The sequence below is a fragment of the Mustela putorius genome, unplaced genomic scaffold (assembly GCF_011764305.1).
Source record: "Mustela putorius furo isolate JIRA1106 unplaced genomic scaffold, ASM1176430v1.1 tig00000640_pilon_pilon_pilon, whole genome shotgun sequence".
NCBI classification, from domain to species: domain Eukaryota; kingdom Metazoa; phylum Chordata; class Mammalia; order Carnivora; family Mustelidae; genus Mustela; species Mustela putorius.
The window spans coordinates 2,755,967-2,900,145 of record NW_025421432.1 but is presented as its reverse complement, the minus strand read 5'-3'; the positions used below and the strand labels follow the sequence as shown (position 1 = coordinate 2,900,145).

At 41.7% G+C, this 144,179-nt stretch overlaps 1 protein-coding gene across 5 annotated transcripts; it reads right to left on the bottom strand.

Moving 5' to 3' along the window:
* Nucleotides 1–39,248: 39,248 nt before the first annotated feature.
* Nucleotides 39,249–123,150, bottom strand: LOC123392855. Of its 5 annotated transcripts, none has more exons than XM_045082960.1 (13): nucleotides 122,957–123,150; nucleotides 122,604–122,676; nucleotides 110,928–111,000; nucleotides 109,972–110,083; nucleotides 99,215–99,287; nucleotides 87,534–87,606; nucleotides 86,576–86,687; nucleotides 75,866–75,938; nucleotides 64,187–64,259; nucleotides 63,227–63,338; nucleotides 52,494–52,566; nucleotides 40,830–40,902; nucleotides 39,249–39,985 (listed from the first exon to the last, which is right to left on the bottom strand). In XM_045082960.1, the coding sequence occupies exons 2-13, from the start codon at nucleotides 122,661–122,663 to the stop codon at nucleotides 39,771–39,773; spliced, it is 1,122 nt and encodes a 373-aa protein (XP_044938895.1). In that variant the 5' UTR covers nucleotides 122,664–122,676; nucleotides 122,957–123,150; the 3' UTR covers nucleotides 39,249–39,770. The 5 variants fall into 5 exon arrangements, 3 of the variants coding, with proteins under 3 accessions (XP_044938895.1, XP_044938896.1, XP_044938897.1); XM_045082961.1 differs by lacking the exon at nucleotides 122,957–123,150 and adding an exon at nucleotides 121,649–121,760 and having other exon boundaries at nucleotides 122,604–122,678; XR_006607530.1 differs by lacking the exon at nucleotides 39,249–39,985 and adding an exon at nucleotides 51,537–51,648.
* Between the last annotated feature and the right edge of the window lie 21,029 nt (nucleotides 123,151–144,179).

Below are 144,179 nucleotides of genomic sequence, written 5' to 3'. Positions count from 1 at the left end.
ACACTAGGCATTGTGGCTGCAAGGACAAATATTCTAGAGACAAGGATTTAAAAAAAATACATGTGGGTCAATATTGTATTTGAGGGGGTGTAGTAAGTATGCCAATTTCCCCCCTTTTAAACTTAAAACCAATTCAGATCTAGAAAGAAGACAGAATTTCCATTTTGTTTCTAACTGTGAGAAAAGATAGCTTAAAGTCCTATCCAAAGGCCTTTTCTATAACATCCTCTGAATCTAAAGAAATAAACATCAGGATGTCTATCTCAGCTGAGGCATATTTTGGTTCTAAAAAGTATATACACTTGTCCAAGAAAACTGCCTTCCATTATTCTACAATGGATTGTCCAATCTTAGTATCATATATAGCCTGGGTCTTTAGGCAGAGTTATTTCACTGTGTTGTGTTTAAATTCCTCACAGAATCTAGCAAAAACAGAAATAGTGGTAGATATTTCACTACTGGCTTAAGCAGTGACCTAATTAACTTTGCTTTGTCCTGGTCTTTTTTTCCTCCAGGACAGTTAATTCTCAGATATCACTTGCCTCTTTCCCATTTACTTTCAGAGAGCCATCTTTAAGTACCTAAGTTTAAGTTCCATTTTTTAATCTTTATCCTTCAATGTGAACATTAATTAAAAAAAATTATCCTTCATGGTGTTCTCCAACATCTATTGAGATTTTCCTGACATGCATAAGAAAATTTGGACAATATCAAGTACATCCACTGTATATCTCTTTCAGGGGTACATGCAATTGCCCCAAAGTGTGATTTTGTACTGCCATACAAATTTTATTTTCTAAATCTAAAATCTTTTTCTCATTTATAAAAATCTAACATTTTTATAAAGTTCCTTTATAAAAGTCTCCAGCTACCATGGAGGGAATTATGTTTGACATTTGCTTTACATCCTCTATAATTATGTGGTAACTATATAATCTTTTTCCCAGAGAGGGACCCTTCTAAAAGCAAAACATGGCTATAATTATAGTCATATGGAAACAACATAAATAAAACAAGATAGTCCAGGCAAACTGGGATTTATGATTACCCTACCTAAAATTGACCATAAGTCTCCACTGTTCAATCTAGCTTTTATATAGACAGATTGAGTCAATATATAGTCGAGAAGCAAGGCATAGCAGTCTTTTTTCTTAATATCTACTTTAATTATTAATTCTTAAGATGTACTATACTGTTTTTGGTTTATTAGAGGACCTCCTAGAAGTTCCACTTATACAGGTGTTTACCAACTACCTAAATATGGGGCCCAGACTCAGCATTTTTTCAGATGGTATTCATCTAAAAATCTCTCCTAACTGCCCAGAGATTTAATAATTGTGGATCCACAAGAGAATGGATATGACATAATTCAATTTCTCTCAATTTGTCTATTGCTCAAAACTATGATAATTCTTAATTCAGACTCATAACACTCATTAGGCTAAGATGATCTCACAAAAGTACTTATTCCACAATCAAATTTAAAGTGATTGCTTTGAAGTGGATAGTCCCAGAATTCACAATCTCTCAGATTTTTCAATATTAAAAGGAAGGTTGCCTTAAACAGTGGAAAACAAAACCCCAGTATCAATAATGAAGTCCCACCTGTCCTATTTGTTCCCCATCCTCTTAGTATGAGGTACATACCCCTGACCAAGCAAAGTTCCAGAATCCTAGGACTATGCTCTCTCTCTCTCTCTTTTTTTTTTTAAGTTTTATTTTAGGGAGAGAGGGAGAGGGAAAGTGTGGGGGAGGGGCAGAAGAAGAAGGAGAGAGAAACTCAAGCAGACTCCCCACTGAGTATGAAACCCAATGTGGGTCCCAGTCTCAGGAGTTCATGAACTCAGCCAAAATCAACAGTCAGGCATTCAATCTACCAAGCCATCTAGTTGCCCCATACTCTGCTCTCTCTTGAATCAGGTTTATCTGTTATATAATTAGTCTTAATTTCTGATTTCTCCTGAGAGAAATTTGCATTTATAACAGATAATTCCATTGGCAATGTTCATAGCTTTGTACTATGAATAATCCCAGTGATTTCCTCCAACTAAATGGTGTTCTAACCCATCTAGTCATTCATGACTATCTTGTATCTCAAAGCCTCTGTTTTCCATCAAATTTATTCTACTTTTTTTCTGTCCCTTGGAAAGAGTGTTTACCTTTTGGGTTTCTATTATTTATATTCTTGCTCCCTATCTAGAAACTTAAACATGCTAGTATTAGCATTTCAGGGTACATCTCCAAATGTAACTATATAGAACTGGCAAAAGTAAAGGATTTAAAACATGAGAGTTATGCATTAGCTGAGAGTATTCATTTTGAGCAAAGTTAAAAGATGGGATTGGGAGGGAGACAAACCATAAGTGACTCTTAATCGCACAAAACAGAGGGTTGCTGGGGGGAGGGGATTTGGGAAAAGGGGGTGGGATTATGGACACTGGGGAGGGTATGTGCTTTGATGAGTGCTGTGAAGTGTGTAAACCTGGTGATTCACAGACCTGTACCCCTGATGATAAAAATATATGTTTAAAAAAATAAAAAATTATAAAGAAGTAAAAAAAAAAAAGAACATATCAAAAATTGAAAAAAAAAAAGAAGACTGATAACTCAGATTTGGTTTAAGTTATCTTGGTTAACTACTGAACCGTTAGCAAGCAAAACACATAATATATAAATGTGAACACAGCTCCCCAGTGTTTCGCCCATCTTTAGAGATGTGTGCTTAAAATTCGGAGATAAGCACCATCTGCTCTGAGTAAACACATCAGAAATACAAAGAACAACAAAGGCCACTACCATTTATACCATTAAACTAGGTTATAGGCCACTTCAGTACTTAAGGGTTCTTTTATCATGTTAAAATTTCTTTGTTTTATTTCTTATGCATTTGTCACACAGCTGGTCTGGCCATGAACTACCACTTATTGTTCAAAAAGATCTTACTTTTCCTGAGTAGAGTTATTCCATCTAGAGGAAATTCCCTTGTTCCAATATCCAGCCTGTGATTTGTTTCTACTAATTGTGGCCTTCCCTATTTCCCTTTAGTTTTATATCATACCCCTTTAACTTCTCTTAGATTCCTAATTCCATATATTTCTTGAGAGAAGGGGAAGCAGGCTCTCTGCTGAGCAGAAAGCCCGATGCGGGGCTGGATCCCAGGACCCTGAGATCATGACCTGAGCTGAAGGCAGAGGCTTAACCTGGTGAGCCACCCAGGTGCCCCCCTAATTCCATATATTTCTTAAGTACTTTCCCCAGGACACAAACAACATCTGCATTTTAATAACAGAATCAACTTGAAATTTACTCAATAATTATTTCAGTATTTAAGCTATCCAGATTATATGCAGTTTTATTCTATAGTTGTCCCAATCTTTAAACAGTGGTTTCCCAGTTGGCTTTTTTGTTAATCTTCTATGTGCAGCTGGAAGGATAAATGACACTTTTTAAAATCTTGGTTCTCTAGGTTATTAATTCCAGGCTTCCCATGAGCTCTCCTTTTTCTGATTGTGTTGGATCTCTTCGATTTACGTGTTCTAGCCTAGTATTAATTAAAACATATGTCTTTCTAGTATTCTTTTTAAAAGAAATTATATCTGGGTATGTGTTTTTAAAACATGTAACTTTTGTTATTTTTTTAAATAGAATTCATTGACATTAATATGAAGTTTCCTATGAAGTTCATCTATTTTTCCTTTATTCTCAATTCTTCTAAAATGTATTCTTTATTATTTTCAAAACAAGATTTTTTTAAACTACCCTTGTAACCATCCTCTTTCATTAAAAGGAATGGTCTTAAACTAGGAAAGTGACTGCAAATATAGCAGGGTTTTTTTGATCATCACAGTGACTGAAGGAATATTTGCCGGTTTGTTGTAGAATATCAAATAGTGTCATAAATAGGATCATCCACTACCTTGAAACACTGTCCTGGCTAAAGCACCAGTACCAAGAACCCATCCGTGGACAAAAAACTAAAAATAATTAGCTTTATCTTTTTGAGATATAATTGACATATTAATTATATTAATTTTGGGTATTATACAACATAATGATTTGATATTATTTATATTGCAAATGATTACAATAAGTCCAGTTAACATCCATCGCTAATGTAGCTTTTTTTCTTGTGATGAGAACTTTTAGGATCTATTCTCCTAGCAACTTTCAAATAGGCAAAAGTTAATATTAACTACACAGCATACTATATGTTACATCCCCATGACATTTATTTTATAATTGGAAGTTTATACCCTTTGATTTCTACATCCTCCAATCCTACAATTCTGTTTTCTATACAACTTTTTGTTTTTGTTGTTAGATTCTGCATATGAGTGAAGATCTTTCTTTGAATTATTTCACTTAGTCTATTGTCCTCAAGGTCCATCCTTGTGGTCACATTGGCAAGATTTCCTTCTTTTTCATGGCTAAATATAGTCCATTTTGTGTATGGGTGTGTGTATATGTATGTATATGTACATATATGTGTGTATATGTATATAGCATGTTTTCTTTGTCCATTTATCCATCACTGGATATTTAGATGGCTTTGATATCTTGTTAGTTGTAAATAATACTGCAATAAACATAGATATGCATATATATGTTTGATTTTGCATTTATGTGAAGACAATGAAAACACTAAGAAGTAGAATTGCTGGATCATCTGGTTATTCTATTTTTTAATATTCTGTAGAACCTCATACTCTTTCCATTGTGGCTATAACAATTTACATCCCCACCAGCAGTGTATATTGTTTCTTTTTCTCCACATCCTTGCCAATACTTGTTATTTCTTGTTTTTTTTTTTTTTTTTTTTTTTTGATACTTGCCATTGAGACTGGTGATATCTCACTGTGGTTTTGGTTTACATTTCCCTAATGATTGGTGATATTGAAGTTATCTTCGTGTACTTGTTAGATACATTTGTCTTCTTTGGGAAAATGTTCAGACACTTTGTCTATTTTTTTAAAACCAGTCTGTTAGACTTTTGCTATTGAATTATGTGAATTCTGAGTTTGCTTTTCCTATTAATATTTTAGATATATCATTTGCAAACATTTTCTCCCATTCCATAGGTGGGGATGGATGTTTTCCTTTGCAGTGCAGAAACTTTTTAAATTGATGTAGCCTCATTTGTTTATTTTCCCTTTTGCTATCTTTGGTTCTAAAATGTCAAGTCCAAAAATTCATGACTATGACCCAAGTAAAAAGTCTTACTGCCTATATTTTCTTTTAGGAGTTTTGTGGATTCAAGTATTGCCTCAAGTCTTTATCTATTTGAATTGGTTTTGGTGTACAGTGTAAGATAGGTGTTTAATTTCATTCTTTTGCATGTGGCTGTTCGATTACAGGTACAACATCTAGGATCAGATGTCTTCACTGGTGAATTATTCCAAACATCCAGAGAAAAATACCAATCCTTCTCACACTCCTCAAATAGTGGAAGAGGAGGGAGCACTTCCAAGCTCATTTTGTGAGGCCAGCATTAGCCTGATACCAAAAGTTGGCAGAATTTGTAGCTTTAGTAATCTATCCCCTAGTCTTGACAATAATCCACTATCAAGAATATGTTTTATATAACAATTTTGGAAATTTGTCAAAAGCTTGCAAATTTTAAATGAAGACATGATAAATTTTTTATAGCTATAAATATATTTTAAAAATGTTTGCAAAAAGTCAAAAGAGATTACAGCAGAAACAAAAGAGAATAGAAAAATGGAAAAAAATCACTGAAACCAAAAGTGGCTTCTTAAAAATGATCAACAAAATTGACAACCCTATAGATAGATGTAATAAAGACTTACATTATTAAAATCATAATACAGAATGTCCATTATCACCACTGCTATTCCACATAGTACTAGAAGTCATAGCCTTAGCAATCAGACAACAAAAAAGAAATTAAAGGCATCCAAATTGGCAAAGAAGTCGTCAAACTCTCACTTTCTGTAGATGATATGATACTTTATGTGGAAAACCCAAAAGACTCCACTCTAAATTGTCTAGAACTTGTACGGGAATTCAGTAAAGTGTCAGGATATAAAATCAATGTGCAGAAATCCATTGCACCACTATACACCATCAAAAAGACAGGAGAAAGAGAAGGAGTCAATCTCATTTACATATGCACCCAAAACCATAAGATACCTAGGAATAAACCTTACCAAAGAGGCAAAGAACCTGTACTCAGAAAACTATAAAGGAGTCATGAAAGAAACTGAGGAAGACACAAAGAAATGGAAAAATGTTCCATGCTCATGGATTGGAAGAACAAATATTGTGAAAATGTCTATGCTACCTAAAGCAATCTGCATGTTTAATGCAATCCCTATCAATTTTTTCAAAGAAATGGAATAAATAATCCTAAAATGAATATGGAACCAGAAAAGACCTCGAGCAGCCAGAGGAATGTTGAAAAAGAAAGCCAAAGTCGGTGGCATCACAATTCTAGACTTCAAGTTCTATTACAAAGCTGTCATCATCAAGACTGTATGGTACTGTCACTAAAACAGACACATAGATCAATGGAACAGAATAGAGCCCAGAAACAGACCATTAACTCTATGGTCAACTAATCTTTGACAAAGCAGGAAAGAATGCCCAGTTGGAAAAAGTCTCTTCAACAAATGGTGTTGGGAAAATTGGACAGTCACATGCAGAAAAATGAAACTGGACCATTTCCTTACACCACACACAAAAATAGATGCAAAATGGATGAAAGACTTCAATGTGAGAAAGGAATCCATTAAAATCATAATACATAAATAAAAGGGAATATGAGATTATTATGAATATTATATGCCAGCAAAACACAGATCCTTTGTAGATGAAATCATAAATAGAATATCTGAATAGATATATAATTAGTAAGGATATTGAACCAGTAATAAAAAATCTCCCAACAAAGAAAAACTCTGGACCTGATGGCTTCATTTGTGAATTATACCAAATATTTAAAAAACTAATTTCAATCTTTCCCAAACTTTTCCAACAAGCTAAAGAGAACACTTTCTAACCCATTCTATGAGACCAAAAATAACCTGATGTGAAAGCCAGGCAAAGATACCAAAAAAAAAAAAAAAAAAAAAAAAACCACACACACTACAAACCATTATTTTTTTATAATCATAGATGCAAAAATATTCAACAAAAATACTACAAGCAGAGTTCTGCAGCATATTAAAAGGATTAAACACCATGATAGAATGGGATTTATTTCTAGAATATATGTCAACATGTGAAAATTGACCATATAAAATGCCATATCAACAGAATAAAGGGAAAAAATTATCCTGGTTGCAGAAGAAAATGTGAAAATCCAACACCTTTCATGACAAAAACACCTAATAAACAAGGAATAGAAGGAAACTGTCTCAATATAATAAAAATCATATAAAAAACTCATGCTGAACACATACTTAGAGGAAACACTTTACTTTTAAGCTCAGGAATGAAGTGAAAATGCCCACTTTCACCACTTAAATTCAATATAGTACTGGAAGTTCTAGATAGGGCAATTAGACAAGGAAAAAAAAAAGACATTCAAATTGGAAAGGAAGAGGTAAATTTATCTCCACAGTTTATATGATCTTATATATGTAGAAAGTCCTAAAAAGCTAAACAAAAAAAAGTTAGAATAAATGAATTTTGAAAACTAGCAGAATACAAAGTCAAAATGCAAAAATCAGTTACATTTCTAGACAAGAATGATGAACAATCTGAAAAGGAAATTCTGAAAACTGTCATCAAAAAGAAGAAAATATTTAGGAATAAACTTAAGTCAAAGACTTAGACAATGATAATAATAAGACATTGCTGAAAGAAAAAAATAGAAATCAATCAAAATATATCCCATGTTATTGGATTATCAGCAATATTTTTAATCAAAATCCCAATGACCTTTTTTGCAGATGTAGAAAAACCCATCTTCAAATCTGTAAGAAATCTTGAGATTCCAAATTGCCAAAATACTTTTGATGAAGAACAAAACATGAATACTCAGACTTCCTGATTTCAAACCCTACTACAATGCTACAGTAATCAAAACACTTTGGTATGACATAAAGACAAGTGTATAGGGCTCTGGAAAAGAAGAGAGGCCAGAAATGAACCCTCATATATACGATCAAATAATTTTTTACAAGGGTATCCAAACCACTCAGTATTTCCAACAAATGGTGCTGGGAAAAACTGGATATTGAGGTAAAGCGTAAAGTTGGACCCTTACCTAATACAGAAAAAATAACTCAAAATCGGTTGAGAACATACATTTAATACTAAAAACTTGTCTGGTTTTGGGATCAAGGTGATGCTGGCCTCATAAAATGAGTTTGGAAGTTTTCCTTCCATTTCTATTTTTTGGAACAGTTTCAGGAGAATAGGAATTAGTTCTTCTTTAAATGTTTGGTAGAATTCCCCCAGGAAGCCGTTTGGCCCTAAGCTTTTGTTTGTTTGGAGATTTTTAATGACTGTTTCAATCTCCTTACTGGTTATGGGTCTGTTCAGGCTTTCTATTTCTTCCTGGTTCAGTTGTGGTAGTTTATATGTTTCTAGGAATGCATCCATTTCTTCCAGATTGTCAAATTTATTGGCATAGAGTTGCTCCTAGTATGTTCTTATAATAGTTTCTATTTCTTTGGTGTTAGTTGTGATCTCTCCTCTTTCATTCATGATTTTATATATTTGGGTCCTTTCTCTTTTCTTTTTGATAAGTTGGGCCAGGGGGTTATCAATTTTATTAATTCTTTCAAAGAACCAGCTCCTAGATTCGTTGATTTGTTCTATTGTTTTTTTTTGGTTTCTATTTCATTGATTTCTGCTCTGATCTTTATGATTTCTCTTCTCCTACTGGGCTTAGGGTTTCTTTCTTGTTCTTTCTCCAGCTCCTTTAGGTGTAGGGTTAGGTTGTGTACCTGAGACCTTTCTTGTTTCTTGAGAAAGGCTTGAACCGCTATATATTTTCCTCTCAGGACTGCCTTTGTTGTGTCCCACAGATTTTGAACCACCAAAAAAGAGAGCTATATACCAATATCCTTGATGAACACAGATGCGAAAATACTCAACAAAATACTAGCCAATAGGATTCAACAGTACATTAAAAGGATTATTCACCATGACCAAGTGGGATTTATTCCAGGGCTGCAAGGTTGGTTCAACATCCACAAACCAGTCAATGTGATACAACACATCAATAAAAGAAAGAACAAGAACCATATGATACTCTCAATAGATGCTGAAAAAGCATTTGACAAAGTAGAGCATCCCTTCCTGATCAAAACTCTTCAAAGTGTAGGGATAGAGGGCACATACCTCAATATCATCAAAGCCATCTATGAAAAACCCACCACAAATATCATTCTAAATGGAGAAAAACTGAAAGCTTTTCCGCTAAGGTCAGGAACACGGCAGGGATGTCCATAATCACCACTGCTATTCAACATAGTACTAGAGGTCCTAGCCTCAGCAATCAGACAACAAAAGGAAATTAAAGGCATCCAAATCGGCAAAGAAGAAGTCAAATTATCACTCTTCGCAGATGATATGATACTATATGTGGAAAACCCAAAAGACTCCACTCCAAAACTGCTAGAACTTATACAGGAATTCAGTAAAGTGTCAGGATATAAAATCAATGCACAGAAATCAGTTGCATTTCTCTACACCAATAGCAAGACAGAAGAAAGAGAAATTAAGGAGTCAATCCCATTTACAATTGCACCCAAAACCATAAGATACCTAGGAATAAACCTAACAAAGGAGACACAGAATCTATACTCAGAAAACTATAAAGTACTCATGAAAGAAATTGAGGAAGACACAAAGAAATGGAAAAATGTTCCATGCTCCTGGATTGGAAGAATAAATATTGTGAAAATGTCTATGTTACCTAAAGCAATCTACACATTTAATGCAATTCCTATCAAAGTACCATCCATCTTTTTCAAAGAAATAGAACAAATAATGCTAAAATTTATATGGAACCAGAAAAGACCTCGAATAGCCAAAGGGATATTGAAAAAGAAAGCCAACATTGGTGGCATCACAATTCCAGACTTCAAGCTCTATTACAAAGCTGTCATCATCAAGACAGCATGGTACTGGCACAAAAACAGACACATAGATCAATGGAACAGAATAGAGAGCCCAGAAATAGACCCTCAAATCTATGGTCAACTAATCTTTGACAAAGCAGGAAAGAATGTCCAATGGAAAAAAGATAGCCTCTTCAATAAATGGTGCTGGGAAAATTGGACAGCCACATGCAGAAAAATGAAATTGGACCATTTCCTTACACCAGACACAAAAATAGACTCAAAATGGATGAAGGACCTCAATGTGCGAAAGGAATCCATCAGAATCCTTGAGGAGAACACAGGCAGCAACCTCTTCGACCTCTGCCGCAGCAACATCTTCCTAGGAACAACACAAAAGGCAAGGGAAGCAAGGGCAAATATGAACTATTGGGATTTCATCAAGATCAAAAGCTTCTGCACAGCAAAGGAAACAGTTAACAAAATCAAAAGACAACTGACAGAATGGGAGAAGATATTTGCAAATGACATATCAGATAAAGGACTAGTGTCCAGAATCTATAAAGAACTTAGCAAACTCAACACCCAGAGAACAAATAATCCAATCAAGAAATGGGCAGAGGACATGAGCAGACATTTCTGCAAAGAAGACATCCAGATGGCCAACAGACACATGAAAAAGTGCTCCATATCACTCGCCATCAGGGAAATACAAATCAAAACCACAATGCGATATCACCTCACACCAGTCAGAATGGCTAAAATCAACAAGTCAGGAAATGACAGATGCTGGCGAGGATGCGGAGAAAGGGGAACCCTCCTACACTGTTGGTGGGAATGCAAGCTGGTGCAGCCACTCTGGAAAACAGCATGGAGGTTCCTCAAAGTGTTGAAAATAGAACTGCCCTATGACCCAGCAATTGTACTATTGGGTATTTACCCTAATGATACAAATACTAAAAACTATTCAACTTTTTTGAAGAAAACAAGGACAACAGCTTTACAACATTCAATTTGGCAATTAATTCTTGAATATAACACAAATTGGACTTCATGAAAAACATTTAAATGTGCTTATGTAGGATGTGTGTAGAGATCTACTCAACAACAAAAAAATCACTTGAAAAATAGGCAAAGGACTTAGACATATCTCTAAAGCAGATATACAAATTGACAAATGAGCCTATAAGATGCTTAACATCACTAATCATTAGAGAAATGCAAATGTAGAGCACATTTTTAAAAATTTTTATCTGTATGAGATGATAGATGTTAACTAAGCCCATTGTAATTGTTTTACAACATTATAAATCAAACTATTATGCTGTATGACTTCAACTTACACATTAATGTGTATCAATTATTTCTCAATACAATGAAGAAATCGTTTTAAAACAACGTGCAATGAATTACCACCTTACATCTACAATCAAGTCACAAAAAACAGTAAGTTTTGAAAAGTTGGAACCACTGTTGATGGAAATGAAAAATAGTACAGCTACTATGGAAAACACTATGGTAGTTACTCAAAAATTTAGTAATAGAATTATCATATACTCTATTAATCCCAATTCTGGGTCAAAAGAATTGAAAGTAGGGTCTTAAAGAGTTATATGGAAGCAACCCAAGTTTCCATTGACAGATGAATGAATAAGCAAAATTTGGTATACACTTACAATAGAATATTATGTAGCCTTAAAAGGAAATTTTGCAATATGCTACAATATGAATGAAACTTGAGGATGCTATGCTAAGTGAAATAAGTCAATCACAAAAAGATAAACACTCCATTATTCCACTTATAAGAGGTTTTAAAGACAAAGCACGATGGTACTTGTCAGAGTCTGGAGGGAGAGGATAATGGAGAGTTATTGCTTAATGGGTATAGTGTTTCTGTTTTACAAGATGGATGGTGGTAATGTTTGCACAATTAAAATATATTTAACACCCCCAAACTATGCATTTTAAAATGGTTAAGATGGTAGGGGCACTTGGGTGGCTCAGTGGGTTAAGCCTCTGCCTTCGGCTCAGGTCATGATCCCAGGGTCCTGGGATCGAGCCCCGCATCGGGCTCTCTGCTCAGCAGGGAGCCTGTTTCCCTTCCTCTCTCTCTCTGCCTGCCTCTCTGCCTACTTGTGATCTCTGTCTGTCAAATAAATAAATAAAATCTTTTAAAAAAAATCTTTAAGGTGGAATAAAAACAATTGACATAACCAGACACTAATTCAGAGAATGTGCTGAACACAATTTATAAATATTTTATAGCTTAAGGATATCTAAATGAATTAGATACAGGGGTTATTATCAACAGGATTTCAATTCACTCAGAAAAGAGAGAACAAATATTGAGGCTGATGACTACCGCATGTGAAGCAATAGCCTTTTCCTTTACCAAGTACATACTCTGTCTCTGTTATATCATAATAGAAAATACCAGAAGTTTATTCCCATTTAATGGACAAAGGAAGAGGTATAGAAGTTAACTAACTATCCAGGATGGGAAGTAATGGAATGAAGATTTGGAGCCAGATCTCTCTGATCTCAACCTATGTTCTCTGCTATGTCACATCCCTCTTTACTCAGAATGTGAATCTATACATTGACAAGAAGAGATGTCATTCAGTTGACTGTATCAGGAAGAAGTCATGAATTAAGAAAGTGTGAATCACCATATTTATACTTTTTGCTGTTCTATTAAAAATATTTAAACAAATTATATACTAAATGTTAAAAAAATCTGGGAGATTGCCTATTTGTGGTTTCTTAAACTTTTCCATCAAAACATTGAGATATCAAAAGAGAGTAAAAAGGTAAACCCAGGACCTAAAGTACTAAACTTTTTCAAATTGATGTTTGATCTTAAAAATGCATGTAGACTTCCATTTCATTTCATAATATGTCTATATTCTATTAGCATACAATTTTATTTTCAACAAGTAAACAGATACCTCTGGAAAGATGTATTATGTTTCACCTTAGTGTCTCAGGCCTTGCATGTTCCTTCCTAATGTAAGTTACATTCTCCATAGTTTGAGGAAAACCCAGTTCGGGTAGCAGTCAGGAGCCTTGCAAAGTTAAAGCTTTTGGAATTTGATTACAATTCAAACGTGCTTAGCAGATAGGATACAAGAGTCCGTTGTTGTCATCTGAGTATGACCTATATTGTAATTTTAATTGAGAAGCAAACTAAGTTTTCTCTGAAAATTACCCATGCCATTTAGATAACATTAATTTGAATGAAACATTTATCTGTAATATTTTTATCTCTTCCTGCATGATGCTAAAAGTTCCACATACTCATCTTATATCATCTTTTATACCCCTAACAACAACAACAAAAATTCTCAACAAAAAGTTTATTTGGCTTCTGAGTTTTAAGGAAGATGCCTAGTTGTGTTTATCGTTTCTAAAATTTTTTGCAAGTCAAAGAAAAACTTTCTTTTTTTCTTATTTTAAATTAATAAAAGAGAATGAGAGCAAATTTAGGGCAATTCTGTGAAGTTAGCTAGGCAATTCAAAGTCACGAGGCAGGGCATGAAAGAACTACTACCTAGGAAGGCCTTCCTCTACCAAATCAAGCCTAAATATAATTGTAATAAATCATATATGTAGCCCCACAGACTTGAAATATTTTACTTCATATTGAATGAGATTGGAGTTATTCTGCTTTTCATTACTTCAGCTTCATTTTTGTCTTTTCCTCCTCAGTTGCACAAGTTAGTCTTTTCCAAATCTCTTAGACAAAAGCATATCCTTTCCCGAATATGAGAGGGAAGATATGTGTCATACTTTTCTGCCACTGACTTGACCCATAAGATATAACAAAATCTGAATTCATTATCTTTAAGCATAAATATGCACATATAACTATGCAAACTACCATCCCACACATACATTTGTATTGATAAATTTGTACAAAATTCCATTCCAAAAGAGCAGACAATCTTAGTAGAAAACCAATACACTTTTTAGCTTCAAACAATCATATGTTCAAGAAAACAAGATCTGTAAATGTAATCCACTGACATATTAATTTATCAGTTGGACAACTAAAATCATAACAGATAAAGACCTCTAAAGCTAGAGGGGCATAACATAAGGTAGAGAAAAATTTCTAGAGAAAGTGATATGTGAACTTCAAAGCTATAGTTAAGAAGAGGAAAAAGAGTGTTCCAACCTACAGGAAGAATATATACAAATAGTGAATATGAAGGACCAGATGATAGTCAGTGAGACTGGATGAGATAAAGTAGAGGAATACTGGTACAAGCGGAAGTTAGAGCAGGAAGTAGAGGTTGGATGATGAAAGGTCCTGAGGGCCATGCTAAGTTTCAGCCTTTATCTTAAGAGCAATATGTATCATAAAAGGGTATTAAGCAAAGGAGGAACATGATCAGAAATATACTTTGGCAGATCACCTTCCAATGTTGTATGGAGAATGGACTGAAGGAAAGTTCAGAGAAGTTTGGGGAGACCAGTTTGTAGGCTATTGAGAATCCCATGATATTGTTAAGTACAACAGAGACTATTGTGTTTCATGAATATGAAAAAAATGATCCGAGAAATATTTAGGAAGTGCAATTGACAGGATGTGGTGCTGCTTTATATATGAAAGGGAAGGAAGAAAACTATGTCCAAGATGACTCCTAAATTCATATGAAACTAAATGGATTATGGTGCTATTAATAGAGAGCAGGAAAGCTGAGAAAAAAAAAAACACAATTGAAGGAGAATATCATGATTTTTTGTTTGTTTGCTTGACTTTTAAATTTGAGGTGCTTTTGAGATTGCTAAGGGGGTATATTAAAGAAGGGACCTGGCTAAGTGCATGTTATCTCTGAATAGGTACTAATAATAGAAGTCCTAAAAGTGAAAGAAAACAAGAGATTTGAATACAAGAGATACTATCACTAAGCTTAACAAATTTCAATATTTAATAGCCCACTGGGATGAGCTTGACAAAGATACAGTGAAGTAAAAAGGAATCAATGACATTGTTGTGATAGATTCAAATGGTGAGAATGTGTCAATGTAAGAAAATAGAAAATAGAGATGGATGTTACTGGAAAGCAGACTAAGAAGAACACTAAAAGCATTCTTTGGATTTAGAGACAGGAAGATGATTGCTGATCTTATACCAAATGAAGTGCCTGATGCGAAATTAGAGTTTGAGGAGTAAGAGATAGTAAATGAATGCAGTAATTAGAAATCCTTTTGAGAAAATTGTATTAGAATTTCATTTTTTCACATTTTGGTGAAATGATGCCAAAATTCACAGCAATACCAGAAGTGTTAATATAAATTCAGATTTCTAACTTACCATCCTACTACCACTTTGCTTTGAAATCCGCAGTTTTGTCCTTAAAGATTAACAACTAACATCATAGACTAGAAAGAATATAAGCCGTGGATTTAAATCTCAAATCTATCACTGACTAGCTTTAAACCTTGAGTGAGCTTTTTAACCTCTCTAAGCCCTTATTACCTCAATATAAAACATCAGTAATAAAATCTGTCTCCTAGAACTGCTTAGGAATTAGGTTACACATAAAATGCCTAGCACACAAAAATGCTTATTAAATGACAGCCATCTAAAATACTAAAAATAGACATCCTTTGTCTTCTTTTTCTCCCACTGTCAATACTTATATTTGGGTTTTCACCAACCTTTTCATGGTTTCCTTCAATTGACCTCTTCATCTACCTCACAGTGGCCAGGATGAACTTTGTAAAAGGCAATTATTATCATTGTTTTGCTTTCTGCCCATAAAATATTTCAGTACTTACCCTTAGCTTCTAGAATAAAGTTCAGATTTTTCTGATTATTATCCTACATCCCTCAAGTCTTGATGCTTGCCCTCAAATCCTAGCTCTATTCCCTTTCTTTTTTCTACATGAATGAACATATCCACAAAAACATACAAACTTTATTCCTTAAACTATCACACAGAATAGTCCCTACTGTTCAGGGAGTTCTTCCTATTTCTTCATCAAAACTAAACGTAAGCTCTACTGTAAAGATTTTCTCAAACGTGATTGGTGAGGATTTTCTCTGTGCTCCAACATTTCTTTGCATTTTTCTTATGTAGTGAGTTACAGCCCAGGCACTGGAGCTAAACGAACTAGTTTCAAATATTAACTCTGATATTGATTAGTTGTGTGCCTTTAAGCTAGTCATTTTGTTTCTGTGACTCATTCATCCCCCTCTGTAAAGTGAAGATCACATTTAAAATGTTCCTTATTTTGAATTGTTATAAGGAATATGTTAATCCATATAAAGTTTTTTATGATAACCCACTCTACTATATTCTAAACTCCTTGGAACGATATGCCTTCTCTTATTTGTTTTCATGGCATCAATATTAAAATTTCTTCAATGCTTATTGCTACTCAATTAACACTGAATAATGAAATAAATGGATGTACCAGAGAATAAATTTCACCACACTGCATCTGAGATCTGAAAGCACCACTGTGTTACCAGAAATAGTTTGGCCACTGAGGAAAACATCTTCCTTGTATTAAAAAATTAATGTAAAGCATCTTCCTGGGTTGCTATGTGCTTACATCCCATTATTTAACATTTGGTGAAGAAATAAACTTTGTTTTGAATACCAGCAAAGAGCAGTCCATGAAGAAATATAAATCATATTTTATGGGGATTTGAATATATCTTAATCAAAAATTTACTTTAAATAGGGAAAATCATAAAACACTGACTAGTCATATAAATTAGAATTATGTTTTCAATAAAGAGTCCTGTTTTCATTTTTGAAAGAGGTTCTATTAAATTTTCTAGCTGTGTTTGCATGAAATACTTGGGTACTAATTAAACATATTATGAATATCCCAAAATATATAATTAGTGACATACTGTGGTCACTAAAAATATCAGTGGGCTTACTGAATAAATAGAATTAAAAAATACATTGCTGTCCTTATTTTATGTAATCTCAATTAGGTTCAGCAACTCAGAGCATATTTTCTAATTGTCTCCAATAATCTAATTCTTGGCAATCTTATGATTGAAAAGCTTAGAAAATTTTGCTATTCCAAAACAAAAAACTGATGAGTGACCATGAGCTAAATTTTGACTCAGTTTCAAATAGCTGGGCACAGAATAATCAGGGCAACACACTGTAACTTACCTATGAGAAATGGACTATATACTCCCAATTCCTATATTATCAACTTTTGTAATTCTAGATAATTTTGCAAAGGAAAATGCAGAATTAAAGTTTTTAACTTGAGAAAACAGAAACACAATTCACAAAGCCAGAATAGTAACATGAACATTTTTAAATAGTCATCATTATTCGTATAGAATCTAGGGATATATATACTCTTTCCCAAATATTTCTTCTATCCAAAATCTGCCTATCACCTGGTTGACATGGACCCTTGCTTCAAAATAGAATGGCCTGATATTTTCCCTTTTCCTTTGAGCTCTTGAAATTTCTGATCAACTTAATTCCCTATCACTTGTTTTATGTATTATTGATTGTTCTATATTCACCTTTAAGATCTGACATTAAACATTATTGCACTAGTACTGACCTTATTTTTTTTTCAAATTTGACTCACTCTGCTCCATTGAACTATGCCTGCTGTGGCCCTTCACTCCAGACTGATGAATAAAGATTAGACAATTTTTTAAAAACAAATTGAGTAGAGAGTTTTGATTATGAGTACATTTATAGATATAAAGTATGTCTATTAAGTTACTCTTCTCCTAGTATTTGAACATACTGATTTAAGCCTTAATACTGACATGTTTTAAAAAATAACTTAGAAAACTTGAGAATTAGTCTAATGGATCTGATCTAAGGCTATGTAAATAAGACAGAAGTATTCCATATATTCATTTATGCAGAACTTGAGCAAAGAAAATATTAAAACTGAAAAAATAGATTAAAAAAGTTTCAAAAAGAACATTCAAATCAATGTTTTAGCTGGAAAGAGAAGAGCAAGCTAGACCTATATCCTCTTATGGGTACATTTCCAATTATTTTATATTGTTACTACCAAATGTTTCTTATCCTGAATAGAAAAAAAATCACATAAGTCATATCACAATTTCCTTAATTAAAATAAGAGTTTTGTACCAAGCAGAAACAGAAGCAGTTTAAAGTAAAATCATAAATCTCAACAATATAAATAATTCTGCTATACAATATAAAACTATCCATACTTTATCATAAGTAATATGTATAATGTGAGAAAACCTACCCTGATTCCATTTTTCAAAATATCAATCTCTTAAATTTTATTTTTCTCCCAAGAGAATCCTACAGTATTTTATAATATTTTAAACTTTACTCGAGCATTGACTGAATTTGGAAAATATGCTTAATATGTTATAGATACATGACTAGGCTTGTGGTCAAAAGATAAAGAGTTGATAGGAAACAGTATAGGGAATGTTATATTTCAGCTTGTAATTAGTACTTATAGATTTAGTATGAGCTAATTACATGACTCTATATATTCAGCATTTCATTATCAATAACTCAGAATCACTTATTTTTACAGTATCATCAAAACCTAATGGCTGGCCAAAGTAATCTTGAAAAAGAACAACAAAGCTAGAGGTATCAATCCCAGGGTTCAAGATAAACTACAAAGCTATAGTAATAAAAACAGTATGGTACTGGCAAAAAATAGATTACTGAAACATGATTGTAACAGAAGAGACAAAAATATACAATGGGAAAAAGTTAGTCCTTTCAAAAAATGGTAGTGGGAAAAGTGGACAGCTACATGCAAAAGAAAAAAACTGTACCACTTTCTCATACCAAACACAAAAATTAACTGAAAATGGCTTAAAAACATAAATGTGAGTCCTGAAACCATAAAAATCATAAAAGAAAAGAGATGCAGTAACATTTTTGTGGATGTATCTCCTGAGGCAAGGAAAATAAAAGCAAAAATAAAGTATTGGGACTACTCTAAAAAGCTTTTCATAGCAAAGGAAACCATCAACTCAAAAAGACAATCTACTGAATGGGAGAACATATTTACAAATGATATATTCAGTAAAATGTTAATATCCAAAATATAGAATTAACTTATTCAACTCAATACCAAAAAAGATATCCAATTAAAAATATCAGAGGAGCTGAATGTACATTTTTCCAAAGAAGGCATACAAATGTCCAACAGATGCATGAAAAGATGTTCAATGTCACTTATCATCAGAGAAGTGCAAATCTAAACCACAATGAGGTATCCCCTCACACCTATCAGAATGGTTAGACTCAAAAAGACAAGAAATAACAAGTGTAGGTGAGAATGTGGCATTAAGAACCCTTTTGCACTGTTGATGAGAATGGAAATTGGCATAGCCACTGTGGAAAAAAGTGTGGAAGTTCCCCAAATTACAATTTAGTAATTCCACTATTGGGTATTTATCCAAAGAAAATGAAAAGAGTAATTCAAAAAGATGTATGTGCCTCTATATTTATTGAGCATTATTTACAATAACCAAGATCTGAAAACAACCCATATAGCCATTGATATATGAATGACTAAGAAAAGGTGGTGTATCACACAGACACACACACAATGGAATATAATTCAGCCATAAAAAAGATAAGATCTTGCCATTTATGAAAAATAAATGGATGCAGAAGTGAAATAAATCAAAGACCAAAAACATTGATTTCACTTAAATGCAAAATGTAAAACACAAAATGAACAAAAACCAGAAACAGACCCATCAAAACTGTTGCCAGAAGGAAGGAGCATGGAGGGTGGACTAAATGGGTGAAAGAGAATGGGAGACACAGGTTCACAGTTATGGAATGAATAAGTCATGGGGATAAGAAGTACAGCACAGGGAATATAATCAATGCTATTGTAATGGCACTGAAAGATGACAGATGGTAGCTTTAATTGTAAGCACAGCCTAACGTATAGACTTGCTGAATCACCATGTACTATACCTGAAATTAACATAATATTATGTATCAACAATGCTTCAGTAAAAATTTTTTTAAAGAGTATAAAAGATTAATATTAAATTATTTAGCCTAAACCTGGCAGCAAAAGGTATTTCATAAATATGACTCTTTGTGCAGACATAGGGCAAATTATAATTTATTGAACTCCCATGTTTTAATTTCTTTCAATAGTTATCAATTATATAGTAAAAACAGTACACAAAATCAAATATAAACATATGAATAGATGTAAAATATAACTTTGTAACTGCAATTAGTGTTCTTGAGATCTCAATTTTGTAGATGTCAAAAATGCTCAACTCTACCAATACACAGTAAATAAATTACTTCTTTTTTAAAAATAAGTCCCTTAGAATTCCACCTCCCACACATACCATTACCAGGCACACACAAATATACACAGACATGGTTCTCCTTAATTTCTCTGAGTTATATAAATCCAGGATGGAGTTATATATCATCCACATATTAGAAGGAAGACCGCTGGTCCTCATGCCACTTTCTGACTACTCTTATTTACATCAAAGTGTAGATCATCTCCATCTGGCCCTCACTATTTCTATTCCCTTTACTGACCGAGTTCATGTCCCCAAAGCTAGTTTTAAATTTCAGAAGTAAACAGTCTGCATCTTCTTTGTCCCAACTATAATTTCTTTTATAGTACCTTGATGGGCCCAACAATTCAGAAACTTTGGTGGGGTTTGGGTACTCAGGAACCTTGGTTATCCTGCCACACTACTCTGGCAGTTCATGACTTGGTATGCTTGACCTCATACTCCTTTAACTAAGACTCTCCTGGATGCCATTTTGCTTCATTAGTTTCCCCATCGGGCTTGTTGCCACTTTTTAGATCACCTGTGGGAAGCCAAGCACTACTCTTTTCTCCTCATATCTAGGGCTTTACTTCCCCTTTTCCAATCCTTCTGCTTCGTCCAAAGAAAAGGGGATGGGTCCTTCCCAAAGAACCACTGTTTCTAAGGTCTAGGCACATTCCCTTGTGATCTTTCTTCCCATAGGCTCATCAGTCTCAACCTCAGTTTCTCAGTCTAAAATACCAACTTGAGTCTTAACTTCTAAAAGGCTCTGGCTATTCCTATTGGAACTTCCAGCAGTGAAAACAAATGAAATATACTTTTCTGTCTCAAGCATGAGTTTCATGAGAGTGAGTGGTTATAAGTCTGCAGATATTCAGGGTGGGGTGAAGTACTTGACTCCTTGTTTTGATGTTTCTTTTGTTTTCTTCTTACCTTGTCTGTCCTGAGGATACCGTTTGTAGAAACTCTTCTCTGTTGCTTCAGAGGTTGCGTACCTTCGGAAAGCCTGGAAAAATAGGGTTCCAAGGTCAGAACTTTGCCCAGGGCACTTGCCACCACTGAAGAATGTTAGCATAGACAAGAGCGTGGGTCTTTAATAGCCCACTCTCACAGGCTTTTTGCCTCTGGGGCTCTATCCACATGGTTACCTAGGCAAGCCCTTCTCCTTAAGTGTGTAGTCTTTTAAACTCTCAAATCCAAATGATCCTAAGCTCATGCCTCTGCCCTGAAGTGTTTCCAATCAAATATAGCCTCTCCTTCACTAGAAATTAGTAGGGCATCATACCTGTACCAGTGTCACCAACTGGAAAAAATCCTTTTGTATTGATTGGACTTGTTTTGCGGGGTGGGCACGGTATATGTCTTCCCCTCTCAGTAATATTGTAAGTCCCTTACATGTCTGTCCAGACTCTTTTTTTTTCATTTCACTAGTAAATAAAGTTCCCACGTTAGTCATACTTATAATCCTTTTCTAAGTATACGGACTATATACATAGAACTGAACAAGCTGCGGTATCATCTTACTTCCCAAATTGATCAAATCGTTGAGCTTTTTCCAGAGCCCATTAAAATATATATATTTATATTTCAGTGTTAGAATACAGAATTCTGTGTGCGTTTTCTAGGGCTGCTATGCCTAATTACCACCTACTGGATGGCTCAGAAGAAAAGAAGTTTATTCTCTCCCAGTTCTGGAAAGAAGGCCAAAGACAAGGTGTCAGCTGGGCCATTCTTTCTCTCATATATGGAATGGAGAACTCTTTCCTCTCCTAGCTTCTGGTGAAGGCCATCTATCCTTGGTCTTGCTGGGTTGGCAACGCCTTTACTCCAATCTCTGCATCTGTTGTCACATGGCTTTCTCCTGGTCTGTTTTGTCTTCACTTGGGCCGTTGGCTCCCTTCTGTGTGTGTGTGCATGTCCAAATTCCTCTCTTCCTTTAAGGACAACAGTCATATAGAATCAGACCCTACCCTGCTGACTTCATCTTAACTTGACCATATCTGCAAATACCCTATTTCCAAGTAAGGCTGCATTGTACAGGTAAGATGGGTTTGGACGTCAATATATATTTTGTGTGGGGGGGAGTGGTGATGTGGGACACAATTGAATTGTAAGAACAATAAATAATGCTTGGTGCACAGTAACTATTGAAAATATTTTTGAAAAATGGAAAAAATTGGTCTACACATGATGTATTTTTGTTAGTTAACAATACCTAGTTTATACAAACTTATCGACATGTAGCAGTGTTATCCTTGCATTTAATTAAATGATCCATTTGAACTTAAATAAGTCTCCCTCTATATTACTGCCTAGCTCGTTTTCTCCCTGAAACAGTCCTTCATTTTTATTTCAAAGCTTTTGATATGAAGCTAACTGGTATTGTGACTTTCCTGCTAAAGGTCCCAGTCAAATCCATTTAATCAGTAATAAAATTGGGCCCATTAATCTATTTCATTACAAATCACAGAGAAAAATCAAACCCAAAAGAAATAAAAAATGATGTTGTACAACACATTCACTTGCCTCTCTTAACCTAAGCTCTTGGGTCAGCTATTCAATTTCATTGCAAATGAATTTACGATAATTCCTATTTATCAACCATACAGTATGTTTAGATAGTTGTTGAAGCATCTCTATGAAATATGCCACTATATCGACATAAAAATATTAAAAATCTAGCTGTGAACACTGAAGCAGCACTGTACCACATAAATGGTATGTGTGGTTATTGATAATGACATAAAAATTCAAGGGTGAGTCATTAATATTGCAAACCCAATGATACATGATTTGTTATCTCAATCAGAATTGCTTTCAACAAGAGTGAATGATTAGAATATTACCACCTTCCCACTACAAAATACTAAACTCCCAAAATATTATATTTTATCCAATAGTATCACTTATATTTGGTATTACTTTTAAGATGCCATTCAAAATGCTTTATACTCACTGCAAGATATCCATAATGGCATTTACAACCTAGCAATGCATGAGAAAGCGCACAAAGATAATGTTTGATATAAATAATTTTAAAAGCATTTTCATCTGTAAGTATAATATAAACCTTGGAAAAAATCCACAAATATAGTACCTTGGATTTTCACATTAATGCTTTACCTCAGTGAAAAAATAGATTAGCATAGAGTGAAAAAAGAGGAATTACACATAAACACAGTTTTATAACAACTCTTTTTTTTTCATACTACAATACAAAAATAAGTGACTGTAAGATTTCTAAACATTTCATTTCACAAAGTATATATTGTTCATAAGCAGTATAAAATTTGAAACCCTAGTGATAAAAACTACTGAAATCTTTTGTTCTGTGAAGAAGGGACTTGCTTTCACCCCTTGTCTGTGCCCTATCTCTAGGTCCAGTACCTGCTGGCACACTTGCGTTTGTGCCTAGTGGGTATAAATTATCACTTTCATCAGCATGCTTCTTTTACCTCACGAAATATAACCATCACCTAAAAATCAACCAGTACACTTTTTTTATTTATTTCCTTTCCTAAGTAATACTATGTTTTAATGATGACTTGGGTGTTTATTACATGTGAACATCATACGGCTTATTCTGCTTGGGTCTAAGTTACCTCAGATGTAAAAGTAATCACTTGTGCAGTAGTATTGAAATATTATAAAGCACCCTACAAAAAGCTAGCATATCGTACATAATGCACAAACAAGAGCCCCCTTCTTAGCTACATCTAGTACAAACAGCATTTCATAGAAAATTGCCTATTTGCACTGAATGACTCTACTGAAAATGAATAACATTCATTCTCTTGTTAGCCCAAGTGGTTCCTGAATACAACCCTTATTCATCTCTAGTTTTCCTTTCTCCTTTTCCTTGCCCAAAATGTCCCATATTTGGTCCACCCCCATATGTCTTCAACCCATTCTCAAATGATATGCCCATGTTCCATTTTTCCAATAAAACTGGGCATGCACATTCTACCTCAAAATTCCATCTCTTTATTAACCATTTTCATTTGTTTTCTTCAGAGGAGTAGGTGACTATACTGGAATCCCTTTGCTCAGAATGCCCTTCCCTTAATATCTATAGAGCTAACTTCTCCTCTCTTTCACATTTTGGTGTGAATGAGTTCTACCTAGATGCTCCTATTTAAAACTGAAACCTGTAACATATTGTTCAAAACTCTTCATGATTTTCTCTTATCACACTCTATTTGTGTTTCATACCATATATTATCCACAAGCTAACTACATAGTTTACATAATCAATAGGCTTAACATTAGTCCTACTAAGAAAAAGTCATGTCTGCCACAAAAGAAGGATCCTTCTACATTTGTTCAGGGAAGAGTATTGTTCAGGAAGGAATAGTTTATATTCACTAAATAAACACCAGATAAAAGAAAGAACACCTTTCTCTTAGGCTACCAATCTTTTCTGTAACCTTTGAGGAAAAAAAACCCAACATTTTTATTATAAAGATCTTAAAATAGAGAAAATGTATATTTCTTTTAAAAAGTATTTCAGAACTAATACAAATATAGTTGTCTTAAAACTGCAAATGAACTCAATTGAACTCTTTAAAACTGGAGAGATAGGGGAGGGAAATGGGGAATGAAGGGATTGAGATATTGCTTTGGATACTAAGGAAGCAAAATCCAAATCTATAAAACAAAAACCTATCAAACCAGGTGGTTCAGAGATTAAAAAGAAAATAAGTGTAATATTTTATAATTTATTTAAAACAGAAATGTTCAGAGATTTATAAAATAGAGTCATATTTGAGCAGATGGAGGATCGAGGACATAGCAATACTTGCATTGCCCACAAATAAATAAACAACGACAGACTGAAGAAAATAGCTCTGGAACACTCTGGACTTTAAGAAAGCATCATCAGTAATTATTTTTGAATCTCAAACCTGTGAAGGGCCATACAGAAAAACACAAGAAGCATTTTAAATGTGTCATCCCATTCCCCGCTCCAAAGTAGCTCAATGCCAAGAAGGATATTCTTAGAGGGATTTTACTCCACGAAGAAAAGGAGACCAATAGAATTCCCAGGAGACTCAATGCCATGGACACTTGAAGCGTTTGCTATTGAGCAACCCCATAGCTTTTATCAACATTGAATGCAGCTGACAAAACTACAGAGTACTTGCTGGTATGTATCCTCCCAGGGTTGGAGCTGCAGCTGCAGGAGACCTGTCCCCAGGTGCCTTAGTTGTTGCTGTGACCAACTCCACTATCAAGTAGTCATCTGTCAGATGATAGGTGCTGCTGCACTGCACCCAGTCCCCGGCTCTGAAATTTTCACTTTCAATGGCCATTACTAGACTAAGCTTCGATTCCTCTACACCCCATTCTTGGTCCTAAGTCGAGGCTTCACTGCTGCTCTCTAGGCTCTGTCCCCTAGGGCCAGTTTTGAGACATTGACAAACGATTTCTAGGATGTGCTGCTCTTGCACTGACCACTGGGCCCAAGGCACTGCTGTACCCATAATTTCAGAGCTAATACTGCTGGTCATCTTGCCTGCAGGGCCTCAATTACTGCATAGAGCCTTATAGGCCGAGAACCAAGTTCTAAAAGAGATCTGCATTCTCTGTGTATACCTAATCAGATCCTGGTGCCACTGCTAGTTTAAGAGCAAGCATGCCATATCTGGTACCAAGAAGAATTCCCTTGCTTAGACTTCCTCCTTAAAGAAAAAAAGAACAAGAGGACTCCAAGATCCTTCACTTCCGAGGAGTTTAGTAGTAGCCAGAAATGCTACCCAAAGGACTTGTACATCTTTGACCACAGAAGAGTCTGTCTTTGCTGATGCTGACTTCAAATGACAGAGCTGCAAGATTTAGCCAATGTGTCCTCCCAGGAATCAAGATGCGGCACTTCACTAAACTGCCACCTCATAGCCACTTTTATCTAGGTAAACCTCTTCACCCACTGAAGACAGTCTGAAAAAAAAAAGAGGAGGTGACACCCTCAAAAGCAGAGGCATTAATGTAAAACCATTAGAAACATGAAGTAAAACCAGGGAAAAATAATAAGGCTAAGGAACACAATAATCTCTCAAAAGCTAATAACAAAAAAATGGCAACCTTTAGTTGTCTAAAGAATGCAAAATAATTAAGAAACTTCAATGAAATGCAAGAGAACACAGACAAATCAATACACAGGGAAAAAATGAGCAAAAGGAGAGTTCAATAAACAGAAGTCATAAAATGAAAAACTTTTGTATGTGAAGAGACAAGGAAGTAAAATTAAAAATGTAATAGGAAACTTCAATAGCAGGCAAAAGGGTGAGTCTCCAGAACTGAAGATATATCTCTTGATATTAACACGTTCAAGGAGAAATAAATGAGAAGGTAAAAGAGAGGATACCAGTTCAAGAGGGTAACATGGGACACTCCAGAACACATCCTCCAAGGAGACGCTGAATCTGCAGCTACACATGGAACAATTAGCTCTGAAAGAAATCCAAACTAGCTGGTCTCCTGGTATACATCCGATAAATAAGAAAAACTGATTTTGAAACAGTTAGGAGAGACTGAGACACATACACAGGAGGAAATGGAAACTGCCAACATCTTCATGAGCAGGGAAAGATTTGAATCCCACATCCAGTTCCCCACCTTTTAAGACACCCATTGGAGAGACCAACCTTAGTAAACCTCCAGCTATGAAAGCCAGTGTGGATGGTATCCACAACAACATGATGCTGTAGTGAACGGAAGAACACCTTCAAGGGAGATGGTGGAGTATGATACAGTAGATGTACACAAAGAAAACAAATGAAACCAAAACAACAGACACAAACAAACAAAATCCAGCCAGGAACACTCTATCCAACAAGGCTGTCACTCAGAGGAGAAGGAGAGAGAGCATTTCCCAAACAAAAGTTAAAGGAATTTAGGATCACTAAGCTGTCTGTACCATAGGCATTAAGGGAGACTCTTTGAGGGGAAAGTAAAAGAGCATATGGAGGAGGAAAAAAAGGAGGAAGCACAAAACCAGTAAAACAGAATACATCTCTAACAATTGGTCAAGGGATGCATACCATAAAAAGTAGTAAGGTATCACACACCACCTAAAACATGGATGAGACAAGTGTGAAGAATCAATTCACACTTAAGCACTCATCAACTCACCATAGACTGCTATATGCATAGGATGCTCTATATTAACAGAATGGTAACTACAAATCAGAAACTGGTAACACATCTGCAAAAAACACACAGGAAGGAAGCTCAGTGTAGCCTAAAGAAATCAAGCAAACCATGAGAGAAGAGCAAAAGAATAAATAATGAAGAACAGTGCAACCAACCTAAAAACAAAAAAGAAAGTAGCAAAAAATACACACAGACATAGATAGAGAGAGAGAAAGAGACAGAGAAACAGAGAGAGATCAACTATTACTTTAAATGTAAATGGACCAAATCCTAATATCAAGAGACATAGGATGACAGAATGGATAAAAAAAGACCCATCTATATACCACACACAAAAGACATATTTCAGACCTACAGGCAGATGTAAATTTAAAGGGAAAGTTTGGAAAAAACCTTGGCCATGTAAACAGAAGTGAAAAGAAAGCCAGGGTAGAAATACTTACAGCAGACACAAAATCGACTTTCAAACAGACTGAAACAAGAGACAAAGAAGGACACTATGTAATCCTAAAGCAGACAATCAACAAGAACATATAAAACGTGCCAATATTTCTACACCCAACATGGGAGTCCCCCAATACATAAAGCAGCTATTAAAAACAAGGAACTTTTTCAGAGTAATCAATAAGAGCAGGGGACTCGTATACCCCAGTTACATCCATGGATAGGTTATCTAGACAAAAAATACATGAGGAAATTGTGGCTTTGAAGGACATATTGGACTAGATGGCTCTCACAGATATATTCCAACATTTGGCCTAAAACAGGAAGATACACATTCTTTTCCAGTACCGATAGAACATTCTCCAAAACACATCACATTGGAGGCCACAAACTAGTCGCACTAAATTCAAGGCAACTGAAGTCATATCATGCATCTTTTCAAACAAAAACTTTATGAAACTAGCCATCAACCATAGGAAAAAATATGGAATGAACACCATTACAGGGAGCTTCAGTAACACTGAATGACTGAAGGGGTCCATCAATAACTCAAAGGGGCAACAAGAACATACATGGAGACAAATGAAAATGTGAAAACACAATAGACAAAATCCTTGGGATGCAGCCCAACTTGCACTAAAAGGAAGCTGGAGAGCAACACAGGACTACCTCATGAAGCAAGAAAAACCTCAGATGAACACCCAAATCTTCCACTGAATAGAGGGAGAACAACAACAAAACCCAAAACCTGAAGGAAGGAGGAAATAATAGACTAAAACAGAAATAAAGAAAATATAGACTAAAAGCACAACAATACAACAACGAATCTGTGAAAGTAGGAAGGGATTCCTTGAAAAGATCCCCAACCTGGATAAGCCTTTAGCCAGACTTTAGAAGAAAAGGCGGGGGAGGGGGGGACATACTCGGAAATGAAACAGAGGAAACAATAAGTGAGACTACAGAAAAATAAAGTACAATGAAAGACTATCAAATTATATGCTATGAAACTGGATAACCTAGAAGAAATGAACAAATTTATAGAAACATGGAACTGCCCAACACTGAAACAGCAAGAAAGACAGATTTTGAGAAAACTACCAGCAACGATGTGTAATCAGTATTGAGAACACTCCCAACAAAACTCCAGAATCAGAGGTCTTCAAAGGTGGTCTATCAAACTTTTAAGGAGTTGATATCTATTTTTCTCCAACTCTTCAGAAAATAAAAAAGAATGGAAAAAATTTCAAAGTCATTCTATCAGCTTAGAATGACTCTGGTACCAAATCCAGATAAACAAAATGTAAAAACAAAAACGTAAACAAAAACAAAAGCAAATGGAGAACAACATGCCCATAGATCTGATCAACATAGACAACAAAATATTAGCAAACCAAATCCACCCGTATATTAAGAAACAACTTCACCTCACGCAAGTAGGATTGACTTCAATTAGAGTGCCTTGATGTGCCCAACAATTCAGAAACTTTCTTGGGGTTTGGGTACTCAGGAACATTGGTTATCTTGCCACACTACTCTGGCAGTTCATGACTTGGTATGCTTGACCTCATACTCCTTTAACTAAGACTCTCCTGGATGCCATTTTGGTTCATCGGTTTCCCCATCGGGCTTGTTGCCACTTTTTAGATCACCTGCGGGAAGCCAAGCACTACTCTTTTCTCCTCATATCTAGGGCTCTACTTCCCCTTCTCCAGTCTTTGTGCTTCGTCCAAAGAAACAGGGGATGGGCACTTGCCAAAGAACCACTGTTTCTAAGGTCTAGGCACATTCCCTTGTGATCTTTCTTCCCATAGGCTCATCACTCTCAACCTCAGTTTCCCACTCTAAAATACCAACTTGAGTCTTAAATTCTAAGAGGCTCTGGCTATACCTATTGGAACTTCCAGCAGTGAAAGCAAAATAATTATACTTTTCTGTCTTAAGCATGAGTTTCTTGAGAGTGAGTGGTTATGAGTCTGCAGATATTCAGGGTGGGGTGAGGTATTTGACTCCTTGTTTTTTTTGTTTCTTTTGTTTTCAACTTACCTTGTTGTGTCCCTTCGAAAGGCCTGGAAAAATATGGTTCCAAGGTCAGAACTTTGCCCAGGGCCCTTGCCACCGCTAAGAATGTTAGCATGGACAAGAGCTTGGGTGTTCAATAGCCCACTCTCACGGGCATTTTGCCTCTGGGGCTCTATCCACATGATTACCTAGGCAAGCCCTTCTCCTTAAGTCTTTACTCTTTAAAACTCTCAAATCCAAACGATCCTAAGCTCATGCCTCTGCCCTGAAGTGTTTCCAATCAAATATAGCCTCTCCTTCACCAGAAATTATTAGGGCATCATGCCTGTACCAGAGTCACCAAATGGAAGAAATCCTTTTATATTGATTGGACTTGTTTTGTGGGGTAGGCATGGTATATGTCTTGGCCTCTCAGTAATATTGTAAGTTCCTTACACGTCTTTACTGGGACAGAGTCCTGTTTCACTAGTAAATAAAGTGTGCCATGTAAGTCATACTTATAATCCTGTTTTAAATATAGGAACTATATACCTAGAGCTGAAAGAGCTGCGGCATCATCTTACTTCCCAAATTGATCAAATCGTTGAGCTTTTTCCAGAGCCCATTAAAATACATACCTATACTTCAGTGTTAGAATACAGAATTCTGTATGCATTTTCTAGGGCTGCTATGCCTAAGTGCCACCAACTGGATGGCTCAGAAGAAAAGAGTTTATTCTCTCCCAGTTATGGAAAGAAGGCCAAAGACAAGGAGTCAACTGGGCCATTCTTTCTCTCATATATGGAATGGAGAACTCCTTCCTCTCCTAGCTTCTTGTGAAGGCCATCTATCCTTGGACTTGCTGGGTTGGAAACACCTTTACTCCAATCTCTGCATCTATTGTCACATGGCTTTCTCCTGGTCTGTTTTGTCTTCACTTGGGGCGTTGGCTCCTGTGTGTGTGTGTATGTGTGTGTGTCTGTGTCTGTGTGTGCACATGTCCAAATTCCTCTCTTCATTGAAGGACTACAGTCATTTGGAATCAGACCCTACCCTATTGACCTCATCTTAACTTGTCCATATCTGCAAATACTCTATTTCCAAGTAAGGCCACATTCCCCTTGTAAGATGGGATTTGCACTTCAATCGGGGGGGGGGGGCGGTGGGCTCTTGTTTGGGAAAAAATTCTACCTGAAAAAAGAATTAACAATATTTAGTGCACAGTAACTATTATAAATATATTTGAGAGATTGGAAAACAAAATGGCCTTCATAGGAATTACTGTTGCTACTGAACAGTACCAGTTTATACATAGAAACCTATCAACATAAGTACAGGAAACATGATACTGTCAAGCAAGCAACACAATAATTTTTCAGGAGCAAACCACTGATAAATGGCAACCTCTTAGTTGCCTGACAAAGAATTCAAAATAATGAAGGAACTTCAGTGAATTTCAAGAGACCAGAGACAACTCAATAAACACAGAAACAATGCATGAGCAAAAGGAGAAGTTCAGTAAACAGAAGTCATTGAAACAAACAAACAAAGAAAAACACGACAAATTCTGGATCTGAAGAATCCACTAAATGAATTAAAAAATATAATAGGGAAATTCAAGCAGGCAAAAGGGTGAGTCTCCAGAATGGTAGATATAGATCTCTTGGTATTAACACGTCCAGAGAGAAAAAATGAGAAGGTAAAAGAGTGGGTACCAGTTCAAGACGGCAACATGGGACGCTCCAGAAATCACCTCCTCCAAGGTCACGCTGAATGTGCAGCTCCATTTGGAAACATGAGCTAGGAAAGAAATCCAAACTAGCTGAGATGCTGGTATACATCTGATAAATAAGAAAAACCCATTTTGAAACAGTAGAAGCTGAGACACATACTCAGGAAGAAATGGGAACTGCCAAGGTCTTCTTGAGCAGGGAAAGATTTGAATCCCACATCCAGTTCCCAACCTTTTAAGACTCCCATTGGAGAGACCAACCTCTGTAAATCTCCAGTTCTGAAAGCGAATGTGGATGATGTCCACAACATTACGCTGCAGGGAATGGAAGAACAGCTTCGAGGGAGATGGTGGAGTAGGAGGATCCTAAGCTCACCCTGTCCCATGGATCCATCTACACAGCACCCACAACAGAGTCAATAACCCAGAAAATTACCTCAAAACTGGCCCAACAGACTCTTTACAGCGAAATGCCCCAAAGAGGCTAGATCAGGAGAGTAAAAAGGTCAGAGATACCATCAGGATCTAAAGGGACCTGTCCAACTTGCTTGGGAGAGAGAGATGCCATGGATGAAGAGGGTAGAGAAAAGCCGACAGTCACACGAGGCAATCCAGGCATGGGGATCCCAGACAAGGAAGACAGATCCCCATCACATTTGGCTTTGCAAACCAGAGGGGCCATATTCTGTGAGCTCTTCCATTCTCTAGGCGGGGAATACCTGGCACTTTAGGCATCAGTAGGCTCAGCTGTGGGAGGGCAAGGAGGATAAGAGGAAACTGAGACCTGTGCACCTGCCCTTCAAGGGACTATCAAATAAGCAGCCCTCAGGAGGAAAGCAGAGAAGCACTGGTTTGTAAACGACGGAGGTACACAAAAGGGAGATTTGTGGACTAATCCCAGAGCATGTGCTGGATGGCATTGTTGAGTGGGTTCTCCTGGAACAAAGGAGGTGACTAGTGCCACTTCCCATCCCTGCCCATCAGCTGAGATACCCAGAGGCCTGTGGATATCAGCTCAGTACTCTTAAACCAGCTGGCTCCCTTCTGCCAACTGGCCCACCTTCAAACCCAGTGTGGGCCTAAGAGGAGTTCTCTGTGGCTGCAGGTTACATGCCACAATGGGCCATGCTGCTACCACTTATCCTGCACTGCTACTTGCCTGCAAGGTCATCCTCTCCAGCCCTGTCAAACAGGTCGCATCCCCAACAGATCTGCACAACCTTGTTAGCACTAGGAGTCCTTCCTTGCTTCTGAGGAACGGCCCCCACCAATACTTCTTGGCCAGAGCCCTTCTGAAACAGTGCCTGACAGTGTTCAAACAACCATCACAGGGGCCAGTCCAACACTCTTGACTCTTGACCTAAGGAAATGAGAAGATACCTACACATATGAAGTATTTGCAACCATAGCCCTGGGCTGGAAGCTGATATCTGCTCTGATAGCAGGCCCCTCCCACTAAAGAAAGCTTTTCAGGGAACAACACAAGAGAACCGCCCTACAGTGTGGTGCTTCTGTATCTTTGGCCAACGCCTGGTCTGGCTCACATCGAGCCCAAGGGAGACCCAGACTGGCCACTAACCAACGTGGGACTGAACTCTGCCCCCAACCAAAGAACCACTGCACAGGACTTGCCTGAGGGCAAAGGCTGCTCAGCCACAAGAGTATTGCTCTCAAAACACAAGTTAGAGACAGCCTTCAAGTGACATGAACACAGCCTCCTGAGCAGGGCACATGCCACTGTAGAGCAACACAGGAACTCCTTTCTACATGGTCAAAACGTTTAAGAACAGGAAATCTAGTTGACTTGCTTAAAGCATGGAAACAGAGAGAGTTAGAGAAAACCAACAGATAGAGGAATGTATCCAAAACAAAGAACAGGACAACATCCCTTCAAGAGAGCTAAATCAAGCAGAGATAAGCAATATGCCTGCTACACTAATTAAAGCAATGGTCAAAAACGCTCTATCTGAGAGAAAAGAGTGGAGGACACAAGGCCCTCACCCAAGAGGTAGAAAACAAGAACCAAAGATGAAGATGTAGTAACTCAATTCAAAATGCATTACATGTTGCAGTCTCTTACGGTTTCTCTCCTTCTGGAACCACTTGCAATTCTGTTTTCACTCCATTCCCGATACTCCCAGCATTGTTTTACTTAGGAGTGAAACAGTATGATACTTGTCTTTCTCTGATTCCTTATTTCACTTAGCAAAATACCCTCCAGTTCCATCCATCTTGATATAAATGGTAAGTATTCATCCTTTCTGAGGGCTAAGCAGTATTCCAGTGTGTGTGTGTGTGTGTGTGTGTGTGTGTGTCTAAGCTGGCCTGCACGGGCAGGCTCCACATCACCTTTACCCGTGGAGCCATCAGTGGTTATCTTGGCTGTTTCCACAGTTTGGGTACTGGGGACATGGCTGCTATGAACCTTGGAGGGCAGGAGTCACATTGCATCGCTCCATTTGAATCTTTAGGGTAAATACCTAGGGTCATAGGGTACCTTTATTTTTTTGCTGGAGAGGCAGGGGGTAGGGGAATGGGTCCTTGGGTGATAGCCATTAAGGAGGGCTTGGGATGTGATGAGAACTGGGTATTCTACCCAACGGATCAATCATTGAGCACTCCAACTGACACCGGTGATAGGCTATAAGTTCGCTATTTGGATTGAAATTAAAACAGTACATACTGGAGGGAGGTGTGACTCCCTTACATATGACTGGTCAATGTTGGGAAAACAGAAGCAAAACAATACTGCTGTTAATAATTCCAAGTCTTTATTGATACATGACATATATTTGTAAACTATAATACAATATTACAGAGAGAATAAATAAAAAAGGAAATAGTTCCCCTATCAAAGACTACCATCAGTAGCCTTGGCAATTTAAGAACTTGAGAAATCTAAGGCAACAGAGTAAAAGATAATTTGCTTCTAAGGAAAGTATGTCTTTCGGTACTACTGAAAGCAAGTCCACACTTCTGGGAAGACAAAGAAAGTCCCAGAGTGCTGAGTGTGGTTCCAGGACCGGCAATAGTGTTTCGCCGTGGGGGAGTCAACCATGATGGAGCTGTGTGCTGTGTCTAGCCAGTGAAGATGGAAGAACTCACTCCGGGGAGGACAAACCTTGCACCCACCGGCCACCGTGACCCGTAGATAGACATTGAAGGGGAGGAACAAAGCCTGGCAGGTGGGAGGCCGGAGTGGAGGGGAGGCAACAGCACCGCTTTAAGCCCCAGGCCCACTCCCAGGCCAAGGAGCAGCAGGGCTTGGCTCTTGGTCTCCAAGCAGGTTTGGAAAAGCTCCCTGTGATTTCATGAAAGTCATCATGTCTTCTAGGACCTTTAGGTCTTTGAGCATCTCCATCATCTGCTCTTCTTGCTGGGATCTTTTGGCTCTCTCTTCCTCCAGGCCTCGACACAGAGAATGGAGTTCCTTCATCAGCATCACGTTGGTCGTCTTCGCCTTTCTGTAAGAGTCTGCAAGGCTGGGGATATCGAATGACTCTTTCTCCAGTTTGGCCTTTTCTGCAGATGATTCGATAGCTGCATGCTCCTTCTCAGCTACAAACACATTGTCAATGATGTGCGTTTCTCCTCGATCTCTGCAGCCAGTGCTTCTGCCAGCTGCTTCTCATGGATCTCATAGGAGTGACTTCTAACAGACTGACAAGTCAGCATAGAAAGAGGGGGCACACCAAGAAACCAACGACAGGCGGAAACAGCAGTGTCTCCCACTGGAGGCTGTGGAACATCAGCCGAGGACTTGAGTCACTTGACAGCAGCTTCGCCATCATCTCATCCAACTTCCCAGAGGTCAGTTCAAAGCCATGCTCAAGAGAGCCTGGCAGCTGCTCCATGGTACTACTCGACCACAGGACAGGTTATGGTCACTGTGGATCCGGTTGTCACAACACACCCTCATCATACCACCTGGAACCCACCAGCAACCTGCATTCCCATGCAGTCAGGTATATGGCAGGGTGTGGGGGAGGGGGAGCGGGGGGAGGTTCATCTGTTCATCTCCAGACTGTATAAATTTCCTTGCCCCCTTATTCTTTCCTCTATCTGTTAAACCTAAAATACAGGGAAATGGGCCAAAAACACATTACATAGAACACACAGGAGATGAGAGCAAGCAGAAGGATCAGTGATCCGAAAGGCAGAATGACGGAAAACAATCACGCTGAAGTGTAGAGTAGAAAACTATGATAAAAATGAAATACGATTGGAGAATTCAGTAACAAAATCAAGTGTAGTAACGTGGGTATTACAGGGATGCCTTAAGGAAGAGAGAGTGGGAAGGGGACAGAAAACTTATTTGCATGAGTCATAGCTAACACAATCCTGTATCTGGGGAAGGAAACCAAAGTCCACATCCAGGATGCACAAGGAGCCCCCAACAAAATCTTCCCAAGCTAGTCCACCACAAAATGCCTCGTAATCCAAATGGCAAAAAGGGGGTGAAAAGAAATCATTTTAAAAGCAGCAAAAGATCATGCAAATCAACCTTTTGTCTGTCCTGTCCTTTCCAAATACCTTCTCCCAGTCTGTGGTTTGCCTCTTTGTTTCTTTGACTCTTTCCTTTGCTGGGCAGAAGCTTTTCATCTTGATTTAGACCCAAAAGTTCACCTTCGCTTTTGTTTCCTTTTCCTTTGGAGACATATCTTGAAAGAAGTTGCTGTGGCTGATATCGCAGAGGTTTTGCCTATATTCTCCACTAGGATTCTGATGGATGCCTGTCTCACGTTGAGATATTTTACCCATTTGGAGTTTATATTTATGGACGGGGTAAGGAATGGCTGAGTTTCATTCTTCTGCATATAGCTGTCCAGTTTCCTTGCACCATTTATTGAAGAGACTGTCTTTTTTCCCATGTATATTTTTTCTGTCGAAGATTAATTTATCATAGAGTTAGGGTCCATATCTGGGCTCTCTACTCTGTTCCACTGGTCTATGTGTCTGTTTTGATAAGAGGTCTGACAAAAGGTCGATATCCAGGATCTATAAAGAACTGCTGAAACTCAATATGCACAAAAAAGACAATCATATCAAAAAATGGGCAGAAGATATGAACAGACACTTCTTCCAAGAAGACATAAAAATGGTTATCAGACACATGAAAACATGTACATCATCACTAGCCATCAGGGAGATTCAAATCAAAACCACCGTGAGATACCACCTTCCACCACTAAGACTGGCCAAGATGTGCAAGACAGGAAACAACATGTGTTGGAGTGGATGTGGAAAAAGGGGAACCCTCTTACAATCTTGGTGGGAATGCTACTTGGTTCAGCCACTTTGGCTAACAGTGTGGAGATTCCTCAAGACATTAAAAATAGATCTTCTCACTACCCTTCCTTGAACTACTGGGTATTTACCCCAAGGATACAGATGTAGTGACAAGAAGGACCATCTCTACCCCAATGATTATACTCCAAATGGCCACGGTTTCCAAGCTATGGAAAGAACCAAGATACCCTTCATCAGACGAATGGATAAGGAAGATGTGGGCCATATACACTATGGAGTATGATGCCTCCATCATATAGGATAAATACCCAACTCTTGTAGCAACATGGAGAGGAATGTAAGAGATTATGCGGCGTGAAATAAGTCAAGCATCAAAAGTCAATTATCATAAGGTTTCAATTATTTGTGGAGCATATAAATAGACTTTTCATGTGGCATGAAATAATTCAAGCAGTTAATGTCAATTATCATAACGTATCACTTATTTGTGAAGCATAACAAATAACATGGAGGACAAGGGGAGATGGAGAGGAGAAGGGAAGAGAGGGATATTGGAAGGGGTGGTGAACCATGAGTGACTATGGACTCTGAAAATCAATCTATGGATTTTGAAGGGGCAAGGGGTGGGAGGTTGCAGGATCCAGGTGATGGGTATTGGAGGGCACGGATTGCATGGAGCACTGGGTGTGTTGCAAAAATAATGAATACTGTTACACTGAAAATATTTAAAAACTTAATAAAAAAGTGGTCAAAAAATCAAAAGGAGAAAGGAAAAAGGGTTTTCGCAGACTTTGTAGTGGAAACATTGCAGTCTGTAATGAGTGAGATGATACAGTCGATGTACACAAAGAAGAAAAATGAAACCAAAACAACAGACACAAAGAAACAAAATCCAGCCAAGAACACTCTGTCCAACAAGGCTGTCACTCAGAAGAGAAAGGGAGAGAGAATTTCTAAAACAAAAGTTGAAGGAATTAGGATCACTAAACCGTCTGTACCATTAGCATTAAGGGAGACTCTTTGAGGGGAAAAGAAGAGAATATGTAGGAGGAAGAAAAGAGAGAAGCATAAAAGTAATAAAACAAAATACATCTCTAACAATTGGTCAAGGGAAGCATACCTTGAAACGATGTAAAGTATCACACACCATACTTAACCCATGGATGAGACAAGTGTGAATATTCAATTCACACTTAAGCAGTCATCAACTCACCATAGACTGCTATATGCGTAGGATGCTCTATATAAACAGAATGGTAACTACAAATCAAAAACTGGTAACACATCTGCAAAAACACACAAGAAGGAAGCTCAGTATAGCCTAAAGAAATCAAGCAAACCATGACAGAAAGAGCGAGAGAAGAAATAATGAAGAACAGTGCAGAAACCTAAAAACAAAACAAAAAAAAGTGGCAAAAAATACACAGAAACATTGTTAGATTGATAGAGAGGGAGACAGACATAGACACAGAAAGAGAGATCAAATATTACTTTAAATGTAAATGGGCCAAACCCTAATATCAAGAGACATAAAGTGACAGAGTGGAAAAAAGTAGACCCGTCTATATGACACACACAAAAGACATATTTCAAACCTACAGGCAGATGTACATTTAAAGGGAAGGTTTGGAAAGAACTTTGGCCATGTACAGAGAAGTAAAAAGAAAGCCAGGGTAGAAATACTTGAAGCAGAACCAAAATCGACTTTCAAACAGACTGAAACAAGAGACAAAGAAGGACACTATATAATCCCAAAGCAGATAATCAACAAGAACATATTAAAGTTGCCAATATTTCTACACCCAATGTGGGAGACCCCCAATACATAAAGCAGCTATTAAAAACAAGGAGCTTTTGAGGCACCTGTGTGGCTCATTGGGTTACGTCTCTGTCTTTGGATCAGGTCATGATCCCAGGGTCCTGGGATCGAGCCACGCATCGGGCTCTCTGCTCAGTGGGAAGCCTGATTCCCCCTCTCTCTCTGCCTGTCTCCCTGCCTACCTGTGATCTCTGTCAATTAAATAAATAAAATCTTTGAAAAATAAATAAAAAGAACTTTTTCAGAGTATTCAAGAGCAGGGGACTTGTACACCCCAGTTCCATCCATGGATAGGTCATCAAGACAGAAAATCCTTGAGGAAAATGTTGCTTTGAAGGACATATTGGACTAGATGGCTCTCACAGATATATTCCAACATTTGGCCTAAAACAGGAAGATACACATTCTTTTCCAGTACTGATAGAACATTCTCCAAAACACATCACATGGGAGGCCACAAACTAGTCGCACAAAAATCAAGGCAACTGAAGTCGTATCAAGCATCTTTTCTAACAGAAACTGTATGAAACTAGCCATCAACCACAGGAAAAAATATGGAACGGACACCATTACAGGGAGCTTCAGTAACACTGAATGACCGAATGGGGCCATCAATAACTCAAAGGGGCAACGAGAACATACATGGAGACAAATGAAAATGTGGAAACACAATGGTCCAAAATCCTTGGGATGCAGCCCTCATTGCACGAAACGGAAGCTAGAGAGCAACACAGGCCTACCTCACGAAGCAAGAAAAACCTCGCATGAACACCCAAATCTTCCTCCGAATGCAGCGAGTACAAGAAAAAACCCAACACCTGTAGGGCGAAGGAAATAGTAGACTACAACAGAAATAAAGAAAACAGAGACTAAAAGCACAACAATACAACGAATCTGTGAAAGTAGGAAGGGATTCCTTGAAAAGATCCCCAACCTGGATAAGCCTTTAGCGAGACTTTCAAAACAAGGGGCGGGGGAATCAAAATGAGAAAAGAAACAGAGGAAACAATAACTGAGACCACAGAAAAAGTAAGTACAATGAAAGACTATCATAGAAATTATAGGCTATGAAACGGGGTAACCTAGAAGAAATGGATAAATTTGTAGAAACATGGAACTGCCCAACACTGAAACAGCAAAAAAGAAAGATTTTGAGAAAACTACCAACCAGGATGTGGAATCGGTAATCAGAACACTCCCAACAAAACTCCAGAACCAGAGGTCTTCAAAGGTGGCGTCTATCAAACTTTGAAGGAGTTGATATCTATTCTTCTCCATCTCTTCCAGAAAATTGAAAAAAAAAAAAAAAAAAAAAAAAAAAAAATTTCAAAGTCATTCTACCAGCTTAGAATGACTCTGGTACCAAATCTAGATAAACAAAATGTGAAAACAAAAACGAAACCAAAAACAAAACTAATGGAGAACGACAGGCCCATAGCTCTGATCAACACAGACAACAAACTCTTAGCCAATCAAATCCACCCATACATTCAGAAACATCGTTCCCCTCAAGCCAGTAGGATTGATTTCTGTGAGAGTGCCTTGGTGCGCCCAACAATTCAGAAACTTTGGTGGCGTTTGAGTGCTCAGGAACCTTGGTTATCTTGCCACACTACTCTGGCAGTTCATGACTTGGTATGCTTGACCTCATACTCCTTTAACTAAGACTCTCCTGGATGCCATTTTGGTTCATCAGTTTCCCCATCGGGCTTGTTGCCACTTTTTAGATCACCTGCGGGAAGCCAAGCACTACTCTTTTCTCCTCATATCTAGGGCTCTACTTCCCCCTCTCCAGTCTTTGTGCTTCGTCCAAAGAAACAGGGGATGGGCCCTTGCCACAGAACCACTGTTTCTAAGGTCTAGGCACATTGCCTTGTGATCTTTCTTCCCATAGGCTCATCACTCTCTACCTCAGTTTCTCACTCTAAAACACCAACTAGGGTCTAATCTTCTAAAAGGCTCTGGCTATTCCTATTGGACTTGCAGCAGTGAAAACAAACGAAATATAACTTTCTGTCTCAAGCATGAGTGTCTTGAGAGTGAGTGACGATAAGTGGGCAGATATTCAGGGTGGGGTGAAGTACTTGATGCCTTGTTGTGTTGTTTCTTTTGTTTTCCTCTTACCTTGTCTGTCCTGAAAATACCATGTGTAGAAAGCCTTCTCTGTAGCTTCGGAGGCTGCATCCTTTCTAAAAGCCTGGAAAAATAGGGTTCCAAGGTCAGAACTTTGCCCAGGGCATTTGCCACCGCTGCAAAATGTTAGCATAGACAAGAGCATGGGTCTTTAATAGCCCACTCTCACGGGCTTTTTGCCTCTGGGGCTCTATCCACATGGTTACCTTGCCAAGCCCTTCCCCTTAAGTCTGTAGTCTTCTAAGTTCTCAAATACAAATGATCCGACACTCATGCCTCTGCCCTGAAGTGTTTCCAATCAAATATATCCTCTCCTTCACAAGAAATTTGTAAGGCATCATTCCTGGACCAGTGTCACCACCTGGAACAAAGTCCTTTTATAGTGACTGCACTTGTTTTGAAGGGTGGGTATGGTATATGTCTGGCCCTCTCAGTTATATGGTAAGTTCCTTACATGTCTGTCCTGGGACAGAGTCTTGTTTCACTAGTAAATAAAGTGGCCCACGTTAGTCATAATTATAATCCTGTTCAAAACATACAAACTATAGACCTAGAGCTGAACGAGCTTTGGCATCATCTGACTTCCCAAATGGATCAAAACGTTGAGCTTTTTCCAGGGTCCGTGAAAATATATACGTATATGTCCGCGTTAGAATACAGAATCCTGTATGCATTTTCTAGGGCCGCTATGCCTAAGTGCCACCAACTGGATGGCTCAGAAGAACAAAAGTTTATTCTGTCCCAGTTCTAAAAAGAAGACCAAAGATAAGGAGTAAGTTGGGCCATTCCTTCTCTCATATGTGGAATGGAGAACTCCTTCCTCTCCTAAATTCTGGTGTAGGCCATCTATCCTTGGACATACCCTATTTCCAAGGAGGCCACCTTATCCTTGTAAGATGGGAATGGGCTTTAAGTGTGTGTGTGTGGGGGGGTGGACTTTGTTGGGACACAATTCTAACTGAAAGAACAATTAGCAATGCTCAGTGCATAGTAACTATTCAAAATATATTTGAGGAATTGGAAAACAAAATGGCCTTTGTAAGAAGTATTGTTGCTACTGAACAGTACCTCGTTCATACATAGAAACCTATGAACAATAAGTACTCTTTTCTCACAAAACACATGGTACTGTCAAGCAACACAATAATTTTTCAGGAACTAACCACCAAAAAATGGCAACTTCTTAGTTCTCTGACAAAGAATTCAATATAATGAAGAAACTTCAGGGAAATTCAAGAGACCACAGACAACTCAATAAACACAGAAACAATGCATGTGCCAAAGGAGAAGTTCAGTGAACAGAAGTCATTGAAACAAACAAACAAACAAACAAAGAAAAACATTGCAAATTATGGATCTGAATAATCCGATAAATGAATTTAAAAATATAAAAGGAAAAATCAATAGAGGGCTAAAGGGCAAGTCCACAGAATGGAAGACATAGATCTCTTGATATTACCACGTCCAGGGAGAAAAAATGAGAAGATACAAGAGTGGGTACCAGTTCAATATGGCTACAGGGGACACTCCGGAAATCACCTCCTCCAAGGACACGCTGAATGTGCAGCTCGGTATGGAACCATGAGCTCTGAAAGAAATCCAAACTAGCTGAGCTGCTGGTATACATCCGATAAATAAGAAAAACCCATTTTGAAACAGGAGAGGCTGAGACACATACTCAGGAGGACATGGGAACTGCCAATGTCTTCTTGACCTGGGAAAGATGTGAATCCCACATCCGGTTCCCCACCTTTTAAGACTCCCATTGGAGAGACCAAACTCTGTAAAGCTCTAGTTCTGAAAGCTAATGTGGACAGTGTCCACAACAACATTATGCTGTAGTGAACAGAGGAACAACGTCGAGGGACATGGTGGAGTAGGAGGATCCTATGCTCACCCTGTCCCATGCATCCATCTACACAGCACCGACAACAGAGTCAATAACACAGAAAATTACCCCAAAACTGGCACAACAGACTCTCTACAGCGAAATGCTCTAAAGTGGCTAGATCAAGAGAATAGAAAGGGTAAAGATGCCATCAGGATCTAAAGCCACCTGTGCACCTGTGCTTGGGAGGGAGAGATGCCATGGATGAAGAGGGTAGAGAAAAGCCGACAGTCACACGAGGCAATCCAGGCATGGGGATCCCAGACAAGGAAGACAGATTCCCATCACATTTGGCTTTGCAAACCAAAGGAGCCAAATTCTGTGAGTTCTTCCAATTTCCAGGCGCGTAATACCTGGCACTTTAGGCATCCGTAGAATCAGATCTGCAAGGCCCAGGAGGATAAGAGGAAAAACTGAGTCCTGCACGCCTGCCCTTCAAGGGACTATCAAATAAGCAGCCCTCGGGAGGAAAGCAGAGAAGAATGGTTTGAAAAATGACGGAGGTACACCAAAGGGAGATTTGTGGACTAATCCCAGAGCATGTGCTTGAGGGGATTGTTGAGGGACGTTCTCCTAGGAACTAAGGAGCTGACTGGTGCGACTTCCCATCCCTGCCCACCAGCTGACATTCCCAGAGGCCTGTGGAAACCAGCTCAGTACTCTTAACCCAACTGGCTCCCTTCTGCCAACTTGCCCGCCTCCAAACCCAGTGAGGGCCGAGGAGGAGTTTTTTCCGTGGCTGCAGGTTACCTCCCACAATGGGCCTTGCTGCTACCGCTTATCCTGCACTGCTACTGGGCCTCACCATCCCTGCCAAAGCATGTACAGGTCGCCTCCCCAAACAGATCTGAACAACCTTGTTAGCACTAGGGAGTCCTTGCTTCCTTCTGCGGAACGGCCCCCCACCAATACTTCCTGGCCAGAGCCCCTCCGAAACAGTGCCTGACAGTGTTCAAGCAACCATCACAGGGACCAGCCCAGCACTCTATAGTGACCCCTGACCTACGGAAATGAGAAGATACCCACACATATGAAATATCTCGAACCTTAGCCATGGCTGGAAGCCGATATCTGCTCTGACAGCAGGCCCCTCCCACCAAAGAAACCTTTTAAGGGAACAACACAAGAGAACCGCCCTACAGTGTGGTGCTACTGTATCTTTGGCCAACGCCTGGTCTGGCTCAACTCGAGCCCAAGGGACCCCCAGACTGCCCCCACTAACCCCAGCGGGAGTGAACCCTGCCCACAACCTACAGAACCACTGCACAGGACATGCCTTAGGGCAAAGGCAGCTGAGCCACAAGAGTATTGCTCTCAAAACACAGGTTAGAGACAGCCTTCAAGTGACATGAACACAGCCTTCCTGAGCAGGGAACATGCCACTGCAGAGCACCACAGGGACTCCTTTCTACAGGTCAAAAAGTTCAAGAACGGGACATCTAGTTGACTTGCTTAAAGCATGCAAACAGAGACACTTAGAGGAAACCAACAGACAGAGGAAGGTATCCCAAAACAAAGAACCCAGGACAACATCCCATCCAGAGAGCTAAATCAAGCAGAGATACGCAATATGCCTGCTACAGTAATTAAAGCAATGGTAGAAAACACTCTATCTGTGAGAAAAGAGTGGAGGACGTAAGGCCCTCACCCAAGAGGTAGAAAACAAGAACCAAAGATGAAGAACTTAACAACTGGAATTCAAAATGCATTCCATGCCTCTTACGGTTTCTCTCCTTCTCCAACCACTTGTCATTCTGTTTTCCCGCCCATTCCCGATGCTCCCTGCTCTGTTTTACTTAGGAATGAAACCATATGATACTTGTCTTTCTCTGATTGGCTTATTTCACTTAGCAAAATAACCTCCAGTTCCATCCATCTTGATGTAAATTGTAAGTATTCATTCTTTCTGAGGGCTATGCAGCATTCCTTTGTGTGTGTGTGGTGGGTATGTGTGTGTGTGTGTGTGTGTGCGTGTGTGTCTAAGCTGGCCTGCACGGGCGGACTCCACATCACCAATACCCGTGCATCCATCAGTGGTTATCTTGGCTGTTTCCACCGTTTGGTTACAGGGAACATGGCTGCCTTGAAGCTTGGAGTGCAGGTGTCACATGGCATTGCTCCAATTGTATCTTTAGGGTAAATACCTAGGGTCATAGGGTAGCTTTCTTTTGTTGCTGGAGAGGCAGTGGGTAGGGGAATGGGTGTTTGGGTGATAGCCATTAAGAAGGGCAAGGGATGTGATGAGCACTGGGTATTCTATGAAGGGATCAATCATTGAGCACTCCCACTGATACCGGTGATAGGCTCTAAGGTCGCTATTTGGATTGAAATTAAAAGAGTACATACTGGAGCGAGCAAGGTGTGACTCGCTTACGTATGACTGGTTAATGTTGGGAAAACAAAAGCAAAACAATACTGCTGTTAATAATTCCAAGTCTTTATTGCTACATGACATATTTTTGTAAACTATAATACAATATTACAGAGAGAATAAATTAAAAAAGAAAATAGTTCCCCTATCAAAGACTACCGTCAGTAGCCTTGGCAATGTAAGAACTTGAGAAATCTAAGGCCACAGAGTAAAAGATAATTTGCTTCTAAGGAAAGTATGTCTTTCGGTACTACTGAAAGCAAGTCCACACTTCTGGGAAGACAAAGAAAGTCCCAGAGTGCTGAGTGCGGTTCCAGGACCGGCAATAGTGTTTCGACGTGGGGGAGTCAACCATGATGGAGCTGTGTGCTGTGTCTAGCCAGTGAAGATGGAAGAACTCACTCCGGGGAGGACAAACCTTGCACCCACCGGCCACCGTGACCCGTAGATAGACGTTGAAGGGGAGGAACAAAGCCTGGCAGGTGGGAGGCCGGAGTGGAGGGGAGGCAACAGCACCGCTTTAAGCCCCAGGCCCACTCCCAGGCCAAGGAGCAGCAGGGCTTGGCTCTTGGTCTCCAAGCAGGTTTGGAAAAGCTCCCTGTGATTTCACGAAAGTCATCATGTCTTCTAGGACCTTCAGGTCTTTGAGCATCTCCATCATCTGCTCTTCTTGCTGGGATCTTTTGGCTCTCTCTTCCTCCAGGCCTCGACACAGAGAATGGAGTTCCTTCATCAGCATCACGTTGGTCGTCTTCGCCTTTCTGTAAGAGTCTGCAAGGCTGGGGATATCGAATGACTCTTTCTCCAGTTTGGCCTTTTCTCCAGATGATTCGATTGCTGCATGCTCCTTCTCAGCTACAGAAACCTTGTCAATGAGGTGGCATTTCTCCTCGATCCCTGCAGCCAGTGCTTCTGCCAGCTGCTTCTCACGGTTCTCGTAGGAGTGACTTCTAACAGACTGAACAAGTCGCATAGAAAGAGGAGGCCCACCAAGAAGCCAATGACAGGCGGACACAGCAGTGTCTCCCACTGGAGGCTGTGGAACATCAGCCGAGGACTCGAGTCACTTGGCAGCAGCTTCGCCATCATCTCATCCAACTTCCCAAGGATCAGTTCAAAGCCATGCTCCAGAGAGCCTGGCAGCTGCTCCATGGTACTGCTCGACCACAGGACAAGTGATGGTCACCATGGATCCGGTAGTCACAACACACCCTCAACATTCCGCCTGGAACCCTACCAGCAACCGGCATTCCCATGGAGTCAGGTATATGGCAGGGAGTGGGGGAGGGGGGGGGGGGGGGAGAATCGTATGCTCGTCTCCAGGACTGTCTTATTTGGCTTCCCCCTCCCATTCTTACCTCTATCTGTTAAACCTAAAATACAGGGAAATGGCCCCAAAAACACATTACATGGAACACACAGGAGACGAGAGCAAGCAGAAGATTCAGTGATCCCAAAGACAGAATGACGGAAAACAATCAAGCTGAAGTGTAGTGTGGAGAAAGTATGATAAAAATGAAATACGATTGGAGAATTCAGGGACACCATCAAGTGTAGTAACGTGGGCATTACAGGGATGCCGGAAGGAGGAGAGGGAGGGAAGGGGACAGAAAACTTATTTGCACGAGTCATAGCTAACACGATCCTGAATCTGGGGAAGGAAACCAAAGTCCACATCCAGGATGCACAAGGAGCCCCCAACAAAATCTTCCCAAGCTAGTCCACCACAAAATGCCTCGTAATCCAAATGGCAAAAAGGGGGTGAAAAGAAATCATTTTAAAAGCAGCAAGAGACCCTGCATATCAAGCTTTTGTCTGTCCTGTCCTTCCCAAATACCTTCACCCATTCGGTGGGTTGCCTCTTTGTTTCCTTGACTCTTTCCTTTGTTGGGCAGAAGCTTTTGATTTGATGAAGACCCTAAAGTTCATCTTCACTTTTGTTTCCTTTGCCTTTGGAGACATATGTGGAAAGAAGTTGCCGTCGCTGATATCAAAGTGGTTGCTGCCTATATTCTCCTGTAGGATTCTGATGGATGTCTGTCTCACGTTGAGATCTTTTATCCATTTCGAGTTTATCTTTGTGGACGGGGTATGGAATGGTTGAGTTTCATTCTTCTCCATAGAGCTGTCCAGTTTTCCTAGCACCATTTATTGCAGAGAAAGTCTTTCTTCCCTGTATACTTTTTCTGTGTTGTCGAACATTGTTGGGACCATAGAGTTGAGGGTCCATATCTGGGCTCTCTACTCTGTTCCACTGGTCTATGTGTCTGTTTTGATGCCAGGACAGACAAAAGGTCGATATCCAGGATCTATAAAGAACTCCTGAAACTCAACACACACAAAACAGACAATCATATCCAAAAAGGGGCAGAAGACATGAACAGACACTCCTCCCATGAAGACATACAAATGGCTATCAGACACATGAAAACATATTCATCACCACTGGCCATCAGGGAGAGTCAATCAAAACCACCTTGAGATACCACCTTACACCACTAAGACTGGCCAAGATGACCAAGACAGGAAACGACATGTGTTGGAGAGGATGTGGAGAAAGGGGGAACCCTCTAACACTGTTGGTGGGAATGCAAGTTGGTGCATCCTCTTTGGAGTACAGTGTGGAGATTCCTCAAGAAATTAAAAAGAGAGCTTTCCTATGATCCTGCTGCTGAACTACTGAGTATTTAGCCGAAGGATACAGATGTAGTGACAAGAAGGGCCATTTCTACACCAATGTTTATAGCCACAATGGCCACGGTCACCAAGCTATGGAAAGAACCAAGAAGCCCTTCAATGGACGAATGGATAAGGAAGATGTGGGCCATATACACTATGGAATATTATGCCTCCATCAGAAAGGATAAATACCCAACTCTTGTAGCAACATGGACAGGACTGGAAGAGATTATGTGGCATGAAATGAGTCAGGCAGAGAAAGTCAATTATCCTAAGGTATCACTTATTTCTGGAGCATAACAACTACCATGGTGGACAAGGGGAGATGGGGAGGAGAAGGCAAGACAGGGATATTGGAAGGGGAGGTGAACCATGAGAGACTATGGACTCTGAAAATCAATCGGAGGTGTTTTTGACGGGCGGGGGGGGGGAGGTTGGGGGATCCAGGTGGTGGGTACTGGAGAGGGCACAGATTGCATGGAGCTTTGTGTGTGATGCAAAAATAATGAATACTGTTATGCTGAAAAACATTAAAAGTTAATAAAAAAGGGGGGCAAAAAATCAAAAGGAGAAAACAAGAAGTGTTTGGGCAGACTTTTCTGCAGAAATTTGCAGTCTGTAATTGAGTGAGATGATACAGTCGATGTACACAAAGAAGAAAAATGAATCCAAAACAACAGACACAAACAAACAAACAAAATCAAGCCAAGAACACTATCCAACAAGGCTGTCACTCAGAAGAGAAGGAGAGAGAGAATTTCCCAAACAAAAGTTGAAGGAATTAGGATCACCAAACCGTCTGTACCATAAGCATTAAGGGAGACTTTTGAGGGGAAAAGAAAGAGCGTATGGAGGAGGAAGAAAAAAGAAAGATGCACAAAAGCAATAAAACGAAATCATCTCTAGCAATCGGTCAAGGGAAGCATAGCTTGAAACCATGAAACGTATCACACACCATACCTAACCCATGGCTGAGACAAGTGTGAATATTCGATTCACACTTAAGCAGTCATCAACTCACCATAGACTGCTATATGCATAGGATGCCCTAATATAAACATAGTGGTAACTACAAATCAAATCTGGTAACACATCTGCAAAAAAACACACAAGAAGGAAGCTCAGTATAGCCTAAAGAAATCAAGCAAACCATGAGAGAAAGAGCAAGAGAAGAAATAATGAAGAACAGTGAAGACAACTTAAAAACAAAAAAGAAAGTGGCAAAAAAAATACACACAATTTGAATCTCCCTGAGGGCTAGTGATGATGAACACTTTTTCATGTGTCTGATAGCCATTTGTATGTCTTGTTTGGAGAAGTGTCTGCTCACATCCTCGGCCCATTTTTTGATATGTTTGCCTTTTTCGTGTGTGTTGTGTTTGTGGATTCAAATTAAAACCACATTGAGATATCACCTGACACCAGTTAGAATGGCCATAATTAACAAAACAGGAAACAACATGTGTTGGAGAGGATGTGGAGAAAGGGGAACCCTCTTAACTGTTGGTGAGAATGCAAATTGGTGCAGGCTCTTTGGAGAACAGTGTGGAGATTCCTCTATAATTTAAGAAGAGAATTTCCCTACGACCCTGCAATTGCACTCCTGGGTATCTACCCCAAAGATACAGATGTAGTGAAAAGAAGGGCCATCTGTACCCCAATGTTTAGAGCAGCAACGGCCATGGTCGCCAAACTGTGGAAGGGACCAAGATGCCCTTCAACGGACGTTTGGATAAGGAAGATGTGGTCCATATACACTATGGAGTATTATGCCTCCATCAGTAAGGACGGATACCCAACTTTCGTAGCAACATGGACGGGACTGGAAGGGATTATGCTGAGTGAAATAAGTCAAGCAGAGGCAGTCAATTATCATAAGTTTTCACTTAGTTGTGGAGCATCACAAATATCATGGAGGACAAGGAATGTTGGAGAGGAGTAGGGAGTTGGGGTAAATTGGAAGGGGAGGTGAATCATGAGATACTATAGACTCTGAAAAACAAACTGCGGAGTTTAAAGTGTCGGGGGGGTATCGGGGTTCCAGGTGGCGGCTATTATAGCGGACACGGATTGCATGGATCACTGGGTGTGGTGAACAAATAAGGAATACTGTTTTTCTGAAAAGAAATAAATCTACTTAATAAAAAAATAAAAAATACACATAACATAGATAGAGAGAGAGAGGGAGAGAGAGACAGAGACAGAGACAGAGAGAGCGGGAGAGAGAGAGAGAGAGAGATCATCTATTATTTTAAATGTAAATGTTCCAAAGCCTAAAATCAAGAGACATAAGGTGACAGAATGAAGAAAAGTAGATCCGTCTACATACCGCACACAAAAGACATATTTCAGAACGTCGGGCAGATGTAAAAATTTAAAGGGAAGATTTGCAAAGAACTTTGGCCATGGAAACAGAAGTGAAAAGAAAGCCAGGGTAGAAATACTTGCAGCAGACCCATAATTGACTTTCAAACAAAGACTGAAACAAGAGACAAAGAAGGACACTACGTAATCCCAAAGCATGTAATCAACAAGAACATATAAAAGTTGCCAATATTTCTACTCCCAACATGGGAGCCTCCCGATACATAAAGCAGCTATGCACAACAAGGAATTTGGGGGGTACCTAGGTGGCTCAGTGGTTTAAGCCTCTGCCTTCGGCTGACGTCATGATCCCAGGGTCCTGGGATCGAGCCTGCATGTGGCTCTCTACTCAGTGGGAAGCCTGATTCCCCCTCTCTCTTTGCCTGCCTCCCTGCCTACTTGTGATCTCTGTCAAATCAATAAATAAAAGCTTTCAAAAATAAATACAAAGAACTTTTTCAGAGTATTCAATAAGAGCAGGGGACTCGTACACCCTAGTAACATCCATGGATAGCTCATCTAGACAGAAAATCCTTGAGGAAAATGTGGCTTTGAAGGACATATTGGACTAGATGGCTCTCACAGATATATTCCAACAGTTGGCCTAGAACAGGAAGATACACATTCTTTTCCAGTACCGATAGAACATTCTCCAAAACACATCACATTGGAGGCCACAAACTAGTCGCACAAAAAAAAATCAGGGCAACTGAAGTCGTATCAAGCATCTTTTCTAACAGAAACTTTATGAAACTAGCCATCAACCACAGGAAAAAATATGGAACGGACACCATTACAGGGAGCTTCAGTAACACTGAATGACCGAATGGGGCCATCAATAACTCAAAGGGGCAACGAGAACATACATGGAGACAAATGAAAATGTGGAAACACAATGGTCCAAAATCCTTGGGATGCAGCCCTCATTGCACGAAACGGAAGCTAGAGAGCAACACAGGCCTACCTCACGAAGCAAGAAAAAACCTCGCATGAACACCCAAATCTTCCTCCGAATGCAGCGAGTACAAGAAAAAAACCCAACACCTGTAGGGCGAAGGAAATAGTAGACTACAACAGAAATAAAGAAAACAGAGACTAAAAGCACAACAATACAACGAATCTGTGAAAGTAGGAAGGGATTCCTTGAAAAGATCCCCAACCTGGATAAGCCTTTAGCGAGACTTTCAAAACAAGGGGCGGGGGAATCAAAATGAGAAAAGAAACAGAGGAAACAATAACTGAGACCACAGAAAAAGTAAGTACAATGAAAGACTATCATAGAAATTATAGGCTATGAAACGGGGTAACCTAGAAGAAAAATGGATAAATTTGTACAAACATGGAACCGCCCAACACTGAAACAGCAAAAAAGAAAGATTTTGAGAAAACTACCAACCAGGATGTGGAATCGGTAATTAGAACACTCCCAACAAAACTCCAGAACCAGAGGTCTTCAAAGGTGGCGTCTATCAAACTTTGAAGGAGTTGATATCTATTCTTCTCCATCTCTTCCAGAAAATTGAAAAAAAAAAAAAAAAAAAAAAAAAAAAAATTTCAAAGTCATTCTACCAGCTTAGAATGACTCTGGTACCAAATCTAGATAAACAAAATGTGAAAACAAAAACGAAACCAAAAACCAAACAAATGGAGAACGACAGGCCCATAGCTCTGATGAACACAGACAACAAACTCTTAGCCAATCAAATCCACCCATACATTCAGAAACATCGTTCCCCTCACGCCAGGAGGATTGATTTCTGTGAGAGTGCCTTGGTGCGCCCAATAATTCAGAAACTTTGGTGGCGTTTGAGTGCTCAGGAACCTTGGTTATCTTGCCACACTACTCTGGCAGTTCATGACTTGGTATGCTTGACCTCATACTCCTTTAACTAAGACTCTCCTGGATGCCATTTTGGTTCATCAGTTTCCCCATCGGGCTTGTTGCCACTTTTTAGATCACCTGCGGGAAGCCAAGCACTACTCTTTTCTCTCTCATATCTAGGGCTCTACTTCCCCTTCTCCAGTCTTTGAGCATCGTCCAAAGAAACAGGGGATGGGCCCTTGCCACAGAACCACTGTTTCTAAGGTCTAGGCACATTCCCTTGTGATCTTTCTTCCCATAGGCTCATCACTCTCAACCTCAGTTTCTCACTCTAAAACACCAACTTGGGTCTAATCTTCTAAAAGGCTCTGGCTATTCCTATTGGACTTGCAGCAGTGAAAACAAACGAAATATAACTTTCTGTCTCAAGCATGAGTGTCTTGAGAGTGAGTGACGATAAGTGGGCAGATATTCAGGGTGGGGTGAAGTACTTGATGCCTTGTTGTGTTGTTTCTTTTGTTTTCCTCTTACCTTGTCTGTCCTGAAAATACCATGTGTAGAAAGCCTTCTCTGTAGCTTCGGAGGCTGCATCCTTTCTAAAAGCCTGGAAAAATAGGGTTCCAAGGTCAGAACTTTGCCCAGGGCATTTGCCACCGCTGCAAAATGTTAGCATAGACAAGAGCATGGGTCTTTAATAGCCCACTCTCACGGGCTTTTTGCCTCTGGGGCTCTATCCACATGGTTACCTTGCCAAGCCCTTCCCCTTAAGTCTGTAGTCTTCTAAGTTCTCAAATCCAAATGATCCGACACTCATGCCTCTGCCCTGAAGTGTTTCCAATCAAATATAGCCTCTCCTTCACAAGAAATTTGTACGGCATCATACCTGGACCAGTGTCACCAACTGGAACAAAATCCTTTTACAGTGACTGCACTTGTTTTGAAGGGTGGGTATGGTATATGTCTGGCCCTCTCAGTTATATGGTAAGTTCCTTACATGTCTGTCCTGGGACAGAGTCTTGTTTCACTAGTAAATAAAGTGGCCCACGTTAGTCATAATTATAATCCTGTTCTAAACATACAAACTATAGACCTAGAGCTGAACGAGCTTTGGCATCATCTGACTTCCCAAATGGATCAAAACGTTGAGCTTTTTCCAGGGTCCGTGAAAATATATACGTATATGTCCGCGTTAGAATACAGAAACCTGTATGCATTTTCTAGGGCCGCTATGCCTAAGTGCCACCAACTGGATGGCTCAGAAGAACAAAAGTTTATTTTCTCCCAGTTCTGGAAAGAAGGCCAAAGATAAGGAGTCAGTTGGGCCATTCCTTCTCTCATATATGGAATGGAGAACTCCTTCCTCTCCTAAATTCTGGTGTAGGCCATCTATCCTTGGACATACCCTATTTCCAAGGAGGCCACCTTATCCTTGTAAGATGGGAATGGGCTTTAAGTGTGTGTGTGTGTGGGGGGGGGTGGACTTTGTTGGGACACAATTCTAACTGAAAGAACAATTAGCAATGCTCAGTGCATAGTAACTATTCAAAATATATTTGAGGAATTGGAAAACAAAATGGCCTTTGTAAGAAGTATTGTTGCTACTGAACAGTACCTAGTTCATACATAGAAACCTATGAACAATAAGTACTCTTTTCTCACAAAACACATGGTACTGCCAAGCAACACAATAATTTTTCAGGAACTAACCACCGAAAAATGGCAACTTCTTAGTTCCCTGACAAAGAATTCAATATAATGAAGGAACTTCAGGGAATTTCAAGAGACCACAGACAACTCAATAAGCACAGAAACAATGCATGTGCCAAAGGAGAAGTTCAGTGAACAGAAGTCATTGAAACAAACAAACAAACAAAGAAAAACATTGCAAATTATGGATCTGAATAATCCGATAAATGAATTTAAAAATATAAAAGGAAAAATCAATCAATAGAGGGCTAAAGGGCAAGTCCACAGAATGGAAGACATAGATCTCTTGATATTACCACGTCCAGGGAGAAAAAAAATGAGAAGATACAAGAGTGGGTACCAGTTCTAGATGGCTACAGGGGACACTCCGGAAATCACCTCCTCCAAGGACACGCTGAAATGTGCAGCTCGGTATGGAACCATGAGCTCTGAAAGAAATCCAAACTAGCTGAGCTGCTGGTATACATCCGATAAATAAGAAAAACCCATTTTGAAACAGGAGAGGCTGAGACACATACTCAGGAGGACATGGGAACTGCCAACGTCTTCTAGACCAGGGAAAGATGTGAATCCCACATCCGGTTCCCCACCTTTTAAGACTCCCATTGGAGAGACCAAACCTCTGTAAAGCTCTAGTTCTGAAAGCTAATGTGGACAGTGTCCACAACAACATTATGCTGTAGTGAACAGAGGAACAACGTCGAGGGACATGGTGGAGTAGGAGGATCCTATGCTCACCCTGTCCCATGCATCCATCTACACAGCACCGACAACAGAGTCAATAACACAGAAAATTACCCCAAAACTGGCACAACAGACTCTCTACAGCGAAATGCTCTAAAGTGGCTAGATCAAGAGAATAGAAAGGGTAAAGATGCCATCAGGATCTAAAGCCACCTGTGCACCTGTGCTTGGGAGGGAGAGATGCCATGGATGAAGAGGGTAGAGAAAAAAGCCGACAGTCACACGAGGCAATCCAGGCATGGGGATCCCAGACAAGGAAGACAGATTCCCATCACATTTGGCTTTGCAAACCAAAGGAGCCAAATTCTGTGAGTTCTTCCAATTTCCAGGCGCGTAATACCTGGCACTTTAGGCATCCGTAGAATCAGATCTGCAAGGCCCAGGAGGATAAGAGGAAACTGAGTCCTGCACGCCTGCCCTTCAAGGGACTATCAAATAAGCAGCCCTCGGGAGGAAAGCAGAGAAGAATGGTTTGAAAAATGACGGAGGTACACCAAAGGGAGATTTGTGGACTAATCCCAGAGCATGTGCTTGAGGGGATTGTTGAGGGACGTTCTCCTAGGAACTAAGGAGCTGACTGGTGCGACTTCCCATCCCTGCCCACCAGCTGACATTCCCAGAGGCCTGTGGAAACCAGCTCAGTACTCTTAACCCAACTGGCTCCCTTCTGCCAACTTGCCCGCCTCCAAACCCAGTGAGGGCCGAGGAGGAGTTTTCCGTGGCTGCAGGTTACCTCCCACAATGGGCCTTGCTGCTACCGCTTATCCTGCACTGCTACTGGCCTCACCATCCCTGCCAAAGCATGTACAGGTCGCCTCCCCAAACAGATCTGAACAACCTTGTTAGCACTAGGGAGTCCTTGCTTCCTTCTGCGGAACGGCCCCCACCAATACTTCCTGGCCAGAGCCCCTCCGAAACAGTGCCTGACAGTGTTCAAGCAACCATCACAGGGACCAGCCCAGCACTCTATAGTGACCCCTGACCTACGGAAATGAGAAGATACCCACACATATGAAATATCTCGAACCTTAGCCATGGCTGGAAGCCGATATCTGCTCTGACAGCAGGCCCCTCCCACCCCACCAAAGAAACCTTTTAAGGGAACAACACAAGAGAACCGCCCTACAGTGTGGCGCTACTGTATCTTTGGCCAACGCCTGGTCTGGCTCAACTCGAGCCCAAGGGACCCCCAGACTGCCCCCACTAACCCCCAGCGGGAGTGAACCCTGCCCACAACCTACAGAACCACTGCACAGGACATGCCTTAGGGCAAAGGCAGCTGAGCCACAAGAGTATTGCTCTCAAAACACAGGTTAGAGACAGCCTTCAAGTGACATGAACACAGCCTTCCTGAGCAGGGAACATGCCACTGCAGAGCACCACAGGGACTCCTTTCTACAGGTCAAAAAGTTCAAGAACGGGACATCTAGTTGACTTGCTTAAAGCATGCAAACAGAGACACTTAGAGGAAACCAACAGACAGAGGAAGGTATCCCAAAACAAAGAACCCAGGACAACATCCCATCCAGAGAGCTAAATCAAGCAGAGATACGCAATATGCCTGCTACAGTAATTAAAGCAATGGTAGAAAACACTCTATCTGTGAGAAAAGAGTGGAGGACGTAAGGCCCTCACCCAAGAGGTAGAAAACAAGAACCAAAGATGAAGAACTTAACAACTGGAATTCAAAATGCATTCCATGCCTCTTACGGTTTCTCTCCTTCTCCAACCACTTGTCATTCTGTTTTCCCGCCCATTCCCGATGCTCCCTGCTCTGTTTTACTTAGGAATGAAACCATATGATACTTGTCTTTCTCTGATTGGCTTATTTCACTTAGCAAAATAACCTCCAGTTCCATCCATCTTGATGTAAATTGTAAGTATTCATTCTTTCTGAGGGCTATGCAGCATTCCTTTGTGTGTGTGTGGTGGGTATGTGTGTGTGTGTGTGTGTGTGTGTGTGTGTGTGTGTGTGTCTAAGCTGGCCTGCACGGGCGGACTCCACATCACCAATACCCGTGCATCCATCAGTGGTTATCTTGGCTGTTTCCACCGTTTGGTTACAGGGAACATGGCTGCCTTGAAGCTTGGAGTGCAGGTGTCACATGGCATTGCTCCAATTGTATCTTTAGGGTAAATACCTAGGGTCATAGGGTAGCTTTTCTTTTGTTGCTGGAGAGGCAGTGGGTAGGGGAATGGGTGTTTGGGTGATAGCCATTAAGAAGGGCAAGGGATGTGATGAGCACTGGGTATTCTATGAAGGGATCAATCATTGAGCACTCCCACTGATACCGGTGATATAGGCTCTAAGGTCGCTATTTGGATTGAAATTAAAAGAGTACATACTGGAGCGAGCAAGGTGTGACTCGCTTACGTATGACTGGTTAATGTTGGGAAAACAAAAGCAAAACAATACTGCTGTTAATAATTCCAAGTCTTTATTGCTACATGACATATTTTTGTAAACTATAATACAATATTACAGAGAGAATAAATTAAAAAAGAAAAATAGTTCCCCTATCAAAGACTACCGTCAGTAGCCTTGGCAATGTAAGAACTTGAGAAATCTAAGGCCACAGAGTAAAAGATAATTTGCTTCTAAGGAAAGTATGTCTTTCGGTACTACTGAAAGCAAGTCCACACTTCTGGGAAGACAAAAAAAAGTCCCAGAGTGCTGAGTGCGGTTCCAGGACTGGCAATAGTGTTTCGACGTGGGGGAGTCAACCATGATGGAGCTGTGTGCTGTGTCTAGCCAGTGAAGATGGAAGAACTCACTCCGGGGAGGACAAACCTTGCACCCACCGGCCACCGTGACCCGTAGATAGACGTTGAAGGGGAGGAACAAAGCCTGGCAGGTGGGAGGCCGGAGTGGAGGGGAGGCAACAGCACCGCTTTAAGCCCCAGGCCCACTCCCAGGCCAAGGAGCAGCAGGGCTTGGCTCTTGGTCTCCAAGCAGGTTTGGAAAAGCTCCCTGTGATTTCACGAAAGTCATCATGTCTTCTAGGACCTTCAGGTCTTTGAGCATCTCCATCATCTGCTCTTCTTGCTGGGATCTTTTGGCTCTCTCTTCCTCCAGGCCTCGACACAGAGAATGGAGTTCCTTCATCAGCATCACGTTGGTCGTCTTCGCCTTTCTGTAAGAGTCTGCAAGGCTGGGGATATCGAATGACTCTTTCTCCAGTTTGGCCTTTTCTCCAGATGATTCGATTGCTGCATGCTCCTTCTCAGCTACAGAAACCTTGTCAATGAGGTGGCATTTCTCCTCGATCCCTGCAGCCAGTGCTTCTGCCAGCTGCTTCTCACGGTTCTCGTAGGAGTGACTTCTAACAGACTGAACAAGTCGGCATAGAAAGAGGAGGCCCACCAAGAAGCCAATGACAGGCGGACACAGCAGTGTCTCCCACTGGAGGCTGTGGAACATCAGCCGAGGACTCGAGTCACTTGGCAGCAGCTTCGCCATCATCTCATCCAACTTCCCAAGGATCAGTTCAAAGCCATGCTCCAGAGAGCCTGGCAGCTGCTCCATGGTACTGCTCGACCACAGGACAAGTGATGGTCACCATGGATCCGGTAGTCACAACACACCCTCAACATTCCGCCTGGAACCCTACCAGCAACCGGCATTCCCATGGAGTCAGGTATATGGCAGGGAGTGGGGGAGGGGGGGCGGGGGGAGAATCGTATGCTCGTCTCCAGGACTGTCTTATTTGGCTTCCCCCTCCCATTCTTACCTCTATCTGTTAAACCTAAAATACAGGGAAATGGCCCCAAAACACATTACATGGAACACACAGGAGACGAGAGCAAGCAGAAGATTCAGTGATCCCAAAGACAGAATGACGGAAAACAATCAAGCTGAAGTGTAGTGTGGAGAAAGTATGATAAAAATGAAATACGATTGGAGAATTCAGGGACACCATCAAGTGTAGTAACGTGGGCATTACAGGGATGCCGGAAGGAGGAGAGGGAGGGAAGGGGACAGAAAACTTATTTGCACGAGTCATAGCTAACACGATCCTGAATCTGGGGAAGGAAACCAAAGTCCACATCCAGGATGCACAAGGAGCCCCCAACAAAATCTTCCCAAGCTAGTCCACCACAAAATGCCTCGTAATCCAAATGGCAAAAAGGGGGTGAAAAGAAATCATTTTAAAAGCAGCAAGAGACCCTGCATATCAAGCTTTTGTCTGTCCTGTCCTTCCCAAATACCTTCACCCATTCGGTGGGTTGCCTCTTTGTTTCCTTGACTCTTTCCTTTGTTGGGCAGAAGCTTTTGATTTGATGAAGACCCTAAAGTTCATCTTCACTTTTGTTTCCTTTGCCTTTGGACACATATGTGGAAAGAAGTTGCCGTCGCTGATATCAAAGTGGTTGCTGCCTATATTCTCCTGTAGGATTCTGATGGATGTCTGTCTCACGTTGAGATCTTTTATCCATTTCGAGTTTATCTTTGTGGACGGGGTATGGAATGGTTGAGTTTCATTCTTCTCCATAGAGCTGTCCAGTTTTCCTAGCACCATTTATTGCAGAGAAAGTCTTTCTTCCCCTGTATACTTTTTCCTGTGTTGTCGAACATTGTTGGGACCATAGAGTTGAGGGTCCATATCTGGGCTCTCTACTCTGTTCCACTGGTCTATGTGTCTGTTTTGATGCCAGGACAGACAAAAGGTCGATATCCAGGATCTATAAAGAACTCCTGAAACTCAACACACACAAAAAACAGACAATCATATCCAAAAAGGGGCAGAAGACATGAACAGACACTCCTCCCATGAAGACATACAAATGGCTATCAGACACATGAAAACATATTCATCACCACTGGCCATCAGGGAGAGTCAAATCAAAACCACCTTGAGATACCACCTTACACCACTAAGAGACTGGCCAAGATGACCAAGACAGGAAACGACGATGTGTTGGAGAGGATGTGGAGAAAGGGGAACCCTCTAACACTGTTGGTGGGAATGCAAGTTGGTGCATCCTCTTTGGAGTACAGTGTGGAGATTCCTCAAGAAATTAAAAAGAGAGCTTTCCTATGATCCTGCTGCTGAACTACTGAGTATTTAGCCGAAGGATACAGATGTAGTGACAAGAAGGGCCATTTCTACACCAATGTTTATAGCCACAATGGCCACGGTCACCAAGCTATGGAAAGAACCAAGAAGCCCTTCAATGGACGAATGGATAAGGAAGATGTGGGCCATATACACTATGGAATATTATGCCTCCATCAGAAAGGATAAATACCCAACTCTTGTAGCAACATGGACAGGACTGGAAGAGATTATGTGGCATGAAATGAGTCAGGCAGAGAAAGTCAATTATCCTAAGGTATCACTTATTTCTGGAGCATAACAACTACCATGGTGGACAAGGGGAGATGGGGAGGAGAAGGCAAGACAGGGATATTGGAAGGGGAGGTGAACCATGAGAGACTATGGACTCTGAAAATCAATCGGAGGTGTTTGAACGGGCGGGGGGTGGGAGGTTGGGGGATCCAGGTGGTGGGTACTGGAGAGGGCACAGATTGCATGGAGCTTTGTGTGTGATGCAAAAATAATGAATACTGTTATGCTGAAAAACATTAAAAGTTAATAAAAAAAGGGGGGGCAAAAAATCAAAAGGAGAAAACAAGAAGTGTTTGGCAGACTTTTCTGCTGCAGAAATTTGCAGTCTGTAATTGAGTGAGATGATACAGTCGATGTACACAAAGAAGAAAAATGAATCCAAAACAACAGACACAAACAAACAAACAAAATCAAGCCAAGAACACTATCCAACAAGGCTGTCACTCAGAAGAGAAGGAGAGCGAGAATTTCCCAAACAAAAGTTGAAGGAATTAGGATCACCAAACCGTCTGTACCATAAGCATTAAGGGAGACTTTTGAGGGGAAAAGAAAGAGCGTATGGAGGAGGAAGAAAAGAAAGATGCACAAAAGCAATAAAACGAAATCATCTCTAGCAATCGGTCAAGGGAAGCATAGCTTGAAACCATGAAACGTATCACACACCACCACCCTAACCCATGGCTGAGACAAGTGTGAATATTCGATTCACACTTAAGCAGTCATCAACTCACCATAGACTGCTATATGCATAGGATGCCCTAATATAAACATAGTGGTAACTACAAATCAAATCTGGTAACACATCTGCAAAAAACACACAAGAAGGAAGCTCAGTATAGCCTAAAGAAATCAAGCAAACCATGAGAGAAAGAGCAAGAGAAGAAATAATGAAGAACAGTGAAGACAACTTAAAAACAAAAAAAGAAAGTGGCAAAAAATACACACAATTTGAATCTCCCTGAGGGCTAGTGATGATGAACACTTTTTCATGTGTCTGATAGCCATTTGTATGTCTTGTTTGGAGAAGTGTCTGCTCACATCCTCGGCCCATTTTTTGATATGTTTGCCTTTTTCGTGTGTGTTGTGTTTTTTGTGGATTCAAATTAAAACCACATTGAGATATCACCTGACACCAGTTAGAATGGCCATAATTAACAAAACAGGAAACAACATGTGTTGGAGAGGATGTGGAGAAAGGGGAACCCTCTTAACTGTTGGTGAGAATGCAAATTGGTGCAGGCTCTTTGGAGAACAGTGTGGAGATTCCTCTATAATTTAAGAAGAGAATTTCCCTACGACCCTGCAATTGCACTCCTGGGTATCTACCCCAAAGATACAGATGTAGTGAAAAGAAGGGCCATCTGTACCCCAATGTTTAGAGCAGCAACGGCCATGGTCGCCAAACTGTGGAAGGGACCAAGATGCCCTTCAACGGACGTTTGGATAAGGAAGATGTGGTCCATATACACTATGGAGTATTATGCCTCCATCAGTAAGGACGGATACCCAACTTTCGTAGCAACATGGACGGGACTGGAAGGGATTATGCTGAGTGAAATAAGTCAAGCAGAGGCAGTCAATTATCATAAGTTTTCACTTAGTTGTGGAGCATCACAAATATCATGGAGGACAAGGAATGTTGGAGAGGAGTAGGGAGTTGGGGTAAATTGGAAGGGGAGGTGAATCATGAGATACTATAGACTCTGAAAAACAAACTGCGGAGTTTAAAGTGTCGGGGGGGGTATTGGGGTTCCAGGTGGCGGCTATTATAGAGGACACGGATTGCATGGATCACTGGGTGTGGTGAACAAATAAGGAATACTGTTTTTCTGAAAAGAAATAAATCTACTTAATAAAAAAATAAAAAATACACATAACATAGATAGAGAGAGAGAGGGAGAGACAGAGACAGAGAGAGAGAGAGCGGGAGAGAGAGAGAGAGAGATCATCTATTATTTTAAATGTAAATGTTCCAAAGCCTAAAATCAAGAGACATAAGGTGACAGAATGAAGAAAAGTAGATCCGTCTACATACCGCACACAAAAGACATATTTCAGAACGTCGGGCAGATGTAAATTTAAAGGGAAGATTTGCAAAGAACTTTGGCCATGGAAACAGAAGTGAAAAGAAAGCCAGGGTAGAAATACTTGCAGCAGACCCATAATTGACTTTCAAACAAAGACTGAAACAAGAGACAAAGAAGGACACTACGTAATCCCAAAGCATGTAATCAACAAGAACATATAAAAGTTGCCAATATTTCTACTCCCAACATGGGAGCCTCCCGATACATAAAGCAGCTATGCACAACAAGGAATTTGGGGGGTACCTAGGTGGCTCAGTGGTTTAAGCCTCTGCCTTCGGCTGACGTCATGATCCCAGGGTCCTGGGATCGAGCCTGCATGTGGCTCTCTACTCAGTGGGAAGCCTGATTCCCCCTCTCTCTTTGCCTGCCTCCCTGCCTACTTGTGATCTCTGTCAAATCAATAAATAAAAGCTTTCAAAAATAAATACAAAGAACTTTTTCAGAGTATTCAATAAGAGCAGGGGACTCGTACACCCTAGTAACATCCATGGATAGCTCATCTAGACAGAAAATCCTTGAGGAAAATGTGGCTTTGAAGGACATATTGGACTAGATGGCTCTCACAGATATATTCCAACAGTTGGCCTAGAACAGGAAGATACACATTCTTTTCCAGTACCGATAGAACATTCTCCAAAACACATCACATTGGAGGCCACAAACTAGTCGCACAAAAATCAAGGCAACTGAAGTCGTATCAAGCATCTTTTCTAACAGAAACTTTATGAAACTAGCCATCAACCACAGGAAAAAATATGGAACGGACACCATTACAGGGAGCTTCAGTAACACTGAATGACCGAATGGGGCCATCAATAACTCAAAGGGGCAACGAGAACATACATGGAGACAAATGAAAATGTGGAAACACAATGGTCCAAAATCCTTGGGATGCAGCCCTCATTGCACGAAACGGAAGCTAGAGAGCAACACAGGCCTACCTCACGAAGCAAGAAAAACCTCGCATGAACACCCAAATCTTCCTCCGAATGCAGCGAGTACAAGAAAAAAAAACCCAACACCTGTAGGGCGAAGGAAATAGTAGACTACAACAGAAATAAAGAAAACAGAGACTAAAAGCACAACAATACAACGAATCTGTGAAAGTAGGAAGGGATTCCTTGAAAAGATCCCCAACCTGGATAAGCCTTTAGCGAGACTTTCAAAACAAGGGGCGGGGGAATCAAAATGAGAAAAGAAACAGAGGAAACAATAACTGAGACCACAGAAAAAGTAAGTACAATGAAAGACTATCATAGAAATTATAGGCTATGAAACGGGGGGTAAACCTAGAAGAAATGGATAAATTTGTACAAACATGGAACCGCCCAACACTGAAACAGCAAAAAAGAAAGATTTTGAGAAAACTACCAACCAGGATGTGGAATCGGTAATTAGAACACTCCCAACAAAACTCCAGAACCAGAGGTCTTCAAAGGTGGCGTCTATCAAACTTTGAAGGAGTTGATATCTATTCTTCTCCATCTCTTCCAGAAAATTGAAAAAAAAAAAAAAAAAAAAAGAAAAAATTTCAAAGTCAAAGTCATTCTACCAGCTTAGAATGACTCTGGTACCAAATCTAGATAAACAAAATGTGAAAACAAAAACGAAACCAAAAACAAAACAAATGGAGAACGACAGGCCCATAGCTCTGATGAACACAGACAACAAACTCTTAGCCAATCAAATCCACCCATACATTCAGAAACATCGTTCCCCTCACGCCAGGAGGATTGATTTCTGTGAGAGTGCCTTGGTGCGCCCAATAATTCAGAAACTTTGGTGGCGTTTGAGTGCTCAGGAACCTTGGTTATCTTGCCACACTACTCTGGCAGTTCATGACTTGGTATGCTTGACCTCATACTCCTTTAACTAAGACTCTCCTGGATGCCATTTTGGTTCATCAGTTTCCCCATCGGGCTTGTTGCCACTTTTTAGATCACCTGCGGGAAGCCAAGCACTACTCTTTTCTCCTCATATCTAGGGCTCTACTTCCCCTTCTCCAGTCTTTGAGCATCGTCCAAAGAAACAGGGGATGGGCCCTTGCCACAGAACCACTGTTTCTAAGGTCTAGGCACATTCCCTTGTGATCTTTCTTCCCATAGGCTCATCACTCTCAACCTCAGTTTCTCACTCTAAAACACCAACTTGGGTCTAATCTTCTAAAAGGCTCTGGCTATTCCTATTGGACTTGCAGCAGTGAAAACAAACGAAATATAACTTTCTGTCTCAAGCATGAGTGTCTTGAGAGTGAGTGACGATAAGTGGGCAGATATTCAGGGTGGGGTGAAGTACTTGATGCCTTGTTGTGTTGTTTCTTTTGTTTTCCTCTTACCTTGTCTGTCCTGAAAATACCATGTGTAGAAAGCCTTCTCTGTAGCTTCGGAGGCTGCATCCTTTCTAAAAGCCTGGAAAAATAGGGTTCCAAGGTCAGAACTTTGCCCAGGGCATTTGCCACCGCTGCAAAAAATGTTAGCATAGACAAGAGCATGGGTCTTTAATAGCCCACTCTCACGGGCTTTTTGCCTCTGGGGCTCTATCCACATGGTTACCTTGCCAAGCCCTTCCCCTTAAGTCTGTAGTCTTCTAAGTTCTCAAATCCAAATGATCCGACACTCATGCCTCTGCCCTGAAGTGTTGCCAATCAAATATAGCCTCTCCTTCACAAGAAATTTGTAGGGCATCATACCTGGACCAGTGTCACCACCTGGAACAAAATCCTTTTACAGTGACTGCACTTGTTTTGAAGGGTGGGTATGGTATATGTCTGGCCCTCTCAGTTATATGGTAAGTTCCTTACATGTCTGTCCTGGGACAGAGTCTTGTTTCACTAGTAAATAAAGTGGCCCACGTTAGTCATAATTATAATCCTGTTCTAAACATACAAACTATAGACCTAGAGCTGAACGAGCTTTGGCATCATCTGACTTCCCAAATGGATCAAAACGTTGAGCTTTTTCCAGGGTCCGTGAAAATATATACGTATATGTCCGCGTTAGAATACAGAAACCTGTATGCATTTTCTAGGGCCGCTATGCCTAAGTGCCACCAACTGGATGGCTCAGAAGAACAAAAGTTTATTTTCTCCCAGTTCTGGAAAGAAGGCCAAAGATAAGGAGTCAGTTGGGCCATTCCTTCTCTCATATATGGAATGGAGAACTCCTTCCTCTCCTAAATTCTGGTGTAGGCCATCTATCCTTGGACATACCCTATTTCCAAGGAGGCCACCTTATCCTTGTAAGATGGGAATGGGCTTTAAGTGTGTGTGTGTGTGGGGGGGGGGGTGGACTTTGTTGGGACACAATTCTAACTGAAAGAACAATTAGCAATGCTCAGTGCATAGTAACTATTCAAAATATATTTGAGGAATTGGAAAACAAAAATGGCCTTTGTAAGAAGTATTGTTGCTACTGAACAGTACCTAGTTCATACATAGAAACCTATGAACAATAAGTACTCTTTTCTCACAAAAAACACATGGTACTGCCAAGCAACACAATAATTTTTCAGGAACTAACCACCGAAAAATGGCAACTTCTTAGTTCCCTGACAAAGAATTCAATATAATGAAGGAACTTCAGGGAATTTCAAGAGACCACAGACAACTCAATAAGCACAGAAACAATGCATGTGCCAAAGGAGAAGTTCAGTGAACAGAAGTCATTGAAACAAACAAACAAACAAAGAAAAACATTGCAAATTATGGATCTGAATAATCCGATAAATGAATTTAAAAATATAAAAGGAAAAATCAATAGAGGGCTAAAGGGCAAGTCCACAGAATGGAAGACATAGATCTCTTGATATTACCACGTCCAGGGAGAAAAAATGAGAAGATACAAGAGTGGGTACCAGTTCTAGATGGCTACAGGGGACACTCCGGAAATCACCTCCTCCAAGGACACGCTGAATGTGCAGCTCGGTATGGAACCATGAGCTCTGAAAGAAATCCAAACTAGCTGAGCTGCTGGTATACATCCGATAAATAAGAAAAACCCATTTTGAAACAGGAGAGGCTGAGACACATACTCAGGAGGACATGGGAACTGCCAACGTCTTCTAGACCAGGGAAAGATGTGAATCCCACATCCGGTTCCCCACCTTTTAAGACTCCCATTGGAGAGACCAACCTCTGTAAAGCTCTAGTTCTGAAAGCTAATGTGGACAGTGTCCACAACAACATTATGCTGTAGTGAACAGAGGAACAACGTCGAGGGACATGGTGGAGTAGGAGGATCCTATGCTCACCCTGTCCCATGCATCCATCTACACAGCACCGACAACAGAGTCAATAACACAGAAAATTACCCCAAAACTGGCACAACAGACTCTCTACAGCGAAATGCTCTAAAGTGGCTAGATCAAGAGAATAGAAAGGGTAAAGATGCCATCAGGATCTAAAGCCACCTGTGCACCTGTGCTTGGGAGGGAGAGATGCCATGGATGAAGAGGGTAGAGAAAAGCCGACAGTCACACGAGGCAATCCAGGCATGGGGATCCCAGACAAGGAAGACAGATTCCCATCACATTTGGCTTTGCAAACCAAAGGAGCCAAATTCTGTGAGTTCTTCCAATTTCCAGGCGCGTAATACCTGGCACTTTAGGCATCCGTAGAATCAGATCTGCAAGGCCCAGGAGGATAAGAGGAAACTGAGTCCTGCACGCCTGCCCTTCAAGGGACTATCAAATAAGCAGCCCTCGGGAGGAAAGCAGAGAAGAATGGTTTGAAAAATGACGGAGGTACACCAAAGGGAGATTTGTGGACTAATCCCAGAGCATGTGCTTGAGGGGATTGTTGAGGGACGTTCTCCTAGGAACTAAGGAGCTGACTGGTGCGACTTCCCATCCCTGCCCACCAGCTGACATTCCCAGAGGCCTGTGGAAACCAGCTCAGTACTCTTAACCCAACTGGCTCCCTTCTGCCAACTTGCCCGCCTCCAAACCCAGTGAGGGCCGAGGAGGAGTTTTTTCCGTGGCTGCAGGTTACCTCCCACAATGGGCCTTGCTGCTACCGCTTATCCTGCACTGCTACTGGCCTCACCATCCCTGCCAAAGCATGTACAGGTCGCCTCCCCAAACAGATCTGAACAACCTTGTTAGCACTAGGGAGTCCTTGCTTCCTTCTGCGGAACGGCCCCCACCAATACTTCCTGGCCAGAGCCCCTCCGAAACAGTGCCTGACAGTGTTCAAGCAACCATCACAGGGACCAGCCCAGCACTCTCTATAGTGACCCCCCTGACCTACGGAAATGAGAAGATACCCACACATATGAAATATCTCGAACCTTAGCCATGGCTGGAAGCCGATATCTGCTCTGACAGCAGGCCCCTCCCACCAAAGAAACCTTTTAAGGGAACAACACAAGAGAACCGCCCTACAGTGTGGCGCTACTGTATCTTTGGCCAACGCCTGGTCTGGCTCAACTCGAGCCCAAGGGACCCCCAGACTGCCCCCACTAACCCCAGCGGGAGTGAACCCTGCCCACAACCTACAGAACCACTGCACAGGACATGCCTTAGGGCAAAGGCAGCTGAGCCACAAGAGTATTGCTCTCAAAACACAGGTTAGAGACAGCCTTCAAGTGACATGAACACAGCCTTCCTGAGCAGGGAACATGCCACTGCAGAGCACCACAGGGACTCCTTTCTACAGGTCAAAAAGTTCAAGAACGGGACATCTAGTTGACTTGCTTAAAGCATGCAAACAGAGACACTTAGAGGAAACCAACAGACAGAGGAAGGTATCCCAAAACAAAGAACCCAGGACAACATCCCATCCAGAGAGCTAAATCAAGCAGAGATACGCAATATGCCTGCTACAGTAATTAAAGCAATGGTAGAAAACACTCTATCTGTGAGAAAAGAGTGGAGGACGTAAGGCCCTCACCCAAGAGGTAGAAAACAAGAACCAAAGATGAAGAACTTAACAACTTGAATTCAAAATGCATTCCATACCTCTTATGGTTTCTCTCCTTCTCCAACCACTTGTCATTCTGTTTTCCCGCCCATTCCCGATGCTCCCTGCTCTGTTTTACTTAGGAATGAAACCATATGATACTTGTCTTTCTCTGATTGGCTTATTTCACTTAGCAAAATAACCTCCAGTTCCATCCATCTTGATGTAAATTGTAAGTATTCATTCTTTCTGAGGGCTATGCAGCATTCCTTTGTGTGTGTGTGGTGGGTGTGTGTGTGTGTGTGTGTGTGTGTGTGTGTGTGTGCGCGTGTGTGTCTAAGCTGGCCTGCACGGGCGGACTCCACATCACCAATACCCGTGCATCCATCAGTGGTTATCTTGGCTGTTTCCACCGTTTGGTTACAGGGAACATGGCTGCCTTGAAGCTTGGAGTGCAGGTGTCACATGGCATTGCTCCAATTGTATCTTTAGGGTAAATACCTAGGGTCATAGGGTAGCTTTCTTTTGTTGCTGGAGAGGCAGTGGGTAGGGGAATGGGTGTTTGGGTGATAGCCATTAAGAAGGGCAAGGGATGTGATGAGCACTGGGTATTCTATGAAGGGATCAATCATTGAGCACTCCCACTGATACCGGTGATAGGCTCTAAGGTCGCTATTTGGATTGAAATTAAAAGAGTACATACTGGAGCGAGCAAGGTGTGACTCGCTTACGTATGACTGGTTAATGTTGGGAAAACAAAAGCAAAACAATACTGCTGTTAATAATTCCAAGTCTTTATTGCTACATGACATATATTTTTGTAAACTATAATACAATATTACAGAGAGAATAAATTAAAAAAGAAAATAGTTCCCCTATCAAAGACTACCGTCAGTAGCCTTGGCAATGTAAGAACTTGAGAAATCTAAGGCCACAGAGTAAAAGATAATTTGCTTCTAAGGAAAGTATGTCTTTCGGTACTACTGAAAGCAAGTCCACACTTCTGGGAAGACAAAGAAAGTCCCAGAGTGCTGAGTGCGGTTCCAGGACTGGCAATAGTGTTTCGACGACGTGGGGGAGTCAACCATGATGGAGCTGTGTGCTGTGTCTAGCCAGTGAAGATGGAAGAACTCACTCCGGGGAGGACAAACCTTGCACCCACCGGCCACCGTGACCCGTAGATAGACGTTGAAGGGGAGGAACAAAGCCTGGCAGGTGGGAGGCCGGAGTGGAGGGGAGGCAACAGCACCGCTTTAAGCCCCAGGCCCACTCCCAGGCCAAGGAGCAGCAGGGCTTGGCTCTTGGTCTCCAAGCAGGTTTGGAAAAGCTCCCTGTGATTTCACGAAAAAGTCATCATGTCTTCTAGGACCTTCAGGTCTTTGAGCATCTCCATCATCTGCTCTTCTTGCTGGGATCTTTTGGCTCTCTCTTCCTCCAGGCCTCGACACAGAGAATGGAGTTCCTTCATCAGCATCACGTTGGTCGTCTTCGCCTTTCTGTAAGAGTCTGCAAGGCTGGGGATATCGAATGACTCTTTCTCCAGTTTGGCCTTTTCTCCAGATGATTCGATTGCTGCATGCTCCTTCTCAGCTACAGAAACCTTGTCAATGAGGTGGCATTTCTCCTCGATCCCTGCAGCCAGTGCTTCTGCCAGCTGCTTCTCACGGTTCTCGTAGGAGTGACTTCTAACAGACTGAACAAGTCGGCATAGAAAGAGGAGGCCCACCAAGAAGCCAATGACAGGCGGACACAGCAGTGTCTCCCACTGGAGGCTGTGGAACATCAGCCGAGGACTCGAGTCACTTGGCAGCAGCTTCGCCATCATCTCATCCAACTTCCCAAGGATCAGTTCAAAGCCATGCTCCAGAGAGCCTGGCAGCTGCTCCATGGTACTGCTCGACCACAGGACAAGTGATGGTCACCATGGATCCGGTAGTCACAACACACCCTCAACATTCCGCCTGGAACCCTACCAGCAACCGGCATTCCCATGGAGTCAGGTATATGGCAGGGAGTGGGGGAGGGGGGGGCGGGGGGAGAATCGTATGCTCGTCTCCAGGACTGTCTTATTTGGCTTCCCCCTCCCATTCTTACCTCTATCTGTTAAACCTAAAATACAGGGAAATGGCCCCAAAACACATTACATGGAACACACAGGAGACGAGAGCAAGCAGAAGATTCAGTGATCCCAAAGACAGAATGACGGAAAACAATCAAGCTGAAGTGTAGTGTGGAGAAAGTATGATAAAAATGAAATACGATTGGAGAATTCAGGGACACCATCAAGTGTAGTAACGTGGGCATTACAGGGATGCCGGAAGGAGGAGAGGGAGGGAAGGGGACAGAAAACTTATTTGCACGAGTCATAGCTAACACGATCCTGAATCTGGGGAAGGAAACCAAAGTCCACATCCAGGATGCACAAGGAGCCCCCAACAAAATCTTCCCAAGCTAGTCCACCACAAAATGCCTCGTAATCCAAATGGCAAAAAGGGGGTGAAAAGAAATCATTTTAAAAGCAGCAAGAGACCCTGCATATCAAGCTTTTGTCTGTCCTGTCCTTCCCAAATACCTTCACCCATTCGGTGGGTTGCCTCTTTGTTTCCTTGACTCTTTCCTTTGTTGGGCAGAAGCTTTTGATTTGATGAAGACCCTAAAGTTCATCTTCACTTTTGTTTCCTTTGCCTTTGGAGACATATGTGGAAAGAAGTTGCCGTCGCTGATATCAAAGTGGTTGCTGCCTATATTCTCCTGTAGGATTCTGATGGATGTCTGTCTCACGTTGAGATCTTTTATCCATTTCGAGTTTATCTTTGTGGACGGGGTATGGAATGGTTGAGTTTCATTCTTCTCCATAGAGCTGTCCAGTTTTCCTAGCACCATTTATTGCAGAGAAAGTCTTTCTTCCCTGTATACTTTTTCCTGTGTTGTCGAACATTGTTGGGACCATAGAGTTGAGGGTCCATATCTGGGCTCTCTACTCTGTTCCACTGGTCTATGTGTCTGTTTTGATGCCAGGACAGACAAAAGGTCGATATCCAGGATCTATAAAGAACTCCTGAAACTCAACACACACAAAACAGACAATCATATCCAAAAAGGGGCAGAAGACATGAACAGACACTCCTCCCATGAAGACATACAAATGGCTATCAGACACATGAAAACATATTCATCACCACTGGCCATCAGGGAGAGTCAAATCAAAACCACCTTGAGATACCACCTTACACCACTAAGACTGGCCAAGATGACCAAGACAGGAAACGACATGTGTTGGAGAGGATGTGGAGAAAGGGGAACCCTCTAACACTGTTGGTGGGAATGCAAGTTGGTGCATCCTCTTTGGAGTACAGTGTGGAGATTCCTCAAGAAATTAAAAAGAGAGCTTTCCTATGATCCTGCTGCTGAACTACTGAGTATTTAGCCGAAGGATACAGATGTAGTGACAAGAAGGGCCATTTCTACACCAATGTTTATAGCCACAATGGCCACGGTCACCAAGCTATGGAAAGAACCAAGAAGCCCTTCAATGGACGAATGGATAAGGAAGATGTGGGCCATATACACTATGGAATATTATGCCTCCATCAGAAAGGATAAATACCCAACTCTTGTAGCAACATGGACAGGACTGGAAGAGATTATGTGGCATGAAATGAGTCAGGCAGAGAAAGTCAATTATCCTAAGGTATCACTTATTTCTGGAGCATAACAACTACCATGGTGGACAAGGGGAGATGGGGAGGAGAAGGCAAGACAGGGATATTGGAAGGGGAGGTGAACCATGAGAGACTATGGACTCTGAAAATCAATCGAGGTGTTTGAACGGGCGGGGGGTGGGAGGTTGGGGGGATCCAGGTGGTGGGTACTGGAGAGGGCACAGATTGCATGGAGCTTTGTGTGTGATGCAAAAATAATGAATACTGTTATGCTGAAAAACATTAAAAGTTAATAAAAAAGGGGGGCAAAAAAAATCAAAAGGAGAAAAAAAAGAAGTGTTTGGCAGACTTTTCTGCAGAAATTTGCAGTCTGTAATTGAGTGAGATGATACAGTCGATGTACACAAAGAAGAAAAAAAATGAATCCAAAACAACAGACACAAAACAAACAAACAAAATCAAGCCAAGAACACTATCCAACAAGGCTGTCACTCAGAAGAGAAGGAGAGCGAGAATTTCCCAAACAAAAGTTGAAGGAATTAGGATCACCAAACCGTCTGTACCATAAGCATTAAGGGAGACTTTTGAGGGGAAAAGAAAGAGCGTATGGAGGAGGAAGAAAAGAAAGATGCACAAAAGCAATAAAACGAAATCATCTCTAGCAATCGGTCAAGGGAAGCATAGCTTGAAACCATGAAACGTATCACACACCATACCTAACCCATGGCTGAGACAAGTGTGAATATTCGATTCACACTTAAGCAGTCATCAACTCACCATAGACTGCTATATGCATAGGATGCCCTAATATAAACATAGTGGTAACTACAAATCAAATCTGGTAACACATCTGCAAAAAACACACAAGAAGGAAGCTCAGTATAGCCTAAAGAAATCAAGCAAACCATGAGAGAAAGAGCAAGAGAAGAAATAATGAAGAACAGTGAAGACAACTTAAAAACAAAAAAAGAAAGTGGCAAAAAATACACACAATTTGAATCTCCCTGAGGGCTAGTGATGATGAACACTTTTTCATGTGTCTGATAGCCATTTGTATGTCTTGTTTGGAGAAGTGTCTGCTCACATCCTCGGCCCATTTTTTGATATGTTTGCCTTTTTCGTGTGTGTTGTGTTTGTGGATTCAAATTAAAACCACATTGAGATATCACCTGACACCAGTTAGAATGGCCATAATTAACAAAACAGGAAACAACATGTGTTGGAGAGGATGTGGAGAAAGGGGAACCCTCTTAACTGTTGGTGAGAATGCAAATTGGTGCAGGCTCTTTGGAGAACAGTGTGGAGATTCCTCTATAATTTAAGAAGAGAATTTCCCTACGACCCTGCAATTGCACTCCTGGGTATCTACCCCAAAGATACAGATGTAGTGAAAAGAAGGGCCATCTGTACCCCAATGTTTAGAGCAGCAACGGCCATGGTCGCCAAACTGTGGAAGGGACCAAGATGCCCTTCAACGGACGTTTGGATAAGGAAGATGTGGTCCATATACACTATGGAGTATTATGCCTCCATCAGTAAGGACGGATACCCAACTTTCGTAGCAACATGGACGGGACTGGAAGGGATTATGCTGAGTGAAATAAGTCAAGCAGAGGCAGTCAATTATCATAAGTTTTCACTTAGTTGTGGAGCATCACAAATATCATGGAGGACAAGGAATGTTGGAGAGGAGTAGGGAGTTGGGGTAAATTGGAAGGGGAGGTGAATCATGAGATACTATAGACTCTGAAAAACAAACTGCGGAGTTTAAAGTGTCGGGGGGGTATCGGGGTTCCAGGTGGCGGCTATTATAGCGGACACGGATTGCATGGATCACTGGGTGTGGTGAACAAATAAGGAATACTGTTTTTCTGAAAAGAAATAAATCTACTTAATAAAAAAATAAAAAATACACATAACATAGATAGAGAGAGAGAGGGAGAGACAGAGACAGAGACAGAGAGAGCGGGAGAGAGAGAGAGAGAGAGATCATCTATTATTTTAAATGTAAATGTTCCAAAGCCTAAAATCAAGAGACATAAGGTGACAGAATGAAGAAAAGTAGATCCGTCTACATACCGCACACAAAAGACATATTTCAGAACGTCGGGCAGATGTAAATTTAAAGGGAAGATTTGCAAAGAACTTTGGCCATGGAAACAGAAGTGAAAAGAAAGCCAGGGTAGAAATACTTGCAGCAGACCCATAATTGACTTTCAAACAAAGACTGAAACAAGAGACAAAGAAGGACACTACGTAATCCCAAAGCATGTAATCAACAAGAACATATAAAAGTTGCCAATATTTCTACTCCCAACATGGGAGCCTCCCGATACATAAAGCAGCTATGCACAACAAGGAATTTGGGGGGTACCTAGGTGGCTCAGTGGTTTAAGCCTCTGCCTTCGGCTGACGTCATGATCCCAGGGTCCTGGGATCGAGCCTGCATGTGGCTCTCTACTCAGTGGGAAGCCTGATTCCCCCTCTCTCTTGCTTGCCTGCCTCCCTGCCTACTTGTGATCTCTGTCAAATCAATAAATAAAAGCTTTCAAAAATAAATACAAAGAACTTTTTCAGAGTATTCAATAAGAGCAGGGGACTCGTACACCCTAGTAACATCCATGGATAGCTCATCTAGACAGAAAATCCTTGAGGAAAATGTGGCTTTGAAGGACATATTGGACTAGATGGCTCTCACAGATATATTCCAACAGTTGGCCTAGAACAGGAAGATACACATTCTTTTCCAGTACCGATAGAACATTCTCCAAAACACATCACATTGGAGGCCACAAACTAGTCGCACAAAAATCAAGGCAACTGAAGTCGTATCAAGCATCTTTTCTAACAGAAACTTTATGAAACTAGCCATCAACCACAGGAAAAAATATGGAACGGACACCATTACAGGGAGCTTCAGTAACACTGAATGACCGAATGGGGCCATCAATAACTCAAAGGGGCAACGAGAACATACATGGAGACAAATGAAAATGTGGAAACACAATGGTCCAAAATCCTTGGGATGCAGCCCTCATTGCACGAAACGGAAGCTAGAGAGCAACACAGGCCTACCTCACGAAGCAAGAAAAACCTCGCATGAACACCCAAATCTTCCTCCGAATGCAGCGAGTACAAGAAAAAAACCCAACACCTGTAGGGCGAAGGAAATAGTAGACTACAACAGAAATAAAGAAAACAGAGACTAAAAGCACAACAATACAACGAATCTGTGAAAGTAGGAAGGGATTCCTTGAAAAGATCCCCAACCTGGATAAGCCTTTAGCGAGACTTTCAAAACAAGGGGCGGGGGAATCAAAATGAGAAAAGAAACAGAGGAAACAATAACTGAGACCACAGAAAAAGTAAGTACAATGAAAGACTATCATAGAAATTATAGGCTATGAAACGGGGTAACCTAGAAGAAATGGATAAATTTGTACAAACATGGAACCGCCCAACACTGAAACAGCAAAAAAGAAAGATTTTGAGAAAACTACCAACCAGGATGTGGAATCGGTAATTAGAACACTCCCAACAAAACTCCAGAACCAGAGGTCTTCAAAGGTGGCGTCTATCAAACTTTGAAGGAGTTGATATCTATTCTTCTCCATCTCTTCCAGAAAATTGAAAAAAAAAAAAAAGAAAAAAAAAAAATTTCAAAGTCATTCTACCAGCTTAGAATGACTCTGGTACCAAATCTAGATAAACAAAATGTGAAAACAAAAACGAAACCAAAAACAAAACAAATGGAGAACGACAGGCCCATAGCTCTGATGAACACAGACAACAAACTCTTAGCCAATCAAATCCACCCATACATTCAGAAACATCGTTCCCCTCACGCCAGGAGGATTGATTTCTGTGAGAGTGCCTTGGTGCGCCCAATAATTCAGAAACTTTGGTGGCGTTTGAGTGCTCAGGAACCTTGGTTATCTTGCCACACTACTCTGGCAGTTCATGACTTGGTATGCTTGACCTCATACTCCTTTAACTAAGACTCTCCTGGATGCCATTTTGGTTCATCAGTTTCCCCATCGGGCTTGTTGCCACTTTTTAGATCACCTGCGGGAAGCCAAGCACTACTCTTTTCTCCTCATATCTAGGGCTCTACTTCCCCTTCTCCAGTCTTGAGCATCGTCCAAAGAAACAGGGGATGGGCCCTTGCCACAGAACCACTGTTTCTAAGGTCTAGGCACATTCCCTTGTGATCTTTCTTCCCATAGGCTCATCACTCTCAACCTCAGTTTCTCACTCTAAAACACCAACTTGGGTCTAATCTTCTAAAAGGCTCTGGCTATTCCTATTGGACTTGCAGCAGTGAAAACAAACGAAATATAACTTTCTGTCTCAAGCATGAGTGTCTTGAGAGTGAGTGACGATAAGTGGGCAGATATTCAGGGTGGGGTGAAGTACTTGATGCCTTGTTGTGTTGTTTCTTTTTTTTTCCTCTTACCTTGTCTGTCCTGAAAATACCATGTGTAGAAAGCCTTCTCTGTAGCTTCGGAGGCTGCATCCTTTCTAAAAGCCTGGAAAAATAGGGTTCCAAGGTCAGAACTTTGCCCAGGGCATTTGCCACCGCTGCAAAATGTTAGCATAGACAAGAGCATGGGTCTTTAATAGCCCACTCTCACGGGCTTTTTGCCTCTGGGGCTCTATCCACATGGTTACCTTGCCAAGCCCTTCCCCTTAAGTCTGTAGTCTTCTAAGTTCTCAAATCCAAATGATCCGACACTCATGCCTCTGCCCTGAAGTGTTTCCAATCAAATATAGCCTCTCCTTCACAAGAAATTTGTACGGCATCATACCTGGACCAGTGTCACCAACTGGAACAAAATCCTTTTACAGTGACTGCACTTGTTTTGAAGGGTGGGTATGGTATATGTCTGGCCCTCTCAGTTATATGGTAAGTTCCTTACATGTCTGTCCTGGGACAGAGTCTTGTTTCACTAGTAAATAAAGTGGCCCACGTTAGTCATAATTATAATCCTGTTCTAAACATACAAACTATAGACCTAGAGCTGAACGAGCTTTGGCATCATATGACTTCCCAAATGGATCAAAACGTTGAGCTTTTTCCAGGGTCCGTGAAAATATATACGTATATGTCCGCGTTAGAATACAGACCCTGTATGCATTTTCTAGGGCCGCTATGCCTAAGTGCCACCAACTGGATGTCTCAGAAGAACAAAAGTTTATTCTCTCCCAGTTCTGGAAAGAAGGCCAAAGATAAGGAGTCAGTTGGGCCATTCCTTCTCTCATATATGGAATGGAGAACTCCTTCCTCTCCTAAATTCTGGTGTAGGCCATCTATCCTTGGACATACCCTATTTCCAAGGAGGCCACCTTATCCTTGTAAGATGGGAATGGGCTTTAAGTGTGTGTGTGTGGGGGGGGGGGTGGACTTTGTTGGGACACAATTCTAACTGAAAGAACAATTAGCAATGCTCAGTGCATAGTAACTATTCAAAATATATTTGAGGAATTGGAAAACAAAATGGCCTTTGTAAGAAGTATTGTTGCTACTGAACAGTACCTAGTTCATACATAGAAACCTATGAACAATAAGTACTCTTTTCTCACAAAAAAACACATGGTACTGCCAAGCAACACAATAATTTTTCAGGAACTAACCACCGAAAAATGGCAACTTCTTAGTTCCCTGACAAAGAATTCAATATAATGAAGGAACTTCAGGGAATTTCAAGAGACCACAGACAACTCAATAAGCACAGAAACAATGCATGTGCCAAAGGAGAAGTTCAGTGAACAGAAGTCATTGAAACAAACAAACAAACAAAGAAAAACATTGCAAATTATGGATCTGAATAATCCGATAAATGAATTTAAAAATATAAAAGGAAAAATCAATAGAGGGCTAAAGGGCAAGTCCACAGAATGGAAGACATAGATCTCTTGATATTACCACGTCCAGGGAGAAAAAATGAGAAGATACAAGAGTGGGTACCAGTTCTAGATGGCTACAGGGGACACTCCGGAAATCACCTCCTCCAAGGACACGCTGAATGTGCAGCTCGGTATGGAACCATGAGCTCTGAAAGAAATCCAAACTAGCTGAGCTGCTGGTATACATCCGATAAATAAGAAAAAAACCCATTTTGAAACAGGAGAGGCTGAGACACATACTCAGGAGGACATGGGAACTGCCAACGTCTTCTAGACCAGGGAAAGATGTGAATCCCACATCCGGTTCCCCACCTTTTAAGACTCCCATTGGAGAGACCAACCTCTGTAAAGCTCTAGTTCTGAAAGCTAATGTGGACAGTGTCCACAACAACATTATGCTGTAGTGAACAGAGGAACAACGTCGAGGGACATGGTGGAGTAGGAGGATCCTATGCTCACCCTGTCCCATGCATCCATCTACACAGCACCGACAACAGAGTCAATAACACAGAAAATTACCCCAAAACTGGCACAACAGACTCTCTACAGCGAAATGCTCTAAAGTGGCTAGATCAAGAGAATAGAAAGGGTAAAGATGCCATCAGGATCTAAAGCCACCTGTGCACCTGTGCTTGGGAGGGAGAGATGCCATGGATGAAGAGGGTAGAGAAAAGCCGACAGTCACACGAGGCAATCCAGGCATGGGGATCCCAGACAAGGAAGACAGATTCCCATCACATTTGGCTTTGCAAACCAAAGGAGCCAAATTCTGTGAGTTCTTCCAATTTCCAGGCGCGTAATACCTGGCACTTTAGGCATCCGTAGAATCAGATCTGCAAGGCCCAGGAGGATAAGAGGAAAAACTGAGTCCTGCACGCCTGCCCTTCAAGGGACTATCAAATAAGCAGCCCTCGGGAGGAAAGCAGAGAAGAATGGTTTGAAAAATGACGGAGGTACACCAAAGGGAGATTTGTGGACTAATCCCAGAGCATGTGCTTGAGGGGATTGTTGAGGGACGTTCTCCTAGGAACTAAGGAGCTGACTGGTGCGACTTCCCATCCCTGCCCACCAGCTGACATTCCCAGAGGCCTGTGGAAACCAGCTCAGTACTCTTAACCCAACTGGCTCCCTTCTGCCAACTTGCCCGCCTCCAAACCCAGTGAGGGCCGAGGAGGAGTTTTCCGTGGCTGCAGGTTACCTCCCACAATGGGCCTTGCTGCTACCGCTTATCCTGCACTGCTACTGGCCTCACCATCCCTGCCAAAGCATGTACAGGTCGCCTCCCCAAACAGATCTGAACAACCTTGTTAGCACTAGGGAGTCCTTGCTTCCTTCTGCGGAACGGCCCCCACCAATACTTCCTGGCCAGAGCCCCTCCGAAACAGTGCCTGACAGTGTTCAAGCAACCATCACAGGGACCAGCCCAGCACTCTATAGTGACCCCTGACCTACGGAAATGAGAAGATACCCACACATATGAAATATCTCGAACCTTAGCCATGGCTGGAAGCCGATATCTGCTCTGACAGCAGGCCCCTCCCACCAAAGAAACCTTTTAAGGGAACAACACAAGAGAACCGCCCTACAGTGTGGCGCTACTGTATCTTTGGCCAACGCCTGGTCTGGCTCAACTCGAGCCCAAGGGACCCCCAGACTGCCCCCACTAACCCCAGCGGGAGTGAACCCTGCCCACAACCTACAGAACCACTGCACAGGACATGCCTTAGGGCAAAGGCAGCTGAGCCACAAGAGTATTGCTCTCAAAACACAGGTTAGAGACAGCCTTCAAGTGACATGAACACAGCCTTCCTGAGCAGGGAACATGCCACTGCAGAGCACCACAGGGACTCCTTTCTACAGGTCAAAAAGTTCAAGAACGGGACATCTAGTTGACTTGCTTAAAGCATGCAAACAGAGACACTTAGAGGAAACCAACAGACAGAGGAAGGTATCCCAAAACAAAGAACCCAGGACAACATCCCATCCAGAGAGCTAAATCAAGCAGAGATACGCAATATGCCTGCTACAGTAATTAAAGCAATGGTAGAAAACACTCTATCTGTGAGAAAAGAGTGGAGGACGTAAGGCCCTCACCCAAGAGGTAGAAAACAAGAACCAAAGATGAAGAACTTAACAACTGGAATTCAAAATGCATTCCATTTTGAATGGTTTCTCTCCTTCTCCAACCACTTGTCATTCTGTTTTCCCGCCCATTCCCGATGCTCCCTGCTCTGTTTTACTTAGGAATGAAACCATATGATACTTGTCTTTCTCTGATTGGCTTATTTCACTTAGCAAAATAACCTCCAGTTCCATCCATCTTGATGTAAATTGTAAGTATTCATTCTTTCTGAGGGCTATGCAGCATTCCTTTGTGTGTGTGTGGTGGGTATGTGTGTGTGTGTGTGTGTGTGTGTGTGTGTGTGTGTGTGTGTGTCTAAGCTGGCCTGCACGGGCGGACTCCACATCACCAATACCCGTGCATCCATCAGTGGTTATCTTGGCTGTTTCCACCGTTTGGTTACAGGGAACATGGCTGCCTTGAAGCTTGGAGTGCAGGTGTCACATGGCATTGCTCCAATTGTATCTTTAGGGTAAATACCTAGGGTCATAGGGTAGCTTTCTTTTGTTGCTGGAGAGGCAGTGGGTAGGGGAATGGGTGTTTGGGTGATAGCCATTAAGAAGGGCAAGGGATGTGATGAGCACTGGGTATTCTATGAAGGGATCAATCATTGAGCACTCCCACTGATACCGGTGATAGGCTCTAAGGTCGCTATTTGGATTGAAATTAAAAGAGTACATACTGGAGCGAGCAAGGTGTGACTCGCTTACGTATGACTGGTTAATGTTGGGAAAACAAAAGCAAAACAATACTGCTGTTAATAATTCCAAGTCTTTATTGCTACATGACATATTTTTGTAAACTATAATACAATATTACAGAGAGAATAAATTAAAAAAGAAAATAGTTCCCCTATCAAAGACTACCGTCAGTAGCCTTGGCAATGTAAGAACTTGAGAAATCTAAGGCCACAGAGTAAAAGATAATTTGCTTCTAAGGAAAGTATGTCTTTCGGTACTACTGAAAGCAAGTCCACACTTCTGGGAAGACAAAGAAAGTCCCAGAGTGCTGAGTGCGGTTCCAGGACTGGCAATAGTGTTTCGACGTGGGGGAGTCAACCATGATGGAGCTGTGTGCTGTGTCTAGCGTGAAGATGGAAGAACTCACTCCGGGGAGGACAAACCTTGCACCCACCGGCCACCGTGACCCGTAGATAGACGTTGAAGGGGAGGAACAAAGCCTGGCAGGTGGGAGGCCGGAGTGGAGGGGAGGCAACAGCACCGCTTTAAGCCCCAGGCCCACTCCCAGGCCAAGGAGCAGCAGGGCTTGGCTCTTGGTCTCCAAGCAGGTTTGGAAAAGCTCCCTGTGATTTCACGAAAGTCATCATGTCTTCTAGGACCTTCAGGTCTTTGAGCATCTCCATCATCTGCTCTTCTTGCTGGGATCTTTTGGCTCTCTCTTCCTCCAGGCCTCGACACAGAGAATGGAGTTCCTTCATCAGCATCACGTTGGTCGTCTTCGCCTTTCTGTAAGAGTCTGCAAGGCTGGGGATATCGAATGACTCTTTCTCCAGTTTGGCCTTTTCTCCAGATGATTCGATTGCTGCATGCTCCTTCTCAGCTACAGAAACCTTGTCAATGAGGTGGTGGCATTTCTCCTCGATCCCTGCAGCCAGTGCTTCTGCCAGCTGCTTCTCACGGTTCTCGTAGGAGTGACTTCTAACAGACTGAACAAGTCGGCATAGAAAGAGGAGGCCCACCAAGAAGCCAATGACAGGCGGACACAGCAGTGTCTCCCACTGGAGGCTGTGGAACATCAGCCGAGGACTCGAGTCACTTGGCAGCAGCTTCGCCATCATCTCATCCAACTTCCCAAGGATCAGTTCAAAGCCATGCTCCAGAGAGCCTGGCAGCTGCTCCATGGTACTGCTCGACCACAGGACAAGTGATGGTCACCATGGATCCGGTAGTCACAACACACCCTCAACATTCCGCCTGGAACCCTACCAGCAACCGGCATTCCCATGGAGTCAGGTATATGGCAGGGAGTGGGGGAGGGGGGGGGGGGGGGAGAATCGTATGCTCGTCTCCAGGACTGTCTTATTTGGCTTCCCCCTCCCATTCTTACCTCTATCTGTTAAACCTAAAAACAGGGAAATGGCCCCAAAAACACATTACATGGAACACACAGGAGACGAGAGCAAGCAGAAGATTCAGTGATCCCAAAGACAGAATGACGGAAAACAATCAAGCTGAAGTGTAGTGTGGAGAAAGTATGATAAAAATGAAATACGATTGGAGAATTCAGGGACACCATCAAGTGTAGTAACGTGGGCATTACAGGGATGCCGGAAGGAGGAGAGGGAGGGAAGGGGACAGAAAACTTATTTGCACGAGTCATAGCTAACACGATCCTGAATCTGGGGAAGGAAACCAAAGTCCACATCCAGGATGCACAAGGAGCCCCCAACAAAATCTTCCCAAGCTAGTCCACCACAAAATGCCTCGTAATCCAAATGGCAAAAAGGGGGTGAAAAGAAATCATTTTAAAAGCAGCAAGAGACCCTGCATATCAAGCTTTTGTCTGTCCTGTCCTTCCCAAATACCTTCACCCATTCGGTGGGTTGCCTCTTTGTTTCCTTGACTCTTTCCTTTGTTGGGCAGAAGCTTTTGATTTGATGAAGACCCTAAAGTTCATCTTCACTTTTGTTTCCTTTGCCTTTGGAGACATATGTGGAAAGAAGTTGCCGTCGCTGATATCAAAGTGGTTGCTGCCTATATTCTCCTGTAGGATTCTGATGGATGTCTGTCTCACGTTGAGATCTTTTATCCATTTCGAGTTTATCTTTGTGGACGGGGTATGGAATGGTTGAGTTTCATTCTTCTCCATAGAGCTGTCCAGTTTTCCTAGCACCATTTATTGCAGAGAAAGTCTTTCTTCCCTGTATACTTTTTCCTGTGTTGTCGAACATTGTTGGGACCATAGAGTTGAGGGTCCATATCTGGGCTCTCTACTCTGTTCCACTGGTCTATGTGTCTGTTTTGATGCCAGGACAGACAAAAGGTCGATATCCAGGATCTATAAAGAACTCCTGAAACTCAACACACACAAAACAGACAATCATATCCAAAAAGGGGCAGAAGACATGAACAGACACTCCTCCCATGAAGACATACAAATGGCTATCAGACACATGAAAACATATTCATCACCACTGGCCATCAGGGAGAGTCAAATCAAAACCACCTTGAGATACCACCTTACACCACTAAGACTGGCCAAGATGACCAAGACAGGAAACGACATGTGTTGGAGAGGATGTGGAGAAAGGGGAACCCTCTAACACTGTTGGTGGGAATGCAAGTTGGTGCATCCTCTTTGGAGTACAGTGTGGAGATTCCTCAAGAAATTAAAAAGAGAGCTTTCCTATGATCCTGCTGCTGAACTACTGAGTATTTAGCCGAAGGATACAGATGTAGTGACAAGAAGGGCCATTTCTACACCAATGTTTATAGCCACAATGGCCACGGTCACCAAGCTATGGAAAGAACCAAGAAGCCCTTCAATGGACGAATGGATAAGGAAGATGTGGGCCATATACACTATGGAATATTATGCCTCCATCAGAAAGGATAAATACCCAACTCTTGTAGCAACATGGACAGGACTGGAAGAGATTATGTGGCATGAAATGAGTCAGGCAGAGAAAGTCAATTATCCTAAGGTATCACTTATTTCTGGAGCATAACAACTACCATGGTGGACAAGGGGAGATGGGGAGGAGAAGGCAAGACAGGGATATTGGAAGGGGAGGTGAACCATGAGAGACTATGGACTCTGAAAATCAATCGGAGGTGTTTGAACGGGCGGGGGGTGGGAGGTTGGGGGATCCAGGTGGTGGGTACTGGAGAGGGCACAGATTGCATGGAGCTTTGTGTGTGATGCAAAAATAATGAATACTGTTATGCTGAAAAACATTAAAAGTTAATAAAAAAGGGGGGGCAAAAAATCAAAAGGAGAAAACAAAGAAGTGTTTGGCAGACTTTTCTGCAGAAATTTGCAGTCTGTAATTGAGTGAGATGATACAGTCGATGTACACAAAGAAAAAAAATGAATCCAAAACAACAGACACAAACAAAAACAAAATCAAGCAAGCCAAGAACACTATCCAACAAGGCTGTCACTCAGAAGAGAAGGAGAGCGAGAATTTCCCAAACAAAAGTTGAAGGAATTAGGATCACCAAACCGTCTGTACCATAAGCATTAAGGGAGACTTTTGAGGGGAAAAGAAAGAGCGTATGGAGGAGGAAAAAAAAAGAAAGATGCACAAAAGCAATAAAACGAAATCATCTCTAGCAATCGGTCAAGGGAAGCATAGCTTGAAACCATGAAACGTATCACACACCATACCTAACCCATGGCTGAGACAAGTGTGAATATTCGATTCACACTTAAGCAGTCATCAACTCACCATAGACTGCTATATGCATAGGATGCCCTAATATAAACATAGTGGTAACTACAAATCAAATCTGGTAACACATCTGCAAAAAACACACAAGAAGGAAGCTCAGTATAGCCTAAAGAAATCAAGCAAACCATGAGAGAAAGAGCAAGAGAAGAAATAATGAAGAACAGTGAAGACAACTTAAAAACAAAAAAGAAAGTGGCAAAAAATACACACAATTTGAATCTCCCTGAGGGCTAGTGATGATGAACACTTTTTCATGTGTCTGATAGCCATTTGTATGTCTTGTTTGGAGAAGTGTCTGCTCACATCCTCGGCCCATTTTTTGATATGTTTGCCTTTTTCGTGTGTGTTGTGTTTGTGGATTCAAATTAAAACCACATTGAGATATCACCTGACACCAGTTAGAATGGCCATAATTAACAAAACAGGAAACAACATGTGTTGGAGAGGATGTGGAGAAAGGGGAACCCTCTTAACTGTTGGTGAGAATGCAAATTGGTGCAGGCTCTTTGGAGAACAGTGTGGAGATTCCTCTATAATTTAAGAAGAGAATTTCCCTACGACCCTGCAATTGCACTCCTGGGTATCTACCCCAAAGATACAGATGTAGTGAAAAGAAGGGCCATCTGTACCCCAATGTTTAGAGCAGCAACGGCCATGGTCGCCAAACTGTGGAAGGGACCAAGATGCCCTTCAACGGACGTTTGGATAAGGAAGATGTGGTCCATATACACTATGGAGTATTATGCCTCCATCAGTAAGGACGGATACCCAACTTTCGTAGCAACATGGACGGGACTGGAAGGGATTATGCTGAGTGAAATAAGTCAAGCAGAGGCAGTCAATTATCATAAGTTTTCACTTAGTTGTGGAGCATCACAAATATCATGGAGGACAAGGAATGTTGGAGAGGAGTAGGGAGTTGGGGTAAATTGGAAGGGGAGGTGAATCATGAGATACTATAGACTCTGAAAAACAAACTGCGGAGTTTAAAGTGTCGGGGGGGTATCGGGGTTCCAGGTGGCGGCTATTATAGCGGACACGGATTGCATGGATCACTGGGTGTGGTGAACAAATAAGGAATACTGTTTTTCTGAAAAGAAATAAATCTACTTAATAAAAAAATAAAAAATACACATAACATAGATAGAGAGAGAGAGGGAGAGACAGAGACAGAGACAGAGAGAGCGGGAGAGAGAGAGAGAGAGATCATCTATTATTTTAAATGTAAATGTTCCAAAGCCTAAAATCAAGAGACATAAGGTGACAGAATGAAGAAAAGTAGATCCGTCTACATACCGCACACAAAAGACATATTTCAGAACGTCGGGCAGATGTAAATTTAAAGGGAAGATTTGCAAAGAACTTTGGCCATGGAAACAGAAGTGAAAAGAAAGCCAGGGTAGAAATACTTGCAGCAGACCCATAATTGACTTTCAAACAAAGACTGAAACAAGAGACAAAGAAGGACACTACGTAATCCCAAAGCATGTAATCAACAAGAACATATAAAAGTTGCCAATATTTCTACTCCCAACATGGGAGCCTCCCGATACATAAAGCAGCTATGCACAACAAGGAATTTGGGGGGTACCTAGGTGGCTCAGTGGTTTAAGCCTCTGCCTTCGGCTGACGTCATGATCCCAGGGTCCTGGGATCGAGCCTGCATGTGGCTCTCTACTCAGTGGGAAGCCTGATTCCCCCTCTCTCTTTGCCTGCCTCCCTGCCTACTTGTGATCTCTGTCAAATCAATAAATAAAAGCTTTCAAAAATAAATACAAAGAACTTTTTCAGAGTATTCAATAAGAGCAGGGGACTCGTACACCCTAGTAACATCCATGGATAGCTCATCTAGACAGAAAATCCTTGAGGAAAATGTGGCTTTGAAGGACATATTGGACTAGATGGCTCTCACAGATATATTCCAACAGTTGGCCTAGAACAGGAAGATACACATTCTTTTCCAGTACCGATAGAACATTCTCCAAAACACATCACATTGGAGGCCACAAACTAGTCGCACAAAAATCAAGGCAACTGAAGTCGTATCAAGCATCTTTTCTAACAGAAACTTTATGAAACTAGCCATCAACCACAGGAAAAAAATATGGAACGGACACCATTACAGGGAGCTTCAGTAACACTGAATGACCGAATGGGGCCATCAATAACTCAAAGGGGCAACGAGAACATACATGGAGACAAATGAAAATGTGGAAACACAATGGTCCAAAATCCTTGGGATGCAGCCCTCATTGCACGAAACGGAAGCTAGAGAGCAACACAGGCCTACCTCACGAAGCAAGAAAAACCTCGCATGAACACACCAAATCTTCCTCCGAATGCAGCGAGTACAAGAAAAAAACCCAACACCTGTAGGGCGAAGGAAATAGTAGACTACAACAGAAATAAAGAAAACAGAGACTAAAAGCACAACAATACAACGAATCTGTGAAAGTAGGAAGGGATTCCTTGAAAAGATCCCCAACCTGGATAAGCCTTTAGCGAGACTTTCAAAACAAGGGGCGGGGGAATCAAAATGAGAAAAGAAACAGAGGAAACAATAACTGAGACCACAGAAAAAGTAAGTACAATGAAAGACTATCATAGAAATTATAGGCTATGAAACGGGGTAACCTAGAAGAAATGGATAAATTTTGTACAAACATGGAACCGCCCAACACTGAAACAGCAAAAAAAAAAAAGATTTTGAGAAAACTACCAACCAGGATGTGGAATCGGTAATTAGAACACTCCCAACAAAACTCCAGAACCAGAGGTCTTCAAAGGTGGCGTCTATCAAACTTTGAAGGAGTTGATATCTATTCTTCTCCATCTCTTCCAGAAAATTGAAAAAAAAAAAAAAAAAAAAAAAAAAAAAAATTTCAAAGTCATTCTACCAGCTTAGAATGACTCTGGTACCAAATCTAGATAAACAAAATGTGAAAACAAAAACGAAAACAAAAACCAAAACAAATGGAGAACGACAGGCCCATAGCTCTGATGAACACAGACAACAAACTCTTAGCCAATCAAATCCACCCATACATTCAGAAACATCGTTCCCCTCACGCCAGGAGGATTGATTTCTGTGAGAGTGCCTTGGTGCGCCCAATAATTCAGAAACTTTGGTGGCGTTTGAGTGCTCAGGAACCTTGGTTATCTTGCCACACTACTCTGGCAGTTCATGACTTGGTATGCTTGACCTCATACTCCTTTAACTAAGACTCTCCTGGATGCCATTTTGGTTCATCAGTTTCCCCATCGGGCTTGTTGCCACTTTTTAGATCACCTGCGGGAAGCCAAGCACTACTCTTTTCTCTCATCATATCTAGGGCTCTACTTCCCCTCTCCAGTCTTTGAGCATCGTCCAAAGAAACAGGGGATGGGCCCTTGCCACAGAACCACTGTTTCTAAGGTCTAGGCACATTCCCTTGTGATCTTTCTTCCCATAGGCTCATCACTCTCAACCTCAGTTTCTCACTCTAAAACACCAACTTGGGTCTAATCTTCTAAAAGGCTCTGGCTATTCCTATTGGACTTGCAGCAGTGAAAACAAACGAAATATAACTTTCTGTCTCAAGCATGAGTGTCTTGAGAGTGAGTGACGATAAGTGGGCAGATATTCAGGGTGGGGTGAAGTACTTGATGCCTTGTTGTGTTGTTTCTTTTGTTTTCCTCTACCTTGTCTGTCCTGAAAATACCATGTGTAGAAAGCCTTCTCTGTAGCTTCGGAGGCTGCATCCTTTCTAAAAGCCTGGAAAAATAGGGTTCCAAGGTCAGAACTTTGCCCAGGGCATTTGCCACCGCTGCAAAATGTTAGCATAGACAAGAGCATGGGTCTTTAATAGCCCACTCTCACGGGCTTTTTGCCCTCTGGGGCTCTATCCACATGGTTACCTTGCCAAGCCCTTCCCCTTAAGTCTGTAGTCTTCTAAGTTCTCAAATCCAAATGATCCGACACTCATGCCTCTGCCCTGAAGTGTTTCCAATCAAATATAGCCTCTCCTTCACAAGAAATTTGTACGGCATCATACCTGGACCAGTGTCACCAACTGGAACAAAATCCTTTTACAGTGACTGCACTTGTTTTGAAGGGTGGGTATGGTATATGTCTGGCCCTCTCAGTTATATGGTAAGTTCCTTACATGTCTGTCCTGGGACCAGAGTCTTGTTTCACTAGTAAATAAAGTGGCCCACGTTAGTCATAATTATAATCCTGTTCTAAACATACAAACTATAGACCTAGAGCTGAACGAGCTTTGGCATCATCTGACTTCCCAAATGGATCAAAACGTTGAGCTTTTTCCAGGGTCCGTGAAAATATATACGTATATGTCCGCGTTAGAATACAGAAACCTGTATGCATTTTCTAGGGCCGCTATGCCTAAGTGCCACCAACTGGATGGCTCAGAAGAACAAAAGTTTATTTTCTCCCAGTTCTGGAAAGAAGGCCAAAGATAAGGAGTCAGTTGGGCCATTCCTTCTCTCATATATGGAATGGAGAACTCCTTCCTCTCCTAAATTCTGGTGTAGGCCATCTATCCTTGGACATACCCTATTTCCAAGGAGGCCACCTTATCCTTGTAAGATGGGAATGGGCTTTAAGTGTGTGTGTGTGTGGGGGGGGGGGGTGGACTTTGTTGGGACACAATTCTAACTGAAAGAACAATTAGCAATGCTCAGTGCATAGTAACTATTCAAAATATATTTGAGGAATTGGAAAACAAAATGGCCTTTGTAAGAAGTATTGTTGCTACTGAACAGTACCTAGTTCATACATAGAAACCTATGAACAATAAGTACTCTTTTCTCACAAAAAACACATGGTACTGCCAAGCAACACAATAATTTTTCAGGAACTAACCACCGAAAAATGGCAACTTCTTAGTTCCCTGACAAAGAATTCAATATAATGAAGGAACTTCAGGGAATTTCAAGAGACCACAGACAACTCAATAAGCACAGAAACAATGCATGTGCCAAAGGAGAAGTTCAGTGAACAGAAGTCATTGAAACAAACAAACAAACAAAGAAAAAACATTGCAAATTATGGATCTGAATAATCCGATAAATGAATTTAAAAATATAAAAGGAAAAATCAATAGAGGGCTAAAGGGCAAGTCCACAGAATGGAAGACATAGATCTCTTGATATTACCACGTCCAGGGAGAAAAAATGAGAAGATACAAGAGTGGGTACCAGTTCTAGATGGCTACAGGGGACACTCCGGAAATCACCTCCTCCAAGGACACGCTGAATGTGCAGCTCGGTATGGAACCATGAGCTCTGAAAGAAATCCAAACTAGCTGAGCTGCTGGTATACATCCGATAAATAAGAAAAACCCATTTTGAAACAGGAGAGGCTGAGACACATACTCAGGAGGACATGGGAACTGCCAACGTCTTCTAGACCAGGGAAAGATGTGAATCCCACATCCGGTTCCCCACCTTTTAAGACTCCCATTGGAGAGACCAACCTCTGTAAAGCTCTAGTTCTGAAAGCTAATGTGGACAGTGTCCACAACAACATTATGCTGTAGTGAACAGAGGAACAACGTCGAGGGACATGGTGGAGTAGGAGGATCCTATGCTCACCCTGTCCCATGCATCCATCTACACAGCACCGACAACAGAGTCAATAACACAGAAAATTACCCCCCAAAACTGGCACAACAGACTCTCTACAGCGAAATGCTCTAAAGTGGCTAGATCAAGAGAATAGAAAGGGTAAAGATGCCATCAGGATCTAAAGCCACCTGTGCACCTGTGCTTGGGAGGGAGAGATGCCATGGATGAAGAGGGTAGAGAAAAGCCGACAGTCACACGAGGCAATCCAGGCATGGGGATCCCAGACAAGGAAGACAGATTCCCATCACATTTGGCTTTGCAAACCAAAGGAGCCAAATTCTGTGAGTTCTTCCAATTTCCAGGCGCGTAATACCTGGCACTTTAGGCATCCGTAGAATCAGATCTGCAAGGCCCAGGAGGATAAGAGGAAACTGAGTCCTGCACGCCTGCCCTTCAAGGGACTATCAAATAAGCAGCCCTCGGGAGGAAAGCAGAGAAGAATGGTTTGAAAAATGACGGAGGTACACCAAAGGGAGATTTGTGGACTAATCCCAGAGCATGTGCTTGAGGGGATTGTTGAGGGACGACGTTCTCCTAGGAACTAAGGAGCTGACTGGTGCGACTTCCCATCCCTGCCCACCAGCTGACATTCCCAGAGGCCTGTGGAAACCAGCTCAGTACTCTTAACCCAACTGGCTCCCTTCTGCCAACTTGCCCGCCTCCAAACCCAGTGAGGGCCGAGGAGGAGTTTTCCGTGGCTGCAGGTTACCTCCCACAATGGGCCTTGCTGCTACCGCTTATCCTGCACTGCTACTGGCCTCACCATCCCTGCCAAAGCATGTACAGGTCGCCTCCCCAAACAGATCTGAACAACCTTGTTAGCACTAGGGAGTCCTTGCTTCCTTCTGCGGAACGGCCCCCCCACCAATACTTCCTGGCCAGAGCCCCTCCGAAACAGTGCCTGACAGTGTTCAAGCAACCATCACAGGGACCAGCCCAGCACTCTATAGTGACCCCTGACCTACGGAAATGAGAAGATACCCACACATATGAAATATCTCGAACCTTAGCCATGGCTGGAAGCCGATATATCTGCTCTGACAGCAGGCCCCTCCCACCAAAGAAACCTTTTAAGGGAACAACACAAGAGAACCGCCCTACAGTGTGGCGCTACTGTATCTTTGGCCAACGCCTGGTCTGGCTCAACTCGAGCCCAAGGGACCCCCAGACTGCCCCCACTAACCCCAGCGGGAGTGAACCCTGCCCACAACCTACAGAACCACTGCACAGGACATGCCTTAGGGCAAAGGCAGCTGAGCCACAAGAGTATTGCTCTCAAAACACAGGTTAGAGACAGCCTTCAAGTGACATGAACACAGCCTTCCTGAGCAGGGAACATGCCACTGCAGAGCACCACAGGGACTCCTTTCTACAGGTCAAAAAGTTCAAGAACGGGACATCTAGTTGACTTGCTTAAAGCATGCAAACAGAGACACTTAGAGGAAACCAACAGACAGAGGAAGGTATCCCAAAACAAAGAACCCAGGACAACATCCCATCCAGAGAGCTAAATCAAGCAGAGATACGCAATATGCCTGCTACAGTAATTAAAGCAATGGTAGAAAACACTCTATCTGTGAGAAAAGAGTGGAGGACGTAAGGCCCTCACCCAAGAGGTAGAAAACAAGAACCAAAGATGAAGAACTTAACAACTGGAATTCAAAATGCATTCCATTTTGAATGGTTTCTCTCCTTCTCCAACCACTTGTCATTCTGTTTTCCCGCCCATTCCCGATGCTCCCTGCTCTGTTTTTTTACTTAGGAATGAAACCATATGATACTTGTCTTTCTCTGATTGGCTTATTTCACTTAGCAAAATAACCTCCAGTTCCATCCATCTTGATGTAAATTGTAAGTATTCATTCTTTCTGAGGGCTATGCAGCATTCCTTTGTGTGTGTGTGGTGGGTATGTGTGTGTGTGTGTGTGTGTGTGTGTGTGTCTAAGCTGGCCTGCACGGGCGGACTCCACATCACCAATACCCGTGCATCCATCAGTGGTTATCTTGGCTGTTTCTCCCACCGTTTGGTTACAGGGAACATGGCTGCCTTGAAGCTTGGAGTGCAGGTGTCACATGGCATTGCTCCAATTGTATCTTTAGGGTAAATACCTAGGGTCATAGGGTAGCTTTCTTTTGTTGCTGGAGAGGCAGTGGGTAGGGGAATGGGTGTTTGGGTGATAGCCATTAAGAAGGGCAAGGGATGTGATGAGCACTGGGTATTCTATGAAGGGATCAATCATTGAGCACTCCCACTGATACCGGTGATAGGCTCTAAGGTCGCTATTTGGATTGAAATTAAAAGAGTACATACTGGAGCGAGCAAGGTGTGACTCGCTTACGTATGACTGGTTAATGTTGGGAAAACAAAAGCAAAACAATACTGCTGTTAATAATTCCAAGTCTTTATTGCTACATGACATATTTTTGTAAACTATAATACAATATTACAGAGAGAATAAATTAAAAAAGAAAATAGTTCCCCTATCAAAGACTACCGTCAGTAGCCTTGGCAATGTAAGAACTTGAGAAATCTAAGGCCACAGAGTAAAAGATAATTTGCTTCTAAGGAAAGTATGTCTTTCGGTACTACTGAAAGCAAGTCCACACTTCTGGGAAGACAAAGAAAGTCCCAGAGTGCTGAGTGCGGTTCCAGGACTGGCAATAGTGTTTCGACGTGGGGGAGTCAACCATGATGGAGCTGTGTGCTGTGTCTAGCCAGTGAAGATGGAAGAACTCACTCCGGGGAGGACAAACCTTGCACCCACCGGCCACCGTGACCCGTAGATAGACGTTGAAGGGGAGGAACAAAGCCTGGCAGGTGGGAGGCCGGAGTGGAGGGGAGGCAACAGCACCGCTTTAAGCCCCAGGCCCACTCCCAGGCCAAGGAGCAGCAGGGCTTGGCTCTTGGTCTCCAAGCAGGTTTGGAAAAGCTCCCTGTGATTTCACGAAAGTCATCATGTCTTCTAGGACCTTCAGGTCTTTGAGCATCTCCATCATCTGCTCTTCTTGCTGGGATTTTGGCTCTCTCTTCCTCCAGGCCTCGACACAGAGAATGGAGTTCCTTCATCAGCATCACGTTGGTCGTCTTCGCCTTTCTGTAAGAGTCTGCAAGGCTGGGGATATCGAATGACTCTTTCTCCAGTTTGGCCTTTTCTCCAGATGATTCGATTGCTGCATGCTCCTTCTCAGCTACAGAAACCTTGTCAATGAGGTGGCATTTCTCCTCGATCCCTGCAGCCAGTGCTTCTGCCAGCTGCTTCTCACGGTTCTCGTAGGAGTGACTTCTAACAGACTGAACAAGTCGGCATAGAAAGAGGAGGCCCACCAAGAAGCCAATGACAGGCGGACACAGCAGTGTCTCCCACTGGAGGCTGTGGAACATCAGCCGAGGACTCGAGTCACTTGGCAGCAGCTTCGCCATCATCTCATCCAACTTCCCAAGGATCAGTTCAAAGCCATGCTCCAGAGAGCCTGGCAGCTGCTCCATGGTACTGCTCGACCACAGGACAAGTGATGGTCACCATGGATCCGGTAGTCACAACACACCCTCAACATTCCGCCTGGAACCCTACCAGCAACCGGCATTCCCATGGAGTCAGGTATATGGCAGGGAGTGGGGGGGGGGGGGGGGGGGGGGGAGAATCGTATGCTCGTCTCCAGGACTGTCTTATTTGGCTTCCCCCTCCCATTCTTACCTCTATCTGTTAAACCTAAAATACAGGGAAATGGCCCAAAAACACATTACATGGAACACACAGGAGACGAGAGCAAGCAGAAGATTCAGTGATCCCAAAGACAGAATGACGGAAAACAATCAAGCTGAAGTGTAGTGTGGAGAAAGTATGATAAAAATGAAATACGATTGGAGAATTCAGGGACACCATCAAGTGTAGTAACGTGGGCATTACAGGGATGCCGGAAGGAGGAGAGAGAGGGAAGGGGACAGAAAACTTATTTGCACGAGTCATAGCTAACACGATCCTGAATCTGGGGAAGGAAAACACCAAAGTCCACATCCAGGATGCACAAGGAGCCCCCAACAAAATCTTCCCAAGCTAGTCCACCACAAAATGCCTCGTAATCCAAATGGCAAAAAGGGGGTGAAAAGAAATCATTTTAAAAGCAGCAAGAGACCCTGCATATCAAGCTTTTGTCTGTCCTGTCCTTCCCAAATACCTTCACCCATTCGGTGGGTTGCCTCTTTGTTTCCTTGACTCTTTCCTTTGTTGGGCAGAAGCTTTTGATTTGATGAAGACCCTAAAGTTCATCTTCACTTTTGTTTCCTTTGCCTTTGGAGACATATGTGGAAAGAAGTTGCCGTCGCTGATATCAAAGTGGTTGCTGCCTATATTCTCCTGTAGGATTCTGATGGATGTCTGTCTCACGTTGAGATCTTTTATCCATTTCGAGTTTATCTTTGTGGACGGGGTATGGAATGGTTGAGTTTCATTCTTCTCCATAGAGCTGTCCAGTTTTCCTAGCACCATTTATTGCAGAGAAAGTCTTTCTTCCCTGTATACTTTTTCCTGTGTTGTCGAACATTGTTGGGACCATAGAGTTGAGGGTCCATATCTGGGCTCTCTACTCTGTTCCACTGGTCTATGTGTCTGTTTTGATGCCAGGACAGACAAAAGGTCGATATCCAGGATCTATAAAGAACTCCTGAAACTCAACACACACAAAACAGACAATCATATCCAAAAAGGGGCAGAAGACATGAACAGACACTCCTCCCATGAAGACATACAAATGGCTATCAGACACATGAAAACATATTCATCACCACTGGCCATCAGGGAGAGTCAAATCAAAACCACCTTGAGATACCACCTTACACCACTAAGACTGGCCAAGATGACCAAGACAGGAAACGACATGTGTTGGAGAGGATGTGGAGAAAGGGGAACCCTCTAACACTGTTGGTGGGAATGCAAGTTGGTGCATCCTCTTTGGAGTACAGTGTGGAGATTCCTCAAGAAATTAAAAAGAGAGCTTTCCTATGATCCTGCTGCTGAACTACTGAGTATTTAGCCGAAGGATACAGATGTAGTGACAAGAAGGGCCATTTCTACACCAATGTTTATAGCCACAATGGCCACGGTCACCAAGCTATGGAAAGAACCAAGAAGCCCTTCAATGGACGAATGGATAAGGAAGATGTGGGCCATATACACTATGGAATATTATGCCTCCATCAGAAAGGATAAATACCCAACTCTTGTAGCAACATGGACAGGACTGGAAGAGATTATGTGGCATGAAATGAGTCAGGCAGAGAAAGTCAATTATCCTAAGGTATCACTTATTTCTGGAGCATAACAACTACCATGGTGGACAAGGGGAGATGGGGAGGAGAAGGCAAGACAGGGATATTGGAAGGGGAGGTGAACCATGAGAGACTATGGACTCTGAAAATCAATCGGAGGTGTTTGAACGGGCGGGGGGTGGGAGGTTGGGGGGGATCCAGGTGGTGGGTACTGGAGAGGGCACAGATTGCATGGAGCTTTGTGTGTGATGCAAAAATAATGAATACTGTTATGCTGAAAAACATTAAAAGTTAATAAAAAAGGGGGGGCAAAAAATCAAAAGGAGAAAACAAGAAGTGTTTGGCAGACTTTTCTGCAGAAATTTGCAGTCTGTAATTGAGTGAGATGATACAGTCGATGTACACAAAGAAGAAAAATGAATCCAAAACAACAGACACAAACAAACAAACAAAATCAAGCCAAGAACACTATCCAACAAGGCTGTCACTCAGAAGAGAAGGAGAGCGAGAATTTCCCAAACAAAAGTTGAAGGAATTAGGATCACCAAACCGTCTGTACCATAAGCATTAAGGGAGACTTTTGAGGGGAAAAGAAAGAGCGTATGGAGGAGGAAGAAAAGAAAGATGCACAAAAGCAATAAAACGAAATCATCTCTAGCAATCGGTCAAGGGAAGCATAGCTTGAAACCATGAAACGTATCACACACCATACCTAACCCATGGCTGAGACAAGTGTGAATATTCGATTCACACTTAAGCAGTCATCAACTCACCATAGACTGCTATATGCATAGGATGCCCTAATATAAACATAGTGGTAACTACAAATCAAATCTGGTAACACATCTGCAAAAAACACACAAGAAGGAAGCTCAGTATAGCCTAAAGAAATCAAGCAAACCATGAGAGAAAGAGCAAGAGAAGAAATAATGAAGAACAGTGAAGACAACTTAAAAACAAAAAAGAAAGTGGCAAAAAATACACACAATTTGAATCTCCCTGAGGGCTAGTGATGATGAACACTTTTTCATGTGTCTGATAGCCATTTGTATGTCTTGTTTGGAGAAGTGTCTGCTCACATCCTCGGCCCATTTTTTGATATGTTTGCCTTTTTCGTGTGTGTTGTGTTTGTGGATTCAAATTAAAACCACATTGAGATATCACCTGACACCAGTTAGAATGGCCATAATTAACAAAACAGGAGGAAACAACATGTGTTGGAGAGGATGTGGAGAAAAGGGGAACCCTCTTAACTGTTGGTGAGAATGCAAATTGGTGCAGGCTCTTTGGAGAACAGTGTGGAGATTCCTCTATAATTTAAGAAGAGAATTTCCCTACGACCCTGCAATTGCACTCCTGGGTATCTACCCCAAAGATACAGATGTAGTGAAAAGAAGGGCCATCTGTACCCCAATGTTTAGAGCAGCAACGGCCATGGTCGCCAAACTGTGGAAGGGACCAAGATGCCCTTCAACGGACGTTTGGATAAGGAAGATGTGGTCCATATACACTATGGAGTATTATGCCTCCATCAGTAAGGACGGATACCCAACTTTCGTAGCAACATGGACGGGACTGGAAGGGATTATGCTGAGTGAAATAAGTCAAGCAGAGGCAGTCAATTATCATAAGTTTTCACTTAGTTGTGGAGCATCACAAATATCATGGAGGACAAGGAATGTTGGAGAGGAGTAGGGAGTTGGGGTAAATTGGAAGGGGAGGTGAATCATGAGATACTATAGACTCTGAAAAACAAACTGCGGAGTTTAAAGTGTCGGGGGGGTATCGGGGTTCCAGGTGGCGGCTATTATAGCGGACACGGATTGCATGGATCACTGGGTGTGGTGAACAAATAAGGAATACTGTTTTTCTGAAAAGAAATAAATCTACTTAATAAAAAAAAAAAAATACACATAACATAGATAGAGAGAGAGAGAGGAGAGACAGAGACAGAGACAGAGAGAGAGGGAGAGAGAGAGAGAGAGATCATCTATCTATTATTTTAAATGTAAATGTTCCAAAGCCTAAAATCAAGAGACATAAGGTGACAGAATGAAGAAAAGTAGATCCGTCTACATACCGCACACAAAAGACATATTTCAGAACGTCGGGCAGATGTAAATTTAAAGGGAAGATTTGCAAAGAACTTTGGCCATGGAAACAGAAGTGAAAAGAAAGCCAGGGTAGAAATACTTGCAGCAGACCCATAATTGACTTTCAAACAAAGACTGAAACAAGAGACAAAGAAGGACACTACGTAATCCCAAAGCATGTAATCAACAAGAACATATAAAAGTTGCCAATATTTCTACTCCCAACATGGGAGCCTCCCGATACATAAAGCAGCTATGCACAACAAGGAATTTGGGGGGTACCTAGGTGGCTCAGTGGTTTAAGCCTCTGCCTTCGGCTGACGTCATGATCCCAGGGTCCTGGGATCGAGCCTGCATGTGGCTCTCTACTCAGTGGGAAGCCTGATTCCCCCTCTCTCTTTGCCTGCCTCCCTGCCTACTTGTGATCTCTGTCAAATCAATAAATAAAAGCTTTCAAAAATAAATACAAAGAACTTTTTCAGAGTATTCAATAAGAGCAGGGGACTCGTACACCCTAGTAACATCCATGGATAGCTCATCTAGACAGAAAATCCTTGAGGAAAATGTGGCTTTGAAGGACATATTGGACTAGATGGCTCTCACAGATATATTCCAACAGTTGGCCTAGAACAGGAAGATACACATTCTTTTCCAGTACCGATAGAACATTCTCCAAAACACATCACATTGGAGGCCACAAAACTAGTCGCACAAAAAAATCAAGGCAACTGAAGTCGTATCAAGCATCTTTTCTAACAGAAACTTTATGAAACTAGCCATCAACCACAGGAAAAAATATGGAACGGACACCATTACAGGGAGCTTCAGTAACACTGAATGACCGAATGGGGCCATCAATAACTCAAAGGGGCAACGAGAACATACATGGAGACAAATGAAAATGTGGAAACACAATGGTCCAAAATCCTTGGGATGCAGCCCTCATTGCACGAAACGGAAGCTAGAGAGCAACACAGGCCTACCTCACGAAGCAAGAAAAACCTCGCATGAACACCCAAATCTTCCTCCGAATGCAGCGAGTACAAGAAAAAAACCCAACACCTGTAGGGCGAAGGAAATAGTAGACTACAACAGAAATAAAGAAAACAGAGACTAAAAGCACAACAATACAACGAATCTGTGAAAGTAGGAAGGGATTCCTTGAAAAGATCCCCAACCTGGATAAGCCTTTAGCGAGACTTTCAAAACAAGGGGCGGGGGAATCAAAATGAGAAAAGAAACAGAGGAAACAATAACTGAGACCACAGAAAAAGTAAGTACAATGAAAGACTATCATAGAAATTATAGGCTATGAAACGGGGTAACCTAGAAGAAATGGATAAATTTGTACAAACATGGAACCGCCCAACACTGAAACAGCAAAAAAAAAAGAAAGATTTTGAGAAAACTACCAACCAGGATGTGGAATCGGTAATTAGAACACTCCCAACAAAACTCCAGAACCAGAGGTCTTCAAAGGTGGCGTCTATCAAACTTTGAAGGAGTTGATATCTATTCTTCTCCATCTCTTCCAGAAAATTGAAAAAAAAAAAAAAAAAAAAAAAAAAAAATTTCAAAGTCATTCTACCAGCTTAGAATGACTCTGGTACCAAATCTAGATAAACAAAATGTGAAAACAAAAAACGAAACCAAAAACCAAACAAATGGAGAACGACAGGCCCATAGCTCTGATGAACACAGACAACAAAACTCTTAGCCAATCAAATCCACCCATACATTCAGAAACATCGTTCCCCTCACGCCAGGAGGATTGATTTCTGTGAGAGTGCCTTGGTGCGCCCAATAATTCAGAAACTTTGGTGGCGTTTGAGTGCTCAGGAACCTTGGTTATCTTGCCACACTACTCTGGCAGTTCATGACTTGGTATGCTTGACCTCATACTCCTTTAACTAAGACTCTCCTGGATGCCATTTTGGTTCATCAGTTTCCCCATCGGGCTTGTTGCCACTTTTTTAGATCACCTGCGGGAAGCCAAGCACTACTCTTTTCTCCTCATATCTAGGGCTCTACTTCCCCTTCTCCAGTCTTTGAGCATCGTCCAAAGAAACAGGGGATGGGCCCTTGCCACAGAACCACTGTTTCTAAGGTCTAGGCACATTCCCTTGTGATCTTTCTTCCCATAGGCTCATCACTCTCAACCTCAGTTTCTCACTCTAAAACACCAACTTGGGTCTAATCTTCTAAAAGGCTCTGGCTATTCCTATTGGACTTGCAGCAGTGAAAACAAACGAAATATAACTTTCTGTCTCAAGCATGAGTGTCTTGAGAGTGAGTGACGATAAGTGGGCAGATATTCAGGGTGGGGTGAAGTACTTGATGCCTTGTTGTGTTGTTTCTTTTTGTTTTCCTCTTACCTTGTCTGTCCTGAAAATACCATGTGTAGAAAGCCTTCTCTGTAGCTTCGGAGGCTGCATCCTTTCTAAAAGCCTGGAAAAATAGGGTTCCAAGGTCAGAACTTTGCCCAGGGCATTTGCCACCGCTGCAAAATGTTAGCATAGACAAGAGCATGGGTCTTTAATAGCCCACTCTCACGGGCTTTTTGCCTCTGGGGCTCTATCCACATGGTTACCTTGCCAAGCCCTTCCCCTTAAGTCTGTAGTCTTCTAAGTTCTCAAATCCAAATGATCCGACACTCATGCCTCTGCCCTGAAGTGTTTCCAATCAAATATAGCCTCTCCTTCACAAGAAATTTGTACGGCATCATACCTGGACCAGTGTCACCAACTGGAACAAAATCCTTTTACAGTGACTGCACTTGTTTTGAAGGGTGGGTATGGTATATGTCTGGCCCTCTCAGTTATATGGTAAGTTCCTTACATGTCTGTCCTGGGACAGAGTCTTGTTTCACTAGTAAATAAAGTGGCCCACGTTAGTCATAATTATAATCCTGTTCTAAACATACAAACTATAGACCTAGAGCTGAACGAGCTTTGGCATCATCTGACTTCCCAAATGGATCAAAACGTTGAGCTTTTTCCAGGGTCCGTGAAAATATATACGTATATGTCCGCGTTAGAATACAGAAACCTGTATGCATTTTCTAGGGCCGCTATGCCTAAGTGCCACCAACTGGATGGCTCAGAAGAACAAAAGTTTATTTTCTCTCCCAGTTCTGGAAAGAGGCCAAAGATAAGGAGTCAGTTGGGCCATTCCTTCTCTCATATATGGAATGGAGAACTCCTTCCTCTCCTAAATTCTGGTGTAGGCCATCTATCCTTGGACATACCCTATTTCCAAGGAGGCCACCTTATCCTTGTAAGATGGGAATGGGCTTTAAGTGTGTGTGTGTGGGGGGGGGGTGGACTTTGTTGGGACACAATTCTAACTGAAAGAACAATTAGCAATGCTCAGTGCATAGTAACTATTCAAAATATATTTGAGGAATTGGAAAACAAAATGGCCTTTGTAAGAAGTATTGTTGCTACTGAACAGTACCTAGTTCATACATAGAAACCTATGAACAATAAGTACTCTTTTCTCACAAAACACATGGTACTGCCAAGCAACACAATAATTTTTCAGGAACTAACCACCGAAAAATGGCAACTTCTTAGTTCCCTGACAAAGAATTCAATATAATGAAGGAACTTCAGGGAATTTCAAGAGACCACAGACAACTCAATAAGCACAGAAAAACAATGCATGTGCCAAAGGAGAAGTTCAGTGAACAGAAGTCATTGAAACAAACAAACAAACAAACAAACAAAAACATTGCAAATTATGGATCTGAATAATCCGAAAAATGAATTTAAAAATATAAAAGGAAAAATCAATAGAGGGCTAAAGGGCAAGTCCACAGAATGGAAGACATAGATCTCTTGATATTACCACGTCCAGGGAGAAAAAATGAGAAGATACAAGAGTGGGTACCAGTTCTAGATGGCTACAGGGGACACTCCGGAAATCACCTCCTCCAAGGACACGCTGAATGTGCAGCTCGGTATGGAACCATGAGCTCTGAAAGAAATCCAAACTAGCTGAGCTGCTGGTATACATCCGATAAATAAATAAAAAACCCATTTTGAAACAGGAGAGGCTGAGACACATACTCAGGAGGACATGGGAACTGCCAACGTCTTCTAGACCAGGGAAAGATGTGAATCCCACATCCGGTTCCCCACCTTTTAAGACTCCCATTGGAGAGACCAACCTCTGTAAAGCTCTAGTTCTGAAAGCTAATGTGGACAGTGTCCACAACAACATTATGCTGTAGTGAACAGAGGAACAACGTCGAGGGACATGGTGGAGTAGGAGGATCCTATGCTCACCCTGTCCCATGCATCCATCTACACAGCACCGACAACAGAGTCAATAACACAGAAAATTACCCCAAAACTGGCACAACAGACTCTCTACAGCGAAATGCTCTAAAGTGGCTAGATCAAGAGAATAGAAAGGGTAAAGATGCCATCAGGATCTAAAGCCACCTGTGCACCTGTGCTTGGGAGGGAGAGATGCCATGGATGAAGAGGGTAGAGAAAAGCCGACAGTCACACGAGGCAATCCAGGCATGGGGATCCCAGACAAGGAAGACAGATTCCCATCACATTTGGCTTTGCAAACCAAAGGAGCCAAATTCTGTGAGTTCTTCCAATTTCCAGGCGCGTAATACCTGGCACTTTAGGCATCCGTAGAATCAGATCTGCAAGGCCCAGGAGGATAAGAGGAAAAACTGAGTCCTGCACGCCTGCCCTTCAAGGGACTATCAAATAAGCAGCCCTCGGGAGGAAAGCAGAGAAGAATGGTTTGAAAAATGACGGAGGTACACCAAAGGGAGATTTGTGGACTAATCCCAGAGCATGTGCTTGAGGGGATTGTTGAGGGACGTTCTCCTAGGAACTAAGGAGCTGACTGGTGCGACTTCCCATCCCTGCCCCCCAGCTGACATTCCCAGAGGCCTGTGGAAACCAGCTCAGTACTCTTAACCCAACTGGCTCCCTTCTGCCAACTTGCCCGCCTCCAAACCCAGTGAGGGCCGAGGAGGAGTTTTCCGTGGCTGCAGGTTACCTCCCACAATGGGCCTTGCTGCTACCGCTTATCCTGCACTGCTACTGGCCTCACCATCCCTGCCAAAGCATGTACAGGTCGCCTCCCCAAACAGATCTGAACAACCTTGTTAGCACTAGGGAGTCCTTGCTTCCTTCTGCGGAACGGCCCCCACCAATACTTCCTGGCCAGAGCCCCTCCGAAACAGTGCCTGACAGTGTTCAAGCAACCATCACAGGGACCAGCCCAGCACTCTATAGTGACCCCTGACCTACGGAAATGAGAAGATACCCACACATATGAAATATCTCGAACCTTAGCCATGGCTGGAAGCCGATATCTGCTCTGACAGCAGGCCCCTCCCACCAAAGAAACCTTTTAAGGGAACAACACAAGAGAACCGCCCTACAGTGTGGCGCTACTGTATCTTTGGCCAACGCCTGGTCTGGCTCAACTCGAGCCCAAGGGACCCCCAGACTGCCCCCACTAACCCCAGCGGGAGTGAACCCTGCCCACAACCTACAGAACCACTGCACAGGACATGCCTTAGGGCAAAGGCAGCTGAGCCACAAGAGTATTGCTCTCAAAACACAGGTTAGAGACAGCCTTCAAGTGACATGAACACAGCCTTCCTGAGCAGGGAACATGCCACTGCAGAGCACCACAGGGACTCCTTTCTACAGGTCAAAAAGTTCAAGAACGGGACATCTAGTTGACTTGCTTAAAGCATGCAAACAGAGACACTTAGAGGAAACCAACAGACAGAGGAAGGTATCCCAAAACAAAGAACCCAGGACAACATCCCATCCAGAGAGCTAAATCAAGCAGAGATACGCAATATGCCTGCTACAGTAATTAAAGCAATGGTAGAAAACACTCTATCTGTGAGAAAAGAGTGGAGGACGTAAGGCCCTCACCCAAGAGGTAGAAAACAAGAACCAAATGATGAAGAACTTAACAACTGGAATTCAAAATGCATTCCATGCCTCTTACGGTTTCTCTCCTTCTCCAACCACTTGTCATTCTGTTTTCCCGCCCATTCCCGATGCTCCCTGCTCTGTTTTACTTAGGAATGAAACCATATGATACTTGTCTTTCTCTGATTGGCTTATTTCACTTAGCAAATAACCTCCAGTTCCATCCATCTTGATGTAAATTGTAAGTATTCATTCTTTCTGAGGGCTATGCAGCATTCCTTTGTGTGTGTGTGTGGGTATGTGTGTGTGTGTGTGTGTGTGTGTGTGTGTGTGTGTGTGTGTGTGTCTAAGCTGGCCTGCACGGGCGGACTCCACACATCACCAATACCCGTGCATCCATCAGTGGTTATCTTGGCTGTTTCCACCGTTTGGTTACAGGGAACATGGCTGCCTTGAAGCTTGGAGTGCAGGTGTCACATGGCATTGCTCCAATTGTATCTTTAGGGTAAATACCTAGGGTCATAGGGTAGCTTTCTTTTGTTGCTGGAGAGGCAGTGGGTAGGGGAATGGGTGTTTGGGTGATAGCCATTAAGAAGGGCAAGGGATGTGATGAGCACTGGGTATTCTATGAAGGGATCAATCATTGAGCACTCCCACTGATACCGGTGATAGGCTCTAAGGTCGCTATTTGGATTGAAATTAAAAGAGTACATACTGGAGCGAGCAAGGTGTGACTCGCTTACGTATGACTGGTTAATGTTGGGAAAACAAAAGCAAAACAATACTGCTGTTAATAATTCCAAGTCTTTATTGCTACATGACATATTTTGTAAACTATAATACAATATTACAGAGAGAATAAATTAAAAAAGAAAATAGTTCCCCTATCAAAGACTACCGTCAGTAGCCTTGGCAATGTAAGAACTTGAGAAATCTAAGGCCACAGAGTAAAAGATAATTTGCTTCTAAGGAAAGTATGTCTTTCGGTACTACTGAAAGCAAGTCCACACTTCTGGGAAGACAAAGAAAGTCCCAGAGTGCTGAGTGTGGTTCCAGGACTGGCAATAGTGTTTCGACGTGGGGGAGTCAACCATGATGGAGCTGTGTGCTGTGTCTAGCCAGTGAAGATGGAAGAACTCACTCCGGGGAGGACAAACCTTGCACCCACCGGCCACCGTGACCCGTAGATAGACGTTGAAGGGGAGGGAACAAAGCCTGGCAGGTGGGAGGCCGGAGTGGAGGGGAGGCAACAGCACCGCTTTAAGCCCCAGGCCCACTCCCAGGCCAAGGAGCAGCAGGGCTTGGCTCTTGGTCTCCAAGCAGGTTTGGAAAAGCTCCCTGTGATTTCACGAAAGTCATCATGTCTTCTAGGACCTTCAGGTCTTTGAGCATCTCCATCATCTGCTCTTCTTGCTGGGATCTTTTGGCTCTCTCTTCCTCCAGGCCTCGACACAGAGAATGGAGTTCCTTCATCAGCATCACGTTGGTCGTCTTCGCCTTTCTGTAAGAGTCTGCAAGGCTGGGGATATCGAATGACTCTTTCTCCAGTTTGGCCTTTTCTCCAGATGATTCGATTGCTGCATGCTCCTTCTCAGCTACAGAAACCTTGTCAATGAGGTGGCATTTCTCCTCGATCCCTGCAGCCAGTGCTTCTGCCAGCTGCTTCTCACGGTTCTCGTAGGAGTGACTTCTAACAGACTGAACAAGTCGGCATAGAAAGAGGAGGCCCACCAAGAAGCCAATGACAGGCGGACACAGCAGTGTCTCCCACTGGAGGCTGTGGAACATCAGCCGAGGACTCGAGTCACTTGGCAGCAGCTTCGCCATCATCTCATCCAACTTCCCAAGGATCAGTTCAAAGCCATGCTCCAGAGAGCCTGGCAGCTGCTCCATGGTACTGCTCGACCACAGGACAAGTGATGGTCACCATGGATCCGGTAGTCACAACACACCCTCAACATTCCGCCTGGAACCCTACCAGCAACCGGCATTCCCATGGAGTCAGGTATATGGCAGGGAGTGGGGGAGGGGGGGGGGGGGGGGGAGAGAATCGTATGCTCGTCTCCAGGACTGTCTTATTTGGCTTCCCCCTCCCATTCTTACCTCTATCTGTTAAACCTAAAATACAGGGAAATGGCCCAAAAACACATTACATGGAACACACAGGAGAGACGAGAGCAAGCAGAAGATTCAGTGATCCCAAAGACAGAATGACGGAAAACAATCAAGCTGAAGTGTAGTGTGGAGAAAAAGTATGATGATAAAAATGAAATACGATTGGAGAATTCAGGGACACCATCAAGTGTAGTAACGTGGGCATTACAGGGATGCCGGAAGGAGGAGAGGGAGGGAAGGGGACAGAAAACTTATTTGCACGAGTCATAGCTAACACGATCCTGAATCTGGGGAAGGAAACCAAAGTCCACATCCAGGATGCACAAGGAGCCCCCAACAAAATCTTCCCAAGCTAGTCCACCACAAAATGCCTCGTAATCCAAATGGCAAAAAGGGGGTGAAAAGAAATCATTTTAAAAGCAGCAAGAGACCCTGCATATCAAGCTTTTGTCTGTCCTGTCCTTCCCAAATACCTTCACCCATTCGGTGGGTTGCCTCTTTGTTTCCTTGACTCTTTCCTTTGTTGGGCAGAAGCTTTTGATTTGATGAAGACCCTAAAGTTCATCTTCACTTTTGTTTCCTTTGCCTTTGGAGACATATGTGGAAAGAAGTTGCCGTCGCTGATATCAAAGTGGTTGCTGCCTATATTCTCCTGTAGGATTCTGATGGATGTCTGTCTCACGTTGAGATCTTTTATCCATTTCGAGTTTATCTTTGTGGACGGGGTATGGAATGGTCGAGTTTCATTCTTCTCCATAGAGCTGTCCAGTTTTCCTAGCACCATTTATTGCAGAGAAAGTCTTTCTTCCCCGTATACTTTTTCCTGTGTTGTCGAACATTGTTGGGACCATAGAGTTGAGGGTCCATATCTGGGCTCTCTACTCTGTTCCACTGGTCTATGTGTCTGTTTTGATGCCAGGACAGACAAAAGGTCGATATCCAGGATCTATAAAGAACTCCTGAAACTCAACACACACAAAACAGACAATCATATCCAAAAAGGGGCAGAAGACATGAACAGACACTCCTCCCATGAAGACATACAAATGGCTATCAGACACATGAAAACATATTCATCACCACTGGCCATCAGGGAGAGTCAAATCAAAACCACCTTGAGATACCACCTTACACCACTAAGACTGGCCAAGATGACCAAGACAGGAAACGACATGTGTTGGAGAGGATGTGGAGAAAGGGGAACCCTCTAACACTGTTGGTGGGAATGCAAGTTGGTGCATCCTCTTTGGAGTACAGTGTGGAGATTCCTCAAGAAATTAAAAAGAGAGCTTTCCTATGATCCTGCTGCTGAACTACTGAGTATTTAGCCGAAGGATACAGATGTAGTGACAAGAAGGGCCATATCTACACCAATGTTTATAGCCACAATGGCCACGGTCACCAAGCTATGGAAAGAACCAAGAAGCCCTTCAATGGACGAATGGATAAGGAAGATGTGGGCCATATACACCATGGAATATTATGCCTCCATCAGAAAGGATAAATACCCAACTCTTGTAGCAACATGGACAGGACTGGAAGAGATTATGTGGCATGAAATGAGTCAGGCAGAGAAAGTCAATTATCCTAAGGTATCACTTATTTCTGGAGCATAACAACTACCATGGTGGACAAGGGGAGATGGGGAGGAGAAGGCAAGACAGGGATATTGGAAGGGGAGGTGAACCATGAGAGACTATGGACTCTGAAAATCAATCGGAGGTGTTTGAACGGGCGTGGGGTGGGAGGTTGGGGGATCCAGGTGGTGGGTACTGGAGAGGGCACAGATTGCATGGAGCTTTGTGTGTGATTCAAAAATAATGAATACTGTTATGCTGAAAAACATTAAAAGTTAATAAAAAAGGGGGGCAAAAAATAAAAAGTAGAAAACAAGAAGTGTTTTGGCAGACTTTTCTGCAGAAATTTGCAGTCTGTAATTGAGTGAGATGATACAGTCGATGTACACAAAGAAGAAAAATGAATCCAAAACAACAGACACAAACAAACAAACAAAAATCAAGCCAAGAACACTATCCAACAAGGCTGTCACTCAGAAGAGAAGGAGAGAGAGAATTTCCCAAACAAAAGTTGAAGGAATTAGGATCACCAAACCGTCTGTACCATAAGCATTAAGGGAGACTTTTGAGGGGAAAAGAAAGAGCGTATGGAGGAGGAAGAAAAGAAAGATGCACAAAAGCAATAAAACGAAATCATCTCTAGCAATCGGTCAAGGGAAGCATAGCTTGAAACCATGAAACGTATCACACACCATACCTAACCCATGGCTGAGACAAGTGTGAATATTCGATTCACACTTAAGCAGTCATCAACTCACCATAGACTGCTATATGCATAGGATGCCCTAATATAAACATAGTGGTAACTACAAATCAAATCTGGTAACACATCTGCAAAAAAACACACAAGAAGGAAGCTCAGTATAGCCTAAAGAAATCAAGCAAACCATGAGAGAAAGAGCAAGAGAAGAAATAATGAAGAACAGTGAAGACAACTTAAAAACAAAAAAAAAGAAAGTGGCAAAAAAAATACACACAATTTGAATCTCCCTGAGGGCTAGTGATGATGAACACTTTTTCATGTGTCTGATAGCCATTTGTATGTCTTGTTTGGAGAAGTGTCTGCTCACATCCTCGGCCCATTTTTTGATATGTTTGCCTTTTTCGTGTGTGTGTGTGTGTGTTTGTGGATTCAAATTAAAACCACATTGAGATATCACCTGACACCAGTTAGAATGGCCATAATTAACAAAACAGGAAACAACATGTGTTGGAGAGGATGTGGAGAAAGGGGAACCCTCTTAACTGTTGGTGAGAATGCAAATTGGTGCAGGCTCTTTGGAGAACAGTGTGGAGATTCCTCTATAATTTAAGAAGAGAATTTCCCTACGACCCTGCAATTGCACTCCTGGGTATCTACCCCAAAGATACAGATGTAGTGAAAAGAAGGGCCATCTGTACCCCAGTGTTTAGAGCAGCAACGGCCATTGTCGCCAAACTGTGGAAGGAACCAAGATGCCCTTCAACGGACGTTTGGATAAGGAAGATGTGGTCCATATACACTATGGAGTATTATGCCTCCATCAGTAAGGACAGATACCCAACTTTTGTAGCAACATGGACGGGACTGGAAGGGATTATGCTGAGTGAAATAAGTCAAGCAGAGGCAGTCAATTATCATAAGTTTTCACTTAGTTGTGGAGCATCACAAATATCATGGAGGACAAGGAATGTTGGAGAGGAGTAGGGAGTTGGGGTAAATTGGAAGGGGAGGTGAATCATGAGATACTATAGACTCTGAAAAACAAACTGCGGAGTTTAAAGTGTCGGGGGGGGTATTGGGGTTCCAGGTGGCGGCTATTATAGAGGACACGGATTGCATGGATTACTGGGTGTGGTGAACAAATAAGGAATACTGTTTTTCTGAAAAGAAATAAATCTACTTAATAAAAAAATAAAAAATACACATAACATAGATAGAGAGAGAGAGGGAGAGACAGAGACAGAGACAGAGAGAGCGGGAGAGAGAGAGAGAGAGAGAGATCATCTATTATTTTAAATGTAAATGTTCCAAAGCCTAAAATCAAGAGACATAAGGTGACAGAATGAAGAAAAGTAGATCCGTCTACATACCGCACACAAAAGACATATTTCAGAACGACGGGCAGATGTAAATTTAAAGGGAAGATTTGCAAAGAACTTTGGCCATGGAAACAGAAGTGAAAAGAAAGCCAGGGTAGAAATACTTGCAGCAGACCCATAATTGACTTTCAAACAAAGACTGAAACAAGAGACAAAGAAGGACACTACGTAATCCCAAAGCATGTAATCAACAAGAACATATAAAAGTTGCCAATATTTCTACTCCCAACATGGGAGCCTCCCGATACATAAAGCAGCTATGCACAACAAGGAATTTGGGGGGGTACCTAGGTGGGGGTACCTAGGTGGCTCAGTGGTTTAAGCCTCTGCCTTCGGCTGACGTCATGATCCCAGGGTCCTGGGATCGAGCCTGCATGTGGCTCTCTACTCAGTGGGAAGCCTGATTCCCCCTCTCTCTTTGCCTGCCTCCCTGCCTACTTGTGATCTCTGTCAAATCAATAAATAATAAAAGCTTTCAAAAATAAATACAAAGAACTTTTTCAGAGTATTCAATAAGAGCAGGGGACTCGTACACCCTAGTAACATCCATGGATAGCTCATCTAGACAGAAAATCCTTGAGGAAAATGTGGCTTTGAAGGACATATTGGACTAGATGGCTCTCACAGATATATTCCAACAGTTGGCCTAGAACAGGAAGATACACATTCTTTTCCAGTACCGATAGAACATTCTCCAAAACACATCACATTGGAGGCCACAAACTAGTCGCACAAAAATCAAGGCAACTGAAGTCGTATCAAGCATCTTTTCTAACAGAAACTTTATGAAACTAGCCATCAACCACAGGAAAAAATATGGAACGGACACCATTACAGGGAGCTTCAGTAACACTGAATGACCGAATGGGGCCATCAATAACTCAAAGGGGCAACGAGAACATACATGGAGACAAATGAAAATGTGGAAACACAATGGTCCAAAATCCTTGGGATGCAGCCCTCATTGCACGAAACGGAAGCTAGAGAGCAACACAGGCCTACCTCACGAAGCAAGAAAAACCTCGCATGAACACCCAAATCTTCCTCCGAATGCAGCGAGTACAAGAAAAAACCCAACACCTGTAGGGCGAAGGAAATAGTAGACTACAACAGAAATAAAGAAAACAGAGACTAAAAGCACAACAATACAACGAATCTGTGAAAGTAGGAAGGGATTCCTTGAAAAGATCCCCAACCTGGATAAGCCTTTAGCGAGACTTTCAAAACAAGGGGCGGGGGAATCAAAATGAGAAAAGAAACAGAGGAAACAATAACTGAGACCACAGAAAAAGTAAGTACAATGAAAGACTATCATAGAAATTATAGGCTATGAAACGGGGTAACCTAGAAGAAATGGATAAATTTGTACAAACATGGAACCGCCCAACACTGAAACAGCAAAAAAAAAGAAAGATTTTGAGAAAAACTACCAACCAGGATGTGGAATCGGTAATTAGAACACTCCCAACAAAACTCCAGAACCAGAGGTCTTCAAAGGTGGCGTCTATCAAACTTTGAAGGAGTTGATATCTATTCTTCTCCATCTCTTCCAGAAAATTGAAAAAAAAAAAAAAAAAAAAAAAGAAAAAATTTCAAAGTCATTCTACCAGCTTAGAATGACTCTGGTACCAAATCTAGATAAAAAAAATGTGAAAACAAAAACGAAACCAAAAACCAAACAAATGGAGAACGACAGGCCCATAGCTCTGATGAACACAGACAACAAACTCTTAGCCAATCAAATCCACCCATACATTCAGAAACATCGTTCCCCTCAAGCCAGTAGGATTGATTTCTGTGAGAGTGCCTTGGTGCGCCCAACAATTCAGAAACTTTGGTGGCGTTTGAGTGCTCAGGAACCTTGGTTATCTTGCCACACTACTCTGGCAGTTCATGACTTGGTATGCTTGACCTCATACTCCTTTAACTAAGACTCTCCTGGATGCCATTTTGGTTCATCAGTTTCCCCATCGGGCTTGTTGCCGCTTTTTAGATCACCTGCGGGAAGCCAAGCACTACTCTTTTCTCCTCATATCTAGGGCTCTACTTCCCCTTCTCCAGTCTTTGTGCTTCGTCCAAAGAAACAGGGGATGGGCACTTGCCACAGAACCGCTGTTTCTAAGGTCTAGGCACATTCCCTTGTGATCTTTCTTCCCATAGGCTCATCACTCTCAACCTCAGTTTCTCACTCTAAAACACCAACTTGGGTCTAATCTTCTAAAAGGCTCTGGCTATTCCTATTGGACTTGCAGCAGTGAAAACAAACGAAATATAACTTTCTTTCTCAAGCATGGGTTTCTTGAGAGTGAGTGACGATAAGTGGGCAGATATTCAGGGTGGGGTGAAGTACTTGATGCCTTGTTGTGTTGTTTCTTTTGTTTTCCTCTTACCTTGTCTGTCCTGAAAATACCATGTGTAGAAAGCCTTCTCTGTAGCTTCGGAGGCTGCATCCTTTCTAAAAGCCTGGAAAAATAGGGTTCCAAGGTCAGAACTTTGCCCAGGGCATTTGCCACCGCTGCAAAATGTTAGCATAGACAAGAGCATGGGTCTTTAATAGCCCACTCTCACGGGCTTTTTGCCTCTGGGGCTCTATCCACATGGTTACCTTGCCAAGCCCTTCCCCTTAAGTCTGTAGTCTTCTAAGTTCTCAAATCCAAATGATCCGACACTCATGCCTCTGCCCTGAAGTGTTGCCAATCAAATATAGCCTCTCCTTCACAAGAAATTTGTAGGGCATCATACCTGGACCAGTGTCACCACCTGGAACAAAATCCTTTTATAGTGACTGCACTTGTTTTGAAGGGTGGGTATGGTATATGTCTGGCCCTCTCAGTTATATGGTAAGTTCCTTACATGTCTGTCCTGGGACAGAGTCTTGTTTCACTAGTAAATAAAGTGGCCCACGTTAGTCATAATTATAATCCTGTTCAAAACATAAAAACTATAGACCTAGAGCTGAACGAGCTTTGGCATCATCTGACTTCCCAAATGGATCAAAACGTTGAGCTTTTTCCAGGGTCCGTGAAAATATATACGTATATGTCCGCGTTAGAATACAGAATCCTGTATGCATTTTCTAGGGCCGCTATGCCTAAGTGCCACCAACTGGATGGCTCAGAAGAACAAAAGTTTATTCTCTCCCAGTTCTGGAAAGAAGGCCAAAGATAAGGAGTCAGTTGGGCCATTCCTTCTCTCATATATGGAATGGAGAACTCCTTCCTCTCCTAAATTCTGGTGTAGGCCATCTATCCTTGGACATACCCTATTTCCAAGGAGGCCACCTTATCCTTGTAAGATGGGAATGGGCTTTAAGTGTGTGTGTGTGTGGGGGGGGGGGGGGTGGACTTTGTTGGGACACAATTCTAACTGAAAGAACAATTAGCAATGCTCAGTGCATAGTAACTATTCAAAATATATTTGAGGAATTGGAAAACAAAATGGCCTTTGTAAGAAGTATTGTTGCTACTGAACAGTACCTAGTTCATACATAGAAACCTATGAACAATAAGTACTCTTTTCTCACAAAACACATGGTACTGTCAAGCAACACAATAATTATTCAGGAAATAACCACCGAAAAATGGCAACTTCTTAGTTCCCTGACAAAGAATTCAATATAATGAAGGAAATTCAGGGAATTTCAAGAGACCACAGACAACTCAATAAACACAGAAACAATGCATGTGCCAAAGGAGAAGTTCAGTGAACAGAAGTCATTGAAACAAACAAACAAAGAAACAAAGAAAAACATTGCAAATTATGGATCTGAATAATCCGATAAATGAATTTAAAAATATAAAAGGAAAAATCAATAGAGGGCTAAAGGGCAAGTCCACAGAATGGAAGACATAGATCTCTTGATATTACCACGTCCAGGGAGAAAAAACGAGAAGATACAAGAGTGGGTACCAGTTCTAGATGGCTACAGGGGACACTCCGGAAATCACCTCCTCCAAGGACACGCTGAATGTGCAGCTCGGTATGGAACCATGAGCTCTGAAAGAAATCCAAACTAGCTGAGCTGCTGGTATACATCCGATAAATAAGAAAAACCCATTTTGAAACAGGAGAGGCTGAGACACATACTCAGGAGGACATGGGAACTGCCAACGTCTTCTAGACCAGGGAAAGATGTGAATCCCACATCCGGTTCCCCACCTTTTAAGACTCCCATTGGAGAGACCAACCTCTGTAAAGCTCTAGTTCTGAAAGCTAATGTGGACAGTGTCCACAACAACATTATGCTGTAGTGAACAGAGGAACAACGTCGAGGGACATGGTGGAGTAGGAGGATCCTATGCTCACCCTGTCCCATGCATCCATCTACACAGCACCGACAACAGAGTCAATAACACAGAAAATTACCCCAAAACTGGCACAACAGACTCTCTACAGCGAAATGCTCTAAAGTGGCTAGATCAAGAGAATAGAAAGGGTAAAGATGCCATCAGGATCTAAAGCCACCTGTGCACCTGTGCTTGGGAGGGAGAGATGCCATGGATGAAGAGGGTAGAGAAAAGCCGACAGTCACACGAGGCAATCCAGGCATGGGGATCCCAGACAAGGAAGACAGATTCCCATCACATTTGGCTTTGCAAACCAAAGGAGCCAAATTCTGTGAGTTCTTCCAATTTCCAGGCGCGTAATACCTGGCACTTTAGGCATCCGTAGAATCAGATCTGCAAGGCCCAGGAGGATAAGAGGAAACTGAGTCCTGCACGCCTGCCCTTCAAGGGACTATCAAATAAGCAGCCCTCGGGAGGAAAGCAGAGAAGAATGGTTTGAAAAATGACGGAGGTACACCAAAGGGAGATTTGTGGACTAATCCCAGAGCATGTGCTTGAGGGGATTGTTGAGCGACATTCTCCTAGGAACTAAGGAGCTGACTGGTGCGACTTCCCATCCCTGCCCACCAGCTGACATTCCCAGAGGCCTGTGGAAACCAGCTCAGTACTCTTAACCCAACTGGCTCCCTTCTGCCAACTTGCCCGCCTCCAAACCCAGTGAGGGCCGAGGAGGAGTTTTCCGTGGCTGCAGGTTACCTCCCACAATGGGCCTTGCTGCTACCGCTTATCCTGCACTGCTACTGGCCTCACCATCCCTGCCAAAGCATGTACAGGTCGCCTCCCCAAACAGATCTGAACAACCTTGTTAGCACTAGGGAGTCCTTGCTTCCTTCTGCGGAACGGCCCCCACCAATACTTCCTGGCCAGAGCCCCTCCGAAACAGTGCCTGACAGTGTTCAAGCAACCATCACAGGGACCAGCCCAGCACTCTATAGTGACCCCTGACCTACGGAAATGAGAAGATACCCACACATATGAAATATCTCGAACCTTAGCCATGGCTGGAAGCCGATATCTGCTCTGACAGCAGGCCCCTCCCACCAAAGAAACCTTTTAAGGGAACAACACAAGAGAACCGCCCTACAGTGTGGCGCTACTGTATCTTTGGCCAACGCCTGGTCTGGCTCAACTCGAGCCCAAGGGACCCCCAGACTGCCCCCACTAACCCCAGCGGGAGTGAACCCTGCCCACAACCTACAGAACCACTGCACAGGACATGCCTTAGGGCAAAGGCAGCTGAGCCACAAGAGTATTGCTCTCAAAACACAGGTTAGAGACAGCCTTCAAGTGACATGAACACAGCCTTCCTGAGCAGGGAACATGCCACTGCAGAGCACCACAGGGACTCCTTTCTACAGGTCAAAAAGTTCAAGAACGGGACATCTAGTTGACTTGCTTAAAGCATGCAAACAGAGACACTTAGAGGAAACCAACAGACAGAGGAAGGTATCCCAAAACAAAGAACCCAGGACAACATCCCATCCAGAGAGCTAAATCAAGCAGAGATACGCAATATGCCTGCTACAGTAATTAAAGCAATGGTAGAAAACACTCTATCTGTGAGAAAAGAGTGGAGGACGTAAGGCCCTCACCCAAGAGGTAGAAAACAAGAACCAAAGATGAAGAACTTAACAACTGGAATTCAAAATGCATTCCATGCCTCTTACGGTTTCTCTCCTTCTCCAACCACTTGTCATTCTGTTTTCCCGCCCATTCCCGATGCTCCCTGCTCTGTTTTACTTAGGAATGAAACCATATGATACTTGTCTTTCTCTGATTGGCTTATTTCACTTAGCAAAATAACCTCCAGTTCCATCCATCTTGATGTAAATTGTAAGTATTCATTCTTTCTGAGGGCTATGCAGCATTCCTTTGTGTGTGTGTGGTGGGTATGTGTGTGTGTGTGTGTGTGTGTGTGTGTGTGTGTGCGTGTGTGTCTAAGCTGGCCTGCACGGGCGGACTCCACATCACCAATACCCGTGCATCCATCAGTGGTTATCTTGGCTGTTTCCACCGTTTGGTTACAGGGAACATGGCTGCCTTGAAGCTTGGAGTGCAGGTGTCACATGGCATTGCTCCAATTGTATCTTTAGGGTAAATACCTAGGGTCATAGGGTAGCTTTCTTTTGTTGCTGGAGAGGCAGTGGGTAGGGGAATGGGTGTTTGGGTGATAGCCATTAAGAAGGGCAAGGGATGTGATGAGCACTGGGTATTCTATGAAGGGATCAATCATTGAGCACTCCCACTGATACCGGTGATAGGCTCTAAGGTCGCTATTTGGATTGAAATTAAAAGAGTACATACTGGAGCGAGCAAGGTGTGACTCGCTTACGTATGACTGGTTAATGTTGGGAAAACAAAAGCAAAACAATACTGCTGTTAATAATTCCAAGTCTTTATTGCTACATGACATATATTTGTAAACTATAATACAATATTACAGAGAGAATAAATTAAAAAAGAAAATAGTTCCCCTATCAAAGACTACCGTCAGTAGCCTTGGCAATGTAAGAACTTGAGAAATCTAAGGCCACAGAGTAAAAGATAATTTGCTTCTAAGGAAAGTATGTCTTTCGGTACTACTGAAAGCAAGTCCACACTTCTGGGAAGACAAAGAAAGTCCCAGAGTGCTGAGTGTGGTTCCAGGACCGGCAATAGTGTTTCGACGTGGGGGAGTCAACCATGATGGAGCTGTGTGCTGTGTCTAGCCAGTGAAGATGGAAGAACTCACTCCGGGGAGGACAAACCTTGCACCCACCGGCCACCGTGACCCGTAGATAGACGTTGAAGGGGAGGAACAAAGCCTGGCAGGTGGGAGGCCGGAGTGGAGGGGAGGCAACAGCACCGCTTTAAGCCCCAGGCCCACTCCCAGGCCAAGGAGCAGCAGGGCTTGGCTCTTGGTCTCCAAGCAGGTTTGGAAAAGCTCCCTGTGATTTCACGAAAGTCATCATGTCTTCTAGGACCTTCAGGTCTTTGAGCATCTCCATCATCTGCTCTTCTTGCTGGGATCTTTTGGCTCTCTCTTCCTCCAGGCCTCGACACAGAGAATGGAGTTCCTTCATCAGCATCACGTTGGTCGTCTTCGCCTTTCTGTAAGAGTCTGCAAGGCTGGGGATATCGAATGACTCTTTCTCCAGTTTGGCCTTTTCTCCAGATGATTCGATTGCTGCATGCTCCTTCTCAGCTACAGAAACCTTGTCAATGAGGTGGCATTTCTCCTCGATCCCTGCAGCAGCAGTGCTTCTGCCAGCTGCTTCTCACGGTTCTCGTAGGAGTGACTTCTAACAGACTGAACAAGTCGGCATAGAAAGAGGAGGCCCACCAAGAAGCCAATGACAGGCGGACACAGCAGTGTCTCCCACTGGAGGCTGTGGAACATCAGCCGAGGACTCGAGTCACTTGGCAGCAGCTTCGCCATCATCTCATCCAACTTCCCAAGGATCAGTTCAAAGCCATGCTCCAGAGAGCCTGGCAGCTGCTCCATGGTACTGCTCGACCACAGGACAAGTGATGGTCACCATGGATCCGGTAGTCACAACACACCCTCAACATTCCGCCTGGAACCCTACCAGCAACCGGCATTCCCATGGAGTCAGGTATATGGCAGGGAGTGGGGGGGGGGGGGGGGGGGGGGAGAATCGTATGCTCGTCTCCAGGACTGTCTTATTTGGCTTCCCCCTCCCATTCTTACCTCTATCTGTTAAACCTAAAATACAGGGAAATGGCCCCAAAACACATTACATGGAACACACAGGAGACGAGAGCAAGCAGAAGATTCAGTGATCCCAAAGACAGAATGACGGAAAACAATCAAGCTGAAGTGTAGTGTGGAGAAAGTATGATAAAAATGAAATACGATTGGAGAATTCAGGGACACCATCAAGTGTAGTAACGTGGGCATTACAGGGATGCCGGAAGGAGGAGAGGAGAGGGAAGGGGACAGAAAAAACTTATTTGCACGAGTCATAGCTAACACGATCCTGAATCTGGGGAAGGAAACCAAAGTCCACATCCAGGATGCACAAGGAGCCCCCAACAAAATCTTCCCAAGCTAGTCCACCACAAAATGCCTCGTAATCCAAATGGCAAAAAGGGGGTGAAAAGAAATCATTTTAAAAGCAGCAAGAGACCCTGCATATCAAGCTTTTGTCTGTCCTGTCCTTCCCAAATACCTTCACCCATTCGGTGGGTTGCCTCTTTGTTTCCTTGACTCTTTCCTTTGTTGGGCAGAAGCTTTTGATTTGATGAAGACCCTAAAGTTCATCTTCACTTTTGTTTCCTTTGCCTTTGGAGACATATGTGGAAAGAAGTTGCCGTCGCTGATATCAAAGTGGTTGCTGCCTATATTCTCCTGTAGGATTCTGATGGATGTCTGTCTCACGTTGAGATCTTTTATCCATTTCGAGTTTATCTTTGTGGACGGGGTATGGAATGGTTGAGTTTCATTCTTCTCCATAGAGCTGTCCAGTTTTCCTAGCACCATTTATTGCAGAGAAAGTCTTTCTTCCCTGTATACTTTTTCCTGTGTTGTCGAACATTGTTGGGACCATAGAGTTGAGGGTCCATATCTGGGCTCTCTACTCTGTTCCACTGGTCTATGTGTCTGTTTTTTTGATGCCAGGACAGACAAAAGGTCGATATCCAGGATCTATAAAGAACTCCTGAAACTCAACACACACAAAAAACAGACAATCATATCCAAAAAAGGGCAGAAGACATGAACAGACACTCCTCCCATGAAGACATACAAATGGCTATCAGACACATGAAAACATATTCATCACCACTGGCCATCAGGGAGAGTCAAATCAAAACCACCTTGAGATACCACCTTACACCACTAAGACTGGCCAAGATGACCAAGACAGGAAACGACATGTGTTGGAGAGGATGTGGAGAAAGGGGAACCCTCTAACACTGTTGGTGGGAATGCAAGTTGGTGCATCCTCTTTGGAGTACAGTGTGGAGATTCCTCAAGAAATTAAAAAGAGAGCTTTCCTATGATCCTGCTGCTGAACTACTGAGTATTTAGCCGAAGGATACAGATGTAGTGACAAGAAGGGCCATTTCTACACCAATGTTTATAGCCACAATGGCCACGGTCACCAAGCTATGGAAAGAACCAAGAAGCCCTTCAATGGACGAATGGATAAGGAAGATGTGGGCCATATACACTATGGAATATTATGCCTCCATCAGAAAGGATAAATACCCAACTCTTGTAGCAACATGGACAGGACTGGAAGAGATTATGTGGCATGAAATGAGTCAGGCAGAGAAAGTCAATTATCCTAAGGTATCACTTATTTCTGGAGCATAACAACTACCATGGTGGACAAGGGGAGATGGGGAGGAGAAGGCAAGACAGGGATATTGGAAGGGGAGGTGAACCATGAGAGACTATGGACTCTGAAAATCAATCGGAGGTGTTTGAACGGGCGGGGGGTGGGAGGTTGGGGGATCCAGGTGGTGGGTACTGGAGAGGGCACAGATTGCATGGAGCTTTGTGTGTGATGCAAAAATAATGAATACTGTTATGCTGAAAAACATTAAAAGTTAATAAAAAAGGGGGGCAAAAAATCAAAAGGAGAAAACAAGAAGTGTTTGGCAGACTTTTCTGCAGAAATTTGCAGTCTGTAATTGAGTGAGATGATACAGTCGATGTACACAAAGAAGAAAAATGAATCCAAAACAACAGACACAAACAAACAAACAAAATCAAGCCAAGAACACTATCCAACAAGGCTGTCACTCAGAAGAGAAGGAGAGCGAGAATTTCCCAAACAAAAGTTGAAGGAATTAGGATCACCAAACCGTCTGTACCATAAGCATTAAGGGAGACTTTTGAGGGGAAAAGAAAGAGCGTATGGAGGAGGAAGAAAAGAAAGATGCACAAAAGCAATAAAACGAAATCATCTCTAGCAATCGGTCAAGGGAAGCATAGCTTGAAACCATGAAACGTATCACACACCATACCTAACCCATGGCTGAGACAAGTGTGAATATTCGATTCACACTTAAGCAGTCATCAACTCACCATAGACTGCTATATGCATAGGATGCCCTAATATAAACATAGTGGTAACTACAAATCAAATCTGGTAACACATCTGCAAACACACAAGAAGGAAGCTCAGTATAGCCTAAAGAAATCAAGCAAACCATGAGAGAAAGAGCAAGAGAAGAAATAATGAAGAACAGTGAAGACAACTTAAAAACAAAAAAAAAAAGTGGCAAAAAAATACACACAATTTGAATCTCCCTGAGGGCTAGTGATGATGAACACTTTTTTCATGTGTCTGATAGCCATTTGTATGTCTTGTTTGGAGAAGTGTCTGCTCACATCCTCGGCCCATTTTTTGATATGTTTGCCTTTTTCGTGTGTGTTGTGTTTGTGGATTCAAATTAAAACCACATTGAGATATCACCTGACACCAGTTAGAATGGCCATAATTAACAAAACAGGAAACAACATGTGTTGGAGAGGATGTGGAGAAAGGGGAACCCTCTTAACTGTTGGTGAGAATGCAAATTGGTGCAGGCTCTTTGGAGAACAGTGTGGAGATTCCTCTATAATTTAAGAAGAGAATTTCCCTACGACCCTGCAATTGCACTCCTGGGTATCTACCCCAAAGATACAGATGTAGTGAAAAGAAGGGCCATCTGTACCCCAATGTTTAGAGCAGCAACGGCCATGGTCGCCAAACTGTGGAAGGGACCAAGATGCCCTTCAACGGACGTTTGGATAAGGAAGATGTGGTCCATATACACTATGGAGTATTATGCCTCCATCAGTAAGGACGGATACCCAACTTTCGTAGCAACATGGACGGGACTGGAAGGGATTATGCTGAGTGAAATAAGTCAAGCAGAGGCAGTCAATTATCATAAGTTTTCACTTAGTTGTGGAGCATCACAAATATCATGGAGGACAAGGAATGTTGGAGAGGAGTAGGGAGTTGGGGTAAATTGGAAGGGGAGGTGAATCATGAGATACTATAGACTCTGAAAAACAAACTGCGGAGTTTAAAGTGTCGGGGGGGGGTATCGGGGTTCCAGGTGGCGGCTATTATAGCGGACACGGATTGCATGGATCACTGGGTGTGGTGAACAAATAAGGAATACTGTTTTTCTGAAAAGAAATAAATCTACTTAATAAAAAAATAAAAAATACACATAACATAGATAGAGAGAGAGAGGGAGAGACAGAGACAGAGACAGAGAGAGCGGGAGAGAGAGAGAGAGAGATCATCTATTATTTTAAATGTAAATGTTCCAAAGCCTAAAATCAAGAGACATAAGGTGACAGAATGAAGAAAAGTAGATCCGTCTACATACCGCACACAAAAGACATATTTCAGAACGTCGGGCAGATGTAAATTTAAAGGGAAGATTTGCAAAGAACTTTGGCCATGGAAACAGAAGTGAAAAGAAAGCCAGGGTAGAAATACTTGCAGCAGACCCATAATTGACTTTCAAACAAAGACTGAAACAAGAGACAAAGAAGGACACTACGTAATCCCAAAGCATGTAATCAACAAGAACATATAAAAGTTGCCAATATTTCTACTCCCAACATGGGAGCCTCCCGATACATAAAGCAGCTATGCACAAAAAGGAATTTGGGGGGTACCTAGGTGGCTCAGTGGTTTAAGCCTCTGCCTTCGGCTGACGTCATGATCCCAGGGTCCTGGGATCGAGCCTGCATGTGGCTCTCTACTCAGTGGGAAGCCTGATTCCCCCTCTCTCTTTGCCTGCCTCCCTGCCTACTTGTGATCTCTGTCAAATCAATAAATAAAAGCTTTCAAAAATAAATACAAAGAACTTTTTCAGAGTATTCAATAAGAGCAGGGGACTCGTACACCCTAGTAACATCCATGGATAGCTCATCTAGACAGAAAATCCTTGAGGAAAATGTGGCTTTGAAGGACATATTGGACTAGATGGCTCTCACAGATATATTCCAACAGTTGGCCTAGAACAGGAAGATACACATTCTTTTCCAGTACCGATAGAACATTCTCCAAAACACATCACATTGGAGGCCACAAACTAGTCGCACAAAAATCAAGGCAACTGAAGTCGTATCAAGCATCTTTTCTAACAGAAACTTTATGAAACTAGCCATCAACCACAGGAAAAAATATGGAACGGACACCATTACAGGGAGCTTCAGTAACACTGAATGACCGAATGGGGCCATCAATAACTCAAAGGGGCAACGAGAACATACATGGAGACAAATGAAAATGTGGAAACACAATGGTCCAAAATCCTTGGGATGCAGCCCTCATTGCACGAAACGGAAGCTAGAGAGCAACACAGGCCTACCTCACGAAGCAAGAAAAAACCTCGCATGAACACCCAAATCTTCCTCCGAATGCAGCGAGTACAAGAAAAAAAAAACCCAACACCTGTAGGGCGAAGGAAATAGTAGACTACAACAGAAATAAAGAAAACAGAGACTAAAAGCACAACAATACAACGAATCTGTGAAAGTAGGAAGGGATTCCTTGAAAAGATCCCCAACCTGGATAAGCCTTTAGCGAGACTTTCAAAACAAGGGGCGGGGGAATCAAAATGAGAAAAGAAACAGAGGAAAACAATAACTGAGACCACAGAAAAAGTAAGTACAATGAAAGACTATCATAGAAATTATAGGCTATGAAACGGGGTAACCTAGAAGAAATGGATAAATTTGTACAAACATGGAACCGCCCAACACTGAAACAGCAAAAAAGAAAGATTTTGAGAAAACTACCAACCAGGATGTGGAATCGGTAATTAGAACACTCCCAACAAAACTCCAGAACCAGAGGTCTTCAAAGGTGGCGTCTATCAAACTTTGAAGGAGTTGATATCTATTCTTCTCCATCTCTTCCAGAAAATTGAAAAAAAAAAAAAAAAAAAAAAAAAAAAATTTCAAAGTCATTCTACCAGCTTAGAATGACTCTGGTACCAAATCTAGATAAACAAAATGTGAAAACAAAAACGAAACCAAAAACCAAACAAATGGAGAACGACAGGCCCATAGCTCTGATGAACACAGACAACAAACTCTTAGCCAATCAAATCCACCCATACATTCAGAAACATCGTTCCCCTCAAGCCAGTAGGATTGATTTCTGTGAGAGTGCCTTGGTGCGCCCAACAATTCAGAAACTTTGGTGGCGTTTGAGTGCTCAGGAACCTTGGTTATCTTGCCACACTACTCTGGCAGTTCATGACTTGGTATGCTTGACCTCATACTCCTTTAACTAAGACTCTCCTGGATGCCATTTTGGTTCATCAGTTTCCCCATCGGGCTTGTTGCCACTTTTTAGATCACCTGCGGGAAGCCAAGCACTACTCTTTTCTCCTCATATCTAGGGCTCTACTTCCCCTTCTCCAGTCTTTGAGCATCGTCCAAAGAAACAGGGGATGGGCCCTTGCCACAGAACCACTGTTTCTAAGGTCTAGGCACATTCCCTTGTGATCTTTCTTCCCATAGGCTCATCACTCTCAACCTCAGTTTCTCACTCTAAAACACCAACTTGGGTCTAATCTTCTAAAAGGCTCTGGCTATTCCTATTGGACTTGCAGCAGTGAAAACAAACGAAATATAACTTTCTGTCTCAAGCATGAGTGTCTTGAGAGTGAGTGACGATAAGTGGGCAGATATTCAGGGTGGGGTGAAGTACTTGATGCCTTGTTGTGTTGTTTCTTTTGTTTTCCTCTTACCTTGTCTGTCCTGAAAATACCATGTGTAGAAAGCCTTCTCTGTAGCTTCGGAGGCTGCATCCTTTCTAAAAGCCTGGAAAAATAGGGTTCCAAGGTCAGAACTTTGCCCAGGGCATTTGCCACCGCTGCAAAATGTTAGCATAGACAAGAGCATGGGTCTTTAATAGCCCACTCTCACGGGCTTTTTGCCTCTGGGGGCTCTATCCACATGGTTACCTTGCCAAGCCCTTCCCCTTAAGTCTGTAGTCTTCTAAGTTCTCAAATCCAAATGATCCGACACTCATGCCTCTGCCCTGAAGTGTTTCCAATCAAATATAGCCTCTCCTTCACAAGAAATTTGTACGGCATCATACCTGGACCAGTGTCACCAACTGGAACAAAATCCTTTTACAGTGACTGCACTTGTTTTGAAGGGTGGGTATGGTATATGTCTGGCCCTCTCAGTTATATGGTAAGTTCCTTACATGTCTGTCCTGGGACAGAGTCTTGTTTCACTAGTAAATAAAGTGGCCCACGTTAGTCATAATTATAATCCTGTTCTAAACATACAAACTATAGACCTAGAGCTGAACGAGCTTTGGCATCATCTGACTTCCCAAATGGATCAAAACGTTGAGCTTTTTCCAGGGTCCGTGAAAATATATACGTATATGTCCGCGTTAGAATACAGAAACCTGTATGCATTTTCTAGGGCCGCTATGCCTAAGTGCCACCAACTGGATGGCTCAGAAGAACAAAAGTTTATTTTTCTCCCAGTTCTGGAAAGAAGGCCAAAGATAAGGAGTCAGTTGGGCCATTCCTTCTCTCATATATGGAATGGAGAACTCCTTCCTCTCCTAAATTCTGGTGTAGGCCATCTATCCTTGGACATACCCTATTTCCAAGGAGGCCACCCTTATCCTTGTAAGATGGGAATGGGCTTTAAGTGTGTGTGTGTGGGGGGGGGGGGTGGACTTTGTTGGGACACAATTCTAACTGAAAGAACAATTAGCAATGCTCAGTGCATAGTAACTATTCAAAATATATTTGAGGAATTGGAAAACAAAATGGCCTTTGTAAGAAGTATTGTTGCTACTGAACAGTACCTAGTTCATACATAGAAACCTATGAACAATAAGTACTCTTTTCTCACAAAACACATGGTACTGCCAAGCAACACAATAATTTTTCAGGAACTAACCACCGAAAAATGGCAACTTCTTAGTTCCCTGACAAAGAATTCAATATAATGAAGGAACTTCAGGGAATTTCAAGAGACCACAGACAACTCAATAAGCACAGAAACAATGCATGTGCCAAAGGAGAAGTTCAGTGAACAGAAGTCATTGAAACAAACAAACAAACAAAGAAAAACATTGCAAATTATGGATCTGAATAATCCGATAAATGAATTTAAAAATATAAAAGGAAAAATCAATAGAGGGCTAAAGGGCAAGTCCACAGAATGGAAGACATAGATCTCTTGATATTACCACGTCCAGGGAGAAAAAAAATGAGAAGATACAAGAGTGGGTACCAGTTCTAGATGGCTACAGGGGACACTCCGGAAATCACCTCCTCCAAGGACACGCTGAATGTGCAGCTCGGTATGGAACCATGAGCTCTGAAAGAAATCCAAACTAGCTGAGCTGCTGGTATACATCCGATAAATAAGAAAAACCCATTTTGAAACAGGAGAGGCTGAGACACATACTCAGGAGGACATGGGAACTGCCAACGTCTTCTAGACCAGGGAAAGATGTGAATCCCACATCCGGTTCCCCACCTTTTAAGACTCCCATTGGAGAGACCAACCTCTGTAAAGCTCTAGTTCTGAAAGCTAATGTGGACAGTGTCCACAACAACATTATGCTGTAGTGAACAGAGGAACAACGTCGAGGGACATGGTGGAGTAGGAGGATCCTATGCTCACCCTGTCCCATGCATCCATCTACACAGCACCGACAACAGAGTCAATAACACAGAAAATTACCCCAAAACTGGCACAACAGACTCTCTACAGCGAAAAATGCTCTAAAGTGGCTAGATCAAGAGAATAGAAAGGGTAAAGATGCCATCAGGATCTAAAGCCACCTGTGCACCTGTGCTTGGGAGGGAGAGATGCCATGGATGAAGAGGGTAGAGAAAAGCCGACAGTCACACGAGGCAATCCAGGCATGGGGATCCCAGACAAGGAAGACAGATTCCCATCACATTTGGCTTTGCAAACCAAAGGGAGCCAAATTCTGTGAGTTCTTCCAATTTCCAGGCGCGTAATACCTGGCACTTTAGGCATCCGTAGAATCAGATCTGCAAGGCCCAGGAGGATAAGAGGAAACTGAGTCCTGCACGCCTGCCCTTCAAGGGACTATCAAATAAGCAGCCCTCGGGAGGAAAGCAGAGAAGAATGGTTTGAAAAATGACGGAGGTACACCAAAGGGAGATTTGTGGACTAATCCCAGAGCATGTGCTTGAGGGGATTGTTGAGGGACGTTCTCCTAGGAACTAAGGAGCTGACTGGTGCGACTTCCCATCCCTGCCCACCAGCTGACATTCCCAGAGGCCTGTGGAAACCAGCTCAGTACTCTTAACCCAACTGGCTCCCTTCTGCCAACTTGCCCGCCTCCAAACCCAGTGAGGGCCGAGGAGGAGTTTTCCGTGGCTGCAGGTTACCTCCCACAATGGGCCTTGCTGCTACCGCTTATCCTGCACTGCTACTGGCCTCACCATCCCTGCCAAAGCATGTACAGGTCGCCTCCCCAAACAGATCTGAACAACCTTGTTAGCACTAGGGAGTCCTTGCTTCCTTCTGCGGAACGGCCCCCACCAATACTTCCTGGCCAGAGCCCCTCCGAAACAGTGCCTGACAGTGTTCAAGCAACCATCATCACAGGGACCAGCCCAGCACTCTATAGTGACCCCTGACCTACGGAAATGAGAAGATACCCACACATATGAAATATCTCGAACCTTAGCCATGGCTGGAAGCCGATATCTGCTCTGACAGCAGGCCCCTCCCACCAAAGAAACCTTTTAAGGGAACAACACAAGAGAACCGCCCTACAGTGTGGCGCTACTGTATCTTTGGCCAACGCCTGGTCTGGCTCAACTCGAGCCCAAGGGACCCCCAGACTGCCCCCACTAACCCCAGCGGGAGTGAACCCTGCCCACAACCTACAGAACCACTGCACAGGACATGCCTTAGGGCAAAGGCAGCTGAGCCACAAGAGTATTGCTCTCAAAACACAGGTTAGAGACAGCCTTCAAGTGACATGAACACAGCCTTCCTGAGCAGGGAACATGCCACTGCAGAGCACCACAGGGACTCCTTTCTACAGGTCAAAAAGTTCAAGAACGGGACATCTAGTTGACTTGCTTAAAGCATGCAAACAGAGAGACACTTAGAGGAAACCAACAGACAGAGGAAGGTATCCCAAAACAAAGAACCCAGGACAACATCCCATCCAGAGAGCTAAATCAAGCAGAGATACGCAATATGCCTGCTACAGTAATTAAAGCAATGGTAGAAAACACTCTATCTGTGAGAAAAGAGTGGAGGACGTAAGGCCCTCACCCAAGAGGTAGAAAAAACAAGAACCAAAGATGAAGAACTTAACAACTGGAATTCAAAATGCATTCCATGCCTCTTACGGTTTCTCTCCTTCTCCAACCACTTGTCATTCTGTTTTCCCGCCCATTCCCGATGCTCCCTGCTCTGTTTTACTTAGGAATGAAACCATATGATACTTGTCTTTCTCTGATTGGCTTATTTCACTTAGCAAAATAACCTCCAGTTCCATCCATCTTGATGTAAATTGTAAGTATTCATTCTTTCTGAGGGCTATGCAGCATTCCTTTGTGTGTGTGTGGTGGGTATGTGTGTGTGTGTGTGTGTGTGTGTGTGTGTGTGTGTGCGTGTGTGTCTAAGCTGGCCTGCACGGGCGGACTCCACATCACCAATACCCGTGCATCCATCAGTGGTTATCTTGGCTGTTTCCACCGTTTGGTTACAGGGAACATGGCTGCCTTGAAGCTTGGAGTGCAGGTGTCACATGGCATTGCTCCAATTGTATCTTTAGGGTAAATACCTAGGGTCATAGGGTAGCTTTCTTTTGTTGCTGGAGAGGCAGTGGGTAGGGGAATGGGTGTTTGGGTGATAGCCATTAAGAAGGGCAAGGGATGTGATGAGCACTGGGTATTCTATGAAGGGATCAATCATTGAGCACTCCCACTGATACCGGTGATAGGCTCTAAGGTCGCTATTTGGATTGAAATTAAAAGAGTACATACTGGAGCGAGCAAGGTGTGACTCGCTTACGTATGACTGGTTAATGTTGGGAAAACAAAAGCAAAACAATACTGCTGTTAATAATTCCAAGTCTTTATTGCTACATGACATATATTTGTAAACTATAATACAATATTACAGAGAGAATAAATTAAAAAAAGAAAAAAATAGTTCCCCTATCAAAGACTACCGTCAGTAGCCTTGGCAATGTAAGAACTTGAGAAATCTAAGGCCACAGAGTAAAAGATAATTTGCTTCTAAGGAAAGTATGTCTTTCGGTACTACTGAAAGCAAGTCCACACTTCTGGGAAGACAAAGAAAGTCCCAGAGTGCTGAGTGTGGTTCCAGGACCGGCAATAGTGTTTCGACGTGGGGGAGTCAACCATGATGGAGCTGTGTGCTGTGTCTAGCCAGTGAAGATGGAAGAACTCACTCCGGGGAGGACAAACCTTGCACCCACCGGCCACCGTGACCCGTAGATAGACGTTGAAGGGGAGGAACAAAGCCTGGCAGGTGGGAGGCCGGAGTGGAGGGGAGGCAACAGCACCGCTTTAAGCCCCAGGCCCACTCCCAGGCCAAGGAGCAGCAGGGCTTGGCTCTTGGTCTCCAAGCAGGTTTGGAAAAGCTCCCTGTGATTTCACGAAAGTCATCATGTCTTCTAGGACCTTCAGGTCTTTGAGCATCTCCATCATCTGCTCTTCTTGCTGGGATCTTTTGGCTCTCTCTTCCTCCAGGCCTCGACACAGAGAATGGAGTTCCTTCATCAGCATCACGTTGGTCGTCTTCGCCTTTCTGTAAGAGTCTGCAAGGCTGGGGATATCGAATGACTCTTTCTCCAGTTTGGCCTTTTCTCCAGATGATTCGATTGCTGCATGCTCCTTCTCAGCTACAGAAACCTTGTCAATGAGGTGGCATTTCTCCTCGATCCCTGCAGCCAGTGCTTCTGCCAGCTGCTTCTCACGGTTCTCGTAGGAGTGACTTCTAACAGACTGAACAAGTCGGCATAGAAAGAGGAGGCCCACCAAGAAGCCAATGACAGGCGGACACAGCAGTGTCTCCCACTGGAGGCTGTGGAACATCAGCCGAGGACTCGAGTCACTTGGCAGCAGCTTCGCCATCATCTCATCCAACTTCCCAAGGATCAGTTCAAAGCCATGCTCCAGAGAGCCTGGCAGCTGCTCCATGGTACTGCTCGACCACAGGACAAGTGATGGTCACCATGGATCCGGTAGTCACAACACACCCTCAACATTCCGCCTGGAACCCTACCAGCAACCGGCATTCCCATGGAGTCAGGTATATGGCAGGGAGTGGGGGAGGGGGGGCGGGGGGAGAATCGTATGCTCGTCTCCAGGACTGTCTTATTTGGCTTCCCCCTCCCATTCTTACCTCTATCTGTTAAACCTAAAATACAGGGAAATGGCCCAAAAACACATTACATGGAACACACAGGAGACGAGAGCAAGCAGAAGATTCAGTGATCCCAAAGACAGAATGACGGAAAACAATCAAGCTGAAGTGTAGTGTGGAGAAAGTATGATAAAAATGAAATACGATTGGAGAATTCAGGGACACCATCAAGTGTAGTAACGTGGGCATTACAGGGATGCCGGAAGGAGGAGAGAGAGGGAAGGGGACAGAAAACTTATTTGCACGAGTCATAGCTAACACGATCCTGAATCTGGGGAAGGAAACCAAAGTCCACATCCAGGATGCACAAGGAGCCCCCAACAAAATCTTCCCAAGCTAGTCCACCACAAAATGCCTCGTAATCCAAATGGCAAAAAGGGGGGTGAAAAGAAATCATTTTAAAAGCAGCAAGAGACCCTGCATATCAAGCTTTTGTCTGTCCTGTCCTTCCCAAATACCTTCACCCATTCGGTGGGTTGCCTCTTTGTTTCCTTGACTCTTTCCTTTGTTGGGCAGAAGCTTTTGATTTGATGAAGACCCTAAAGTTCATCTTCACTTTTGTTTCCTTTGCCTTTGGAGACATATGTGGAAAGAAGTTGCCGTCGCTGATATCAAAGTGGTTGCTGCCTATATTCTCCTGTAGGATTCTGATGGATGTCTGTCTCACGTTGAGATCTTTTATCCATTTCGAGTTTATCTTTGTGGACGGGGTATGGAATGGTCGAGTTTCATTCTTCTCCATAGAGCTGTCCAGTTTTCCTAGCACCATTTATTGCAGAGAAAGTCTTTCTTCCCCGTATACTTTTTCCTGTGTTGTCGAACATTGTTGGGACCATAGAGTTGAGGGTCCATATCTGGGCTCTCTACTCTGTTCCACTGGTCTATGTGTCTGTTTTGATGCCAGGACAGACAAAAGGTCGATATCCAGGATCTATAAAGAACTCCTGAAACTCAACACACACAAAACAGACAATCATATCCAAAAAGGGGCAGAAGACATGAACAGACACTCCTCCCATGAAGACATAACAAATGGCTATCAGACACATGAAAACATATTCATCACCACTGGCCATCAGGGAGAGTCAAATCAAAACCACCTTGAGATACCACCTTACACCACTAAGACTGGCCAAGATGACCAAGACAGGAAACGACATGTGTTGGAGAGGATGTGGAGAAAGGGGAACCCTCTTACACTGTTGGTGGGAATGCAAGTTGGTGCATCCTCTTTGGAGTACAGTGTGGAGATTCCTCAAGAAATTAAAAAGAGAGCTTTCCTATGATCCTGCTTCTGAACTACTGAGTATTTAGCCGAAGGATACAGATGTAGTGACAAGAAGGGCCATTTCTACACCAATGTTTATAGCCACAATGGCCACGGTCACCAAGCTATGGAAAGAACCAAGAAGCCCTTCAATGGACGAATGGATAAGGAAGATGTGGGCCATATACACCATGGAATATTATGCCTCCATCAGAAAGGATAAATACCCAACTCTTGTAGCAACATGGACAGGACTGGAAGAGATTATGTGGCATGAAATAAGTCAAGCAGAGAAAGTCAATTATCCTAAGGTATCACTTATTTCTGGAGCATAACAACTAGCATGGAGGACAAGGGGAGATGGGGAGGAGAAGGCAAGACAGGGATATTGGAAGGGGAGGTGAACCATGAGAGACTATGGACTCTGAAAATCAATCGGAGGTGTTTGAACGGGCGGGGGGTGGGAGGTTGGGGGATCCAGGTGGTGGGTACTGGAGAGGGCACAGATTGCATGGAGCTTTGTGTGTGATGCAAAAATAATGAATACTGTTATGCTGAAAAACATTAAAAGTTAATAAAAAGGGGGGGCAAAAAATCAAAAGGAGAAAACAAGAAGTGTTTTGGCAGACTTTTCTGCAGAAATTTGCAGTCTGTAATTGAGTGAGATGATACAGTCGATGTACACAAAGAAGAAAAATGAATCCAAAACAACAGACACAAACAAACAAACAAAATCAAGCCAAGAGCACTATCCAACAAGGCTGTCACTCAGAAGAGAAGGAGAGAGAGAATTTCCCAAACAAAAGGTGAAGGAATTAGGATCACCAAACCGTCTGTACCATAAGCATTAAGGGAGACTTTTGAGGGGAAAAGAAAGAGCGTATGGAGGAGGAAGAAAAGAAAGATGCACAAAAGCAATAAAACGAAATCATCTCTAGCAATCGGTCAAGGGAAGCATAGCTTGAAACCATGAAAAGTATCACACACCATACCTAACCCGTGGCTGAGACAAGTGTGAATATTCGATTCACACTTAAGCAGTCATCAACTCACCATAGACTGCTATATGCATAGGATGCCCTAATATAAACATAGTGGTAACTACAAATCAAATCTGGTAACACATCTGCAAAAAACACACAAGAAGGAAGCTCAGTATAGCCTAAAGAAATCAAGCAAACCATGAGAGAAAGAGCAAGAGAAGAAATAATGAAGAACAGTGAAGACAACTTAAAAACAAAAAAAGAAAGTGGCAAAAAATACACACAATTTGAATCTCCCTGAGGGCTATTGATGATGAACACTTTTTCATGTGTCTGATAGCCATTTGTATGTCTTGTTTGGAGAAGTGTCTGCTCACATCCTCGGCCCATTTTTTGATATGTTTGCCTTTTTCGTGTGTGTTGTGTTTGTGGATTCAAATTAAAACCACATTGAGATATCACCTGACACCAGTTAGAATGGCCATAATTAACAAAACAGGAAACAACATGTGTTGGAGAGGATGTGGAGAAAGGGGAACCCTCTTAACTGTTGGTGAGAATGCAAATTGGTGCAGGCTCTTTGGAGAACAGTGTGGAGATTCCTCTATAATTTAAGAAGAGAATTTCCCTACGACCTTGCAATTGCACTCCTGGGTATCTACCCCAAAGATACAGATGTAGTGAAAAGAAGGGCCATCTGTACCCCAATGTTTTCGAGCAGCAATGGCCATGGTCGCCAAACTGTGGAAGGAACCAAGATGCCCTTCAACGGACGTATGGATAAGGAAGATGTTGTCCATATACACTATGGAGTATTATGCCTCCATCAGAAAGGACGGATACCCAACTTTTGTAGCAACATGGATGGGACTGGAAGAGGTTATGCTGAGTGAAATAAGTCAAGCAGAGACAGTCAATTTTCATAAGGTTTCACTTATTTGTGGATCATAACAAATATCGTGGAGGACAAGGGGTGTTAGAGAGGAGTAGGGAGTTGGGGTAAATTGGAAGGGGATGTGAATCATGACAGACTATGGACTCTAAAAAATCTGAGGGGTTTGAATTGGCGGGTGTGTGGGAGGTTGTGGTACCAGGTGGTAGGTATTATAGAGGGCACGGATTGCATGGATCACTGGGTGTGGTGAAAAAATAATGAATACTGTTATGTCGAAAATAAATAAAAAATAATTTTTAAAAAATACACACAAACATAGATAGATAGATAGAGAGACAGAGACAGAGACAGAGAGAGATCATCTATTACTTTAAATGTAAATGGTCCAAAGCCTAAAATCAAGAGACATAAAGTGACAGAATGAATAAAATAGACCCGTGTATATACCGGACACAAAATATATATTTCATACTGATGGGCAGATCTACTTTTAAAGGTAAGGTTTGGAAAAAACTTTGGCTATGTAAACAGAAGTGAAATAACCCAGGGTAGAAATACTTACAGCATACCCAAAATCGACTTTCAAACAAAGACTGAAACAAGAGACAAAGAAAGACACTATGTAATCCCAAAGCAGATAATCAACAAGAACATATTAAAGTTCCAATATTTCTACACCCAACATGGGAGCCTCCCAATACATAAAGCAGCTATTAAAAACAAGGAACTTTGGGGCACCTGGGTTGCTCAATGGTTTAAGCCTCTGTCTTCGGCTGCTCAGGTCATGATCCCAGAGTCCTGGGATCGAGCCCCGCATGGGGCTCTCTGCTCAGTGGGAAGCCTGATTCCCCCTCTCTCTGCCTGCCTCCCTGCCTCCTTCTGTTCTCTGTCAAATAAATAATTAAAATCTTTAAAATATAAATACAAAGAACTTTTTCAGGGTATTCAATAAGAGCAGAGGACTCGTACACCCCAGTAACATACATGGATAGGTCATCTAGACAGAAAATCCTTGAGGAAAATGTGACTTTGTAGGACATATTTGACTAGATAGCTCTCACAGATATATTCCAACATTTGCCCTAGAAGAGGAAGATATACATTCTTTTCCAGTACCGATAGAACATTCTCCAAAACACATCACATTGGAGACCACAAACTAGTCGCACTAAATTCAAGGCAACTGAAGTCGTATCACGCATCTTTTCTAACAAAAACTTTATGAAACTAGCCATCAACCACAGGAAAAAATATGGAACGAACACCATTACAGGGAGCTTCAGTAACACTGAATGACCGAATGGGGCCATCAATAATTCAAAGGGGCAACGAGAACATATTGGAGACAAATGAAAATGTGAAAGCACAATGGTCCAAAATCCTTGGGATGCAGCCCTCATTGCACGAAACGGAAGCTAGAGAGCAACACAGGCCTACCTCACGAAGCAAGAAAAACCTCACATGAACACCCAAATCTTCCACCAAACGGCACGAGAACAACAAAACCCAACACCTGTAGGAGGAAGGAAATAATAGACTACAACAGATATATAGAAAAAAGAGACTAAAAGCACAACAATACAACAACGAATCTGTGAAAGTAGGAAGGGATTCCTTTTAAAGATCCCCAACCTGGATAAGCCTTTAGCAAGTCTTTCAAAACAAGGGGTGGGGGAATCAAAATGAGAAAAGAAACAGAGGAAACAATAACTGAGACCACAGAAAAAGAAAGTACAATGAAAGACTATCATACAAATTATAGGCTATGAAACTGGATAACCTAGAAGAAATGGACAAATTTGTAGAAACATGGAACCGCCCAACACTGAATCAATAAGAAAGAGATTTTGAGAAAACTACCAGCAATTATGTGTAATCAGTAATCAGAACACTCCCAACAAAACTCCAGAACCAGAGGTCTTCAAAGATGGAGTCTATCAAACTTTTAAGGAGTTGAGATCTATTCTTCTCCAATTCTTCCAGAAAATAAAAAAAAATTGGAAAAATTTCAAAGTCATTCTACCAGCTTAGAATGACTCTGGTACCAAATCTAGATAAACAAAATGTAAAAACAAAAACGAAACCAAAAACAAAACAAATGGAGAACGACAGGCCCATAGCTCTGATCAACACAGACAACAAACTCTTAGCCAACCAAATCCACCCATACATTCAGAAACATTGTTCCCCTCAAGCCAGTAGGATTGATTTCTATGAGAGTGCCTTGATGTGCCCAACAATTCAGAAACTTTGGTGGGGTTTGAGTACTCAGGAACCTTGGTTATCTTGCCACACTACTCTGGCAGTTCATGACTTGGTATGCTTGACCTCATACTCCTAACTAAGACTCTCCTGGATGCCATTTTGGTTCATCAGTTTCCCCATTGGGCTTGTTGCCACGTTTTAGATCACCTGCCGGAAGCCAAGCACCACTCTTTGTTCCTCATATCTAGGGCTTTACTTCCCCTTCTCCAGGCTTTGTGCTTTGCCCAAAGAATCAGGGGAATGGCACTTCCCAAAGAACCACTGTTTCTAAGGTCTAGGCACATTCCCTTGTGATCTTTCTTCCCATAGGCTCATCACTCTCAACCTCAGTTTCTCACTCTAAAATACCAACTTGAGTCTTAACTTCTAAAAGGCTCTGGCTATTCCTATTGGAACTTGCAGCAGTGAAAACAAACGAAATATACTTTTCTGTCTCAAGCATGAGTTTCTTGAAAGTGAGTGGTTATAATTCTGCAGATATTCAGGGTGGTGTGAAGTACTTAATGCCCTGTTATGTTCTTTCTTTAGTTTTAGTTTTTATTTAGTCAATAACTCAAAGGGCAATGAGAACATTCATGGAGACAAATGAAAATGTGAAAACACAATGGTCCAAAATCCTTGAGATTCAGCCCACGTTGCACTAAAAGGAAACTGGAGAGCAACACAGGCCTACCTCACGAAGCAAGAAAAACCTCAAATGAACACCCAAATCTTCCACTGAACTGAGCAAGAACACAACAGAACCCAACCCCTGTAGGAGGAAGGAAATAATAGACTGCAACAGAAATAAAGAAAATATAGACTAAAAGCACAACAATACAATAAGAAATCTCTGAAACTAGGAGGGGATTCCTTGAAAAGATCCCTAAAATTGATAAGCCTTCATCCAGACTTTACAAAAAAAGGGGTTGGGGATCATACTCAGAATTGAAACAGAGGAAACAATAACTGAGACCACAGAAAAAGAAAATACAATGGAAGACTATAATACATATTATATACTGCAAAACTGGAAAACCTAGAAGAAATGGACTAATTTGTAGAAACATGGAACCTCCCAACACTGAATCAGTAAGAAAGAAAGATTTTGAGAAAACTACCAGCAACGACATGTAATCAGTTCAGAACACTCCCAACAAAACTCCAGAACCAGAAATCTTCAAAGGTGAAGTCTATCAAACATTTAAGGAGTTGATATCCTTTCTCCTCAACTATTCCAGAACATGGAAAAGAAATGAAAACTTTCAAATCCATTCCATGAGATCAGAATTACTCTGATACCAAAAGTAGATAAAGAAACTTAAAAAAAATAGCAGAGGAATGCCAGAGTGGCTCAGTGGCTTAAAGCCTCTGTCTTTAGCTCAGGATATGATCCTCATGTCCTGACATCGAGCCCCACATTGGGGATCTCTGCTCAGCACGGAGCCTGCTTCTACCTCTCTCTCTCTGCCTGCCTTTCTGCCTACTTGTGATCTCTGCCTATCAAATAAATAATTAAAATCTTAAGAGAGAACTACAGTTCAATATCTCTGATAAACTTAGGTACAAAATACTCAACCTCAAAATATTAGCAAACCAAATCCAATGGTACATTAAAAATATCATTTACCACAAACAAATATGATTATTGCTGGGATGCAGGGTCATTTAATAATACAAATCAATGTATCAGATTAATAAGACAAAGGATAAAAGCCATTTGATAATTTCATAGATGCAGAATAAAATATTTTACAAGCATACTTCTACTCACAATAAAAACTCTCAACATAGGAGGTTTAGAGAGAAGAAACTCAAAATAGTAGAAGCCATTTATTAAAAATCCACAGCTAACATCATAATCAATGGTAAAAAACTGAGAACTTTTCCTCTAAGGTCAAAAACAAACAAGGATGCCCTCTCTCACCACTTTTACTCAACACAGTCCTGGAATTTCTAGCCACAAAATCAGAAAATAAAGGGCATCCAAGTTTATAAAGAAGTAAAACCTTCACTGTTTGCAGTTGACATGATACTATGTACAGAAAACCCTAACTATCCCACCAAAAGAAACATAGAACTGACAAATGAATTCAATGTATTTGCAGAATACAAAATCAATATACAGAAATCTGTTGCTTTTCTATACCCTATTAATTAAATAGCAGGAAGAAAGTCCTTTTTACAGCTGTACCAGAAATAATAAAATACCTAAGAATAAATTTAACCAAGGAGGTAAAAGATCCATACTATGAAAACTATAAAGAACTGACAGAAAAAAATTGAAGACAATAGAAAGAAATGGAAAGACATTTGATGCTCATGGATTAGAAGGACATATATTGTTAAAATTTCTATACTACTCAAAGGAACCTACAGATTTAATGCAATCCCTATCTAACTACCCACATAAATTTTAAAAGAACTAGAACAAACAATCTTGAAAGTTAAAAATGAAGCTGGAGGCCTCATAATTCCATACTTAAAGTTATATTACAAAGCTCTACTGGGGTGCCTGTGTGGCTTAGTTGGTTAAGTGTCTGCCTTAAGCCAAGGTCATGATCCTCGGGTTCTGGGATGGAGCTCCATGTTAGACTCCCTGCTCTTCCCATTCCTTCTGCCTCTTCTCCCCTTGCTTGTGCATGTGCTCTCGCTCTCTCTCTCTCTGTCAATTACAACAAATAAAACAAAGCTAGTAATCAAAACAGTATAGTACTGGCACAAAAATGGATCAGTGGAACAGTGGAACAGAATAGAAAACCCATAAGTAAACCCACAATTTATGCCCAAATAGTCTTCAACAAAACAGCAAAGAATATCCAATGGGGAAAAGACAGTATTTTTAACAAATGGTTTTGAGAAAACCAGACAGATCTATGCAAAAGAATGAGGTTCGACCACTTGTTTATAACATCAACAAAAATAAATCCTAAATTTAAGACCTGAAACCATAAAAATCTTAGAAAAGAGCACAGGCAGGAATTTTTCTGACCTTGGCCATAGCAGCTTTTTTTTCCAGACAAGAGAAGATATACTGGCTTAGTGCCTAAAGTAGATAAAGAACTTATAAAACTTGACACCCCAAAAACAAATAATCCAATTAAAAAATGTGCAGAAGACATGAACAAACATTTCTCCAAAGAAGACGTCCAGATGGTCAAAAGACACATGAAAACATGTTCACCCTACTCACCATCAAAATCACAAGTCAAAAATCACAATGGCATATTACCTCACACCTCACAGAATGTCTAAAATTAAAAACACAAGAAACAATAGGTGTGGGTGAGGATGTGGAGAAAAAGGAATCCTCTGGCATTACTGATGAGAATGCAAACTCGTGCAAGCACTGTGACAAACATTATGGAGTTTCCTTAAAAAGTTAAAAATAGAACTATCCTACAAGACAGCAATTGCACTACTGGGGTTTTACCCAAAGAATGCAAAAATACTAATTCAAAGGGATACATGTACCCCATGTGTACAGTGGCATTGCTGCATTACACAATAGCTGACATGTGGAAACAGCCCAAATATACATATGCACACATATATACACACATACATATATATATAATGAGATCTCATTCAGTGGTTAAAAAAATTTGCCATTTTCAATAAAATGGATGGATTTAGAGAGTATAGTGATAAATGAAATAAGGCAGAGAAAGACAAATACCATATGATTTCACTCACATATGTAATTTGAGGGGGAAAAAATGAACAATAAGGAAAAAAAGAAAAAAAAAAAAACAGACTCATAAATATAGAGAGCAAACTGATGGTTGCCAGAAGGAAGGTGGGTGGAGAGATGGGTAAAATAGGTGAAGGGGATTAAGACTACATTTATCTTAATGAGCAATGAGTGATGTATAGAATTGCTGAAATACTGTACTATATACCCAAAACGAATATAACACTTTATGTTAATTATACTGGAAAAGAAAAGAAAGAAGAAAAGAAAAGGAAAGGAAAGGAAAGAAAAGAAAAGACGTTTTAAAGGATTCACAAAGATTCATCATGGCTTTCCCTGGGGCTCAGTGAAAGGCAGCAAATAATCCACTCTACCTGAAGGAAACCTCTTTGCTGATCTTAAAAGCTGCAGCCTGAGGGGAAGACTTCTAATTTAAAACATATCTTGTAGAGAGAGTGGAGGCCAGCATGCACCATCTTTATACTTTAACTCTGCCACATTCCAGATTGCCGTTACCGTTATTTCCTAGAAAGGATTTTACACACATGCGTGGTATCCCAGCTTTTACAGGTACCACCAGGGGATATATTGCTCCAGTGACCAGTGGAGATGTATTCATGTGTTGCACAGGAGTGTATGAAACAGAAACAATTCTTAACTATCATTTCAATGTATAGCACAAAGGCAGCACAATGAAACTCAGATTTTTCATGGAAGAAACCTATTTGCAAATCTTACAAGCTTCAGACTTAGGGATAGGCTTCTCATTTAACACATATCCAGGCACTGACTGTAATCCTCCCCAGAAACTGGGAAGGCCAACTTTGTTCTCTCCATCTGCTCCACCTCATGTTGTACGTGTATGAAAGGAGTTTGTTCACTCTAGGTTAACCAAGCTTTTGTGTCCTGTGGCCAGCAAGACTCATGTTTATGAGTTCAATGAGACAACAGCAAACCAGGGACCAGTTCTTAACTGGCTCCCTCTTTATAAGAATTTTTTTTTTAAAGATTTTATTTATTTATCAGAGACAGAGAGGGGAGAGAGCGAGCACAGGCAGACAGAATGGCAAGCAGAGGCAGAGGGAGAAGCAGGCTCCCTGCCAAGCAAGGAGCCCGATGTGGAACTCAATCCCAGGACGCTGGGATCATGACCTGAGCCGAAGGCAGCTGCTTAACCAACTGAGCCACCCAGGCGTCCCTTAACTGGCTCCCTCTTGCCCGCCCCCAGAGCTCAGTGCAGAGGGAGAAGAAAGAAAGCCCATGTTCCAGTCTTTCGCTGAAAAAGGTATACATGTATCTTTCGAAAGCTGCTGCCAGATTACAGCCAGCCTGCATCTAAGTGCTGAGATGCCCATCTTTGCAGCATAGAGAGGTTTTGGCACACACTTAACTATGGAAACCACTAAGAGAAAAAAAGGTTGCTTGGAAAATCACAGGTTTGAGAGATAACCAAGAGCAAGGGCAGGATTCAATAATAAAGTTCATCTCTACAGGGCTACTAATTTAAGAAAAAGAGAAGTGAATGTTTTAGCCAATGTTTTATCTAGAAAAAAGAGAAGAAGAAGGAGGAGAAGAAGAAGAAAGAAGAAGAATGAAAATGAGTGAAGATAGCTTGAAGAACTTGAAGAACACATCAGGCAGGCCAATAATCATATTATAGGGTTTGAAAAAGGAGAGAGACAGAGAAGGGTCATAAAGTTTATTTGAAGAAATAATCATTAAAAACTTTCCTAATCTGGGGAATAAAACAGCTATCAGATCCAGGAAGCCCATAGTGTTCCAAGTAAGATAAATCCAAAGACTATCATTTCCAAGGTGCAATAGATACATAAACCCAAGATATATTAATTAAAATGTCAAAAGTTAAGCACAAAGAGAGAATTTTAATATCAGCAGGAGAAAAACAACTTGTTAAGAACAAGGGAACGGCCATAAGACTATGAATAGATTTTTTTTCTTTTTTTTTGCAGAAATTTGCAGGCCTGAAGAGAGCAGAACAATATACTCAGAGTGTGGAAAAGAAGGGGGGGGAAAGCCATACAAGAACATTCTACTGGGAAGAGTTGTCAATCACAACAAAGAAGCAAAACAAGCAAATAAGCAAAAACTAAAAGAGTTCATCATTAGACCAGCCTTACAAGAAATGATCAAAGGACTTATGTAACCTGAAATAAAAGAACACTAATTAGTAGCAGAAAAACATAAAAGTATAAATCTCACTGATAAAGCTAAATAAATAGTTATTTTAGAGGAGTCTAATGATGGCCTAGGTGGTAGGTTAATCACCTATAAATCAATATGAACATTAAAAGACAAAGATAGTAAAAAATAACTATAACTGTAATGTTATTAATGGATACACAAGAAAAAAAGTATATTGATATAAAACCTAAGTGGGACAATAAAAATCTATCTTTAGAATGCATTTATTTTTTTAAAGATTTTACTTATTTATCTGACAAAGAGAGACACAAGGAGAGAAGGAATACAAGCAGGGGGAGTGGGAGGGAGAGAAGCAGGCTTCCTGCTGAACAGGGAGCCAGATTGGGGTGCTGGGTTCCATCCCTGGGACTCTGGGATCATGGCCTGAGCCAAAGGGAGATGTTTAACAACTGAGCCACCCAGGTACCTCTTTAGAATGTATTTAAATATAAATTGTTATCAGCTTAAAATACACTGTTATAACTCTAAGATAGTCTGTGTAGTTCTCATGGTAACCACAAAATAAAAACTTATAGTAAATACACAAAATGCAAAAATTTAAGTTTACCAACTAAGAAAATCAACAAATTGTAAGGGAAGAGAGCAAGAAAAAAAAAAGGGAAGTAGAAATTACAAAGCCACTGGAAAATAAAAAATATAATGGCAATAAGTCTGTATTTATCATTCCCAATCAAAACAAAAACAAAACAGAGTGGCTGAATGCATTAAAAAACACCAGTTATTTGCTGCCTACATAAGGTTCACTTCAGATGTAAACAAACAGACTGAAAGTAAAAAGACTGAAAAAGGTGCTCAGTGCAAATGGAAACCAAAAATAAGCTGGGGTAATTATACTTACATCAGACAAATTAGATGAGTGCTATAATAAAACAAATAAGGTAATTTTATAATTACCTCATTTTTATTTTATATTTTATTTTTATTTCATATTTTATTTTTATAATTTCCTTGTCAATCCAAAAGAGGATATAATATTTGTAAATATTTATGCCTCCAACACAGAAGATACTACTTTGTAAAGCAAATGTTATAGTCAATGGAGAAAGAGATATTAATACAAAAATAGCAGGGGACTTCAATATTTCTACTTATTCAATGGGTACAGCATCCAGACAGGAAAACAACATGGAAACATTAGACTTTGACCACATAATTAGACTAGAAAAACTTAGACATTTGCAGAGCATTCCACCAAAAACCATTTTGTTTTTCTTTTGTTTTGAAACATATTTTGACTTGTCATTTGATTTATTTAACCCACTGCTTGTGTAGTAATGTGTTAATATTTACTTATTAAATATTTAACATTTAGATTGTATGTTTTCCAGCTTTGTTTTATTATTGATCTTTTATTTTACACCCTTATAGCTGGAGATTATACTTAGTATGATTTCAGTATTCTTAAATTTATAATATTTGTTGTTTCCTTTTATGTGACTTAACCAGGAAATTCTTCTGTGTGCATTTGAAGAAAATGTGTATTCTATTTTTCTTGGATGGAATGCTTTATATGTATCTTTTAGAACCAACTATTCTTCAAGCAAAAAATGTTTTTGTTGAAAAAATAACTTTGAGGGTACTTTTTAAAAATAAAACAAAACATAAAAAATAGAAAAAATAGAAATAAAACAGAGGGGAGGTGTGTGTGGGAGAAAGTGTGAAGGAGGGAAGAGGATTAAGAGTGTAATTATCATGAAAGGAATCTTTATGATTGATGGTGATGTTAATTGGTGTAGCCATTATGAAAAAAAGCATGGAATTTCCTCAAAAATTTAAAACTATCTCAGTATCCAGCCAACCCACTTCTAGGAAATGAAAAAACTGTTTCAGAAATATCTCCATTCTCATGTCCACTGCAGTATTAATCACAATAGCCAAGATATGGAAATAACCTCAATGCCCTTCAACAGGTAAGTGGATAAAGAAGGTAGGGCATTTACACAATGAAATATCATTGTCATAAAAAAGCAAACCTTGCCACTTGCAATAATATGAATAAGCCTAGAGGACATTATGTGAAGTGAAATAAGCCACACTGGGGGGAAAAACAACAACAACACTGTATGATATCACTTATATGTTAAATCTAAAAAAAAAAAAAAAAAAAAAAAAAAAAGGAAGAAAGGAAGAAACAAGAAACAGAATAGAATAGTGATCGGAGAAAAAAATGGGAGATACTGTTCAATGGTACAAACTTTTCAATTATAAGAAGAATAAGTTCTAGGATCTAATGTTCAGCATGGTGACTACAATTAATAGTACAATATACTTGAAAATTGCTGTGAATAGATCTTAAGTGTTCACATCACAGAAAAAAGTAAACTATATGAGATGATGGATGTGTTCATTACTTTGATCTTGATAATTATTTTATAATGTATATCTGTATCAAATCATCACACTGCATGCTTTAAATATATAATTGTATTTGTCAATTATTCCTCAATAAATTTAGAGAAAAAAGTTGAACATGTCAAAAACCATTGTGAGAGATCAGAAAGGTAATTTATAATCTTAAAGAATCTATTAATAGTGAAGCTACAATAGTTTGGAATATTATACACTAATAACAAAGTCAATATGCTAGAACTAAAGAAGGAAGAAAAAGATTATTAGAAAACCTCTAGTGTAAGGAAGCAAATCATTTTGTTAGCCCAGAAAGTTCAGTGGGTAAATAAAACCAGGACAAATAATGATCAAAAGAAAAGACAGAGAGCTGAGAAACAATGAATATGCTAGGCCTCATTGAAATATCTTTAACTCTACATGTAAAAAAAATACTCCTTACATATTCATAAAACAACCAGAAACTCCACTACAAAAACCCCACACAAAACTCCATAAATCTCAAAATATATTGTCCATTTACTAATATCTGATTAAAGAAAAGAAACACTAAACCCTTTTCAATATAAAAATCAGAAAACCAAGATATCCTACCAAATAAAAATTAATAAATTCTCCTTAAATAGTGTTCTAGTAAAGAAGCAAGTCAGATCAAAATGTTTTATAATCTAGAAAATGTTTAAAGATATTCTACAGTGAAACCTATAGAATACAGCTAAAGCTATAAAAAATAACTCACAGCTATGAATTTTATATCAATAAAAAAATAAAACAAACTGCTTGATTCAAAATGTTCAAAAAGCAAAAACTAAACCAAAAGAAAAATTTGGGAATAATTATTAATGATAAAAGCAGAAATTATTTATAAACCTTAAAAAAAAGCATAAAAACTAAAAGCTAGTTTTCAAAATAACCATATTTTGAACAAACTACTAGCCACTCTAGTCATGAACAAAAGAATATAGAATATATACAACTTTAAAACAAGGAATAAAAACCAAAAAGTTAAGAAAAACCACAAAAATCCTTTCTTTATTAAAAACACAGATTTAATACCTGGATCAAGGGGTGCCTCGGTGCCTAATGAGTTAAGTCTTTGGATTAGGTCATGATCCTTGGGTCCTGGGATCCAGCCCTGCACTGGGTTCCCTGCTCAGTGAGTAATCTGCTTCTCTCTCTCCCTCTGGCCCTCCACTCTGCGTGTGAGCTCTTTCTCTTTCTCTTTCTCTCAAAAAAATAAAGAAAATCTTAAAAAATAAAAAATAAAACTTGGATCAAATGAAAAAAATTCTAGAAAAATGGAAACTATATTTGCAATAAAACCCTAAACATGGCAATTCCTACACAATAAATAATGTTGATAAAATGAAATCTCACCTCAATAGTGGTAGCCCCAATGGTTTTACATGAGAAATAAAATCCTTAACTAGTAAATCACTTCCAAGCTATGTGAACTCACCTAGACCTTAGATTTTTAAAAAATAATAATAATTTTTTCAAAACTAGCATAACACAGGTACCCAAACCTGTCAAGCACTGCATAAAGCTACTATAGATCCAAATTATTTATAAATTACTGAGTCATCAATTATAAAATATTTGCAAATAGAATTTGACAAATAATTGCAGAAATAATATATCATTTTCAAGAGATTTTTATTTCAGGTATAAGGACTGTTCTGTTCAAAATTTAATATGCTATTAATATAACTTATCAATAAGCTTAAGGAGAAATGTCATAATGTCCATATATATTAATCAAATATAAAAATACTCAACATATAGGAATTTATAGATACTTTTTTAACATGACAAAATATATTTATCTCAGCTCAAAAAGCTTAACAGAAAACCATTAAAAATTTTCTGTATCAGAATATGGGACAAAATAAAAGGTGTCCTCTATCACATTAGTATTTTAAATGATACTTAAGTTACTAGCTAAAATAGTTTGATACAAAAAAGAAACTAGACATATAAAATTTGGACATAAGGCTGCCTTATTATTTCCAGATGATATGATTACATATCTGTAAAACACAAGAGAATCAGCAAAAATTATTTTACAAGAAAATAATAGAATCCAGGATAAAATATTAATATGCATACATGATTGGGTTTCAAAAAAATAGTTTGAACCATTTTGAAGGATTATTTTGTTGGTCAAAATCCATAAATAATCAGCAATTCAATTTACCAGAACCAATAGCAACCAGCAAAAAGGATATAAAATTAGAATAGAAAAGA

Coding starts and splice junctions, on each gene's coding strand:
- LOC123392855 (XM_045082960.1), bottom strand. CDS start 122,663: ATGCAGCCTCCGAAGCTACAGAGAAGGCTTTCTACACATGGTATTTTC. Junction 64,260..75,865: donor GTATTTTCAGGACAGACAAG/GTAAGAGGAAAA, acceptor CTATTTTTCCAG/GCTTTTAGAAAGGATGCAGC. Junction 39,986..40,829: donor GTATTTTCAGGACAGACAAG/GTAAGAGGAAAA, acceptor ATTTTCTGGAAG/AGATGGAGAAGAATAGATAT.